At 32.5% G+C, this 144,179-nt stretch overlaps 6 protein-coding genes and 4 long non-coding RNA genes across 14 annotated transcripts; 4 read left to right on the top strand and 6 right to left on the bottom strand.

Annotated features, from left to right (window-relative positions):
• Positions 1–14,647: 14,647 nt before the first annotated feature.
• On the bottom strand, positions 14,648–15,849 carry LOC114749573 (uncharacterized). Its single transcript, XM_028938119.1, has 4 exons — positions 15,631–15,849; positions 15,495–15,564; positions 15,200–15,401; positions 14,648–15,080 (listed from the first exon to the last, which is right to left on the bottom strand). The coding sequence occupies exons 1-4, from the start codon at positions 15,847–15,849 to the stop codon at positions 14,648–14,650; spliced, it is 924 nt and encodes a 307-aa protein (XP_028793952.1).
• An 874-nt stretch (positions 15,850–16,723) lies between these two features.
• Positions 16,724–20,372, bottom strand: LOC114749482 (MDIS1-interacting receptor like kinase 2-like). Its single transcript, XM_028938007.1, has 5 exons — positions 20,318–20,372; positions 19,693–19,764; positions 18,673–18,744; positions 17,190–17,957; positions 16,724–17,079 (listed from the first exon to the last, which is right to left on the bottom strand). Exons 1-5 carry the CDS (start codon positions 20,370–20,372, stop codon positions 16,724–16,726), a joined length of 1,323 nt encoding a protein of 440 aa, XP_028793840.1.
• Positions 20,373–22,076: 1,704 nt separating this feature from the next.
• LOC114749379 (probable leucine-rich repeat receptor-like protein kinase At1g35710) lies at positions 22,077–29,895 on the bottom strand. The gene is made up of 14 exons (XM_028937914.1): positions 29,625–29,895; positions 27,257–27,328; positions 27,038–27,109; positions 26,823–26,894; positions 26,388–26,459; positions 24,943–25,014; positions 24,728–24,799; positions 24,508–24,579; positions 23,858–23,929; positions 23,423–23,494; positions 23,203–23,274; positions 22,988–23,059; positions 22,196–22,267; positions 22,077–22,120 (listed from the first exon to the last, which is right to left on the bottom strand). The coding sequence occupies exons 1-14, from the start codon at positions 29,893–29,895 to the stop codon at positions 22,077–22,079; spliced, it is 1,179 nt and encodes a 392-aa protein (XP_028793747.1).
• Positions 29,896–46,853: 16,958 nt separating this feature from the next.
• On the bottom strand, positions 46,854–47,705 carry LOC114749981 (uncharacterized). 3 transcript variants are annotated; one of them, XR_003740608.1, is made up of 3 exons: positions 47,478–47,544; positions 47,257–47,328; positions 46,854–46,895 (listed from the first exon to the last, which is right to left on the bottom strand). It is a non-coding gene; the product is annotated as an uncharacterized LOC114749981 (long non-coding RNA). The 3 variants fall into 3 exon arrangements; XR_003740607.1 differs by lacking the exons at positions 46,854–46,895; positions 47,478–47,544 and adding exons at positions 47,086–47,115; positions 47,695–47,705; XR_003740606.1 differs by lacking the exon at positions 46,854–46,895 and adding an exon at positions 47,086–47,115.
• A 17,860-nt stretch (positions 47,706–65,565) lies between these two features.
• On the top strand, positions 65,566–91,781 carry LOC114749925 (uncharacterized). The gene is made up of 3 exons (XR_003740600.1): positions 65,566–65,622; positions 70,408–70,414; positions 91,730–91,781. It is a non-coding gene; the product is annotated as an uncharacterized LOC114749925 (long non-coding RNA).
• LOC114749836 (uncharacterized) lies at positions 73,937–75,236 on the bottom strand. Its single transcript, XM_028938406.1, has 3 exons — positions 75,165–75,236; positions 74,478–74,558; positions 73,937–74,391 (listed from the first exon to the last, which is right to left on the bottom strand). Exons 1-3 carry the CDS (start codon positions 75,188–75,190, stop codon positions 74,190–74,192), a joined length of 309 nt encoding a protein of 102 aa, XP_028794239.1. The 5' UTR covers positions 75,191–75,236; the 3' UTR covers positions 73,937–74,189.
• A 13,822-nt stretch (positions 91,782–105,603) lies between the features above and the next one.
• Positions 105,604–112,663, top strand: LOC114749058 (DAR GTPase 2, mitochondrial-like). Of its 3 annotated transcripts, none has more exons than XM_028937696.1 (8): positions 105,604–105,951; positions 106,280–106,384; positions 107,991–108,068; positions 109,004–109,145; positions 109,286–109,356; positions 109,905–110,001; positions 110,980–111,185; positions 111,478–111,808. In XM_028937696.1, exons 1-8 carry the CDS (start codon positions 105,811–105,813, stop codon positions 111,481–111,483), a joined length of 846 nt encoding a protein of 281 aa, XP_028793529.1. In that variant the 5' UTR covers positions 105,604–105,810; the 3' UTR covers positions 111,484–111,808. The 3 variants fall into 3 exon arrangements, with proteins under 3 accessions (XP_028793529.1, XP_028793395.1, XP_028793467.1); XM_028937562.1 differs by lacking the exon at positions 111,478–111,808 and adding an exon at positions 111,969–112,663 and having other exon boundaries at positions 105,609–105,951; XM_028937634.1 differs by lacking the exon at positions 111,478–111,808 and adding an exon at positions 111,969–112,663 and having other exon boundaries at positions 105,811–105,951; positions 106,296–106,384.
• Positions 112,664–119,088: 6,425 nt separating this feature from the next.
• On the bottom strand, positions 119,089–134,176 carry LOC114749326 (uncharacterized). The gene is made up of 3 exons (XR_003740549.1): positions 134,165–134,176; positions 123,561–123,563; positions 119,089–119,166 (listed from the first exon to the last, which is right to left on the bottom strand). It is a non-coding gene; the product is annotated as an uncharacterized LOC114749326 (long non-coding RNA).
• On the top strand, positions 120,351–120,931 carry LOC114749262 (uncharacterized). Its single transcript, XR_003740538.1, has 2 exons — positions 120,351–120,402; positions 120,667–120,931. It is a non-coding gene; the product is annotated as an uncharacterized LOC114749262 (long non-coding RNA).
• A 6,174-nt stretch (positions 134,177–140,350) lies between the features above and the next one.
• Positions 140,351–140,764, top strand: LOC114749750 (uncharacterized). The gene has a single exon (XM_028938311.1). The coding sequence runs from the start codon at positions 140,351–140,353 to the stop codon at positions 140,762–140,764; it is 414 nt and encodes a 137-aa protein (XP_028794144.1).
• The last annotated feature ends 3,415 nt before the right edge of the window (positions 140,765–144,179 follow it).

The raw sequence follows: 144,179 nt of genomic DNA, 5'->3' as shown, positions 1-144,179 counted from the left end.
TCAAATGCCTAAGCCTTCTTGAAACCTCTCTCTTAATTAACTTAATTCATAATATAATTACATTCCAAAGTCAAGATCCTCTCCATTGGTAGCTTGACACTTGGAAAGCTTTAATTACCATCCATTAAAGGCTTGACAAGTGGTGACTTGTGGGCCAAGTAAAGTGCAAGACTCTGATTAACACTTTATCGGTACACTTTTACTCCGGGTTTAACTTCTTTTCTATAATTACAGTGCTCTGGCCTCTGTAATTATTTTCTGTCAGATCCATAAATTCCCTTTAATTCTAGAGAGTATCTATGAATTTTCTTAGGCCATAACACTTCCTTTAAGCCTTGCACAAAATTCATTTACTAAAATACCCTTTTATCGGCAAAACCGGCTCTTTAATTTATTAAAGCCACTCCACTGGCCTTTTGGTTGCGGGACTAATTTTATAAATTAGTACAACCTTCTAACCATTTAATCTCATTTTTATATATATTTTTGAGGTCTCTTGCTATTTTAAATAATTACCTCAAATGGTATACTTTTTACCGGTAATAACCTCATAAATTCCATTAAAGCTGCCTCAGGGGTATTTTCGTCTTTTCTCTTCACAGAAGAGCCTTAGAATATTATTTCCCATTTTTTTTGGGATTTCTTGGAATTCTCTGTGTACTCTTCCATTTTTATCCCTGTTGGTCATAACTTTCGGAATTTACAGTTTAGTCCTTGGTTGGACTTAACTTCATATAATCCTCTCTTTGAGGCTTCTAACTCAACCTTTAGCCTATATCTAGTCTTTTTTTCTCTCTCTAGGCCTTTGAGACTTTACTGGAGTCTCTGACCTTGATTATACTGAAGCCCCTGAAAAACTTTTACTTTGCAGTTTAGTCCCTGAAACTGCTTTGACTTCCTTTCTCATCTTTGGGACTTCTGCTCAAAAAGGGTCTGGTAGCCTATCCAATTCAAGCTACTTTTGATACCTCTAGGCCCAAAAGTCTGGATGTTACATTATCACATAGGATTGGAATCTCTCGTAAGTTGATTCCTAGATCCTGTAGTTGTTGCTTTAACCATAGAATCTGAGCACAACAACTTGCAGTGGCCACATATTCTGATTCTGTTAAGGAGATTGCCACAGTATTCTGCTTTTTGCTTGACCACGAGACAAGGCACCCTCCAAAAAATTAACATTGTCCACTAGTGCTTTTTCTATCTGTCTTATATCCTCTATGATTTGCGTCTGAGTATCCTATTAGGTATTCTGCTCCCTTCTTTGGATACCAGATTCCCATATTTTGACTTCCGACAAGGTATCTGAGAATTCTCTTGACAGCTTCTTCGTGTGGCTCTTTTGGAGCTGATTGATATCTTGCGCGCATTCCCACACTGAATTGTATATCTGGCCTACTAGCCATGAGATATAGTAATGAACCAATCATTTCTCTATGTCTGGTCAGATTCACATCCTTGTTGTTTTCGTCTGCGTCTAGCGAGATGGTTGAGCTCATCGAAGTTTTTACACTTTTGGCATTTTCTAATCCATATTTCTTTAGCAACTCCTTCAGATACTTCATTTGGGATATAAATATGCCATTTTTCTTCTGCTTGATTTGTAATCCCAGAAAGAAATTCAGCTCTCCCATTATTGACATTTCGAATTCTCCATGCATTAGCTTAGCAAACTCTTGACAAAGATCTTCATTAGTAGCTCCGAAAATAATATCATCCACATAAATTTGAACAATCAAAAGTTCTTTCCTACTTCTTTTAATGAAAAGAGTAGCATCTACTTTGCCTCTTTCAAATCCTTTTTCTATCAAAAAATTGCTAAGACGTTCATACTAAGCTCTGGGACTTGTTTTAAACCATACAAAGCCTTTTTCAGTTTATAAACATGATCAAGAAAATTTGAATCTTTAAAACCAGGAGGTTGCTCGATAAAAACTTCTTCTAAAATATATCCGTTCAAAAAAGCACTTTTAACATCCATTTGATATAGTTTGAAATCTTTAATGCAAGCAAACGCTAAGAGTACCCGTATGGCCTCCAATCTAGCTACTGGAGCATAAGTTTCTTCATAATCAATCCCTTATTCTTGATTATATCATTTAGCCACCAATCTGGCTTTGTTTTTGACGATTTGTGCAAATTCATTGAGCTTATTTTTGAATACCCATTTGGTGCCTATGACCGGATGATCATTAGGTTTGGGTACCAGTTCCCAAACTTGGTTTCTTTCGAATTGGTTAAGCTCTTCCTGCATTGCGACTATCCAGAATTCGTCAGATAGGGCCTCGTCGACATTGGTAGGTTCAATGTGGGATATGAATGCTGAGAGGCGCACTTCATTGAACACTTGTCTCTGGGTTTTGACCCCTTCATTGACTTTACCAATGACTTGTTCCAGTGGATAGTCTCGGTTATGTCTCCAAGCCTTAGGCTGCTCTAAATTTTCTTATGGAGAAGATTTATTTAAATCATTTTTGTTTTCTAAATGTTCTTGTGAAGGTAATTTGTTTGAAGACTTGTTTAAATCCAATTTTTGAAAATTTTGAACGATCTCGGTATCGTCATCTAGAGGTTTTGAAATTGGTTCGGTTTCAGCAAACACAACATGAATTGATTCTTCAATTGTAAAGGTACGTTTGTTGAAAACCCTATAAGCTTTACTATGATTAGAGTACCCAAGAAATAAACCTTCATCAGCTTTAGGATCGAATTTACCCAGATTCTCTTTGTTGTTGTTGTGAATGTAGCATTTACTCCTGAAGATCCTTAAATGAGCTAGGTTAGGCTTTCTTCCTTTGTATAGCTCATATGGTGTTTTCCCGAGTAGCATTCTGATGTAGGCTCTATTGGAGATGTAGCAAGCTGTGCTCATTGCTTCTGCCCAGAATACTTGTGAGATTCCTTTCTCATTCAGCATTTCCCTTGCTATTTCTGTGAGCACTCTATTTTTCTGTTCGATGACATCGTTTTGTTGGGGAGTTCTTGGTGCTGAAAAATTGTGCTCAATTCCATGCTCGTCACAGTAATTCGTTGTTTTCAAATTCTCCTCCGTGATCAAAACTGATTGACACAATGGAAATACCTTTCTCATTTTGGACCTTTTTAGCAAAAACAATAAATGCATTAAACGTTTCATCTTAAGAGGAAAGAAAGAAAGTCCAAGTGAATCTTGAATAGTCATCAACTATCACAAGAGTGTATAGGTTTCCACCAAAACTTTTCACTCTCGGTGAACCAACCAAATCCATATGTAGCATTTGGAGTGGCCTTTCAGTTGAGACTGTCTTCTTTGATTTAAATGAAGACTTTGTTTGTTTACCTTTCTGACAGGCGTCACAAATAATATCATGTTCATACTGAATTTTCGGTAAACCAACAACTAAATCCCTTTTTGTTAGTTTTGAAAGTTGATTCATGTTAACATGTGCAAGACGTTTATGCCAAATCCAACTTTCCTCCTTTTTACTAATAAAACAGTTCTCAGAAGATTTAGAGTCAATTTGAAGTGTATAACAGTTACCGTCCCTTGGAGCTCTCAACTTTATATTCAGCTCTTCTTTCTTTAACGGCAGATCGTCTTTACTTATTACTAAGAATTCTTCAGAATCAAATATCACCCAGTTGTTTTTGTTGGTACTCTGACTGATGCTGAGTAGATTGTGGCACAGACCTTCCATGTAGTATACATCTTCAACCTTCATTCCTTGGTTACTTCTTATTTCTCTGATTCTTGTAATTCTTTCGGATTGATTGCCACCGAAACTTACTTTGCCTCCGTCTTTTGGTTTGAGTGACGTGAACTTCTCAGTATCACCCGTCATGTGTCTAGAGCATCCACTGTCAATGTACCATTTGTTCTTTCTAGATGCTTTGAGGCATACCTGCAAGAACCACAATTATATTTTAGGTACCCATACCTTCTTGGGTCCTTTTTGGTTAGTATGAGTAATCCTAGGCACATAAGTACCTTTGGGCACCCATTTTAATGTCCCGTAAGTTCTTTTCTTCTTGTGATAACAAGAAGAGGTTGTATGACCTTTACGATTGCAATAAGAACAAAGTGCAAATGGATTAGAGGAATGAATAATATTTCTAAAGAATGTAAGATACGATCGACCACTACTCTTTTTCCTTTCCTTTGACTTATCCTGAGCAGGATCATATCTTATTCTGGTTTTATCCATCGAACATCGTTGAGCTCCCAAAATCACTTTGAGCATTTCACTACCCTTAGTGAATTTTTCTAAGGTTTTTGTGAGATCCTCAACCTTCTTTCTATTCTTTTCATATTCCATGCATCCTGGATACGGGACTACGTTGTCTTCAGGCTTCATTTGCTGTTCTTCTAGAAACTTTATTCTTTTCTTGGAGCTTACCAATTCTTTTGCAATTCTTACTAATTCCAAATGTAATGCATTATATTCAGACTGTAATTCATCACAAGAGGGTTCAGAAGTAATTACCTCATCTGTTTCTGAGTCTTCGTCTTCCTGAGCCACGAGATAGATGTTGGCGGTTTCTTCATCATCACTTTCTTCTTCTTCTTTCGAAGAGCTGTCACCCCAGATTGATGTGACAAAGGCTTTCTTCTTTCTAAATCTTTCTTTCTTCTTTTCTTTGTCCTTCATCTTGGATAGTTGGGGATACTCTGCTTTGATGTGTCCTGGTTTCTTGCATTCGAAGCAGATGATTGGTTCTTTTGACTCATTATGAGATGTTGAAATTTTACGTTTTGACTGGAACTTCCTCCCAACTCTGCTCTTGTAGAATTTCTTGAATCTTCTGACTATAAGACCCATTTCATCATCATCCAGGTCTTCTTCGTTGCCATCTTCGCTCTCTTGAGTTTTAAGAGTGATACTTTTGTGGTTTTTCTCGTTCATCTCCTTTTTGTATTTTTGCTTGCTCTCATATTCTACAAGGCTTCTGAATAACGCTGCAACAGAGCCAATTGATTCTCTTTTTGTTTCTTCAATTGCTGTTACCTTCGGCTCCCATTCTTTTGTGAGACCACTTAAGATTTTTCTCACTTGGTCCTCCTGACTATACTTCTTTCTGAGTGCCGTGAGATGATTTATGAGATGCAAGAATCTGACTTCCATATCTCGAACACTTTCTCCATCCTTCATTCTGAATAGCTTGAATTCTGTGGTGAGACTGTTGATTCTACTCTGTTTTACACCGGTGGTCCCTTCGTGGGCTATCTCCAGCGCTTCCCACATTTCTTTCGCGGTTTCTAGACTGGAAACTCGGAAGTATTCTCGTTGGCTCAGTGCACAAGTAAGTATATTGATGGCTTTGTCGTTTAGGGTCACCAACTTTCTGTCTTCTTCATCGAACTCGCTTGAACTCTTACGTACTTGTTGTCCATCTACAGTTTTCATAGGGACATAGTTACCATGCTCTATCACGTCCCATAGTCCATACTCGGTCGCCTTGATAAAGATTTTCATCCTCATCTTCCAGAAGGTATAGTTTTCACCATTGAAGCCTGGCGGTTTGTACATTGAGCGCCCTTTAGGCAGCACGCTGTCTCCGAATCCTGCCATGGGATCTCTCTTTGGACTGTTAAGTCTTTGCTGAAGAGACCTGCTCTGGTACCAAATGTTAGTGGCAGTCTCACCCAAGAGGGGGGTGAATTGGGTGAGTTATAAAAATTTACGAAATTAAAACAAAGAACTATCAGAAACAGAGAGTGTGAGTTTAGAATGATTTCACCGCAGGGAGGAAGACATAAGATTTATACTGGTTCGGTCTCAACCACTTGACCTACGTCCAGTCCTCAGAACACCTCTGAGTATTTCACTATAATCCAAGTTTGATCGGGCTCTTGGCGCCTCAGTACAGTAATTAAAAACTCTCAATCACTCCCCCTTACTTCTGGTAAGGTTACAGCCCCACTCAAGAGTCCACACCCTTGAGTATCACACAAACGTGATTAATTAGTAGCAAATAAAATCTCTTACAGAGTGAATTAATGATAATCACTGATGGTCGGGGTTATGAAAGAACAGAATATTGGATGCAACAGTAAAAATCAACAAAGGGTAGCTCGCGTATTCAATCTGTTCATTTAATGCTTCTTCGCGCCTTTTATAGTTGAGGTCGTTTAGTAACCGTTAGACGGAAGAGCTTCTAGCCGCGGTGAGCCCGGTTGCGTGTTTTTCCAGTTGTAACGGTTTCCGCCATTAATGCTTCTGACAAGGTAGGTTACAGGCTACTTAGACAACCGTTGGAGTGCCGTTGGGATTTTCTTCGTAATCTGTAAAAATACATTGATTCAATGAGTTTGTCTTCATAGAATAAGATCAAGAGTAGATCCGTACAACTGATAAATGAATATTCATAGTTTATGATTAGAATCAATCAGTTTGTCAGATACATGGGTAGTAACAGAATATTTCGAAATCTTCGTGAAATGCTGTTATGAAATATACTTGTGCAATGATCGAACAAGTGATCGAACATTTGTTGATTGATTAGGTTATCGATAAATAGAGTGTTATAGAAATGACTTTCGAAATACTAATTATCGAACACTTTATCGATAAATAGATGATAGATAACCTTATCGATAAACCGTAGAAAAAAGTATATTTTGTGAAAGCACAGACTATGTAAGTTGATCGAGTAGATGATCGATAAAGGGTTGATCGATAATTTTATCGATAAAGAGGCCTTTTCTTGTAAAACAAAGGAACTGATTTATCGATCAAGTTATGTGAAAACATATAAACACGAAGGGAGGTTATCGATAATATTATCGATAATCTGATTATCAATCTGGTGATTGAAGAGCCACGATGCGACAAAGGTATGTTGATTATCAATCATGTGATCGATAATGTTCTTATCAATCAGGTGATCGATAAGCCACCGAAATAAATTCCTGCACGAAAAGTTACGAGGCAATGTTCGATCATATTATCGATAAATGGTGATAAAAGCAAAACATAGAATGAGTAAAGTGCTTTACCATTTATTTGTCTTCTTATTGATAAACGGTTTATCTATCATGTGATCGATAAACACTTATTAAATTTGCATTTCGCTTATCGATCAAGTGATCGATAATTTATCCCAGATTTTCATATGCAACTAAGAATGATCGATCAAATGATCGATCAATACATTATCTAACATGTTATTAATCAAAGTTTCTACTGAGTTTACTTAATTAAACAAAGTTATTATCTATTAGCTTATCGATAAAACCTTGATCGATTAGATGATCCATCAACACGCTGAATCACAAATTACTCACTTTGTTATCATCAAAACCTTAATCCTAACAACATTGAGAGGAGGAATTAAGGAGAAGCATTGCTCCTTGGAGGAATTAATTAGACAAGCTTTGCAAAGGTAACTTTGAATTATAATTTGATTGTTTATCTTGCCTGTTTATTGTGATTGTTGTTGCTTGGATTTGAGGGACTTTGTAGTGACCTTGATTGTTTGATTGACAGTGGTTATGCTTTGGCCAAATGCTTCATGGTATGTCAATTTGGATAATATGATGTTCCTCTCCTTGCATGATATTTGGTATGAATTCCTATGAGTTGGGAATGGTTTGGATTGCATGACATTTCACAATTAAACTTGCATTGATTTACATGACAATTATAATTCATATGCTACTGGGATTTCTTTGAAATCTCATTCCTCCTATGTTATTTTATGCATTAATTAGGAAGTAGACCAAGCATGGATCAAGGGAAGGATTTGACCTTGGAATGAATTGGTTTTGTAAATGTTATGCCATGTTGGAAACTTTTGCAATGTATAGTGAACTTTAAATGGATCTCGTAATAAGTTGTGAATGACATTTTGATGTAAATTATGTTGTTATTCCATGTTCCAATGTTGTAATTATGCTTGATGCATTGTGGAAAGAATGTAGATGAAGGGACAAGAGGAAATAAATCAAGAAAGGGGTAATTAGGGGATAGAAACTCCCTAAAACGTGTCAAATTTATGGCACATAAAATAATGAGCAATTGTTAGAGTTCAAACATGAAATTTTACAAGCAAATAGATCTCATTTTTAGCTTTAAAACAATTGGTAATTTATTAAATTTGGAGTTGTGTGCTAAGAGTTATGCTCTTTTAAAGTTGGGCAAAAAATACTGGAAAGTCAAAATTTACCAAATAAACAGTACACTTTGACGAATTACCTAGAATTGTTCTGGATGGAATTGGACTAATGAGTATTTTTCTTCCATAGAACTCTTAGCAAGCTTCCTATAAAAATTGGAACCACTTCGTTTTGATTTTTCTTGATTTAGTTATGAATTTTCAAAATTAGCCTATTTTCAGATGAAAAGTATACGAACATGAGGAACAATAAAATCCTAAATTTCAAATTTTTCATCTGGAAACAAGCTATATTGGTTCCAATTAACGTATAATAGGATATAAAGAGAGGTGTGACATATTGCTACCAAAAGAGTTACATCTCCCGCATCTTTTCGTGATGGCTGTGGGATACGTGAGTCTACCACATCTTTTAGCCAAATGCTTTCAGAACATGTCTTTGACAAAGACAATATCAAATCTCCAGGATGTCTTCCCATTATTGTTTCCAATATCATCACTCTGAAACTATAAACATCACATTTTTCAGTTACAACTAAGGTGTATGCAAGCTCTGTAATGGAGCAAAATATAAAGAAATTATGTAATTGTCTAGAGGTAGGTAATTGTAAAAAAAGATACAACACAACAAGAGAAGTAGTACAGAATCAGAAAAGTTGACCTGGAAAAATGTAACCATAAGTACCAACTAGAAGAGTTTGGTTAGATGCATCTCGATCAATTATTCTAGCTGTACCAAAGTCAGATAGAAAAGCATCTATGTTTGAGTTTAACAACACATTACCACTTGTTATGTCTCGATGGATAATTGGAGGAGCACAACTATGATACATGTAGAACAAAACATTTGCTATTCCTTTGATGGCATTCACTCTCTTTTGCTATTCCTTTTGGGGAAAAATGTTGTAACACCTCCTTTATTACCCCATGATACGTCAATTGAAACCATTATAATGTGTTTCCCAATGTTTCCGGATGAAAAATTTCATATTCAAAATTTCACGTTTTATTCTATCCGTATACTATTCTTCTGAAATTGGACTAACTTTGAAAATTCATAACTAATTCTTGAAAAATCAAAACGAGTTGGTTCTAATTTTCACGTGAAGCTTGCTAAGAGTTCTATAGAAGAAAAATATTCATTAGACTCAAATTTATCCAGAATATCACCAAAAAATTTGACAAAATGCACTATTTATGGTCAATTTCTGAATTTTCAGTATTTTTGCCCAACTTTGGAAGGGTATAACTCTGAGAACAAAACTATAATTTTAATGGTTTGCTACTTGATTTAAAGCTAAAAATGAGATCTATAAGCATGTAAAATTTCATGCCAAAATTCCAACAATTACTTATTATTTTATGTGTCACAAGTTTAGCCTCTTTTTAGATATTTTCACCCCCTAATTTCATTTCCTTAAATTCTTTTCCCACTTTCTTTTTTCCACATTCTCTTGGCATTATACCATTCAAATTTCCTGCATTAGGGCATGTCATAAGGATATAATTTATATTATACCACCATCCAAAATCCATTACAACTTGATATAAAGTTCATTAAGGCATTACACAACTTTTCAAAATATCAAGAATTCCATATTGCTCCTTCATCCCAAAACCATTTCCTTGCCCTTCCCATTGGATGAATCATTCCCTATTTAAAATATAATTTAGCATAGGAGGAATGAGATTTCTATGAAATCTCAGTAGCATTTGAATTACAATTACCATGCAAGTCAAGCAAGTTATCATGTGACATGTTATAGAACTTCAAGACATTCTTAAGTCACATAAAATCATGCTTAGTCTCATACTAGTAGAGGAACACAACACTTTCACATTAATAGAATTCAATGCATTTGGCAACATATAAACCTAGGTTATTCAACCAACCAAAATCACAACACAAGTTTCTCAATTCAAGCAAACAACAAATCACATTAAACAAGCAAGATATGCAATCAAATTATAATTCAAAGCAACCTTTTATTACTTGTTCAATTTGATTACTTCAAGGGACAATGATCTTCCTTACTCCCTTCTCACAAAGCCTATTAAACCAAGCATAAAAATAGGCCACACTAATAACCAAACAACTTATATGCAATTCGTAAACTTTAACTTAACAATTTCTCTCTCTTTTCTTTGATTTTTAATAAAATGATTCCTCCTTTAGAATCAATAACCTCATAACTCATTCCTATACAATTTTTCATGAGGAATTCAAATATGGAATCAGATTTTTGAAAATCAAACTCCTTCCCCATGTATTCACCTTGGCTGAATAGGGTATATAAACTTCCAAAATTTCCATTTTTGATTCCAATAATTTTAAACACTTCCCAACAACATATCCCTACACAAAAACATATTTTAAAGCCATTGGAATTATCAAATCAAGCCAAAACAATTTTCTCCTACATGAACAGTGCTTGGCCGAATGAACCTTTAAAACCCTAACTTTGATTTTCTTCCAAAAATCAATCCATACACCATTTAATCTTGCTTATTCCATTTGATTATCAAGGTTTCTATCCTTCCCTAAGTGCCACATGATTCATAAAAAATGGACAGCATTTTCCCATGATTTTCCAAGCTAAAAACCCTAACCAATCAAGCTTGAAACTTAGGGGCAAGAATGCTTAAACATACCTTGATGTTTCCTTGATGTAAGTTGGATGATTCCTCACTTAAAACACTTGAAAATTCAAAAAAAAAGAAAAAGGATGGAGCTACAGTGACAGGGTTTCCCCTTATTTTTCTAATTTTCTAACATTTATTTGCATTTTCCAAGGGGTATATATAGAGAAAATCAATCTACCCTTCTGCCTCTTGATTTGGCTGAACTAGGACACCTCATGGGGTTATGTGGCAGTCATCAAGTGTGAAAATAATCAGATTATCACAAGTGGCCATTTTCTAGATTTTTCCAAGCAATGATCTATTAATTTCACATTTTATTTAATTAATTATTGGAGTAGCCAGCAAGCAAACGAAATTGGACCATCATTGTGCTCAATGTAGGCCCCACAAATGGCTTGGGCTGGTCTAAAAAATGGCTCACAAACCAAATTACTATCCAAACCAATTGGAAACTTTATCAATTACTATTCACTAGTAAGATTCTATAATTTTTTCAGACCTCCAAAAATTTATTTCTCCCCATAATAATTCACCTTTTAATATGAGAACATGATGTGAAAATTTTCAGAATTTTTTACCACCTCTAGGTATTTATTTTGAATTTTCTCCGATTAGGCTTTTATTAGTGTTACTACGGGAAAATAAATTCCCTAAAATTAATTCCTGAACCCCCAAGGCCTAAAACCAATTTTATAAATTTAAATAAATATTTAGATAGTTTATCCATCTTTTTTTTAAATTTATTGAGGCTTCTAACTAATTAAAATAATTGGTTTTCTCTGATTTTCTAATATTTTCCCGAAAAACCTCTGTTTATGGGAAAGTTTGTAACAATTTATTTTCACCATAATTTCACCTTTCGGGCCCCAACCGAGTTTCCAAAATCTCTACTTTACACTTTTCCTATTTTTTTGGGAATCTTCTAGAATTTTTCTTAAATTTTTTCATTTTGCCTTTCCTAGACCAATAATTACGAAAATATCAGCCCGGACCTCATCAGGGTTTCACATCAAAAGTTATTTCATCTCCCTGTCTAGTGCCTATGTTGACCCTCATCCTAATTTTTAATTCCCTATAGCCAAGTGAAAATCTTCGGGATGTGACAAGCGTTGATTACATCTGATAGGAGGGAAGAGCTTATAACACAGTTTTGATAAGCATTGTTCTCCCAGCTATGGATAGAAAACTTCCTTTCCAGGCAGTGAGTCAGGATTTGACTCTTTGGGTGATGTGTCCATAGGTGTTTTTTGTCACTCTTAAGTGTATTAGTGGGACACCCAGGTATTTTCCAAAATCAGGAGTGATGCTAATCCCAAGACATTAACTTAGTTGAATTGTGTGGTTGAAATGCAGATTCCTCGAGAAGAAGATTTTGGATTTGTCCAGATTAATCTTGTGTCCTGAGATGTTACAAAACCTCCACATGACTTGCTTGATTTCCTCCATTTGTTCTAGGGAGGCTTCTGCAAAAAGAAGTAGATCATCGGTAAAGAAGAGGTAGGAGATCTGGGGTCTATTACTTTTGAATCTTAGTGGTTTCCACCTCTTCTTCTGGTATTCTTGTTTTATTAGATGACCCAATCTCTCCATGTACAAAATAAAAAGGTAGGGACTTAAAGGGTCCTCTTGTTGAACACCTCTTGAAGGGGTAAATTCAAGGCCCTCTAAGCCATTCCACTACACTTTCATTTTAGCAGAGGTAACACAAGCCGCAATAAGTTCAATCAAATCATCTTTTAGTCCTATACAATGGAGAGTGTTTCTAAGGTAGCCCCAGTCCAAATGGTCGAAAGTTTTTTCCATATCAACTTTAACTGCAAAAAAACCCTTCTTACCTGTCCTAGTTCTCATTCGGTGTATAGCTTCCTGGGCGATAATTATGTTATCGTAGCTTGATTTGGAGGCTATAAAGCTACACTGTTCTTGTCCAATTAAGTGGTCTATAACTGACCTCAGTCTGATAGCTAACACCTTGGTTATCACTTTGCAGCTCACATTACATAGCGAAATTGGTCACAGTTCCTTTAAAGTCATTGGTTAGTCCATTTTTGGGATGAGCACTATATTGGTCTGGTTGAAATTGCCAATAGTTGCTAGATTTCAAAAAGCCTCTTTGACTAACTTACATAGAGCCTACCCCACTTTCTCCCATTGGGATTGGAAGAAATGTGCTTAAAGACCCTCTAGTCCTGGAGCTTTGAATGCTCCCATTGAGAAAGCAGCATTTTTAATTTCGACGTCGGTCACCTCTTTATGAATTTCATCAACCTGCGATGGTGTCAATCTCGGGAAGCCTTCTAGCCAGCTCAAGTCTTCTTCTATCTAGTTGTCATTTGTATAGAGCTGTTGGTAGAAGTGACTTGCCATCTAGGTCAGTTCTTTCGGGTTTTGTACCCATTCACCACTGTCATTTCATAAGGCTGTTATTTTTTGCTTCTCCTCTTGATCACAACTAAAGCATGGAAAAATTTGGTGTTTCTGTCCCCCATTTAAGCCAGTTGCATTGAGCTTTTTGAAACTAGATCATTTCTTCTTGGAGAGTTAATTTATTATACTCATTCCAGAGGTTCTTTTCCACACGAGCTAGCCCATTTGAAGGATTACTCATTTTGTGTTTCTTAATGCCCTCCATTCGCTTCAGAATTGCTTGTTTACGTCTCAGAATACTTCCCAAGTGTTTATTATTCCACTTAGTCGCAGCTTCTTGAAATTTCACCACCCCTTGGCACCAATTACTTTCTTTCCAAACAATATCATCAAAACTATCCTCGAGAGCGCAGGCAGCTTGATAATGGAACTGTTTGGGTGGGCGACATTGTTTCTCTTGACTATGTGAAGACAGGACTATAACCTTATGGTCAAATCTATATTTCAGGTCATGATAGATTCTAGATTGCGGAAATTTCACTTTCCAAGCTGTGTTTCCAAAGACCTAGTCTAACTTTGCATGAATTTCTCCTCTTTCCCAGGTGAACCTGTTGGTAGGATCTTCGAATTCCAGTAGACCTGAATCAACAATACACTCACTAAAATCAGACATGGAAGTGACAAGTAGCCCTGCCCCTTCCCCCTTGTCTCTTGGGGATCTGTAAGCATTGAAGTTTCCCATCAAGATCCAGGCATCTTCAGTAGCTTCAACGATGGTTTTGATTGATTGCCAAAGAGTTTGCCGCTTACGATAATTTGTCTCTCCAAAAATAAAGGATCCAAAAAATATTACTGAGGAATGTTTGTTTTTGATTTGACAGTGCAGAATTTGCTCATTAGAAGAAATGTAATCAATAGTGTAATTTTTTTCATTCCACATAAGCCATATGCCCCTAGCATATCCTATAGCTTCCACTATAATCCAGTTTGAGAAACCCATTTTCCTCACTATATTATCTGCCATTGATCCACTGATTCTTGGTTCAATTATTCAAAAGATATCAATTCTGTTCTTTCTAACAATGTCTTTTATTATTGTGGGGAAAGTCCGATTGCCAGCTTCTCTGCAATTCCAACTAGCAATATTCATAGGTAAATAAAAACAAAGTGGAAAAAAGAGCACTTATCTGCTCATCTGTGTCTCTGGAACGGCTTCTACCATTGCCATATCCTCCTCTGCTAGTGTCGCAACTACATCTCTCCCCATATCCCTTCCATTACCACTTAACAGCATAGGGTCTGGTGGTTTCAGATCCAAATGGAGTTCCATTACTGGCTCCTTTTCACTCCTTGCATTGATGGTTAGTGAATATCGATCTTGGTTTGTGCTTGTGGTATGATTCACGAGTTTGTTGTTCTGCTGCTCAGTTGATTTGTTAACCATCAAGTTCCTTGCTTGGCCAGCTTGGCTCACATCTCCACTAATCACATTATGTACTCTTTGTTTAGAGGCCAACTTGGCCTTCCCTTTTGGTCCATGTTCCATTTAGTCCTTTCTATCACTAGTTTGCTCACTGGGCTTAGTGTTGCCATCTGTCTCATTTTTCTTTCCCATATTGGGCCGTTCATTCTCCTTGCCTTGGGCTTTTTGGGCCCCTTTTGACTTTGCCTTTGAAGAGGACTTGTGGGGTCCACCTAATTGTCTTCCTGCTGCCATTTCTTTCCCCACATTCATAGGCTTCTTCTTTTCCCAGATCACCAACTCTGAATTCCTTTGCATAGGGAGTCCAACCACCTCCTTTTCGCTAGCTCTATTTTCTCCATCCCTTATCCCTTCTTCCTTTTCAAGCGCTGCCAACGCAGTATACCTAGAGGGTATAGAGGTTAGGTCTTCTCTTCTGACCGCTTTTGTACCATTTCCCCCCACAGGCCATCCTACTCGTTGGTTTCTCTCCCTCACAACCCGAGCTTTGGCAGACCTAAGATGAACATCCAAGGCCCGAAAGGTTCAGGGTTTGTTAGAGTTGTGCTTTTTAGTTGTTTTTCTGGTGTATCTGTGTCTGGTTGAGCTCTATTTCCTTCATGTTTTTCAATTTACTTGCATTTCTTCCATGGGCATGCCTCCCTTCTGTGACCATAGCGGCCATACTCAAAACATATTAGTTTTAATACCTCGTATTCAACATTGAACGCTTCATTTGCTGCTATGATTCTGGGTACATGTTGTTTATGTAAGTCGAGCTCAACAAATATTCTGGCATAAAGTGCTCTCTTTGTTTTTGTCTCTGTGGAGCAGGGATCTGCCAAAGTTTTCAAATCAACTTTTAAGGGTCTACCCACTCGTTCTCCCAATCTTACTATACAGTGACTATTGTAGCAATGCATAGGAATACAAGGAATTCTAATCCATGTAACAATTTGACCCAAAGAGTTCTTGAAAGGGTCAAAGTATAGTGCCCATCTCTACACCATAACGCAATGTTGAGTAATGACCCATGGTCCTCCATATAGAACTCGTTTGTAATGCACCTTCCAGAACTTAGGACTCGTGAATTTCACCACAAAATAGTTGTTGAGTAGGTCTATCAGATTGAAATCTGAAATTCCCCACAGTCTTGAGAGGTGGCTTTTTAGAGCATACAGATTGTATCTCCTTCCTAGCACTGTTATAATCAAAGAGAAATTCCACAGCTTGCACCACTTATTATACTCTTCCTCAGAGATAGGAACCACCGGGTAAATATTCATTAGCCTTTAAACTTCCTCTGTTGGTTTCAGCATTTTCCAAAAGATATCATCCTCTTCTTGTAGAATCTCTTTTGATTCCATGTAGGAACCTCTATTGGCCACTCCATTAAATCCTAGGAGTGATTGCTTATAAGAAGTGGTTTTTGTATTTCTTTCTGCTTCCCCGCATCCCTGGTCTGATGAGTTTTTTTCCTTTCTTGAATCCACCTTCTCACTCTCTTGTTCTGAATCTTTCTTATCCATGTTATCATCCATAATGGCTTCAGTTACTCCTTCTATTTTCTTCTTTTTTGTCCGAACGCCTTTGGTAAATTTTGCCTGCTGGTCTACTAAGTTTTTGCATTGACCTGTGTCTTACGTAACCCGTAAGTTCTTGGCACAGTTACCAAAAGAGAGAAAACTAAGTACTAAGAGCTTAATCGTTAACTTTCAATTTAAAAAAAAAAAAGTACTTTTATGTACCTAAATGATCAATAAAGCTTGTATTACTTTTAAAAATGATAATACTTCTCTACTTCTCTCTCGTTCTTTGTTTCTCTGATTCTTGTTCTCTCTCTTTCTCTCTGCATACACCTCACTTCTTATCCCATCATCCTTCCTTATTTATCTTTCAACTTCAACCATTTCCTCTTCATTTTCCTTCTTTAATAAATGACATTTCCCCAAATTCTTCTTCTTCCTTAATGCCTACAGCTTTTCCACCGAATTGATGGAAAAGCTGGGGTTTTTTTTAATAATAAAATATTGTTATTTATAATGATAAAATATTATTTTATTTTTTTGAAATAATAATAATTTTTTATTAAGATATATTTAGGATGTTACAGGTACCAAGCAAACATAAGTTGAATCTCCAAGCTTCATACTACATTATTTATACATCTTGATTCACTAAATGATGGATTGTAATATTATTGAAAGGAATGACTAATGGTAGGTTGGAGGATAAAAGCCTTTGAAACACTAGTTTCATTGATGGCCGAGACTGGGGAGATGGATTTAAGCATGCTAATGCTATTGCTACCAAAAGAGTTACATCTCGTGCATCTTTTCGTGATGGCAATGGGATACGTGGGTCTACCACATCTTTTAGCCAAATGCTTTCAGAACATGTCTTTGACAAAGACAATATCAAATCTCCAGGATGTCTTCCCATGATTGTTTCCAATGTCATCACTCCAAAACTATAAACATCACATTTTTCAGTTACAACTAAGGTGTATGCAAGCTCTGCAATGGAGCAAAATATAAAGAAATTATGTAAGTGTCTAGAGGTAAGTAATTGTAAAAAAAAAGATACAACATAACAAGAGAAGTAGTACAGAATCAGAAAAGTTGACCTGGAGCAATGTAACCATAAGTACCAACTAGAAGAGTTTGGTTAGATGCATCTGGATCAATGATTCTAGCTGTGCCAAAGTCAGATAGAAAAGCATCCATGTTTGAGTTTAACAACACATTACCACTTGTTATGTCTCGATGGATAATTGGAGGAGCACAACCATGATGCATGTAGAACAAAGCATTTGCTATTCCTTTGATTGCATTCACTCTCTTGCTCCAATCCAACTCTTTAGCATCGTCATCATTATTCAACACATAAAAAAGGCTTCCTCTTTCCATGTATTCATAGATGAGGAACATGCACTGATGATGTAAACAAAAACCATAAAGCTTTACAATATTACGATGCCGAATTTCACTCAACATCTTTACTTCATTGTGAAAACTCCTAGCAAAAGATGTGTTTCCATATTCTCTTCTATGAAGCTTTTTCAATGCTACAATTTTGCCACTTGGAAGTTGTGCTCTATAAACACTTCCATAGGCACCAGTTCCGATACAATATTTAATGTCAAAGTCCTCTGTTGCATCAATTATATCTTCATATGCAATTTTTCCATCATAGTTCCATATGGAAAGCAAATCTCTATTTTTGGCTTCTCTTGTCTCACTTATGGATTTCTTGTTCTTTTTGAATGATTTAAATAAGATGAAACCCACAACACATGTGATCACAAGAAAAATTGTCAAAGGAATAATGATTTTCAACAAAGAATTTGAGCCTTTATGTATCTCCTTCGGCCAAAGTAATTCTGTATCACCATCTAAAAAGTCATGAGAAAAAGAGCCATAAAATTCACTTGGAAATAGCCACTAAGAAGATTGTATGACAACTTGATGTACTGTAGCACACCAAGTTCTCTAGGTATGCTACTAAAGATACTATTATAGCTCAAATCAATGCGACATAAGGGTGGACAACTGCATATACTATATGGTAATATTCCATTGGATTTGTAGTTAATAAAGTTACCATCAAAATCAAAGTAATCATTCAAAATGCATGATATGTTTCCACTCAGATTATTTTGGAAGACATCTACAATATAAGTGGGATATTTGAAATTGCCTAATTGTTCTAACATGCCACCACTTAATTGATTTTGAGAAACATCAAAATGTCGCAAATATCCCAAATTGAAAATCAAAGAAGGGATGTCACCTACAGTGAACAAATTTGACTATAAATAGAAGTTGTGGAGATTTGACATAAAATCCAAAGTTAAAAGAATGGCTCTAACTATTTTCTTGGTTTTACTCAAATCTAGCGACTCTAAATAAGGTTAGCAAGGGTGGAAGGTAGAAAACATGTAAGATAGCTGCAAGACAAGTCCAAATAATTGAGATTTTGAAGAGCTTTTATCTATGATGGAATGATCCCTGTCAATAGAGGTATTAGGTTGTGTGGAGGTAAATACAATATTCCAAAATTTAGTCAATTTGCAAGGTAAGAGTAGAAATGAAAAATAGATAACTCACTAGTGAAATTGTTACAAGACAAGTTCAGATAAGTGAGATATTGAAGATCTTTTATCGATGATGGAATGATCCCTGTCAATAAAGGTGTTAGATCACGGGGAGGTAAATACAATATTTCAAAATTTAGTAAATTTACAAGGTAAGAATAGAAACAGAAGATATATAACTCACTAGTAAGAATATTAAAAGACAAGTTTAAATAAGTGAGATTTTGAAGAGCTTCTATCTGTGATGGAATAATCCCTAAATTTAACTTATATATGTGCCTAAAAATAAATTTATCTGAATTTTCTTCTTACAAGACTACTTAATTAGACCTCACATGTTGCCCAACCATTTGTTTTCATACTCATATATATCATACTAATGCTATGGGAATAATGAGAGTGGGTTGGGGGGGTTGGGAGTTATTCTATCCAAGTCAATGTAATTTTCTTTATTCCTTTCACAAAGAAAAAGTATACATGGTTGAACAATTGTGGGGTAGAAAAGTGGCGGGCGAACAATGAGAAGGATATGCTCATCAGTTCTTGAAAGAAGTGCAGCATCATGTTTACGAGGTATCCTTATTCATCTACTCTAAACCTCTTTATTGAATTTTCTAGGAAGATGAACAAATTAGCATTGATTGTGTCTTATAACATCCACTCTAATTTTTTATTGAATTTTCTAGGAAGATGAACTAGTTAACATTACTTGTGTCTTGTAACAATTTTAATAGTCAGTTGAACTGCAAATGTGTTGTAGGCTATCTAAATTGAGTAAATTTGAACTGTGAGAGCAGAAGGAGCAAAACTCACTAATAATATTGTTGTAAGACAAGTTAAGATAAGTGAGACTTGGAAGAGCTCCAATTTGAGTTGGAATGGCACCTATCGAAGCTAGTTATTTGAGTTGTAAAGGTATTGGAACTTATCTCTTATCAAATAAAAATTGAGTGTGAATTCGCTCTATTAAGTTGTAGAGGTTAATAAAACTTGAGCAAATTTACAAGACGAGAGTGAAAAGTGCATAACTCACCACTAAGATTGTTGTTAGACAAGTCCAAATAGACAATATTATCAAGAAATCCAATTTCAGTTGGAATGGCACCTGTCGAAGCCAGTCATTTGAATTGTAAATGTATTGGAGCTTATTTCTTGTCAAATAAAAATTGAGGATGAATTTGCTCTATTAAGTTATGGAGGTAAATAAAACTTGAGCAAATTTCCAAGATGAGAGTGATAGATGCATAACTCACCAATAATATTGTTGCAAGACAAGTCTAGATAAATGATATTTGAAAGAGCTCCAATATGAGTTGGAAGGGTACCTATATTGGAGCTTATTTCTTATTGAATAAAAATTGAGGATGACTTTGCTCCTTTAAGTTATATAGGTAAATACAACTTGAGCAAATTTGCAATATAAGAGTGAAATGTGAAAAACTCACCATTAAGATTGTTGTTAGACAAGTTCAAAGAGATAAGACTATGAAAATGTCCACTTTGAGTTTGAAAGGTACCTGTCAGATCCAGTCATTTGAGTTGAAATGTGTTCCACATTATTTCTTATCAAGGTTAACATAATCCATTAGATTATAGATGTAAATACAAATCTAAATTTAGCAAATTTGCAAGGTGAGAGTGAAAGGTGCACAACTCACCACTAATATGGTTGTAAGACAAGTCTAGATAAGTGAGACTTGCAAGAGCTCCCATTTCAGGTGGAATGATACCTATCGAAGCCAATTCTTTGAGTTGAAAATCTATTGGCACTTATTACTTATAAATAAAAATTGAAGATGAATTTGCCCTATTAAGTTATGGAGGTAAATAGAACTTGAGCAAATTTGCAAGATGAGAGTGAAAGGTGTAATACTCACCATCAAGATTGTTGTTAGACAAGTTCAAAGAGATAAGACTATCAAAAAGTCCAATTGGAGTTGGAATGTTACCTGTCAAAGCCACTCATTAGAGTTCAGATGTGTGTTCCACATAATTTCTTACTAGGGTTAACATATTCTGTTAAGTTATAAAAGTAAATACAAATCTAAATTAAGCAAATTTGCGAGATCGGAGCGAAAGGTGCATAACTCACCAATAATCTTATTGTAAGACAAGTCTAGAACAGTGAGATTTGCAAGAGCTCCTATTTCAAATGGAATGGTACCTGTCGAAGCCAATTATTTGAGTTGAAAATCTATTGGAGCTTATTACTTATAAAATAAAAATTGAAGATGAATTTGCTCTATTAAGTTATGGAGGTAAATAGAACTTGAGCAAATTTGCAAGATGAGAGTGAAAGGCGCATAACCCACCACTAAACTTGTTGTTAGACAAGTCCAAATAGTCAAGACTATCAACAAGTCTAAAGGGGTGTTTGGCAACTCCAAACCATGGTTTTCAGAAGCACTTTTCTGCAAAACGAGGCAAACTCTTCCACATATTTATTTCGTAAACCGTAAAAGCACTTCTAAAACCATGATTTGGTTTCGATCCAAACACCCTCTAAATTGAGTTGGAATGGTACCTTTCAAAGCCAGTCATTTGAGTTCAAATGTGTGTTCTATGTAATTTCTTACCAGGGTTAACATATTCTGTTAAGTTATTGATGTCAATACAAATCTAAAGTGAGCAAATTTGCGAGATGGGAGTAAAAAGTGCATAACTCACTAAAAAACTGATTGTAAGACAAGTCTAGATCAGTGAGACTTGCAAGAGCTCCCATTTGAGGTGGAATGGTACCTCTCGAAGCCAATTGTTTGAGTTGAAAATCTATTGGAGCTTATTACTTATAAAATAAAAATTGAAGATGAATTTGCTCTATTAAGTTATGGAGGTAAATAGAACTTGAGCAAATTTGCAAGAGGAGAGTGAAAGGTGCATAACTCACCACCAAGATTGTTGTTAGACAAGTTCAAAGAGATAAGACCATGAAGAAGTGCAATTTGAGTTGGAATGGTACCTGTCATAGCCACTCATTCGAGTTCAGACGTGTGTTCCATGTAATTTCTTACCAAGGTTAACATATTCTGTTAAGTTATAAATGTAAACACAATTCTAAATTGATCAAATCTGCGAGATCGGAGCGAAAGGTGCATAACTCACCAATAATCTTATTGTAAGACAAGTCTAGAAAAGTGAGACTTGCAAGAACTCCCATTTCACGGGGAATGGTACCTGTCGAAGCCAATTGTTTGAGTTGAAAATCTATTGGAGCTTATTACTTATAAAATAAAAATTGAAGATGAATTTGCTCTATTAAGTTATGGAGCTAAATAAAACTTGAGCAAATTTGCAAGATGAGAGTGAAAGGTGCATAACTCACCATCAAGATTGTTGTTAGACAACTTTAAAGAGATAAGACTATGAAGAAGTCCAATTGGAGTTCGAATGGTACCTGTCAGAGCCACTCATTCGAGTTCAGATATGTGTTCCACGTAATTTCTTACCAGGGTTAACATATTCTGTTAAGTTATAAATGTAAATACAAATCTAAATTGAGCAATTTGCGAGATCGGAGCGAAAGGTGCATAACTCACCAATAATCTTATTGTAAGACAAGTCTAGAACAGTGAGATTTGCAAGAGCTCCCATTTGAGGTGGAATGGTACCTGTCGAAGCCAATTATTTGAGTTGAAAATCTATTGGAGCTTATTTCTTATAAAATAAAAATTGAAGATGAATTTGCTCTATTAAGTTATGGAGGTAAATAGAACTTGAGCAAATTTGCAAGATGAGAGTGAAAGGCGCATAACCCACCACTAAACTTGTTGTTAGACAAGTCCAAATAGTCAAGACTATCAACAAGTCTAAAGGGGTGTTTGGCAACCTCCAAACCATGGTTCAGAAGCACTTTTCTGCAAAACGAGGCAAACTCTTCCACATATTTATTTCGTAAACCGTAAAGCACTTCTAAAACCATGATTTGGTTTCGATCCAAACACCCTCTAAATTGAGTTGGAATGGTACCTTTCAAAGCCAGTCATTTGAGTTCAAATGTGTGTTCTATGTAATTTCTTACCAGGGTTAACATATTCTGTTAAGTTATTGATGTAAATACAAATCTAAAGTGAGCAAATTTGCGAGATGGGAGTAAAAAGTGCATAACTCACTAAAAAACTGATTGTAAGACAAGTCTAGATCAGTGAGACTTGCAAGAGCTCCCATTTGAGGTGGATGGTACCTCTCGAAGCCAATTGTTTGAGTTGAAAATCTATTGGAGCTTATTACTTATAAAATAAAAATTGAAGATGAATTTGCTCTATTAAGTTATGGAGGTAAATAGAACTTGAGCAAATTTGCAAGAGGAGAGTGAAAGGTGCATAACTCACCACCAAGATTGTTGTTAGACAAGTTCAAAGAGATAAGACCATGAAGAAGTGCAATTTGAGTTGGAATGGTACCTGTCATAGCCACTCATTCGAGTTCAGATGTGTGTTCCATGTAATTTCTTACCAAGGTTAACATATTCTGTGAAGTTATAAATGTAAACACAATTCTAAATTGATCAAATCTGCGAGATCGGAGCGAAAGGTGCATAACTCACCAATAATCTTATTGTAAGACAAGTCTAGAACAGTGAGATTTGCAAGAGCTCCCATTTGAGGTGGAATGGTACCTGTCGAAGCCAATTATTTGAGTTGAAAATCTATTGGAACTTATTACTAATAAAATAAAAATTGAAGATGAATTTGCTCTATTAAGTTATGGAGGTAAATAGAACTTCAGCAACTTTGCAAGATGAGAGTGAAAGGTGCATAACTCACCAACAAGATTGTTGTTAGACAAGTTCAAAGAGATAAGACTATGAAGAAGTCCAATTTGAGTTGGAATGGTACCTGTCAGAGCCACTCATTCGAGTTCAGATGTGTGTTCCATGTAATTTCTTACCAATGTTAACATATTCTGTTAAGTTATAAATGTAAACACAAATCTAAATTGATCAAATTTGCGAGATGGGAGTGAAAAGTGTATAACTCACCAACAATCTTGTTGTACGACAAGTCTAGATGAGTGAGATTTCGAAGAGCTCCAATTTCAGTTGGAATGGTGCCTGTCAATGCCAGTCACTTGAGTTGTAAATGTATTGGAGCTTATCTCTTGTCAAATAAAAATTGAGGATGAATTTGCTCTATTAAGTTATGGAGATAAACAGAACTTGAGCAAATTTGCAAGACGAGAGTGAGAGGTGCGTAACTCACCATTAAGATTGTTGTTAGACAAGTGCAAATAGTCAAGACTATGAAGAAGTCCAATTTGAGTTGGAATGGGACCTGTCAGAGCCACTCATTCGAGTTCAGATGTGTGTTCCACGTAATTTCTTACAAGGGTTAACATATTCTGTTAAGTTATAAATGGAAACACAAATCTAAATTGAGCAAATTTGCGAGATGGGAGTAAAAAGTGCACAACTCACTAAAAAACTGATTCTAAGACAAGTCTAGATCAGTGAGACTTGCAAGAGCTCCCATTTGAGGTGGAATGGTACCTCTCGAAGCCAATTGTTTGAGTTGAAAATCTATTGGAGCTTATTACTTATAAAATAAAAATTGAAGATGAATTTGCTCTATTAAGTTATGGAGGTAAATAGAACTTGAGCAAATTTGCAAGAGGAGAGTGAAAGGTGCATAACTCACCACCAAGATTGTTGTTAGACAAGTTCAAAGAGATAAGACCATGAAGAAGTGCAATTTGAGTTGGAATGGTACCTGTCATAGCCACTCATTCGAGTTCAGATGTGTGTTCCATGTAATTTCTTACCAAGGTTAACATATTCTGTGAAGTTATAAATGTAAACACAATTCTAAATTGATCAAATCTGCGAGATCGGAGCGAAAGGTGCATAACTCACCAATAATCTTATTGTAAGACAAGTCTAGAACAGTGAGATTTGCAAGAGCTCCCATTTGAGGTGGAATGGTACCTGTCGAAGCCAATTATTTGAGTTGAAAATCTATTGGAACTTATTACTAATAAAATAAAAATTGAAGATGAATTTGCTCTATTAAGTTATGGAGGTAAATAGAACTTCAGCAACTTTGCAAGATGAGAGTGAAAGGTGCATAACTCACCAACAAGATTGTTGTTAGACAAGTTCAAAGAGATAAGACTATGAAGAAGTCCAATTTGAGTTGGAATGGTACCTGTCAGAGCCACTCATTCGAGTTCAGATATGTGTTCCACGTAATTTCTTACCAGGGTTAACATATTCTGTTAAGTTATAAATGTAAATACAAATCTAAATTGAGCAAATTTGTGAGATCGGAGCGAAAGGTGCATAACTCACCAATAATCTTATTGTAAGACAAGTCTAGAACAGTGAGATTTGCAAGAGCTCCCATTTGAGGTGGAATGGTACCTGTCGAAGCCAATTATTTGAGTTGAAAATCTATTGGAGCTTATTTCTTATAAAATAAAAATTGAAGATGAATTTGCTCTATTAAGTTATGGAGGTAAATAGAACTTGAGCAAATTTGCAAGATGAGAGTGAAAGGCGCATAACCCACCACTAAACTTGTTGTTAGACAAGTCCAAATAGTCAAGACTATCAACAAGTCTAAAGGGGTGTTTGGCAACCTCCAAACCATGGTTTCAGAAGCACTTTTCTGCAAAACGAGGCAAACTCTTCCACATATTTATTTCGTAAACCGTAAAAGCACTTCTAAAACCATGATTTGGTTTCGATCCAAACACCCTCTAAATTGAGTTGGAATGGTACCTTTCAAAGCCAGTCATTTGAGTTCAAATGTGTGTTCTATGTAATTTCTTACCAGGGTTAACATATTCTGTTAAGTTATTGATGTAAATACAAATCTAAAGTGAGCAAATTTGCGAGATGGGAGTAAAAAGTGCATAACTCACTAAAAAACTGATTGTAAGACAAGTCTAGATCAGTGAGACTTGCAAGAGCTCCCATTTGAGGTGGAATGGTACCTCTCGAAGCCAATTGTTTGAGTTGAAAATCTATTGGAGCTTATTACTTATAAAATAAAAATTGAAGATGAATTTGCTCTATTAAGTTATGGAGGTAAATAGAACTTGAGCAAATTTGCAAGAGGAGAGTGAAAGGTGCATAACTCACCACCAAGATTGTTGTTAGACAAGTTCAAAGAGATAAGACCATGAAGAAGTGCAATTTGAGTTGGAATGGTACCTGTCATAGCCACTCATTCGAGTTCAGATGTGTGTTCCATGTAATTTCTTACCAAGGTTAACATATTCTGTTAAGTTATAAATGTAAACACAAATCTAAATTGATCAAATTTGCGAGATGGGAGTGAAAAGTGCATAACTCACCAAAAATCTTGTTGTACGACAAGTCTAGATAAGTGAGATTTCGAAGAGCTCCAATTTCAATTGGAATGGTGCCTGTCAATGCCAATCACTTGAGTTGTAAATGTATTGGAGGTTATCTCTTGTCAAATAAAAATTGAGGATGAATTTGCTCTATTAAGTTATGGAGATAAACAGAACTTGAGCAAATTTGCGAGATGGGAGTGAAAGGTGCATAACTCACCACTAAGATTGTTGTGAAACAAGTCCAAATAGACTAGACTATCAAGAAGCCCAATTTGAGTGTGAATGGCACTTGTCAGAGCCACTCATTTGAGTTTAGATGTGTGTTACACGTAATTTCTTACCAAGGTTAACATATTCTGTTAAGTTATAAATGTAAACACAAATCTAAATTGAGCAAATTTGCGAGATGGGAGTGAAAGTTGCATAACTCACCACTAAGATTGTTGTCAGACAAGTCCAAATAGACTAGACTATCAAGACGCCTAATTTGAGTTGGAATGGTACCTGTCAGAGCTATTCATTTGAGTTCACATGTGTGTTCTATGTAATTTCTTACCAAGGTTAGCAGATTCTATTAAGTTATAAATGTAAATACAAATCTAAATTGAGCAAATTTGCGAGATGGGAGTGAAAGGTGCATAACTCTCCAATAATCTTATTGTAAGACAAGTCTAGAAAAGTGAGACTTGCAAAAGCTCCCATTTCAAGTGGAATGGTACCTATTGTAGCCAATTGTTTGAGTTGAAAATCTATTGGAGCTTGTTACTTATAAAATAAAAATTGAAGATGAATTTGCTCTATTAAGTTATGGAGGTAAATAGAACTTGAGCAAGTTTGCAAGATGAGAGTAAAAAGTGCATAACTCACCATTAAGATTGTTCCGAGACAAGTTCAAAGAGATAAGACTATGAAGAAGTCCAATTTGAGTTGGAATGGTACCTGTCAGAGCCACTCATTTGAGTTCAGATGTGTGTTCCACATAATTTCTTACCAAGGTTACCATATTCTGTTAAGTTATAAATGTAAATACAAATCTAAATTGATCAAATTTACGAGATGGGAGTGAAAGGTGCATAACTCACCAATAATCTTGTTGTAAGACAAGTCTAGATGAGTGAGATTTGGAAGAGCTCCAATTTCAGTTGGAATGGTGCCTGTCAAAGCCAGTCATTTAGTTGTAAATGTATTGGAGCTTATTTCTTGTCAAAGAAAAATTAATGATGGATTTGCTTTATCAAGTTATAGAGGTAAATAGAATTTGAGCAAATTTGCAAGATGAAAGTGAAAGGTGCATAACTCACCATTAAGATTGTTGTTAGACAAGTCCAAAGAGATAAGACTATGAAGAAGTCCAATTTGAGTTGGAATCATACCTGTGAGAGCCAGTCATTTGAGTTCAAATGTGTTCTATGTTATTTCTTATCAAGGTTAACACAATCTATTAAGTTATAGATGTAAATACAAATCTAAATTGAGCAAATTTGCAAGATGGGAGTGAACAGTGCATAACTTGCCAATAATATTGTTGTAAGACAAGTCTAGATAAGTAGGATTTGGAAGTGCTCTAATATTAGTTGGAATGGTACCTGTCGATGCTAGTCATTTGAGTTGTAAATGTATTGGAGCTTATTTCTTATCAAATAAAAATTGAGGGTGAATTTGCTCTATTAAATTATAGAGGTAAATAAAACTTGAGCAAATTTGCAAGATGAGAGTGAAAGGTTTAGAACTCATCATTAAGATTGTTGTTAGACAAGTGCAAAGAGATAAGACTATGAAGAAGTTCAATTTGAGTTGGAGTGGTGCTTGTCAAAGCCAATCATTTGGGTTTAAATGTGTTCTGTGTTATTTTTTATTATGGTTAACATATTCTGTTAAGTTATGGATATAAATACAGATCTAAATTCAGCAAATTTGCAGGATGAAAGTGAAAGGTGCATAACTAGCCAATAATATTGTTGTAAGACAAGTATAGATAAGTGACATTTGGAAGAGCTACTATTTGAGTTGGAATGGTACAGTCAAAGCTAGTCATTTGAGTTACAAATGTGTTCTACATTATTTCTTATCAAAAAAGGTATTTTAGAGCAATCGTGGATCTCCTCTTTTCCAAGTATTTTTGCACTAACATTAAAAATGTAGTGTGGAAAAGAGTTAGAAACTTCATTCGAATATTGCCATTGAGAAAATTGTATAGCAAACTGATTTATGTATTTCAGCTTTAATTTCCTTGTTTTCTAAGATCCTATTTGAATTTGAATCATACCTATCAATCCTATTTCTCTAAGATCCAATTCTGTAAGATTAGTAAATGCAGTGAAGTTGAGATCTACTACCTAGGGCTGGCTTGAAAAATGGGTCCATAGATGGGTGTTATCCAAATAACACTTCCATTATCATTGCAATATACTCACAAGGGCCGTCTGAAGAGTTTGTAAATACTCCACCAGTTGATCAGAGGGAGTACTGTATATTTTGACTAGTGCTTTTAATTTGATATCACAAAAGTCACAACTTTACCACTTCTTTTTCTACGTTCTAAACACCTTTTTGTAAGCCATCATCAACATCAAAGTTGCAGTATGCCTCACGACAAAATGACATAACTATAACGTGTGTGATTGGAAGAGGAGATTTCATTGATATTTTTTTTGGGTTGAAAAAACCATGTCAGGTAATTTTTAAATATTAAAAAATTTAATCAATTTTAATTAAATTTTTAAATTTAGACAAAGTTGTTAATAAAGCCTTATAAAAAGAATCAAATGTACCAATACATGCTGGAGAATTAATGGATAAATATAGCTAACCCCTTATGCAGGGCATTCAATTTGGAAATCTGGGCCGTTCAAAATAAAATTGAACGGTCTAAGATTAAATGTAATTTTATTTTTATGTTTTAAATAATTTGACATTTCTATCTATGCAAAAATTTAAAATAGCAATAATATCTTAATTATTCACAATTTCAAGAAAATAATTTTTTACGTGCTTAAAATCATTGGTTAAAAAACTATAAATTTAAATAGTTAAAACTATAATTGTTCATGATGTCATTGTAGTGATGAGGATAACGGTGATCATCCCTGCAATAAGCACTTAAACTTGTTCTAATTATTGCAAGTGTCCCGATAAAAATTGTAAGCAAACATTTGGGACATCAAAAACCCGATAACTTAGCTACAAAAAATTAGCTTGGTTTTCAGTCTCTTCTATTAATTTTGCCTCCTCTTATTTTGTATTCTTCTAAAATTCCAGAAAAAGGAAGTGATAGATCATCAATATTTTAAAAACCGGATAACCAAAGTTCACAAACATAGTTCTCCTAATCCAACTGATGCATAAAAGTTCACCAGTAGAAGCTAGAATAAATGTCAACTTGCCAGTATATGAGTGAGTTTTGGTAAGAGTAAATGTTAATTAATTTACTAGCAGGATTGTTTTGAAATAAATAATGGTAAGATTTTGAAGAGTTTCTATCTACGTTGGAATGGTACTTGTCAATAGATGTATTAAATTGTGTAGAGATAAATATAACATTTTAAAATTGACAGAGTTTTGCAAGGTAAGAGTGAAAGCAAAAGCTATATAACTCACCAGTAAGATTATTATTAAACGAGTTCAAGCGCTTGAGATTATAAAGACTTGCTATCTGAGTTGGAATAGTACCTATCAAACCCATTTCATGAAGATCCAAATGTTGTAGGTTGGGAAATGCAGTGAAGTTTAGATCTGCTAGTCGAAGGTCTTTTGGAGTGATCATTGGCCGACTAATCTCAATAACGCTTCCAAATTCATTGTAATATATGCCTGAGAAGTTATGACTAAAATCCCACCATTTGGTATGAAGCAGAGCTCGTTTCTCCTCTTCTATCATATTAATCTGCTGGGAGCAAGATATCTCAAAGCATAGTAACAATACCAATATCATCACACCCATCTTGCTTTAATTATATTTGCACAAAGTGGTGATCACACAATAATGAATGCACCCATCGTAGAGTCTTTATATAGACAAAAGCTTAATTACCAGGGCTTTGGAAGTATGTTATTTCCACGTCAATGTCGTCCAATGACACCGCGTAATAAAAGACAGAGAAAACCGTTCGCAAAATAAATAATTAAAACAAAGAAAACGAGTTGCACATACGCGGGGCCGCCTTCTTGGGATGAAATTATCATTATATTCTCAACCGCCCAAGTCAATATCAAAGTCTTCCTCACCTGTACTCACCTGTCGCTTTTTTTTTTTTTTTTTTTAACCAGCACACCTGTCGGTTTACTTATTACGTGCAAATAGATAAAGAGAAATAGAAAAGCAAAATCAAAGTTAACTCATAAATTTACTTAAAAAATAACAATAATACTTTCCGGCATTGTTCTTATTAAATTTGAAGATATCGATGCTTTACATTTGAAAGGGACTACATATTTTCAAGCAGGACTAAATTGGGGAAAAAAAACATTAATATCCTAAGTGAGCTTATATTTTGGGATGGGAAAGATTAAATAAGCTGTACAGGTTGGGTGCCCCCAGTGATGTGGTAGATACTTATCTGAAGGACTTAGTGAACATTTCTTACCCACGTTTTTGTTTTGTTGATGAATATAAGTTTATAAGGCTTTTTGCCCCGTTTCTTACAAGAAAAGAGTATTTGAAATAATTAGAATTGTAATTAGTTGAAAAAACATTCGAATTCTAATTACTGTTAGTAAAATTATAGAATGACAATTAATACAACTAATCATCATTAGTTAATGAAAGATTCAAAATGATAACCAAAATTAGCATCGAAGCCGATTTAGGAAGGTTATTATTCTAATAAGGAAAGCTGAATGCATTTACTTCCCATAATAAAAAATAGTGGAAGAAAGAAATAAACGTGTTTGAGCTTTTTCTTTTTTTTCAAAGGAGTGTTTAGTTTACTTAAAAAACACTTTTAAAAAGTAAGACACAAGTCTATATAAAACTCTTTTCACATTATGACCTCATATATGGTATTGATTTTCACCAAAACACTTCATTAATCAATGTAGCCGGCTCATTCACATGGCCTTTCAATATCTATATTGCTGCTTTTTTAATTAAAAAAAATCTATTTTTGGTGCTTTTTATTTTGTTAGCAAAAATTACATAATTTTACACTTTTTTCCTAGATTTTAAAGAACCCCTTTTGTATATAAGGCACCGTCGACGTCAAAATGGCTTGAGCAGCGTACGCCTCCTCAAGATAAATGGACATAATCATAACGTGTGTGATGAGAAGACTTGATTTGGTTGATATTTTTATTTATTTATTTTTTGACTAAAATTATTTGAGATAATTTTAGAATTTTAAAATCTTCAAGTAATTTTAGGCAATTTTTTTTGTTGACACCATTTGCCACATAATTATTTTTAACGCTATTAAGCCATATCAGCACAGTTAATTATTAGCAGCATGAGTTTAAACTACAAGGATCCAAATCCTAAAAGATAAACTCCAACGACCTTAGTTAAGCTTATTAAGTTTAATTGATACAACAAGGAGTAGTCTTCCCTTAGCTTTTATTTTTTGTTTTTTTGTCTTTATACCATGTTGTTAATAAAGTCCTATAAAAAGACCCTTAAAAGCCCAATAACTCAGCCATCAAATTAGATTAATCTTTTACTGTTTGTTTGGAATGGTGATGCTTCATTTAAAAAAAATTCTTTTATTAAGATTCACATAATACAAGATAAGTATATAAGGAAAGTTTCGTTTCATCTTACATGAATTTGCTTATAAGCATTTAACCAAACAGGTATTAGTCTACTCTTCACATCCTCCTGTTTTGCTTCTTTTTTTTTTTTGGATTTCCTGTATTTTCTTATTCTTAATGCAGTTTTGGTTTTCAACAAAAACCTCCCCTAATGCTAGACAAAATTAAAGATTGTTTTTGTTGTTGTTATTAGTGGCGTCACCTCCTCCTTCTAAATCCTTCATAATCATATTACACACATGCACGCGTGCGTGCACACATATATGTATAGGTGCCAAAAGTGTCAAATATGTCGCAATTTGGCAATCTCCATGCCATTTGAGTATGACATTTTTCTTAATCAGTTATGTACAATGCAAGTTTATTAAATTATTATTGAGTTTTTATTTGATGCTTCTACGTACAGATTCCCTATAATGCCAGAAAGGTTGGAGGCATTCCGCCAGTTGCCCTAATGCAGAGCATGTTTCTGTTTCTCCTCAGCTATCATGGTAGTGGCAATAATGGGGAAGAAAGGAGCAGCATGGCATAATAGTAATATCACAGTGCCCATTGTTTGAGTGGTGCACAAGATAGTGGAGAGGTTCGGCCTTTACATAGGAAGATGATTTAATTTTTATTAAAAATAATACTCATTTGATTTTAAATATAAGAGCTAATAAAAAAGTTTGTTTTGATTTGTCTTTTTCAAGACAAATGCTTAAAATAATTACTTCATAAAAAGCAACAGATATTCTTTTATCAATAACTATTCTTTTAATAAAATTTTACAAATTAATTATTTAATTTTTATGTTTAAAAGAAATATAAACTTTTAAAAAGTTAGTATACAAATTTGTCTTGGAAGTTTTAACTCATGAACCCTAAGCGTTTGAAAGCTTTTTTTATTGTAAATTTATCCTGAATGTTTAAAATCTTAACAAATTTGTCTCATACTGTTAAAAATGTTAACGATCAATATTACTATTTAACCAATCAACGTTAGTGTTTTAACAATAGGAAAAAATTGTTATGATTTTACACTTTCGAGGCAAATTTATATATATAAAAAAAGAAACTTCCTAGTGTCTGAAAACTTACAGAACAAATTTGTACTTTGTATGACTTTACTAACAAGATGTTAATTGAGGTAGTAGTAGTCTCACTTATCTGAAAAAAATACAAGTTCAAATTTCAGAAACTGTACTTATTAAAAAATTATTCCTCATATGGCTCTTGGCCCATCTTAAATGTAATGTAACTTGAGAATATGCTAATTCCGCCTAGCTTTTTAAAGGATTCTAAAGACATGTGTTAAGTGATAAATTAACTATGAGGGCCATGAAAAAATAAAAACAGGGAAAAAAATGATAAATAAAACGTGTTGTTGGGGCAGCCCGCCCTATTGGAATTCAATGATCAGTCTCAATCAACAAGTCAATGTAAAGTCTTCCCCTATAGGGGCACTCTTCTGTCAGAAAAATTTACTCATCTTTTTGTACGTTTTGTTAAAGACGCATTTAACGAGTCATCGTCAACGTCAAAGTCACCGGAGCGTGTATGGCTCACAAGGAGTGGACGTAATAATCATAATGTGTGCGTAGGTGCTGGGGCGGCCCACCCTATTGGAATTCAATTATCATTCTCACTCGCCAAGTCAATATACTCTTCTTATTATTAATATAAAATCTATTTAATTAATTTGATTAGATTAAAAAAATTAGATAAGTTAGGTAATTATAAAAAATATGACATGTTTTTCCTAAAACACCATAATCATCTTTCTTAATACCACATCTCTTTCTTCTATTTGATTATAGTTGAAGGAGTATCTATTGGAGTAATTTAAAAAAATTGATAAATATAAAAAATAAATCTTATATTTAAAATCAAAATAAATTCAACAATTGAGTCCTATATTAAAAACAGAAAAAGTTCTATAAAGTCTTCTCTCTTAGTGGCACTCCCCTGCCAGGAAAATTTGCTCACCTTTTTCTACGTTTTGTTAAAGAGGCATTTAATGAGTGATCACCAACGTCAAAGTCACTGTAGCGTGTATGGCTCAGAAGTAGCGGACATAATAATTATAACGTGGGCGTTGGTGCTGGGCCCGCCCGCCCTATTGGAATTCAATTATCATTCTCAATCACCAAGTCAATATACTATGAAGTCTTCGCTTATAGTTATACTCATCTCATCTCATTTATAAAAATTTTTTTATCCTATTTATAAAATATTTTATTAAATTTTTAATATAAATATACTATTTTACTTTTTATTTATTATAATATAAACAGTTATTTTTTAAAATATATATTAAATAGAAATAAAATTGAAAAATTATTATATTTTACAAAAATGTTAATGTGGTTTAAAAATTTTTTCAATTTATGTAAAATATGCTGAAAACGTCTCGTAAATAAAACAAGAGAGGTACTCCTTTGTCAGGAAAATTTACTTACAAAAATTCTAATGATGAAAGCCGGGCCAGTTTAACTTCAATGCGATGCCTCAATGACGCTGCATTTCATTATATATAATATATTTTGGCGTTTTTAATTTTATACTTACAATAATCAGACAACTTCTCAGCTTCTTGTTCCACGTTTTATTAAAGACGTAATTCATGATTCATGGTCAACGTCAAAGTCATTGGAGCATGTATGGCTCTAAACGACGAGAATAACCATGACATGTTAGATGGCCATTACCGGCTTCCTTGTTAATAAATCCAAATGAAAACAACATCGATGAGAGTAATATTCCTCTTATTCTATCTAGAGGAAGCTTCCAATATATTTTATATAAACATAATAATCATAACATGTGGGCTGCGAGGGACATTGCCGACTTCAATGATGTTTTTATTTTTATTTTTATTTTTTGGACAAAATCATTTCAGCTGATTTCGAAATTTTAAAAACTTTAATTAACTTTAACTAGATTTTTCAATTTATACACACTTGTTAATAAAGCTATATGAAAAAAATGTCGATGAGAGTAATATTCTTATTATTCTATTTATACGGCGCTTCCAACATATTTTATATAGATCAAGAAAAACCTTAAACTATATTAACTCTTTTTTAAAATATAACAATTTTTTAACTGTACCTCTATTTAATATATACACTTTTTTAAAAAAATAAATATCTATACTATAATAAGAGAAAAACAAAATAGTCCATTTATATTAAAAATTTAATGAGGTGACTTATAAATAGGATAAAAAAAATTCTCTATTTACCTTATAAATAGGGTTAGAGGAGTACATGTTAGAGAATCCATGGCAAAACCAAAATATGTACTAGAGAATTACTCACTCTGCTCCTTATTATAAGTTTTAACTAACTAATTTACGGATAATAAATAATTAGTTAAAATTAGTTAAAAATAATATATAAATTAAAAATATAATTTTTTTTTTAAATATGCCCTTATAATAAATAAGAAAAAATGAAAGAGAATATGTGGGAAAATATAAAATAAAGAAACAATTAAGGGTAACGTTCAAAAAAAATCAAATATTAAGACATCCTAAATTGAAACTTACAAAATGAATCTCACTCCTTTCTAAATTTGAAACTTATAAATATAACTAGAAGGAGTGTTAGGTAAATGCAAATGATCCCATGTGAGGACGGTTCAGTTTCAAAATCTGAACTGATCAAAATAAAAATAAAACAGTTTATATGTAATCTAATATTTTTTGATAATTTAATATTTTAATGTGTGTAAAGTCTAAAATAAAAATTATCTTCTGTCAGTATTTAAGAATTATTTTCTTACTTAAAAACCATCGGTTAACAATTTTAAATCTAAACCGTTAAAAATACATTATAATAATGTAAATCTCACAGCAACGGTTATCATAATATTGGCCATAAAACTGATTCCTAGTACAAGCCATTCTGATAAAAGTTGTGGGCGGCTATTTGAGCCATCAAAAGCCCAATAACTTGGCTCCCAAATTAGCTTCTTCTTTTTTTCCAGTCCCTTTTTACTTTAATTTTTAGCATTATGTTTTCAATAAGTGCCATCCCACAGAAAAAAGATGATGAAATTTTAGCTTTGACTATGCAGTCATTACCATTTGAATGACTTGGGACTTCACTGGAAGGTAATCGGGTTGAGGGAATAAGTTAAGCATCCTTTATCCTAATAGTTTGGTTGAAAAGAAACACAAATATTTTAATTATTATTTCACAGGAAAGAAACTTTAGAAAATAAAGATAGATCTTTAGAATTCACCCTCATGTGTGTGTGTATATTGGAGATTAGAGAATATCCTGAGATAAGGGGGTGCTTCTTTGGATGGACTAAGACACAAGAAATGAACCTCACTTTATCAACCATTAGATTCAACAGCTCCTTACCAAATTTTTGCTCAAGTCCAAATTTTTGTTCTTTTCTATGTTAGGGAATTTCTTAGTAATAATATAACTGCGCAAATCCTAGATGAATTTGGATGTTTGACAAATTTGGTGAGCTTAGATCTACACACGAATCACATATCTGGTAGCATCCCAGAAACACTGAGCAAGCTTTAAAAACTACATTTTTTTGGCCTGACATTTTGCTTGTTCTTCTTAACAACAGATTGTTATCATTCAAATAGTTATAAGGGCTTTGAGCATGCCTAGTTGAGGGCGAGCAACAAGAGGAAGAAAATACATCTGTAGTCTTATTCCGAATCTTTTTCCTTGTGAATTTATCTTACTGACGGTAAATTGTGAAGAGGGGTTTTGTTTTGCTGTCTGATGTATTCTAGGAAGTATGAATGAAAATGAGCTTGCAATCAAATGATCATTGATTTCAAGATAAATTAATCGTTGGATTCCAAGCTCTATTATCTATTATCCCCTACAATGAATAGATTGATTGTTTTCTAACTGCTTTCTATTCCGATCCATCCAAAAATTTCATTAGTTGTTTTCGTATAAAGAAACCATATAAGTTATTAATGTTGCATAGCATAACTAAAGTTAAATTTTGGAGAATATCTATGATAAGAATCTTCAAGTCAACGGTGGATTTTCTTGTTTTAGTAAATTTACTTTGTCAGGAACAAGTCATATGTTATCAAAACTAGAGGAAAACATTCTAAACCTTATTAAAAGATAAAATGTTTGTCCATTATTTTCATATCTTTCTACCGTAGCATGCTATTATTCTCAAACTAATCCTCCATGCTCTCTAAAATTGGCATCTCCACAACACCAGCGTGATAGGATTCATTCCCTTAACCTTGACTACTTTTAATTCACCGCAAGTCCTGTGAGTGTTCCTGCTAAATTTCAATAATCTTATGTAAATGTAGAAATTAAGTTTTATATACATGTGTGTATATAATGATGAAGTGTAAGCTCATAGTCATTAATGAGCGGGAACATATCAAAATTCTGTTGATCACTCTGTTCTACTTGATAGTTCTAGGCAATAGTGCTACAGGAGTTGTTATTACTCTAAATGTTTATTAATGGAAGAGGAGACAACAAGATTATTTCTTTGATGTTCCTGTTAATAAGTTGAATAATGGAAAAGATGCTATATATAATGATTGATGATTTATATGATAGCAGTGATCGATTTACTAACATTTTTCCGTTTTATTGGCAGCTAATCTGAAGAGGCCCTTGAAACTCATTTTGGTCAGCTTGAAAAGTTTCAAGTTGCAATAGACAACTTTAGAACAAAAACATTATGGGTAGAGGTGGGTTTGGTAAGATTGCTTTTGTGTATACATTTCTTATAATTCAATTTTAACACCTTATTATTTAAACAGAATAAGACAAATATCAACTGCAAGAAATTAAACATATGGCAAACTTCAAATCTAGACTTTGAAGCAAGTCTTTAAAGGTTTCATATCATGTACAAAGCAAACAATAAGCCAAATGTCCAAGCTTTTTACTACATTATTGGCATATCTTCATTTGCTAAATGTTGGATTGAGATATTGTTGAAAGGAAAGACTAACGGAAGGTTTGTAGATAAAGCCTTTGAGACACTTGTTGCATTGATGGTTGAGATTTTGGAGATGGGTTCAAGCATGCTAATGCAATTGTGACCAGAAAAGTCACGTCTTTTGCATCTTTCCATCATGGCAAAGGGAGACATGAGTCTAAAATATCCTTTAACAAAATGCTTCCTGTACAAGTTTTTGACAAAGATAATATCAAATCTCCAGTATGTCTTCCCATAATTGTTTCTAATGTCACCACCCTGAAATTGAAAACATCACATTTTTCAGTAACAACTAAGATGTATGCAAGCTCTGTAATGGGCCAAAAATTAAATAAATTATGTATCTATCCCAACATAAGTAATATACTATAAAAATAAAATACAACACAAAAGGAGCAGTAGTAAAGAATTTGAAAAGCTCACCTGGAGCTACATAACCATAAGTACCAACTAAAAGAGTTTGATTAGATATATCTAGATCAATTATTCTAGCTGTATCATAGTCTGATAGAAAAGCCTCCATATTTGAGCTCAGTAATATATTATTGCTTGTTATGTCTTAATGGATAATTGGAGGAGCACAGTCATGATGCATATACAACAAAACATTTGTTATTCTTTTAATAGCATTCACTCTCTCACTCCAATTCAACTCTTTTGCTTCATCATCATTATTCAACACATAAACAAGGCTTTCTTTTTTCTTGTATTCATAAATGAGAAACATGCATTGGTTATGCAAACAAAAACCATGAAACTTTATAATATTACGATGTCGAATTTTACTCAACATCTTCACTTCGTTGTGAAAACTCTTGGCAAAAGATACGTTTACATATTCTCTTCTATGGAGTTTTTCACTGCCATGATTTCGCCACTTGAAAGTTGTGCTCTATAAACACTTCCATAGGCACCCATTCCAATGCAATATTTGATATCAAAGTCCTCTGTTGCTTCAATGATGTCTTTATATGCAATTTTTCCATCATAATTCCATATGGAAAACAAATCCCCAATTTTTGCTTCTCTTGTCTCCCTTATGGATTTCTTGTTCTTTCTAAATGATTCAAATGAGATGAAACCCACGACAAATGTTATGAAAAGAAAAATTGTTAGAGGAATAATGATTTTTAGCAAAGACTTTGAGCCTTTATGTACCTTCTCTGAACCAAGTAATTCTTTATTGCCTTTTAAATAGTCATAATGAAAACAGCTATAGACTTCACTTGGAACATAGTTGCTGAGAAGATTGTATGACAAGTTGATATACTATAGCCTATAAAGGCTACAAAGTTCTCCACATATGCTACCAGAGATAGTATTGTAGCTCAAATCAATGCTACACAATGGTGGAGCAATGCATATACTAGATGGTAATATTCCATTAAATTTGTTGTGACTAAAGTTACCATAAAAAAAATCATTTAAAATATATGATATGTTTTATCACACCTCGACAATTTAGGAGTGACCGGCACGAAATATGAGACAATTCACATTCCTTAAGCCTTAAAACAATTAATAAAACATTTAATGGACTAATTATAATACCATTTCTAATATTATCATTAATAAAATCATCTTGAGGATGTATGTGTATAAATATTTTAAGTCATTTTCATACACATACATATATTCGTTATACAACTCAAAAAAAAAAAAAGGATCTTGCTTATGGCTGAATTATAAAAGTAATTACATGAATGTAAACTCAAATTCACATCAGTTAGTACTAATTCCAAAAAAAATCTGCAAGCTTTCATTAGCAATGAAAGTCTTCATTATACAGCTGGAGGTGCAGGGTCAACAGTACCATCTGAGGACAATACATACACACATATATATATTTGGGAAAATGACACTAAGGTCCCACACAAGGAAATATACTACAAAATAGCCCCCTAAAATCTGATAATGAATCACAAGTCCCATAGGGACTTAACTGCAATAATAAAAATGTTAAAAAGACATTATTGCCCAGCAGTGTAGAAGGAAAGGGTGCTCATATTTTCTGCACGATCTAAAGTTGTTGCTAATGGGAGAGAAGAGCTGGAGAAAGAAGGAAATAGCCATTGATAAAGCATATTTCTCATCACTATTAGTGAACTCTAAAGAGTTTCCATTTCAATCTCTCCAAACTTCCAGGTTTTGAAACTTTCTTCCCCTCCTCTTCTTTGCATTTTGCTTGACAGATTGTGTTTGGGTAGTAGAATTTAGAAATTCGTTCTTGCCTTTAGGTATTGCAGAGCTTTTGTTTTTTGTCTAATATGAACAAGATACTCAATAAAAAAAAGCTGTGGTGTGGGTTGGTAATTAAAGTTGGGGTTTCATTGTGGGTGGGTAGAATGATGATGGGTGCTCTGTTTTTTGTTACATTATGGGTGGTTTTGCTCTGTTTTAGCATGGTTTAGTGTGAAAGGTTGAAGAAGATGAAGGTTGATGTGGGTGAAAACCTTTCCTGCAAAATGGGACATTATGTTGTCAATATAAGATGTGAAAGTTGTCAATGGATGCCGCAGAAGTTGTCAATTGTGTTGCTTCACTTGTCAATAACAACTGGATGATTGTTGATGTAGGTTTACATTAATGATGGCTAACATGTCTGGGAAGCATCACACTGTCAAAACATGCAAGAACCCAAATACCAACTAAGAATGTATTGAAATCAGTTATTTTTTGTATATGAATGTGAAAGGAATATTTTGTAAATGAGTGCGAAGGGATTTTTTTGTAAATGGATACACACCAACAATTAGTTTGGTAATTACATGCAACCCTTTTTTTTTTTAATGGGTTGTGAAATATGTGTAATTCCATGTATATAAAGATGTAAATGAAAATTGGCTATAAACTGATATGTTAGATTCTACTGTCATTTGAGTTGTAATTATTGCACCTTGCATTGTCAATAGACCTGTTTTGACTTGTCACTGATTGCAGTATGACTTGTCAATTAATCTGCTGATGTCAGTTATCTAAAATGTGAATTCAAGTTACATAATATTCACATATCATATGATGTTTTTAATTACTTTGACATATTACGTTTTGGTTATAATGTCGTATATAATTATTATTAAAAGCCTATTATTACTGATATAAAATTATAAAATGAATTATCAATAACTATATCATTACTTGTCAATGTGGCACTGTGACTTGTTGACGATGACACTATGACTTGTCGATGGTGGCACTGTGACTTGTCAATGAGGGAATCAACAGCATAGAATTTCATCCAGAAAACTTGGTAATGAATCTAAAGTCTCAAAGGGACTGGAGTGCAATTTAGTAAAGTGTAAAAAGACTTCTATGTCCCTAGTGAGATGCACCCAAAATAAATGAAAGTTGTCCTATTTTTCAGTTTGAGAGTCACCACTCTATACGCTGAAAGTAAAAAAGAAAAAACCCAAACTTCATTCTGTTTTTTCCCTATTCCTATTTGAAAATCTCATCCACTCCACCCATGTCAGCCATTGGCAAAATTCTCTTGTGTTTCTGATTTGGTGTATACTTGGTCATTTAAGTTGTGGTTTTATTATAAATGGGTAAGGTGATGATGGATGTTCTGCTTTTGGGTATATTGTGGGGGATTGAAGGTGAGCTTGCTCTATCTGGGCATGGTTTTGTGGGAATTGATGAGGAAGACAAAAGTTGATGTGGCTAAAAATTCTTACTATGAAACAGGAAAATATGTTGTCAATATGGGCTGCGATAATTGTCAATATAGCTCCTTGACTTGTCAATGATACCTGTGTTGTGCAGATTTACATTAAATGATATTGTTAAATTCTTGACACAAAATTCATAACCTTTTATGCCCTTAACTCATTGGTAGAGGTTATAAAAAGGGAAAGAAGAAGCAATGAAGAAGGGTGGGCACCGCATGAAGCAAAAGAAGAAAAATGATAAAAAGAAAAGCTACTTTAAACCTAGACAAATGATGGCAAAAGAATTTTTTGTAAATAAAAGTGACTTTTTTTGTAAATATCACAATGCATACAAATAATTAGCTTGATATTAGATATATGCAATTATATTTTTTTTAATGTGTTGTGAAATCAATGTAATTATATGTGTATGAAGCTGTAAATGAAAATTGGTTCTATATTACATTTTGATGCATAATTAGTTGTCATTATCTGCACCTTTCATTATCAATACACCCTTCATCACTTGTTACTCATTACACTATCAGTTGTTAATTTACGTGCTAATATAAATTTCAAAAAAATATAACTTTACATTACATAATGCTATACAAAATCACACAATATCACCAATTCCTTAAAACTAATCTTTTTTTTTTTTGTAATGATGTGGAAATTTTCAAAATTGAAGGTGTTGTTTATTTAAAATATTCAAGTAAGTTATATGTAACCTACATTATAAATATCAATCAGAAGGTATGTTAATAGGATGACAATTTTTCAAAATTTGACAAGTCATATTGCATTTGTTGATAAGTTTAATAATCCTCAATTCACCGCGATGCCCAGAGCAATCTACCACGGCCTTTGAAGCAAAAAGGACAGAGAGGCATTCTGTAATAGGCGCTGTGATGCCTGGATAAATCCGCTGTAATGCTTGGATGAAATTCTATGTTCTTGATTCCACCGTTGACAAGTCACAATGCTACATTGACAAGTGATGATGTAGTTATTGATAATTCATTTTATAATTTTATATCAGTAATAATAGACTTTTAATAATGATTATATACAACATTATAACCAAAACGTAATATGTCAAGGTAATTAAAAATACCATATGATATGTCAATATTATGTAACTTGAATTCATATTTTAAATAACTCACATCAGCAGATTAATTGACAAGTCATACTGCAATCAGTGACAAGTCAAAACAGGTCTATTGACAATACAAGGTGTAATAATTACAACTCAAATAACAGTAGAATCTAACATATCAGTTTATAGCTAACTTTTATTTACATCTTTATATACATGGAATTATACATATTTCACAACCCATTAAAAAAAATAATAAGGTTGCACGTAATTATCAAACTAATTGTTGGTGTGTATCTATTTACAAAAAAATCCCTTCACATTCATTTACAAAATATTCCTTTCACATCCATATACAAAAAATAACTGATTTTAATACATTCTTAGTTAGTATTTGGGTTCTTGCATGGTTTGACGGTGTGATGCTTCCCAGACATACTAGCCATCATTAATGTAAACCTGCATCAACAATCATCCAGCTGTTATTGACAAGTGAGACAGCACAATTGACAACTGTCGTGACTTCCATTGACAACTTTCACAGTTTATATTGACAACATAATATCTCATTTCGCAGGAAAGATTTTCGCCCACACCAACCTTCATCTTCTTCAACCTTTCACACTAAATCATGCTAAAACAGAGCAAAACCACCCATAATGTAACAAAAAACAGAGCACCCATCATCATTCTACTCACCCACAATGAAATCCCAACTTAAATTACCAACCCACACCAAATAAAAGCACAGCTTTTTTTATTGAGTATCTTGTTCATATTAGACAAAAAACAAAAACTTTGCAATACCTAAAAGTAAAAACGAATTTCTAAATTCCAATACCCAAACACAATCTGTCAAGCAAAATGCAGAGAAGAGGAGAGGAAGAAAGTTTCAAAACCTGGAAGTTTGGAGAGATTGAAATGGAAACTCTTTAGAGTTCACTAATAGTAATGACAAAGATGTTTTATCAATGGCTATTTCCTTCTTTCTCCAGCTCTTCTCTCCCATTAGCAGCAACTTCAGATCATGCAGAAAATATGAGCACCCTTTCCTTCTACACTGCTGGGCAATAATGTCTTTTTAACATTTTTATTATTACAGTTAAGTCCCTATGGGACTTGTGATTCATTATCAGATTTTAGGAGGCTGTTTTGTAGTATATTTCCTTGTGTGGGACCTTAATATCATTTTCCCTATATATTTTTGTTCCCGAGTAAATAACATCCCATCAATAATTCATCAAATAAAATCAAAATAAAACACATGTTGAAAGAATAAAGCATGAAGATATAGTTGTATAAAACAAAAGATTTACAATTGCCTCCGGTTTCTGAGTAAACTATTCAAACATAAAATATATATACAAAATTAGCTAAACAATTAAAAACTTATTTGTAAAATCAAACTTTTTTTTTTCCAATTGAGGACTTCAACAGAACAAGAAACAAGCGTGGACACACAGTCCACGACAGCAAGTAACTAACAAGCACAGCTGAAACCACGAATACAAGTATAGTCAAAGCCACAAATGTCAAGCGCAGCCGAAGCCATGAAACAAACACGGGAACGATGTCCACGAATATCAAACAAGCTCGAAATTAACCATGACGCACCAATACAAGTGCAGCCGAAACTACGAATACAAGCATGACCGAAGTCACGATTACAAGCATAGCTGAAACTACGAATACAAGCGCGACCGAAGTCAGTGCAGGCGAAGCTATGAATACAAGCGTGAGAACAATACCCACGAATAAGCTCAGCTGAAGCCATGAATACAAGCAAGCTAGATATTAACCATGACGCGTCAAGGGCTAACAGTACTGCTATTAACAACCAACGTTTTGTATACAGTCCTCACAAAATCATTTTCAAACATGCATGGGGCCGTTTACAATAAGCAGACAAAGATTTTTCTTTGTGATTGAAAACTTGTAAAAATTTCATAACGAAAGGCCCTAGCATGAAAGTTCACCATTGTTATTCTCTTTTACAAACTTTATAACAAATGCATGATTCTTTTTAATAGAGTCATTCTTTCAAATTGCTTAACAGTGCCGTTACATAATGGTCATTATTGACTTTCAAGCTTCAGCCACTTCTATAACTAACTAAGCAAAACCTCCAACAACATAACAACAACCGAAATATACTCTCAACAATTTAAAAAGATAGGAATAAAAATCTTGATTTCAGCCTTTCCCATGTGAAATACTATATAAAATTTAATCAATAATATATTCTTAGTAATAAGATGCATGTATCATTTCTAATAAGTAATCCCATCAAAACTCAATCAAACATAAGAAAATTTGTCGACTTCTGTTTTATATATGCTTTAAGATTCAATTTAGTAATCCAAGTTGGCCACTGCAACATTTACATACATCCGAGCAACATCTATCTCCTTAGATTCCAAAATAGAGTTTTAGCAACTTTAATCTTTGAAATATCACCCGATACCTTTCCAATAATTCCTTAGTTTTATTAGAACTTTTCAATAATTCCATAAGGTAAAATCTACCCACAGCACCTTTAAGCCATTCCTTTAACTTATCAAACTTTGTTAAGTTATTGAGCAGCAATTTCCAGTAACACAAGATAGGATTACAACTAATCATGATCTCAAACAATTTGAATCGATTCTTGTTTAGTTTACCCCTTGCGCCCAACATCGTAGAACTTTAAACCTGTATATACTACCCCATAAGGAGGAAAGATATCTTCCATCAAACCTATGTAGCACGCATGACGTTTCCAGTAAGCGAAACAAATTCCTCATGACATATACAGTACCTCTTATAATTTCTCATTCAATCATTCCGTCAAACACCTTGTGAGCAACCCAATACCAAGACACAAACAAACACCACTGTTCATAAATTATCAACCATACAATTTTAAACTCAACATTTAAAATAACCAAAGAAGTCCCATATAGTGAGTGTGTGTGTGTGTGTGTGTGTGTGTCGACCCACCTAAGCATTTTTTTCCCAATCTACACAACACACGGAACAGCAAGCGGAGGATCGAAACTCCCATACAAATGTATACCCACTGACGCAGCAAGGAGGGAGAAGGTTTCACACATAACATACACACAAGGACGTACCCAAGAAAGAAAAAAAATTGAGGAATTCAGGAATTCGTATAGCAGTCCAGAAATCTTCTCCATCTCTCCCATTGAAAGTATCAGCGAACTAGAGAAAAAGAAGAAAGCAAAGCTGAGCAGAGGAGAAATCAATTAGAGCTTCTACAAAAATTTCCTCCCTTCATTTGCTGTTGCAATCGCCCCCAAGAGAAAAGGGAAAATGGGGGAGAATAAATGGCGATGGGGTTCAAGGTTGGAGCATGCAGAAAGTTCTGGAAATTTCCCCCCTCTCTTATTACTACTACTAATACTACTACCTTCAACAATACCCAATGTTTCTCCCCCGCCCCTGTTTTTTTTTTTTTCTATTTAATTATTAACTTACTCAACCAGTTAGTTAATTATTGTTGATCTTCAAAAATTCTCAAATTCTTAGGTCATTACATGTTTCCACTCAGATTATTTTGGGAGACATCTACATGAACGAGATTATTGAAATTTCATAATTTTGCTGACCTGCTACCACTTAATTGATTTTGAGAAACAACACAATGTTATAAATCTCTCAAATTGAAAATCGAAGAAGGGATATCACCTGCAATAAATAAATTTGAGTATATATGTAAGTTGTCAAGATTTGTCATAAAATCCAAAGTTTAAAGAATGACTCTAGCTATTTTGTTTCTACCCAAATCTAGCAATTCTAGATAAATTTGGCAATGGTGGAGGGTAGCACACCTCCAAGGTTGTTGCAAGACAAAACCAGAGAAGTGAGATTCTGAAGAGCTCCTATCTGAATTGGAATGATACTTATCACAATTCCATGAAAATTCAAATATGGTACTAGTTTTTATAATGTAGTAAGTAAATGTTGTGCACAAATGGAAGCCTTTGATATTTGTCATAAAACATAATGCTAAAGGAATGACTATATTTATATTGAACAATTCCAAACAAGTAAGGTCAGCAAAGTGGAAAGTAATTAAGGGGGTCTTTGGGAAACTCCATGAGCACTTTTCAGAAGCATTTTTTTGCAAATTGAGGCAAACTCTTTTATATATTTACTTTGTATACTATAAAAACACTTCTGAAACTATGGTTTTGTTCTTATCCAAACACCCCCTAAGTAAGATTGTTGTTAGACAAATCCAAGGAGATAAGACTATGAAAAAATCCAATTGAGTTGGAATGGTACCTGCCAATGCCAGTCATTTGAGTTCAAATGTGTCCTACATTATTTCTTATCAAGGTTAACATACTCTATTAAGTTGTAAATATAAATACAAATCTAAATTAAGCAAATTCACAAGATAAGAGTAAAAAATGCATAACTCACCAATAATATTGTTTTAAGACAAATTTAGATAAGTGAGATTTAGAAAAGCTCCAATTTGAGTTGGAATGATACCTGTCGAAGCCAGCCATTTGAGTTGTAAATGTATTGGAGCTTATTTCTTATCAAATAAAAATTGAGGATGAATTTGCCCTATTAAGTTATAAAGGTAAATAAAACTTGAGCAAATTTTCAAGAAGAGAGTGAAAGGTGCATAACTCACTACTAAGATTGTTGTTAGACAAGTCTGAATAAATAAGACTATGAAGAACTCCAATTTGAGTTGGAATGGTACCTGTCAAAGCCAGTCATTTGAGTTCAAATGTGTCCTACGTTATTTTTTATCAAGGTTAACATACTCTATTAAATTATAGATGTAAATACAAATCTAAATTGAGCAAATTTGTAAGATGAGAGTGAAAGGTGCATAATTCACTAATAATATTATTGTAAGACAAGTCTAGATAAGTGAGATTTGGAAGAGCTCCAATTTGAGTTAGAATGGTACCTGTCAAAGCCAGTCATTTGAGTTATAAATGTATTGGAGCTTATTTCTTATCAAATAAAAATTGAGGATGAATTTACTCTATTAAGTTACAGAGGTAAATAAAACTTGAGCAAGTTTTGCAAGATGAGAGTGAAAGGTGCATAACTCACCGCTAAGATTGTTGTTAGACAAGTCTAAAGAGATAAGACTATGAAGAACTCCAATTTGAGTTGGAATGGATCCTATCAAAATGAGCTATTTGAGTTTAAATGTGTCCTATGTTATTTTGTTTTAATCAATGTTAACATACTCTATTAAATTATAGATGTAAATACAAATTTAAATTGAGCAAATTTGCAAGATGAGAGTGAAAAGTGTATAACTCACCAATAATATTGCTGTAAGACAAATATAGATAAGTGAGATTTGAAACAGCTCTAATTTGAGTTGGAATAGTACCGGTCAGTGCTAGTCATTTGAGTTACAAATGTGTTCTACATTATTTCTTATCAAAAAAGGAATTTTAGAACAATCGTGGATCTCCTCTTTTCCAAGTATTTTTGCACTACCATTAAAAATGTAGTGTGGAAAAGAGTCAAAAACTTCCATTCAAATGTTGCTTCTGAGAAAATTGTATCGCAAGCTGATGCATGTATTTCAGCTTTAATTTCCTTGTTTTCTAAGATCCTATTTGAATTGGAATCATACCTATCAATCCTATTTCTCTAAAATCCAATTCTGTAAGATTAGTAAATGTATAGATTGATTGGCAAGCACCCCAAACCATGGTTTTGGGACCCAAACCATGGTTTTGGGACCCAAACCATGGTTTGGGAAAAATATCAACCAAACAGTCCTTGAAAATATGAAACCATGGTTTTGAACCCCCAAACCATTGTTTTATCAGAAGCAGATTAGAGTTGCTTCTTGGCTCTAATTATTAGAAGCTTACGGTGGACCCATCACAGATGACCAAATAGCCCTACTCAAAAATTGCTCCTCCTTTCCTCCTTTGCTCAAATAATTGCACGACAAAATAATTCATCTTCTCCAAAAATATTTTTACTCTTATATTTTATGAATATATATGCATGTGGTGACAATTAATTAATTAATTATATTAAACATCAGAGGTAGTATGTTATTACAAAAACTAGGTGTGAAAAAATGTTATGGAATTTCATGTTTAAAATCTTTAAAGAAAATTAATATTTTTCTGTTAGCAAAAAAAAATTCATTTTTCTATAAACGTATTTAATATTATGTTTTATAAATATATATACACATATTAATTATGTATTAATTGTATTATCTTATATATTATTAATTATGTTAGTAAAAATTATTTCATTAACAATTTTATTTCTTCAAATCAAAGTATATCATAAAATCTATCTATTATATAATTATCATATTAACTTATACCTTTTTTGGTAATTTCTATATGTAAAAAGTGCTTCTGGTAATAACTATCCAAACACTCTCATTTCTCAGAATCGTTTTTTCATAAAATCTATTTTTCACAAAATCTATTCTTCTCAAAATCTATTCTTCAAAAACTATTTTTCAAACCACGGTTTGGTTTCATCTAAACACCCTTGTAGTGCAGTTGAGATCTGCTAGCCAAGGCTGGCTTGAAAAATGGGTCCATAGATGGGTGTTATCCAAATGACACTCCATTATCATTGCAATATACTCACAAGGGTGTACTGTATAGTTTGACCGGTGCTTTTAATTTTATATCACAAAACTCACAACTTTACCCATTCTTTTTCTACGTTCTAAACACTTTTTTATAAGCTATCATCAACGTCAAAGTTGCAGTATGGCCCACGACAAAATGACATAACCATGACGCGTGTGATGGGAAGAGGAGATTTCATTGATTTTTTTTTTGACAAAACCATGTCAGGTAATTTTTAAATATTAAAAACTTGGACCAATTTTAACTAAATTTTTAAATTTATACAAAGTTGTTAATAAAGCCTTATAAAAATAATCAAATGAAGCAATACATGCTGGAGAATTATTCGATAAATACAGCTAACCCCATATACAGGGCATTCAGTTTGGAAATCTGGACCGTTCAAAATAAAATTAAACGATCTAGATTAAATATAATTTTATTTTTATGTTTTAAATAATTTTATATTTCTATCTATGCAAAAATTTAAAATATAAATAATATCTTAATTATTCACATTTTGAAGAAAATAATTTTTCACGTACTTAAAAATCATTGGTTAACACTATAAATTTAAGTAGTTGAAACTATAATTGTTCATAATGTCACTGCAGTGATGAGGATAATGGTGATCATCCCTGCAATAGCCACTTAAACTAGCTCCTGTTGCAACTATCCCGATAAAAATTACGAGCAAACATTTGGAGCATCCAAAACCCGATAACTTAGCTATACAAAATTAGTTTGGTTTTCGGTCTCTTCTATTAATTTTGCCTCCTCTTATTTTGCATTTTTCTGAAATTCTAGAAAAAGGAAGTGATAGATCATCAATATTTTAAAAACCGGATAGCCGAAATTCACAAACATGGTTCTCCTAATCCCACTGATGCATCAAAGGTCACCGACAGAAGCTAGAATAAATGTTAACTTGCCAGTACATGAGTGAGTTTTGGTAAGAGTAAATGTTAGTTAATTTACTAGCAAGATTGTTTTAAAACAAATAATGGTAAGATTTTGAAGGGCTCCTATCTACATTGGAATGGTACTTGTCAATAGATGTATTAGATTGTGTGGAGGTAAATATGACATTTTAAAATTGACTGAGTTTTGCAAGGTAAGAGTGAAAGCAAAAGCTATACAACTTACTAGTAAGATTATTATGAAACAAGTACAAATGCCTGAGATTATGGCAAGTTGCTATCTAAGCTGGAATAGTGCCTCTCAAACCCATTTCATGAAGACCCAAATATTGTAGGTTGGGAAATGCAATGAGATTTAGATCTGCTAGCTGAGGGTCCTTTGAAGTGATCATTGACTGAGTCATCTCAATAATGCTTCCAAATTCATTGCAATATATACCTTCCCAGTGATAAGGGTCGTCTGAGAAGTTATCACTAAAATCCCATTATTCGGTCTGAGGCAAAGCTCATTTCTCCTTTTCTATTATATTAATCTACTAGAAGCAAGATGTCTCTTAAAGCATAGTAACAATACCAATATCATCACACCCATCTTGCTTTAATTTTGTTTGCAACCATCATAGAGTTTTTATATGGACAAAAGCTTAATCACCATGGTCCTGGAAGTATTGTTTACACATCAGTGTCTTTCAATGTAGAGCCGAGAAAACAAGCTAAGCCCGTTGGACTGGCCTATTTAAGCCTTTTTAAGTTGAGAGCCGGGCTTGTAATTTGGGATCTTCAAAAAGAACTTAGACTTAAAAGGGTCAGTCCTATAGGACTTGAAAATAAAAAGGCTGGCTCATTTAATCCCGCCAACAATAATTTTTTTCTTAATTTATATCATTTTTCTTGACCCTAACCTAAATCCCTAACATTTTACACACTCTCCCTAAGTTTCACTTTTAGTTTTTCACTCACTCTCAACTCTCACCTCAATCTCTAATGATATTAAAATAAATAAAAATATATTCTTCATATCCTAAATCAGATTTCAAATTTGTATTTATTTGAACAAACAATTATATATTAAAATAAACAAAATATATTCCCCATATTAAAACAAATATTTTAATGATTGAACCAACATATACGTATCAATTTGTATATATGTTATAAAATTTTAATAAATAAGGTACCGCTTTTTAAATAGTGACTATATCATAGTTTTTACTGTATATTTAAATAGAGTTAGACAAGCGAATTAGACAAAACCAAAGAAGACCATCTTGAACAAAAGCAAAATAAATAAATAAATAAATAACATAGTTAGTTCATTAAAAACATACTATGGATCAATCCAAAGTGCTAAGATATTTTAGACTTCCCACGAGACTGTGCAGTAAAGTGATTTTCACAATTACAGCCTGAGAAATCATTGATATTTTTAGAAGTTAAGAAGAGCCTATTACGAGTGAAGCACAATCAAATATTCTTACAATTAATAATAGTGATGATAGTTTTTATCCACTTTTTTTTAGTGAAAACATTTGTCTATTTTTAATGGAACTTTTAGATGTTAATGTCATTGACTTGTTATGTCTAATGGATGTTTTAGATTTTTTATATATTGATGGACATTTAGATATGATGATCTTTTATATTTGTGCCTTAATTTTATTCATATTTATGTCTTTTACTAATAATTTTATTAGTTTATTTTTATTTTTTGATGAAATATATGAAAAATATGAAAAATAATTTTTTTAAAATAAGCCGAAAGCCCGCGGGACGGCTCTAACCCATCTGTTTAAGAGCCAGGTCTTGTAAATTAAGGTATTTTTTTAAATTTTAACCTTATAAGGCTGGTCTTTTTAAGTCTTAAAAGGCCGGGCTGGCCGTTTTCCAACTTTAGTCTAATGACACCAGAATAAAGGCAAAGAAAACGAGTGGTGCATACGCGGGGCCACCTTATTGGGATGAATTTATCATTATATTCTCAACCAACCAAGTCAATATTAAAGTCTTCCTCACCTGTACTCTCCTGTCGGATTACTTGTTACGTGCATATGGATAAAGAGAAATAAAGCAGCAAAATGAAAGTTAACTCATAATAATAATAATAATAATAATACTTGCCGGCATTGTTCTTGTTAAATTTAAAGATATCGATGCTTTACATTTGCAAGGGACTACATATTTTCAAGCAGAACTAAATTGGAAAAAAAAATTAATATCCTAAGTGAGCTTATATTTTGGGATGGGAAAGATTAAATGAGTTGCACAGGTTGGATACACCCCCTAGTGACGTGGTGGATACTTATATGAAAGACTTAGTGGATATTTCTTACCAACTACTGCCAGAAAAAAGGCTTCTAATGGCGGTTAATTAAAGTTTTTCATGACGGTTTTAGAGGCGATATAGATACTATCGACGTTGAAATGAGAAAATCAAGATGGTTGTAAACCGCCTTGAAAAATTGCTTTTCCATAGCAGTTTTACATTAAACCACCATGGAAATTTTCACTGCGACTTTACAAAAAATCACTATGGAAATTCTACTTTTCACGCCGGTTATTTGAATAACCACCGTTAAAAACTCTTTTCTTTTAAAAAAAATCTACGTTTATTTCTTTTAGTACCTCTGCAATTTACAAACCCAAATCAACTAGCAAAGCAGAAGAATATGCAGAATAATTTCAAGATGACCATATGAACACTAACATCCAATTCTTATTAAATCACCTAATATATCTAACAAATAATCAACCAGTTAATAGAACTAAAATGTGAGGAATGACCTAACTATTTCACATTTTCAAAATTCTGTAGCAATGTTGCTGATAAAGTTTTCCTCATTAAGTTGATTTCTTCCATGTCATATGACATAGCATTTTGAAATGCCTGTAAATAAAAAATAACATAATCATTAGTCAACCTTATCAAAAATGTAAAAAGAATTGAAGAATTACATGCAATAGAACATTTACTTGCCTTGTTTAATTTTTCAGTCACCCATGTCTCAATGATGTCATTTATGTAGTGAAAGACATAATATCCGTTTTCAACACTCCCGGGTTGACAACGGTACTAACAAAATAAAATGTAAATTGAATATCAGACTTTGATTATAAACATTAACTTTGATTATTGAAAATATTTATAAGCATAAATTGATCTCAAAACAACATATTTGTGGGAGAATCCATGTTAGTCGTTGCATATTTCACTCCTTGGCCACAACACTAAAACTATGAAAAGCTCTATCAACTATAAAAAAAATGATATTAGAATACGTTTTTATAAACTTTACACGTAATAAATATATAAACATAAACTAACGTGTCGATGACATCTCTAATTTATTTGGCTGGACTTTCACGGAGGGAATCGAACCGATAGACTTTGTTATTGAAAGGGGTACAAATAATTAAGGTCCAGTGATAACTACAAAATATGAACTATGCATATTAATTATAATCCTATATATACAACTTGTGTATCTCAAATATAATAATATATTTACCCTTCCACGTAATGTGCAAAATATATTTTCTTTTTCGTCTGAGTCATTGTGGTCATCATGTAGATTGAACTTAAGAAACCTTTCAAACCCACTTTGCTAATTCTCTTAGCTTTTATCCAATTACGATCTATTGTTCTACAGAGTCAATGATCATAGTTGTAAAATTAGATTAAGTAATTTCTTTCAGAACACATGCTTCTAATTTAATGTCATAGAAAAATCAAAACTTTTCTTCATAACATATTTCAATATGTATAAAGTTTTATAAAAATTTTAAATTAATTTAATATAATTTCTTTTGGAACACTTGTTTCTAATTTAATGTCATAGAAAAATAAAATTAGATTTGTATATAAAATTTAGTTTTTTTGTAAAAATAAATTAAAACACATACTTAAAAAATTAAATTTTTGTAAAAATATTATTCCCTTTAGTTACCCTATTCTAAATATTATTCCCTTTAGGTACTCTATTCTAATTTTTCCCATAACAAATCCCAAATTATTTAAAAAATAGACAAATCAAGTAATCAACCAAACTAACAATATAATAAACAAAGATAGAATAAATTTGAAGAAATATAACAAATAAAACAAAAGTAACAATTCAATCTCAAATCAATTTAATGAATAAAGATTCTTAAAGCTAAAACTTCTAAATCCAAAATGGAAACACAAATGATATCTATTTATCATGAAATTCTAAACAACACTTTACCATGAATCAAAGTTCATAACAAAAAAAAATTATAAAACACTGAACAGATTCTTTATTAGTAAATTCTCAAGTTTATTACAAAAAAAAACCAAAAATTCAAAATAAATATAAAAAAATTATTTAAAAAAATTAAAAACTTCAAAAGTAATCAACTTTAATTTAAACATTTAAACATGTTTCTAATGCCGCATAGAGGAAGGAATTGAGGTTTTCTAACTCCAAATGTCACAAATCAACACCTCAAGCACATAAAAAATGCAAAATAAACAATGCAAGACATCCAAAATATAAAACCAATCAACCCATTTGAAATACAATAAATTTTTATGGACAAAACATCCAAGAAACCAAGAAAAAAAATAAAAAGAATGAAAGAAGAGGATACTCACTTAGTGGAGACGATTTAAATGCGAGAAGATGGCGGTAGATGGCGGCAAGCAACCCCAAGTGAAATGGAGTAGTTTAAACAACAACAAAGAGGAGGAAATGGCCGGTAATGGTAGTTTGGTGGTAGTGGGATAGAGGGGAACCACGGCGCATTGATATGAAACTGTGAAATTATAAAAAGTCAAACCCTATCACGGTATAATTTAAAACATTCCATGGTGGTTTTTTAAAAAAAAACCGCCGTGGAAAATACTTTTAACGACGGTTAAATAAATAACTGCCGTTAAAAATACTTTTCACAACGGTTTTCTTAATAATTGTTGTGAAAAATGAAGAGTCACGGGATTTATTTACAAAAATATCATCGCTTTTTTTCCACGATGTTTTTCTTCTTAACTGTCGTTGTTTTGCATCGTTATATGTATTTTTCCTAGTAGTGTACATTTTTGTTTTGTTGATGAATATAAGTTTATAAGGTTTTTTGCCCCGTTTCTTACAAGAAAAAAGTGTTTTATACAATTGGAATTGTAATTAGTTGAAAAAAACTTACGATTTGTAATTACTGTTATTAAAATTATAGAATGACAATTAATACAAGTATTCATCATTAGCTAATGAAAGATTCAAAATGATAACCAAAATTAGCATCCAAGCCGATTTAGGAAGTTTGTTATTCCAATGAGGAAAGCTAAGTGCGTTTACTTCCTATAATAAAAAATAGTAGAAGAAAGAAATAAACGTGTTTGTGCTTCTTTTTTTTTTGAAGGAGTGTTTAGTTTACTTTAAAAAAACTTCTAAAAAGTGAGACGCAAGTTTATATAAAACTCTTTTCACATTATTACCTCATATATGATATTGATTTTCACTAAAACGCGTTATTAATCAATGTAGTCAGCTCATTAACATGGCTTTTCAATGTACTACCTCCGGTCCTGGATAAAAGGCCTCATCTGACTTTTATTTTGGTCATAAATATAAGATCATAATCTATTTTGTCTCTCATATTAATACAACCTTTTCTAAGATAGCCCTTCTAATAATGTTATTTCTAGCTAATACACTTGATTAGCAAGAATATTTTAGGAAAGACAACATTTATTTATTATAAATAATTAACTTAAATTATTTTTTTAATTTCCTCAAATTAGTTAACTAATTCTTATATTCCTCTGGTCCTAAATATAAGATTTCTTTTATAGTGTAATTTACATTACAAAAAGGATCTTATATTTAGGACCGGAGTAGTATTTAGGACCAGAGGTAGTATTATCTATTTTGCTGCTTTTTTTTAATAAAAAAATCTATTTTGGTGCTTTTTATTTTGGTAGCAAAAATTACATAATTTTACACTTTTTCCCTAGATTTTAAAGAACCCCTTTTGTGTATAAGGCACCGTTGACGTCAAAATCGCTGGAGTACGCGTACGCCTCCTCAGGATAAATGGACATAATCATAACGTGTGTGATGAGAAGACTTGATTTGGTTGATATTTTTATTTATTTATTTTTTGACTAAAATTATTTTAGATAATTTTAGAATTTTAAAATCTTCAAGTAATTTTAGGCAATTTTTTTTATTGAACCCATTTGCCACATAATTATTTTTAACGCTATTAAGCCACATCAGCACAGTTAATTATTAGCAGCATGAGTTTAAACTACAAGGATCCAAATCCTAAAAGATAAACTCCAATGACCTTAATTAAGCTTACTAAGTTTAATTAATACTACAAGGAGGAGTCTTCCCTTCTATTTTTTGTTTTTTCCTCTTTATACCATGCTGTTAATAAAGTCTTATAAAAAGAATGGGCCATTAAAAGCCTAATAACTCAGCCACCAAATTAGATTAATCTTTTACTGTTTGTTTGGAATGGTGATGATTCATTAAAAAACAGTTTTTAAATTAAGATTTATAAAATACAAGATAAGTATATAAGGAGGGTTTTGTTTCACCTTATATAAATTTCCTTATAAGCACTTAACCAAACAGGGCATTAGTCTACTCTTCGTATCCTCCTGTTGTGCCTTTTTTTTTTTCCTGTATTTTCTTATTCTTAATGCAGTTTTGGTTTTCACCAAAAATCTCCCCTAATGCTAGAAAAATTAAAGATTGTTTTTGTTGTTGTTATTGGTGGCGCCACCTCCTCCTCCTCCTAAATCCTTCATAATCATATTACACACGTGCGCGCGCGCGCATATATGTGTATAGGTGCCTAAAGTGTCAAATGTATCGCAATTTGGCAATCTCCATGCCATTTGAGTATGACGTTTTTCTTAATCAGTTATGTACAATGCAAGTTCATTGAATTATTATTGAGTTTTTATTTGATGTTTCTACGTACTGATTCCATATAATGCCAGAAAGGTTGGAGACATTCCACCAGTTGCCCTAACGCAGAGCATGTTTCTGTTTCTCCTCAGCTATAATGGTAGTAGCAATAATGGGGAAGAAAGGAGCGGCATGGCGTAATAGTAATATCACAGTGCTTATTGTTTGAGTGGTGCACATGATAGTGAAGAGGTTCAGTCTTTATATGGGAAGATAATTTAATTTTTATTAAAAATAATACTCATCTAATTTTAAATATAAGAGCTAATAAAAAAGTTTGTTTTGATTTTAAATGTAAAATCTTAAAAGTCCTTCTCAAGACAAATGCTTAAAATAATTACTTTATAAAAAGCAACAGATATTCTTTTATAAATAACTATTTTTTGATAAAATTTTACAAATTAATTATTTAATTTTATGTTCAAAAGAAATATAAATTTTTAAAGAGTTAATGTGCAAATTTATCTTGAAAGTTTTAACTCAAGAGTGCTGAACGTCTAAAAGCTTTTTTTTATTGTAAATTTGTCTTGAAAATTTAAAATTATAGCAAATTTGTCTCCTACTGTTAAAAATATTAACTATTAATATTACTATTTAACCAAGCAACGTTAGTTTTTTAACAGTAGGAAAAAAAATTGCTATGATTTTACGCTTTCAAGGCAAATTTATATTTAAAAAAAACAAAAGAAACTTCATGGTGCCTAGTGCTTATAAGTGAAAACTTACGGAACAAATTTGTATCTTATATGACTTTACTAATAGGCTGTTAATTGAGATAGTAGTAGTTTCACTCATCTAAAAAACACAAATTCAAATTTCAAAAACTGCACTTATTAAAAGATTATTCCTCATTCGGCTCTTGGCTCATCTCTGGTCTAATGTAACTTGACAATATGCTGATTCCGCCCAGCATCTTAAACGATCCTAAAGACGTGTGTTAAGTGATAAATTAACTATGAGTGCTATGAAAAAATAAAAACAGGGGAAAAAATGATAAATGAAACGCGTTGTTGGAGCAACCCGTCCTATTGGAATTCAATGATCATTCTGAATCACCAAGTCCAAGTACCATAAAGTCTTCCCTCATAGGTGCGCTCCTCTGTTTTTTTTTTTTTTTGACCAAGCTGCGCTCCCCTGTCAGAAAAATTTACTGATCTTTGTCTACATTTTATTAAAGACGTATTTAATGAGTCATTGTCAATGTCAAAGTCACTGGAGCATGCACAGCTCAAGTGGACATAACAATCATGACGTATGCGATGGCTAGAGGTGGAAATAGGCCAGGCTGCCTGTCAGGACCTGTGGCCTGGCCTGGCCTATTTTCACATAAGAACAGGCTTAGCTCTCTTTAAAAACCTGTTTATCTTATCAAGTCAGGCCTAGGCTTTCTAATAAGCATATTAGGCCTGTTAAGCAGTCTGAGCCTGTTATTATTTTTTAAAAGTTATAATGGTAAATCTGATATAACTTATGTGAGCCCCTCAATTTTAACATAGGCGCCGCTTAACACTTCCCATCCCATCTTTGTGTTTGCTTCTTCTTCTTCGCTTCAATTGCTCAACAGTTTGTCAGTAGCAGTCTCGCAGAGGCAAAGCCTTTGACCTTCAACCTTCATTCAATCGCAGCCTTCACCCATCACAGTCGAGTTGCACTTCGCCCTTCATTCGCTTCGCACTTCGCAGTTGCATCCTTCGCCCTTCGACTTGATGCTCCGTCTTTGATCTCCGTTCAGGTATTTTGAAGCATTAGTTCATATATATATATATATGTATAGAGTCGTGAGCCTATATATATGACCACCCTTCCCCCTTTTTTTAATCATTACTTTAGAGAAATATCAATGAATGTATATTTAATAACCTGAAAATTACAGAAGAGCTGTGCTTGCAGGGGATGAAAAAGATTGAAGACCCTGAGGAATAAAATTAAAAGTACCTAGTCCAAAGACAAAGGAGATTGGTTATTTTATTATTAGTGTTTGTTTCGTGAATTATTGTTTTCTTGTGATGATTATATGGGCGCACATATGAATAGATAGGTGCGTGATATATGGTTTCGATTATCAGAAGTCATTTGATTTGACAAACAGGATTGGTTTTGTGATTAATTTCACTCAATTTGTACAGTTTGATTCTTTTTATTGTTATGCAACTGTTAGAGTTTTGGATCAATTTTAAGAAAGAAAGTCTAATATACATTTGATTTCTTTTGTTGAAGGTCTTCAAACAAGAAGAAGAGATTGTGTTGATGATTTAATGCTTTGTAATTTGAACATTTATTGTAATTGTAACAAGAAAAAATTGTGTTGATTTGATTATTTCATATTTTATTTTTGAATTTTAGATAATTTGTATTGAGCTGTTGTAATCTTGGATTGATTTATGTATATTTAAAATTTGTTAAAAATACAGGCTTCTTAACAGGCTTCAGGTCAGGCCAGACATGGTTATAGGCCAGGCTTAGACTAAACAAAAAACCTATCACAGGCCACAGGCCAGGCTCAGGCCAATAAGCTTCGACACAGGCCAAGCTTGTTAAGGGTGGAGCCAAACCTGTTTCCACCCCTAGCGATGGCCATTGCCGACTTCCTTTCCTTCCTTGTTAATAAAGCCAAATGAAAACAACATTATGAGTAATGTTCCTCTTATTCTATTTATAAGAAACTTTCAATATATTTGATGTAGACATAATAATCATAACGCGTGCGGTGCGTATTGCCGACTTCAATGATGTTTTTATTTTTATTTTTATTTTTTGGACAAAATCATCTCAGTGGATTACGAAATTTTAAAAACTTTAATTAATTTTAACTAGGTTTTTTAGTTTACACACACTTGTTAATAAAGCCATATGAAACAAATATTGATGACAGTAATATTCCTCTTATTCTATTTATGCGGCATTTCTAACATATTTTATATAGACTAAGAAAAACTTTAAACTGTATTAACTCTTCTTAAAAAGATAACAATTTTTGAAGTGTACCACTATTTAGTATATACACCTTTTAAAATAAATAAATATCTATACTATAATAAAAGAAGGACAAAATAATATATTCACATTAAAAATTTAATGAGGTGACTTATAAATAGAATTAGAAAAAACCTTCTCTCTTTACCTTATAAATAGGCCTAGAGGAGTACATGTTAGAGAATCCATGGCAAAACCAAAATACATACTAGAGAATTACTCACTTTGCTCCTCATTATAAGTTTTAAATAGGAAAAGTTTCGATTAAGGACCACAGATAGGAATTAATTTCAAACAGCTCCCAAAGAATTCTAAAATATCATTGCAGGACCAAAGGACCAAATTGAAATTAAAATTAGGAGTAAGATTACAATAATACCCCTCATTTTTATTTTTTTAAAAATAAATATTAATGGCCATCAGAGTTCTGGCCATCGGTGCTCAGGTGGTCGCCGTCGGAGGTTGGAACTCTAGTGGTCGCTACTGTAGCTCCAGTAGCCTGAATTTTTTGTTTTTTAAAAAAAAAAAGGTCGCCAAAGGAAGGTGTGAACCCATGACCCCTTGGCACATCAAAAGTAATCTGACCACCAAGCCAAGCAAACCATTTAGTCATGTGATGCAAATAAAAATATATATAACAAAGCAAACAAAAGAGTCCAAGTATAAGTAAACAAGTGAAATTTGACAATTTACAACAAAAATTTGGCAATTTACAAATAACATTATGGAATTCACAACTCCAAATACAAGTGTTTAAGTGTAAATGAGCAAGTGAATTCACACTTAAACACTTCCATTTGGGGTTGTGAATTTCATTATATTATTTGTAAATTGTCAAATTTTTGTTGTAAATTGCTAAATTTCATTTGTAAATTGTCGAATTTCATTTGTTTACTTACACTTAAACACTTGCATTTGGGGTTGTGAATCCCATTATCTTATTTGTAAATTATTAAATTTTTGCTGTAAATTGCTCAATTTCACTTGTAAATTGTCTAATTTCACTTATTCACTTACACTTGGATACTTACGTTTGTTTTGTTATATATGTTTTTATTTGCACCAAATGCTTAAATAGTTTGCTTGGCTTGGTGGTCAAATCACTTTTGGTGTGCCAAGAGGTCATAGGTTCAAATCTTCTTTTGGTCACCTTATTTTTTTAAAAAAAAAACTTCAGGCCACCAGAGCTACAGTAGCGGCCACCGGAGTTCCAACCTCCAACAATAGCCACCTGAGTACCAGTGGGCGGACCTCCGACCTCTGGCCCGGAACTCCGGCGACCATTAATATTTATTTTTAAAAAAATAAAAATGAGGGGTATTATTGTAATCTTACTCCTAATTTTAATTTCAGTTTGGTCCTTTAGTCCTACAGTGATATCTCAGAATTTTTTGGGACTGTTTGAAATTAATTCCCATTTGTGGTCCTTAATCAAAATTTTCCCTTTTAAATAACTAATTTACAGACAATAAATAATTAGTTAAAATTAGTTAAAAATAATAAATTAATTAAAAATATACTTTTGTTTTTAAATATGCCCTTATAATAAATGAGAAAAAAATGAAAGAGAATATGTGGTGAACTATAAAATAAAAAAAATTCAAATATTAAGGCAAAACTTAAATTGAAGCTTATAAAATGAATCACACTCCTGCCTAAATTTGAAACTTATAAATACAACCAGAGGAAGTATTAGGCAAATGCAAATGATCTCATGTTAGGAGGGTTTGGTTTCAAAATCTGAAATGATCAAATTAAAAATTAAACAGTTCATATTTAATCTAACATTTTTTGATAATTTAATATTTTAATGTGTGTAAAGTCTAAAATAAAAATTATCTTCTGTCAGTTTTTAAGAATTATTTTCTTACTAAAAAACCATTAGTTAACAAATTTAAATCTAAACCGTTAAAAATAAATTTTTATAATGTAAATCTCACCGCAACAATTATCATAATATTGGTCATAAAATTGATTCCTAGTACAAGCCTTTCAGATAAAAGTGGTGGGCGGGTATTTGTGCCACCAAAAGCGCAATAAGTTGGCCCCAGATTAGCTCTCCCTAATTTTTTTAGTCTCTTTTTCTTTTAATTTTTAGCTTTATGTTCTGAATAAACGCCATCCCATGTTACTTGCTTCTTTATGTATGATTTGCAGTTGCCACAGAAAAAGATGATGAAATTTTAGCTTTGAGTGTGCAGTCATTAAGAATAATAATAAGTGCAACCTTACCATTAAAATCGGGAAAACCGGTCGAGCCCATCAGGACGGCCCGTTTAAGCTTGTTTAAGTCGAGGGGCGGGCTTGTATTTTGAAGTTATAAAAGGAAAGTTGGACTTAAAAAGACTAGCCCTCTAAGGCTGAAAAATAAACTGGCTAGACTTGTAGGGTCACGGGCCAACTCTTTTAAACCTGCCAACCTTTTTTTAAAATTTTTATTTTTTTCTTAACTTAAAAAAGAAAACCATAACATTTTACGCATAACGCACTATTAGCTTTACTCACTCCAACAGCTCACATAGACAGCATTCACCACAAAGAAAAAAAGAATCACTATAGTTGTTGGAAAAATAACCAAAAAAAAGGTAAAAATTACAAAATTTAAAACTAGGTATATTCACAAAAGTGTGTTGCTATTTATAAGCTGTCAAAGCCTATTAAAATATAGTATGTGTAATTTTTACCGTCTTTATTTGTCATTCTCTCATATTTTTTATGCTTGAAATAGAATTAATTAAAAAAATTTTGAATTAAAGTAAAGATCTATATTATTTTTATAATTAAAAATGAATTTAGAACAAGGAATGATGGGCTCTTTTCTTTTTTGCCGGTAGGGTGAATGATTATTCTTTATGTATACTATGTTTGTTAGTTAAACTTTTCTGTTAATTCTTTATAATTAAACCATATCATCCATATTGTAATTATTTACTAAACTTAGTGCTTATTTAGTTGTTTACGCCTATCTTCCATTTAGTTTATTTATTCAATAGACTCTATTACATTGTGATAGATGTTTAGACATGATGATGTTTATGTTTGTGACTTAATTTTATTGATATTTATACCTTTTATTAGTAATTTTATCGTTTCATTTTTATTATTTTGATCATATATATTAAACAAATTAAAAAATACATTTTAGTTAAACGGGTCAAAAGCCTATGGGCCAACTCGAGCTTGTTATCTCACAGGCCAATATTGAAAAAATTGGTCACTTTTAGGATTTAGGCTTAAACAGGCTGACCCGTTGAGGCCCGAGCCTGTGACGGGCCTGTCCTACAGGGCTAGGCCGGCCCTTTTTCCCAATGTTACTTACCATTTGAATGACTTGGGACCGTACTGGAAGGTGATTGGTTGAGGGAATAAGTTAAGCATCCTATCCTTCATCCCGATAGTTTGGTTGAAAAAAGATGCACATATTTTGATTATTACTATTTACACAATTATAAAATAAAGATAGACCTTTAGAATTCACTCTCATATATTGGAGATTAGACAATATCTTAAGATTAGAGAGGTGGTCCTTGGATGGACTAAGACACAAGATATAATGAACTTCACTTTATCAACCATTATGATCAACAGGACCTTACCAAATTTGGGCTCATATTTGAAGCTTTATAATATTGCGATGGCAAATTTCACTCAACATTTTCACTTCATTGTCAAAACTCCTAGTAAAAGATGTGCTTCCATATTCTCTTCTATGAAGTTTTTTCAATGCTACAATTTTGCCACTTGGAAGTTGTGCTCTATAAACACTTCCATAGGAACCGGTTTGAATACAATATTTGATGTCAAAGTCCTCTGTTGTCTCAATAATGTCTTCATATGCAATTTTTCCATCATAATTCCATATGGAAAACAAATCCTCATTTTTTGCTTCTCTTGTCTCACTTATGGATTTCTTTTTTTTTAAATGATTTAAATAAGATGAAACCCACAACAAATGTGATGACAAGAAAAATTGCCAAAGGAATAATGATTCTCGGCAAAGACTTTGAGCCTTTATGTATCTTCTCTGGACCAAGCAATTCTTTTTTGCCATTTAAAATGTCATGATGAAAAGAGCTATAAACTTTACCTGGAACATAGCCATTGAGAAGATTGTATGACAAGTTGATGTATTGTAGCCTACCAAGTTCTCTAGGTATGCTACCAGAGATACTATTGTAGCTTAAATCAATACTACACCATGGAGCACTGCACATACTAGATGATAATATTCCAGTGAATTTGTTGTGACTAAAGTTACCATCAAAATGAAAGTAATCCTTCAAAATGTATTATTTGTTTCCACTCAGATTATTATGAGAGACGTCTACATGAGAGCGGTAATTGAAATTTTCTAATTTTTCTGGCATGCTACCATTTAATTGATTTTGAGAAACAACAAAGCGTTGTAAAACTCTCAAATTGAAGATCAAAGAAGGGATATTACCTGCAGTGAAGAAATTTGAGCACACATATAAGTCGTGGAGATTTGCCATAAAATCCAAAGTTTAGAGAATGACTCTGGCTATTTTGTTTCTACCCAAATCTAGCAATGCTCGATAAGTTTGGCAACAGTGGAAGGTAGCACACCCACAAGGCTATTACAAGAGAAATCCAGAGAAATGAGATTTTGAAGAGCTCCTATTTGAGTTGAAATGATACCTGTCACCATTCCACTAAAATTCAAATATAGTACTAGTTTTTGTAATGTAGTGAATAAATTTGTGCACAAATATAAGCCTTTGATATTTGTCATAAGACATAATGCTAAAGGAATGGCTATATTCATATTGAATAGTTCCAAACAAATAAGATCTGCGTAGGTGGAAAGTAATTAAGTGCAACTATTATAAGACTATTCCATATTTTTCTGGCATGCTACCACTTAATTGATTTTGAGAAACATCAAAGTGTTGTAAATCTCTCAAAGCAAAAATCAAAGAAGGGGCATCACTTGTATTAAATAAATTTGAGTATAAATATTAAGGGCTTGTTTGTTTTTGTTTTTTGTTTTCTTATTCTCAATATAATTTTATAAAATTGGTTTTAAGAACAAGTTTTGGAAAAAGTAAACAAAAAAATTTGTTTGGAAAATAATTTTTAAAAAATCACATTTGAAAAAAAAATAAAAAATTATACTTTGACAAGTGGTAGTTATCATCAATAGTGACAAGTAGTAGGTAGTAGAAAAGAAGAGAAGAAGATTTCTCTAATTTTTTAAAACAAAAAAATAAAAAACACAAAAACAAAAACAAGAAAACATGTAAAAGTTGTTTTGGTTTTTCAGTTTTTAAAAACATATTATTGTTTTTTTGTTTTTTAAAACAATCAACTAAAACATATTGCCAAACAAGTTTTTTTGTTTTTAAAAACAAAAAATTTTTCTCAAGACAAGAAACCAAGGAAGCCCTAAGTTGTGGAGGTTTGTCATAAAACCCTAAAATTAAAAGAATGACTCCAACTATTTTGTTTCTACTTAAATCTAGCAATTCTAAATAAGGTTGACAATGGTGGAAGGTAGGACACTTATAAGGTTTTTGCAATGGAAAAAATTCTGTCACTAATTTTGTCGCTAAATATTTACTAACAAATTTTTTGACAGATTAGCTACTGAATTTGGCGATGGACATATATTTTGTTGCTAATTTAGCGATGGAATTTTCATCAGTAGTTCATCAAAAATTAGTGACGGTATAATTTTTCATCACTAATTCCATTGATAATAAGCCATTTTTTTGTAGCGTTGTTACCAGACAAATCCAAAAATGTGAGACTTTGAAGTGCTCATATCAGTGTTGGAATGGTATTTGTTAAAACTAGCCATTTGAGTTGCATGTGTTCTAGATTATTTTTTACCAAATAAAAATTGGAATCCAAATGCTCTCATTTTCTTCTCAAATATCATTTCTTCTTTTATAAATAATAAAATGAATGGTTTAGATTTACTATTTTATAAAAACATTATTGTAATATGTCATAAATTAATTTTTTCCTATTTTTTCTATATGCAACAATCAACTATGTGTACATGTCAAATTTTAACAATTAAATTTATCTATTTAATTTTATAATGATAGTTTTATGACATAACATTAATTGAAAAAAAGAACAGAGAGAGTATGCAAGGTATGTAAGAGATGAAAGTTACAAAACTTACCAATAAGATTGTTATTAGACAAGTCTAGACAGATGAGACTATGAAGAGCTCCTATCTGAGTTGGAATGTTGCCTATCAAACCCATTCCTTCAAGCACCAAATCTTCCAAGTTAGAAAACATAGTGAGGTTGAGATCTGCAAGCCGAGGGTGTTGTGGAGTTATCCTTAGTCGATTCATCCTAATGACCCTTTCAAAATCATTGCAATATATGCCTTCGTCGTCACAAGGGTCGGAGAAGTTGTCAATCCTATTTCTACAACCCCACATTTGCTCTGGAGCAGAGCATGTTTCTCCTCTTCTATCATGGCAAAAGCAGCACCATTAATCTCGAAGCAAGTTGTGGCAAACCATACTAAAAATAGCACTCTTATTGTTGCCATCTTTAATTACTTTGCTTAGATAGAGTAATCACTAAATGAGTGAAGCCATAGAGTCATTATATAGATGGAGGAATATTGAAATCACAAAGGCTTAACTATATCATCATGGCTTTGAAGAATTGTTGACGCGTCAAAGTAGGTCCCATGGCAAATAATGGACACAATGGTACCGTATGAGACGGGCAAAGTTGTTAATAGTCTTCGCCAATATTAAAGTCTTCAGTCTTCGGAGTTTTTATAGTGAAAATAATGCTAGGTGACCACCGAATGAGCCCCCCGGAGGGGAGGTCAAGTCTTTGTAGGAGCATAAATTGATTTTTATAAAAACATATTACCAACTTTTAAGTGATATATAAAGAAGCATGTTAAATAACTTTGACTATTATATATAAAAAAAATAAAGTAAGGAAAACAAAGGCTTGTTCAAAGTGTGTAGTATTTTTTTGGAATAAGTATTGAAAACAAAAAAAAATTCAAAAATATATGTTATAGTCATTGTTTTGCAATATATATATATAATATTAAAGTGGAAAGTGAAGGAGTAATTTACTTTATTACCTTGATTATCATTAAAGAAAATATAATATTTTCCACCTCTTTTCTAATTTTGTAGAACAAAAGGGAGCAATGCATAAATATTCTAATTTTTTTTATAACAAAAATTAAATTAAATTTTGTTTCTTTATTAGAGCACAACCCAAAACATATATATAGTGCTCCTATGAAACTCCTAAAAAGGAGTTAAAGACGTGTGAGATGGGCACACATTAGAGTCAAAAGTCTTTGAAGAGCATCCAAAAGGCAGTGGACATAAACATAACATGTGAGATGGGCACAATTAAATATTACCTTCAGTCCTTAGGGGAGAGTTAAAAGTTCAATTTGGTTTTAAATACAAGATTCAAGTTCATTTTGTTTTCAATATTTATTCATTTTGCCAAGTAACTATGAACAAGTTACTGAAAAAAGCTATAGAACAACTATAAGGTGAGAAATATCTTACTCAGGTATCTGCGGATAACACATTCTACTAAGTTATAGAGATAAATGAATTTTCAAAGTGAGTGAATTTGAAAGGTACATAACTCGCCTATAAGATTATTATAAGACAAGTTCAAATGCCTGAGATAATGAAGAGTTCCTATCTCATTTGGAATGTTACCTCTTAGACCCTTCCCTTGAGTATCAAATATTGTAGGTTGTGAAACGCACAGGTTGAGATCTGCTAGCTGAGGGCGCTGTGCAATGATCTTGGGTTGATTAATCTCAATAACGCTTCCAAAGTCATCACAATATATGCCTTTCCAGTCACAAGGCTCTGAGAAGTTGTGAGCAATATTGCTAAAATTCCACCATTTGGTCTAAAGCAGAGCATGTTTCTCTTCGTGGCTATTAATTTGGAAGCAAGTTATAGCAAAGCATAATAAAAATACCACTATCACACCCATTGCAATATAGAAATCACGAAAGCTTATCATGGCTTTGCATGTATTATATTGTTTATATGCTCCTTATATGCTTCTTCTAGTAATTTTTAATAATTAACATTTCAAAGTTCTGAATTAGCAATAAAGTGAAAGATGGGGTAATGGGTGTATAAACTGCTACCTCCTACCGTTGATATAAGACCCAACTGATTAATTTAGAGAGATTAGGAAATTTAATATTTAAGTTAGTTATTTATAGTAAATACTTCAAACTAGAGGAATGTTATGATAAAGCTTTGTTTGAAATGATGTGGTAAAAAATGTGTGACTTGGAAGGCATGATTCCATTAGCCGTGGATTCTTACATCCACCATTTTTCTATAATATAGAAATATTGTTTTCATTAAGATACTTTTATTAATCATGTGTGTTTGAATACCCACTGATACTAATTTATTAACATATGCAATTACTATGGGAATGATTTGAGAATAAAATAGATAAATATTAAAATAAAGTAAATTAGAGCTTTATATTTAGAATTAAATTGAATGTCAAATTAGTTATTATATTAAGGACCGGAGGTAGCATCAGAGAATTCCAGTCTTACTGGTTAATGGAAGGTGATCGCCCATTTGGGTCTTTATTTTGCAAGGTTGACAATTAAATAACCAAAAAAAAAAAGTAGCTCCTCTTTTCTTTCTTTTGGTTTTTTTTCTTTTTTGTTTTTTTAAGAATTTGTCAACGCTTTTTCTTTATCGTCCAGACTTTTTTTTGGGTCAAATTATCGCCCAGGTTAAGTGATAGGGCAACCAAAATATTGTATGTCATATTGGGGTTTAGAGAGAATGCTATTGGATAGAGGTTTCAATAAGGGATAGCCTAACCTTAAAAAAGCTAGCCCTTGAAGGATCAAAGCATAAAAAAAAAAACCGGTCCTTTAAAACCCGCATACTTTAAAATTATCATCTTATATATGGGTTCAGGGCTTAAAAGAACTAGCCCTTTTATATTATTTTTTAAAATTTAAATTCTTTTCAATTGTTTTGAAATAAGAAATAATAAAACATCAAAAAAATTTTATTCAAATTATAATATTAGTAAAATGAACTAGTGATGTGCAGAGAAAAACATCAAACACTAATGATTGTTATCCAAATTCAAAAAACAAAACCAAATAAAACAGGGAAAGCAAATAGACAAAAACAAAGTAGCTAAAGATTAACAACATCAATATGATTATTATCTTTATATTCATCACTATCATTAAGATCAACAATATTTGATTTTTCTTCACTAGAGACGGGCTCTTATCCAGTGATAAAAATATCAAGGTTTTTGTTTTCATCACTTTCATCTAAAGTTAAACTATGTAGTAGTTACGAGTATAAATAAAAGTCTAAATATTTGTTAGAATAAGAGAATTTTTATATTTTGTTTAGACATATGAAAAAATAGTAAAAGGAAGATTAAATAGCTACTGTAGTGATTGAAATGTTATGAATATCAATTGGTATCCTCAAAAGAATTGAAAATTGATTTTAATTATACTTCTTCCAGTTCAAAACATCTAATTCTTTTCAATTATCTGGATTAAGTATTAGTTCTTCTAAATAATTTTCTAGTTTAGACTTATCCATAAAAAACTAATATGTAATTGTATAAATATCTTGATATTAAAAAAAATAGACGAGTTTAAGAGAGTTGGCTTTTTTATTTCTGAATTCTAAAAGGTTAATTTATTTTAGTCTAATTTTTTTTTAAACCTCTTAAAATACAGGTCCCGTCGTTCAATTAAAAAAGCTTGAACGGCTGGCCCAATGGGGTTACTCCGTTTTGACATCTATATTGGAGAGAGATCCATATATGCTTTTTCCGACTTTTACAAACCTCACGGACGAACTCAAAAAGTTCCATCGTTGATGATCGAAGTTTTTGCGTGAACTTCGAAAACTCATGGATAGATATTCTACACTTAAATTAAGACGACGAGGGGGTAATATTTTCAATAAAAATCAGCGGAGAAATTTAACTACTAGCTCTGATCTTTAATATAGGAACTGGTTGGCTAATTTGAATAGATTAAGAAAACTATTTAAATTAGTTATTTGTAATAAATAAGTGTTGTTTTTTTTCTAAAATATTCTTGCTAATCAAATATATTGGCTAGAACTATCATTATTACAAGAATTACCTTAGGAAAAAAAAAGAATAAATATGAGAGACAAAGTAAATTGGAGTCTTATATTTGATATCAAAATAAAAATTAAATGAGTTCGTATACTAAGGATCGAAGGTAGTAATTAATTAGTAAGATTTATAGTTAGTTAAGAGTATTAGATGAAAAAAAATTAATATTTTAAACAAAATATATTACATTATGAAAATGTTAAAAATCCTTATCATAAGGATTGAAGGGAGGACAACTTTTCAAGTAACTTTTCAAGTACATCTAAAGACACATATCAAACACTTCGTGACTATTAAAAATAAAATGGGTACTTGAATTAAAAAAAATTGTTTGAAGGGACTGGATAATAAATTAAAATTATAAATTAAGCATAAAAGACCAAAAAACCCTTCTGTATTTTGAAAAACAAAAGAGGCTGACATTGGCGATCAGTTTCCAGGTATTTGCGTTATCATCCCATTAATGAATTTGAGCCCTTCTAGCACCGGTTTAAGACCCCTCAACATGCATCTATTTTACCGAAAAATATGGTTTTTTTTTGGGTGATGATCAAGTGTTGCTGGGTGAGCCATTACGTTCTTTGTGGCCATGGGATTCCTCGTAATAATATAGGAAAGAGATATAGGGAAGCAGCTGAAGTGTTTCGATATGATTATGGGTTTACCATCACAGCTTCGAGCTTATGAAAGATTGGGTGCATATCACTTAAGCTTCCAGCTCATGATTAAGACTTTTGGAACATGGTTAGGTGCCTGTTTAGAATAAAAAAAGTAGCTTATTTTCAATTTGATCCATAAAAAAATTAAATTAGTTAAAGATTAGATTGGATAATGTGATTTATATTTGAATTGGTTTTTCAAAAAATTAAATTGGGTAAAAGTAAAAATTGTTTAGATTGTGATTGAATAATTAAACTTAGTTTATAAAATTATCAAAATGGGTACTACATTTATTAGATAATGTGAAATAAAAAAAATACCAATTTACATAATACAATAATTTTAAACTATTTAATGAAATAATATATTCGGATTAAAAAATTTACAGAACATATTTTTTAACACAAAAATAATTTCCAAATTTAGATTTAATTCAAATAAAAAATTCCTAATATATAAGAGAGGCAAAATGCCAAAAGGAAAAAAAAATATCTCTGCATAACTCCAAGCAAAGAGTGTGCATTCACTACCTCTTTTATTTAATTATTTTTTATTTATAACTTTACGGGCCCCAAATTTTTTTCCCCCTTTTCTTCATCTCCCTCCACTCTACCCAACTTGCAACGGTGCCTTCGCTCTCGATGGTCCCACGACGGCCAGGAAATGGAGAGGGCGAGCACAACTTGGCCACGGCAAGGACAAGTCAGACAAGATGAGGGAAGGAGCGGATGAAGGAGCAAGGAGATGGAACCAAAAAGCGTGAGTGGATAATGGGGAAAAAGAGTGAGAAAATTTTTTCAAGAATAATTATTGTTTTAATAGTACCAACCACCTATAAGCACAATGAAAAAGTAATAAATAGCTCTGAGGTACTTAACCCAATTGTGCTTATGAATCCAATTAAGTAGGATAAGAAAAAAAACTTATCCAAACAAGCTAGAATTTTTAAAACATACTTATGAGCTGGATAAGTCACCTTTAAACTACTCAAAAACACAATCAGAGCCTAAAGGTCTACTTGGAATGGTTTATAAATAATTTTTCAATATTAATTTACAAAATACAAGGTAAATATGTAAAAAAAAAATTTATCTCAATTTACGTAAAATATATTTATAAGTTATTTAAATCATAATTTCAATCAGGGCCTAAAAGTCTCATGTCCCCTGAGCGTGCGGCTCATGATTAATAAGTTTTTTTTTCTTTTTCTTTTTTATATTTATGAAATTAATCGGGGGAAGTCCACAAATGGTAACGCATAGCTATGTGTAAGGCGTGTAGCCAATAGAAATGCACACAAACACGTAATGAAGATAAATGCCGCAACATGGGAGGAGTGTGGGACATGTCATGTCATAATCAGTAAGCACGTGGCAAAATTTATTTTAGCTTGAATTACAAATAGAAAATTACAAATATGTACTAAAAAATTATAAGTGTAAAATAGAAAATTATAAGTTTACAATGAAAACTAACAAGTCTTAAATAGAAAATTATAAGTCCAAAATAAGAAATTCTAAGTCTGTAATAAGAAATAACAAGTCTAAAATAAAAAATTATAAGTCCAAAATATAAAATTACAAGTCTATAATAAGATATAACAAGTCTAAAATAAAAAATTATAAGTTTAAAATAGAAGATTACAAGTGTAAAATAGGAAATAACGAGTTTGAAATAGAAAATTATAAGTCTAAAATCAAAAATATAAATGTGAAATAGAAAATTATAAGTCTACAATAGGGAATAACAAATCTTCAATAAGAAATTACAAGCTTGAAATAAGGAATTACAAGTTTGTAATAGAAAATAACAAATTCAAAATAAAAAATTACGAGTCCAAAATATGAAATTATAAGTTTGAAGTAGGGAATGACAAGTCCAAAATAGTTATATATATATATATATATATATATATATATAAAATAACTTGCTTCCTTCCTAAATTCAACTTGTTATTTCCAAGTAAATATTTGTTAGTTCAACAAACTTAATTTGTTATTTTGAATTACAAACTTATTAAATTCTTATACTAAACTTGTTATTTCCAAACCAATATTTATTATTTTAATTAAGTTAACTTATTATTTTTAATTATAAAATCGTTAAATCCACATATCAAACTCGTTATTTACAAATAAATACTTGTTATTTCTAATTACAAATTTGTTAACTAATAACTCAGTCGAAAGACTTATATTCATGTTCCGTTGTTATACTTAAATGTGTTGCCGCTTGGAGTTGACAGTAAAATGCATTCAATATTATTAATACTGTTACTCCTATCTTTTATGTATTTTTTGGACCTTGTGGTGTATTTATGTCAGTGCTTTCTCTGCGTTCTATTGATGCTTAATTTTCCATGCAGGTAAGTTCAAGCTAATGATCAAGAAGGCAATGGTGGAACTAGAAGGTATGTCATTTGAACTTCGTTCAAATAAACTCTTCACTTGATGATGATTGAGGATAGAACGAGTAAAACAGCATGTGAATATCATTATTCACCTGCATGGAAGGAGGAACATGAAATTTGAGATAGTAATGTTTACTCCGCTTAACTGATCCATATAATAGCCAAAAATATAATAAAACTGTTCTCTCAAACCTTAATACATGAATCCAAATTGCAAGTCTCTATTATTTAACTTCGACTTGGATATGGGATCTGCATTTCAAATACTGTAATGATTTCTCATATTTTAAAATACCAAATAACTGAATTTCCTGATAAAATTTTTCAGATGCGCCTTTCAAAAAATTTGCCTCCTTAAGGGATGAATGGGCGGCCTTAAACATATTAACTGTTCTTTCATTTGTTACTGATTCTTCTCCCTTCATCTAATTCTTTTCACACCATTAAAATGGAATAGATTAAGAATAACTTAAAAGTCTTCGTTTATCTTGAACTGAAGACTTTCTACGAACGAGACCATATGCTGAATGCTCGTTTCATGATGATCTCCGCTCAAGTCCTACTCAATTTCAGGGCCCAGGCGCAGATGCTGCTAGTTACACCCTGCTCTTGGAGCTCGGTGCTCAATGCTACGGATATATTATGGGGACAGGAAGGAGTGTGCGTGCGTGTGTGAAGCCTTCGCGACAGCTGAAAGACAAGATTTATTGTTATACTCCTTCGTTCCAAAATTATAAGACTCATTTTATTACACCATAAAATGGATCTTATATTTAGAACTGAAGGAATATATAGGACAGACCAATTCTGATAAATCAATCAACATTCATACCCATCATAACTAAAGACTGTTTGCCTGAACCCTGCACGCCACGAACGAAACTATAAATGATACAACTTAAAAGTGTCAAATATGTTGCAATTCAGCAATCTCTATGTAAAGCAATCACAGACTACTTACAGATGCCTTCCGCCGTAGAAACTAAAACCATCCCTCATCATAAAACTACCAAACTACTGACCAATGCGATTTGGATCCTCCCATAGTAACATCATGATGACGTGCTGTGTAGAGAAAAATAAATAAAATATCGTACCTTCTCTGCTATAAATGCATATATTTTTCTGTTCACATGACGATCATATCACGTGAGAGGATCCAAATCTGAGTAACATACATCATATCTGGAACAGAGAATGAAAACAGTAAACAGCAGGTCAAGACCATGCCCCGCATTCGACGCTAGTATAAAACATCTATGTGCGTAGAAGGGTAATACAAAACTAGGATAATCCCTACTTTCTCCCAGTTGTTCCAAGTCGAGGATTGCCCTTAACCTCATTTTCCTGCATTGCAGGAGCATATCATATTCGCATGTTGCCAAAAAAAGCTATTAAAGAACATTTATTTTTACGACCAAATCATTGAATACCTGTGGCAAATGCAGGAAGATTTAAGTCTTTGCTGTCGCAGGATTATGATTTTCAGCCCCTTTACTCCAGTCATAGCAGACCTATAAGCAGAAATATGGACATATCATTCACACAAGGTCTAACGACATTCTTTCAGATTTTTCTTTTTGGTATTTTTTCATAATTTCTGTTTCACAAGATGAGTCTGCGATAGCAAAACCTGTGAGTGAACTACGCAAATGCATAACTTCTCAATCATAGCAAAACAGGGTTACAAACACATCACGCACAGCTTCTTATAGCACTTATCCAGTTTCTCTAATATATATAACTTGTCTTTCTCAGATGACATTGGCGGAAAAGTTCACTATGAAGAGCCATCAATTAAGTCTCATTTCTTGCGATTTTTTTGCATGCCTACATTTTTTCCAGTGAAATACCTACATGTTTCTACTTATTTTTCTATCTTAATTCCAATATTCCAGACGATTCTCTAGCATTTTAGCATCCCCTCAAGCGTACTCTGTGCAGAGGAGTTTTTCAAGCCACTCTCATTACTAATTGAAAATTTTTTTCTTTTTTTTTTTCTTTTTTTGGGGTGAGCTGGTATATAATTCAAAGATTCTCAACGTTACTTCGTGTGGCACGAAAGAGGATGCCAAAATTTATTTCACAGAGCTGCAAACGTGTGCAGAAACAGGCTGTACCTAGTAAGCAAAGATTGAACCATCATTGTTGAAGGTACTGCAAGGAATAGGTTGACTGCACCTTTACATGGCCTGAAATCAGAAAAGCTTGCATTAAAATCAGAAAAGCATCTACAAAACTTGATTAAACCAAAAAGAATGGAATTGAAGATTATGCTGAAGACTGAAGTAGAGGATGCAAACACCAGTAGGTTTCCGCTATTATATCTATATGCAGGTCATGCATTTGATTATGCAAATGAAATTTTCACTGAATTCTTCCTATTTCATTGCAAATACTCATCGGTAGCTTAGCAACTTGCGTAGGATGTATTGGAACTGTACTTAAAAACGACTTGGCAAGAGTAATTCTTCCTTTAGTTAAGAGGCAATTCGCCTTTCAAGCATCAACTTTAGATCTGACTCTGTCCGCTATATATTGAAAGGTCTCTGTAGGTCTTCCATTTCCAGAGAGGGAAGCCCCAAGTACACCTACCAATCTCCTCTGCAATCTTCATGCCATTCAGCAAGCTAATTTTCCTCCTTAGCTTAGAGCCTCGGGAACTTTAGGAGAGAAGAAAATGTGATAACCTGTTCATACAATACAAGACAAACAAGTAGGGTGACTCCGTGGTAGAGTCCCCTCTTCGGAATAAAATAATCAATAAGATGCCCATTCCAAAAAACATTATAAGAAGGGGTGGAAACACACCGCGTGATGAGATTTATGAAATTACTCTCCATTCTGGCCTACAAGAGCAGCTTCAGCAAGAAAAGTCCGTTTGATTATGTCATAGACCTTCTAAAGATTAATCTTTCAGGGACATAAAACCTCTCCTGCCTCTCGCTTACCTCATCGTATGCATTAATGAATGCCAGTAAACTTTTATTATTCCGTGTTTTTATTTGGGGAAAATTTGAGTCTGTCTTTCCTTTATCCCAAGGTTTGGATCAATGAATGCCTACTGGGAGAAAGCCAAACCAGATTGTTTTCTTTTTTAAAAAAAACATTTCGCTTTTTAAAGCCAAATAGAGTCGAATTCATAATATGATTGGTAAATTTTTTAATTTCTAAAAAAAATTAGTTAATTATTAATTAAAAAAAAAGAACGTTTACGGATAAATTAAGAATTCCTGTTTTGGCCTAATTTGATTTTGGTTGAGAATTGAGTTAAAAATAAATTTGAGTTCTTTTATAACCCAAAAAAAAGCATTAAATTAAAGTTAAAATACTAAAACACTTCAGTTTTTATAACAGAAAAATTCAATAAAATTAAAAATAAAAAGCTCCAGTTTTAAACCTGTTTCACCTGATAAAAAAACCATTAATGACAGCTGTTGCAACAAATTTTGAGTTGATGACATCTGTCTATTTGTCATTTTAATTAAGCACCGACCTAAACATGTTGTGATTCTTAGCTGTCTATTACTTGGCATTTTAATTAAGCACCAACCTAAACGTATTGTGATTCTTTCTCTAATGAGCTAATATCTAATGATCATAAGATCTCATTCTCAATACCCAACGGTTATAAGATCATCCCATTGATTCTAAAGTGCTTCTAAAGAGTCGGTAATATGGAATGGGCCTACTCAAAACGGCGGTGAAGCAATCTGACTTTTGCATAAAAAGCTATAATAAGCTATAAGTAGAAATTAGCTGCTTATGATTTATGGCTTATGACTTTTGACTTTTGAAACACAGAGAGAAAACATTAAACAATTTACTACCTCCTCTAATTCTTATTATAAGCCTCAAAATAACTAATTTGTGGATAATGAAAAATCAATTAAAATTAGTTGAAAGTAATAAATAAGTTAGAAATATAATGTTATTTTCAAATATGTCCTTATAATAAATAATAAAAAATGAAAAACATATGAGATCAACAAGAGCTTATAAATAATTTAAAATTATTATATCATGTAAATTTATAATTTATAATTTATTATTATTTAATAAAAGTCATACTCATTTTGGTAATTTTGCAAACTAAAATTACTTATTTAATCATAATCCAAACAACTTACTTTCACAAACTAACTTATTTATAAAAGTCAATCTAAATATAAATCATATTATCCAATCTAATTTTTACTTAATCTTATTTTTTGAAAAGCCAGATTATAAATAAGTTTTTTTTTTTTACTACTAATCCAAACAGACCCAACATCATTTCAGTGATGAGAATTATGTTAAATGTGATGATCCCTGCAAGTGAGTACTAAAAAGTGGGCATTTGGGACATCCAAGGCCCAATAACTTAGCTACCAAATTAGCTTGGTTTTCGGTCTCTTTCATCTTCTTGCCTCCTCCAATTTTTTTCTTTTGAAATTCTAGAAAAAGGAAGTGATAGATCATCAATAGTTTAAAAAATCAGATAACCAGAGTTTACAGACACAGTACTCTTTGTCCAACTCATCAACACATAAAAAGTCACTGGGGGAAGCTGGAATGGTACCTTACCTATCAAACCTCTTCCCTTGAGTTTCAAATATTCCAAATTAAGATTGGTACCATTAAGAGTAACTAGCAACTTATACCAGTACATGAGTGAGTTTGGTAAGAGTAAATGTTAAGCAACTTACCCGTGAGATTGTTGAGATAAATAAAGCCTGGTCAGATTTTGAAGACTTCCTATCAGTATTGGAATGGTACTTGTCAACAGATATATTAGATTATGTGGAGGTAAATGCAATAATTCTAAATTGAGTGAATTTGCAAGATAGTAACAGTGAAAGTGGAAGGTACATAACTCACCAGTAAAATTGTTACATTATTAGACAAGTCAAGATAAGAGCTAAGTTGAGGATTATTCTTGAAACCCTTAAAAATTAAGAATCGTTTTGTCCTCACCTCACACACAAACACACATATCTAAGTTGCTTCTAATTAATTCACTGGAATCAAGATAAGTTGAAGCAATAAAATTTGTCTTAAAATTGATTCATTTTGCATTATTGCCACTCACCAACACTATCATTAAATATTACTATCTCCGGTATTTAATATAAGAACTAGTTAGGAGTTATTGGATAATTTTGTCTTCCAAATCTATAATGTTTTATCTAAATTATATCTCTATTGATTATAAGAATTCTCACCAGAAAGTAACCCACCTACAATCTCTAGTAAAACTAGTTCAAACAAAAGAGACTATGAAGAGCTCCTATCTGATTTGGGATGGTGCTTGTAGAAACATTCATTCAGAATGCAAATTAATGTGTTCTAGACACTAGGTCATTTCTAATCGAATAAAAATTCAACGTAGTAAGGGTGGAAGAGAACTCAGCTGTAATGTTATTATGAGACAAATCCAGCTCGTTGAAGTTTTGAAGAGTTCCTATATGAGCTGGAATGAAACCTGTCAATAAAAGTTATAGCAGTAATATTCCATGGTGTTCTTTGTGGCAAAGCACGTTTTTCCTTTCCTATCATTGCAATAGCAGTAGAATTGTGGCACAGAGCAGGAATGGCATGCCATAATAGTAATACGGACTTTATGCAATTTTGTTTTTGCCTTTTCTTTGAAGAAGTGAAGAAAGAATTCACAAACTTTCATATATAATGGACTTTGTGGTTTTCTTAGGAGGTATTTGGATGAAAATCAAACTATGGTTTCAAAAGTGCTTTTACAGTTTATGAAGTAAATATATAGATGAATTTATTTCGTTTTACGAAAAAATACTTTTTAAAAGTACTTTTGAGGGTTTAATTCGATAGTGAAAATCGTATCTTTGGTTAATTAGTTATTTTCACTTGAAGATTATTCTTGAAAACCTTAAAATCTTAAGAATGTTTAGTCCTCCCCTCAGCCACGCACATGCACACACAAATATTCCCTAGAGGATAGATATCAGTAACGCTTCCAAATTCATTGCAAGATATCGGTTCCAGAGACAAGTTGTGGGCGCTATCGCTGAAATTCCACCATTTGGTCTGAGGCAGAGCACATTTCTCCTCGTCTATATCATATTGGCCACAGCCGCGATCTACAACAAAGCATAATAAAAATACCACTGTCATCACACCCATCTTCAATTCATTTGCTTGCAAAACTGATCACAAAATGAGTGCACCCATAGAGTCTTCATATATATATATTTACATGTGTGTGTTTGTGTGTGTAGAGGAATATCTAAATGACGAGAGCTTAACTATCATGGCTCTAAGAGTATTGCTATGCGCTCTTTATCGTTATAATCACTCTGGTTATTAACTGATAGTGCATTTATCATTAGCATCATCATCATATTTAAATTATTCATATCATAAGTTTCACAAATGACTTTTAGATATAATTTCGAATCCTTAATATAAGATTCAGTTAATTAATTTGGGTATGTTAAGAAAGCTAATTAATAAATCACTTTAAAGTATTTACATTTATCAATTTGAGAGTAAATTTGCCTCGAAAGTTTTAAATCATAGCAATATTACTTCCTGTCATTAAAAAATTAGTGTTGACTGTTAAAATAGTAATGTTGATCGTTAATGTTTTTAAGAGCAGGAGGCAATACTACTATAATTTTAAATTTCTGGGATAAATTTGCTCTAAATAAAACTTTTAAATGCGTAACGTTTTTGAGTGAAAACTTTCTGAACAAATTTGCATTGTAAACCTATATATAAAAGATAGGATAAAGTATGTACAAAAAAGAAATGGATGGCTCGTAATTTATTTCGGCCTCTTCCAGTAATTTTTAATAATTAATATTTCAAGTTCTGGAATCTGAATTATCAATATAACGTGATAGAGGGGTACTAATTTATTTCGTGGCCAATAATTTATTGCATGAAGTTGCTTGCCACTTACAATTCAAGTAAAAGTTCAAAATTCTACAACTACTACTAATACTATTATGGCCTTGGTCTTACTTAAAGACTCATGTAAACGTGTTCAGCAAAAAATCAAATACGATTTTGAAAACACGTCACAAGTATTATAATTTACTTTTTTCCTAATTGCTTTGAAAAATCAAAGGAGGAGAAAAGGATCATTTTTAATGGTCTTCTTCAATATTAAAGCGTACATTAATTAATGGTCCTCATCAATATTAAGAAAAATAATATTAACAATTAAAATGGTGATATTGATTGTTAATTTTTTTTTTGATGAAGTGATTATTAACATTTTTAACAGGAACAAAATTGCTAAGATCTGATTTTAAACTTTTGGAGCAAATTTATACCAAAAAAAATTTTCTAGGTGCCCAGTGCTTCTAAATAAAAACTTCCAAAATAAATTTGTGCCTCAATCTTTTATTTTTCTTAAATTCAAACAAAAGTTCTGAGGTCCATTATATTCGTAATAATAAAATTATCTAGCACTTTGATCTGTTTTATCAAATTTTTTTTTAAAACTTTGCACGTATTTAAGCTGCGTGATATACAGATGAATGTAATAATTATAACAGATAATAGATCTCTTTTCTTCTTCTTTTCTTTTTTTCCGATTTTGAAAAATCAAAGAAGAATTAAAAACATCATTGTTAATGGACGTTGTCAACATTAAAGTCTTGTCAATGAAAACGGGCATGAATTGCTAAACGTAAGATGAACATCACAATGTGTTAATGTTTAAATTCGGATTAGGATTTGGATTTACTGAAGTGAGGTTTGTGTGCAGTGCTTAGGTGCCCCACATCAAAGGTAGAAAAAAAGAAGATAAATGTACTCTAACTCTACTTAACCATTGCACACAAACCTAACTAAACTCACAGCAGGGGATCTATATTCTTTAAACAAAAAAAAAAATTTAAAGAAAGGAAACTAATGCACCCAAACATCAACTTCTTATATCTCGAAAACTTTTGCTAAAAAAAAAAGGGTCACAAATACAAGAATGTAAGTTGTCAATAAGTACTTATTTAGGTCGTCTCAAGTTATTCTCAGTTATTTAAAATTAGAACTAAGATTTTTAGATTTGTAGCCATTTGAATAAATATTAATAGCTCACCGTTCAACAAAATTTCTGGGGCCTAGTTACTGAAAAAAATCAATTCGTATGTTCTTTTTCTTATAAGAATATAAAGGATGTATGTGTGTGTATAGGACCATCAATTTCTCCTTGCAGTCCCAAAAATATAAAGAACTGGAGGGAGTGTGTACCAAGGAAATGGATGATGTGTCATTTATTCAGACTTGTTCCACTAATTTTCAGTAATTTGTATTTTAAGTTTTGGAGTCTGCATTATGCAATGAATTAAAAGCCGGACCAGACCGGACAGTTGGACTGGTTTGGCCGGTGACCGGAGAGTTTTCCAGGTCGTTTTTTGCAGTTTGACTGCTTCATCAGTTAGCCCGTTTTGAACCGTTTCTAGCCAGTCATTTAGCCGAGAGCCGAAGTTAAACCGGAACCCAAGGCGGTTTTTCAAAAATCATCCAGCTTAAATTTGTCATACAGAAATGCTACATCATCGCCAAATGGAAGAAGGTGAAGAAAATGATAAAGAAAGTTATGAAAAGATAAAAATATTAAGAAGGCTATACGAGAAAACGGAATTTAGCTTATGAGAAATAACTTACTCAAATCTGCTCAGCCTCAATCAAAAACTGAGATCTATCTTTGAAAACAATAGATACCAGCAAAATGGGAAAACTCTGCAGCAGAGGCGCAAGACATGAAGAACAGTGGAAGAGGGATTTTGAGGTTGCCAAAATGAAAGTGAATAGTTAGAGTTTAAAGTTTTTTTAAGTGAAAATATGTCCATGGCACCCCGATGTTACCCAATAGATTTAATCCGATGGTTGAAAGCAAGAGGCGTCTTGAAAGACCAAGAAATAAATACAAATCACAGAAACGTACATAAAAAGTCAAAAAGGCCTCTCGAAAATCAAAAAGAAATAAAGAATAAAGCAAATATCTTCATTTTTATTTTAAATTTTTTATTGAGATATCATTATATTAATAATTATTATAGTTAATTATAAATTTATTTTATGCATATTAATTATATATATAATATTATTTTATTTAATTATTGTATTACCGGTATGATCGGACCGTCCAATTGATCTGACTGTCTGAATTATTAGTCGACTTTCAGTCTACTTTTTAAAACATTAGCATTTTGAATAACGTGATGGATGGGATCATAATTTCCTTGCAAGTCAGGGTCACAGTCTAAAGTAATTATTTGCCTCTTACAATTTATTCAAGCAAACATTCACAGTTCTACAACTGCTACTATATAATATGGTAGTATTGTCTTACTTAAAGACATTTCCACATGAGTTTGGCAAATATTCAAACAGGGATTTGAAACAAGGTTTCCAAGTATAATAATTTACTTTTTTTCCTTTAATTATTTTGAAAATTCAACGAAGGAGGAAAATATAATTGTTAATGGTCTTCATTAATATTAAAGTGTAAATTAATTAAATGAACAGAAAATATGTATTAAAATTAGATATTTGTATGTCTAAAGTCCTTCATATTTCAGCTACACATAAAGAGAGATTTCATATCTAGCCGTTGTTTGGATTAATTTTTTTGAAGTAATTTTACGGTGCACATATTTATAAAATTTTATATCGCGGCTTGCATGTTGCCGTTGCCCGCTTGAACGCCTTTTTTTTTTTTTTTTGGATTCCTTGTCGTATGCTCGAAACCAAGCCTGTGGGGTTATAAAAAGTGAAAAGGGCAGCAGTAAAAGCTTGGTGACCTGCACGAGCCGCTGTGGGCGGTAAGAGGGAGCTATCATCACTTGTACGCAATGATTAAAGAACCGGACCGGACCGGACGGTCGGACCGGTTAAACCGTCACCCGGACTCGTTAACGGCTCGGTTTGGACCAAAAAACCGTTCACATAGTTGAGCCGGATTGGACCGGAGTTGAGCCGTTATTAAGCCGGAAACCAGAGTTGGACCGGAAACCGGAACGGTTTTCAGAAAACCGGACGGTTTTTTAGCCTGACTGAAAAATACTAAAAAATTTAAAAAAAAAAATAGAAGAAAAATAAAAAAATTGATCCCCTTAAATATCCTAATATATTTTTAGACTATTTATAACCATATAGTATTATTTCATTGAAAATTTCATATATTGTGGTGTTAAAATTGTGAGTCGCTAGTCTTTTTGTTTTGATATTTGGTCTATCTTTTAAAAAAATATTTTGATTTGAATGAATTGATAATTTGTAATATCATTAAATATTTTAAACATACATAAATTTAAATATATAAGGTTTTAGTCCAGTTTCAATGATTTCATTATAATTTTAGATTATTTAAATGCATTTCTAAATTATTTAATAATTTGATATTTTTCATATATACTAATTATATGTATATAATATTGTTTTAAATTAATTATTGCGTCACCGGTTTGACCAAACGGTCCGACCGATCCGACCGATTGAACCATGACCCGTTGATTTTTCCGGTTCGACTTCCGGTCCGGCTTTTAAAACATTGCTTGTACGAAAGAGAAGAGGACAGAGAAGGGAAGGAGAAAGAAAAGCTAAGTGCGAAAAGGGAAAGAAAGGGTCAGAAGGCTCTAGATATCAGGTACTCGGATATTTTGAGAATGGAAAAATCTTATTTCTCATTATTGTATATAAAAAAACTTTAAAGTTTATTAAGTTTGATTTAAAATTTAACGATTGACTGACTTTATCCCTATTTAATACACATTATACTTTATATAAATAAAATCAGCACAACAATATATGAAGAATGAGATTGCACATTCATATAAAATTTTTTTCTTAATACCCTATAAATAGGACTTGAATATATCTTCTCTTTTTGTCATACAAATAGAATTATAGGAGTAATAGATATTTGTATACAAGCTGAATTTACATAACAGAAATAGCAAGATATATTACTCCTCTGATCTTTATTATAAGACCCAATTTGACTTTTTATTTGGTCCTAATTATAGGACCCAATCCATTTTGTCTCTTATATTTATGCATTTTTTTCCAAGATAATCCTTCTAATAATGATAGTTTTAGCCAATATACTTAATTAGTAAGGATATTTTAAGAATGACAACACTTATTTATTATAAATAATCAACTTAACTTACTTCCTTAATCTTCTCAAATAAGTCAATTGGGTCTTATAATTAGGACCGGAGGAGTAACTAAATAACTTAATAACAAAAAGTGTTGTTTCATCCTTGACATGCCCTTTCTGTGAATCCTCCTGCAAATTCATTCGCATTGTACATCAGGTTGCCCAAAAAAGTCTCATGTTCTTGTGCTACAATCTTAAAGTTTGGTTCCTTGGTTTTTTCATGAAATTTTATATTAAATATTTAAAATTTTTTATTTATGAATTATTGAATTTTTAAACATTTGTATTTTTTAATAATTATATTTTCTTATAATAATTACAAAAGGAAAGGTATAGTTTTTACAAGTTGATTTTTGATCGGGAAAAAAAATTCTTACATTTAAACAAAATCTAATTTTAAAATAGAGAGAATTAGAGAGAGGGACCTGATATGGATGATATTTTTTGGAAAAGATCATAAAAACTATAATTGTTTAGAAGAACCAATACTAAAATATAAATTAGAAATATTGTTTTACCCCTAATTAAATCCCCTATATTCTCTCTCACCATATCCTATAATTATCCTTTTTTAAATGAAATAATAATAACTTATTCATATTAATTCAAACTAATTAGAATTACAAAGTCAAAACCAATTCTAATTAATCAAATTAAATTAATGACCAACACTAATTAATTTATTTTTCCATCATTTTTAGTCAATAAAACTTTTTTTAAGCTTTCTGAATGATAAACTTATTAAAGTTTTAAAAGTCAACCACATTTTTATTTATTTATTTCATAATCTTTTTTTTTACCAAGGTACTCTTATTTTATTTGAGGACATTAATTGTAAATTTATAAACGTCCATTTTGCATCCTCCTATTTTGCATCTTTCTGATTTCTTGTATTTTCTTATTTTTAATGGGGTTTTGGTTTTCACCGAAAACCTTCCCTGATGTTGTTTTGCATTTAGCCTTCGTTCAGTTTAGACGTGAATTTTAAAAAAAAAAAAAAAAACTAACACGCACACAAACATAAATTTATCCTGAAATTCCAAAAAAAAAGAAGTGATACAACAGAAATGCATAAGAAATCACCAAGCAGAAAGCTGGACAAATAAACCGTGAACACTTCACATCGGCAGAAAGCTACATAAATGATTGTTGCCTCCTCCTCCGCCTAAATCGTCCATGATCATATTACACACATGCATATTGTCAAACGTGTCGCAATTTGGCAATCTCCATGCCATTTGAAGTGCGACATATTTCTTAATTAGTCTATCAACAAACGGGGTTGAAGTGGTAGTGACCTCATCCCAATAAAAATGAATGCATAAGTTTGAATTTCAAAAAATTTACTTATTGGATGATTATGGCTTAATATTTTTGACTCGAAAGGGTTAGTTTCAAGTCTAATATAATTTAGGTTGCGTTTAACTTTTTAAATGACTCTAAAGACATGTGTCAAGTTATAAAACTATATTGACTAAGATGAAGGGAGGAAAAATGACAAATAAAAGGCGTTTCCCGCCCTCTTGGAATTCAATGATCATTTTCAACCACCAATCTTCGCTTGTAGGTGTATTATTTTCAACCACCAAGTCAATATACTACAAAGTCTCTGCTTGTAGGTGTACTCCTCTATCAGAAAAATTTACTTACATTACTTTTATTAAATTAAAAAAAATATTTTTCAATATGATTCTTATTAAGTTCACATATACTTAACTTTACTCTTTCATGCCTGTTAAATTAGCAAATTAAAGAAGCCGAGTCATTGTACGGAGGTTGGTATTCCGAATTCTAAGGTGATGCCTCTTTGACGCTGCATTTCAATATGTTTTCGTGCTTTTAATTTGATACTGATAAAAATGTCACAACTTCCCAGCTTCTTGTTCTACGTTTTACTAAAGACGTTTTCAATGAGCCATCGTCACCGTCAAACCGTCAAAGTCATTGACGTGTGTACGGCTCAAAACATAACTGGACATGTAGCGTCTGTTTTTGCGGGAGGAAAAGGGACAAGTCCATTTGTAAATTTAGAAATTGTTGATTACAGTTGACCAATATAATTTATGAGTCAAAAACTGTTTTAATAAACATAATTGTAAAGGTATCTAAAACTTACTTATAACTTAAAAAAATAGCTTTTTGGAATTAAAAGATATTTTTATCTTTATGTTTATGTTATTCTTGTGCTTCTCGCTATACATCTTTTGTGCTTTCCAATTGGTTTTTAGTTATTTATTTTTGATATTATCTTAAGTGAAAATGATTTATTTTATCTTTATATAAATTATGCAGAGTATATTATCCAATTAATTATGTAATATTATTTGGTTTAAAAAATTTTACATTACTATGATTTCTAATTTAAATATATTTTATTCATTAAATATAACTTCTTCCTATTATAGTAATTTAAAATTATTATACTTTGTAAATTCATATTTTTAATTATTTTTTATTATTTAATAAAATTTATACCCATTTTATTCATTCTACAAATTAAGCTTACTTATTCAATAATAATCCAAACAATTTTTTTTACTTTACAAACTAACTTTTATAAAAATCAATCTAAACATAAATTAGATTATCTAATCTAACTTTTCTAAGAGCCAGATTGAAAATAAGTTGCTTTTTCTACCCTCAATCCAACCAAACCCATAATCATAACGTGTGAGATGGTAATTGTTGACTTCAATGATGTTTTTTCTTTCTATTTTTATTTTTTGGACAAAATCATTTAAGGTGATTTCAAAATCTTAAAAAATTTAATCAACTTTAAATAAAACTTTCAGTTTTATTTAACAAAGCTTGTTAACAAAGCCATATGAAAAGAATCCATGAGAGTAATACACGTTAGAGAATCAATGGCAAAACCAAAATACATACTAGAGAATTAATCCCCAGTGTTATTTCTTCGACTATCTAGCACCCTAAAAAAAGAGAGAAAAAATTAATCTGAAAATCTTTATAGTTTTGTTTGATTTTGAATTAGGTCCTTAAATTTTTTTCTTTTTGATGAGTCCTTCAACTTTTTACTCAATCCTTAAGTTAGAAAATTTTTACGTTGTTAAATGTTTCTGTCAGAGCAAGTTTTCTCCTAGATAAATGAGATTTTGAAGAGTTCCTATTTGGGATGGAATGATCCCTATTAATAGAAGTATCAGGTTGTGTGAAAGTAAATATAATATTTCAAATCTAGTGAATTTGCGAGGTAAGAGTAAAAATGAAAGAAACATAACTCACCAGTAAGACTATTAGAAGATAAGTCCAGATTGATGAGATTATAAAGAGCTCCTATCTATGATGGAATGGTCCCCACCAATAAAAGTATTGGGTTCTATTGAGGTAAATATAATATTCCAAAATATAGTGAATTTGTAAGGTAAGAGTAAAAACAGAAGATACATAACTCACCAGTAAGGCTGTTAGGAGACAAGTCCAGATAATTGAGATAATGAAGAGTTCCTATTTGTAATGGAATAAACCTTGTCAATAGAGTGCATTGGATTATGTGGAGGCAAATGCAATACTTCTAAGGGAAAATGACATTGAGGTCCCATACAACACAAAATACTACAAAAGGGTCCTAGGAAATTTGGTAATGATTCTGAAGTCCCAAAGGGACTTGAGTGCAATTTGGTGAATTGTAAAAAGACGCCTCTACCCCTGGTGAAATGCCCTGTTTTTCAGTCTGAAAATCAGCACTTTATACGTAGGAAGCAAGAGAGAAAAAACCCAAACTTCATTCTGCTTCTTCCCCCATTCCCATCTGAAAATCTCATCCACTCTATTAACGTCAATCATTGGCAAAAATCGCTTGTATTTTTGGTTTGGTGTGTGTTTGGTCATTCAAGTTGGGGTTTTATTATAGGTGGGTAGGGTGATTATGGGTGTTTTGTTTCTAGGTATATTGTGGGTGGATTGAAGGTGGGCTTGCTCTGTCTGGGCATGATTCAGGGGGAACTGATGAGAAAGATGAAGGTTGGTGTGATTACAAACCCTTACTGCGAAATAGGAAAATATGTTGTCAATAAGGCCGCGACAGTTGTCAATATAGCTCCTTGACTTGTCAATAGTAATAGCATTGTACAGATTTACATTAACTGATTTTTTAAATTTTTTACACAAAGGCCATGACCTTCTGTACCCTTGACTCATTGGTAGAGGTCACAAAAAGAGGAAAAGAGGCAACAAAGAAGGGTGAGTAGTTACATGAGGCAAAAGAAAAAAAAAAGCCACTTTGATCCTAGACAAATGATGGCAAAAGAATTTTTTCATAAATAGAAGTGACATAAATTTTTTTGGTAGATGTCACAACACACACAAATAATTAGTTTAATACTGGATACATGCAACTATATGTTTTTTTCAATAGGGTTATAAAATCGGTGTAATTACATGTATATGAAGTTGTAAATGAAAGTTAGCTGTGTATTACATTCTGATGCATAGTTCGTTGTCATTATCCGCACCCTTCATTGTCAATACATGCTTCGTCACTTGTCACTCACTGCACCATCAATTGTCAATTAATGTACTGATATAAATTTAAAAAAATATGATTTTTATTACATAATGTTATACAACATCATACAATATCACTAATTCCTCAAAACTAATCTATTTTTTATAATATGATATAGAATAGCTATTAAAAGTCAATCATCACTAATATGAAATCATAAAATCACTTGTCATAAACAACATATTCACTTGTTAATGGTTTCAGTGTAACTTGGCATGTTAGATTCTACTGTCATTTCAATTGTCATTATTCGCACCCTACATTGTTATTAGACCTATTATAACTTGTCAATGGAACATTGTAACTTGTCAATTAATTTACTGATGTAAGTTGTCAACAATATGAATTCAAGTTACATAACCTGTTTTAGTATCATATGATATTTTTAATTACTCTGTCATATTATATTTTGATTAATTGTCATATATAATTATTATTAATGAAGTGTTAATGATGGCACTATGACTTGTCAATGGAAGCACTATGATTTGTCAATGGTGGCACTATGACTTATCAATGGTAGCACACTGACTTGTCAATGGTAGCACTGTGACTTGTTGTTCACCGAATAACTTCTTGAAAGGTTTGGGCACTGCGGCGGATATGATTAGGCGCCCTGGTGCCTTACACAGAATGGCAACTCCTTGGGACAGATGGGGGTGCCGCGACAGATATGGTCAGACGCCGTAGCGGATTATTAGTTGTCAATGGTGGCACACTAACTTGTCAATGGTGGCACTATGACTTGTCAATGGTGGCACTATAACTTGCCAAATAGAGTACTGTGACTTGTTAATGAAGGCACTGTCTCTTATCAATTGAACATAAATCTGAGTAACACCTTCTTCTTAATAATTATATTTTAATGCAAATATCACTTAACATTATAAATAAATGACACCTTCAGTTGTAAAAATTTTGAACATTAATTATTAATATTCACACATTCATTTGTTATAAAATTGTTATATCACTTGTTATTAACTTCTGTTATATTACTTGTTATTTTGGATAACTCAGGTTGTTAATTTCTACGCCGGATGCTGTTGAACTATACACAACTGAGAATTTCAAAAGAAATGAGTCACTTTCTTTTCTAGCAATTGATGATATAATTTCCTTCAATTCTTCATAACTTGTGCCCTCCTTTATATTGTTGTTCTTACACTACCTCCCACATATCTCATATCATCTTCTCTATCATTTATAAACTTTTTCTCTATGTGAACAAAGCAAAATATATGCTTTCCAGATGTATTCGCCATCAGTAATTTAAACCTGCATCAAGAATCATGCAACTGTCATTGACAAGTTAAGGAGCTATGTTGACAACTGTCGTGGCACACATTGACAACTATCGCGGCCTGATTGACAACACAATATCCCATTTCGTGCTAAGAGTTTCTACCCACACTAACCTTCATCTTTTTCTTTCTTTGCTACTAAACTAATATCAGAACAGAGCAAAACCATTAACAAGTGAATTTGTTGTTCATGACAAGTGATTTTATGACTTCATATTAGTGATAATTGACTTTTAATAACTATTCTATATCACATTATAAAAAATGGATTAGTTTTGAGGAATTAGTGATATTGTATACATTATGTAATAAAAATCATTTTTTTTTTAATTTATATTAGTACATTAATTGACAACTGATGGTGCAGTGAGTGACAAGTGACGAAGCATGTATTGACAATGAAGGTGCGGATAATACAACGACTATGCATCAGAATGTAATACACAGCTAACTTTCATTTACAACTTCATATACATGTAATTACCGATTTTATAACCCTATTGAAAAAAACATATAGTTGCATGTATCCAATATTAAACTAATTATTTGTGTGTGTTGTGACATCTACCAAAAAAATTTATGTCACTTCTATTTATGAAAAAATTCTTTTGCCATCATTTGTCTAGGATCAAAGTGGCTTTTTTTTTTCTTTTGCCTCATGTAACTACTCACCCTTCTTTGTTGCCTCTTTTTCCTCTTTTTGTGACCTCTACCAATGAGTCAAGGGTACAGAAGGTCATGGTCTTTGTGTAAAAAATTTAAAAAATCAGTTAATGTAAATCTGTACAATGCTGTTACTATTGACAAGTCAAGGAGCTATATTGACAACTGTCGCGGCCTTATTGACAACATATTTTCCTATTTCGCAGTAAGGGTTTCTAATCACACCAACCTTCATCTTTCTCATCAGTTCCCCCTGAACCATGCCCAGACAGAGCAAGCCCACCTTCAATCCACCCACAATATACCTAGAAACAGAACACCCATAATCACCCTACCCACCTATAATAAAACCCCAACTTGAATGACCAAACACACACCAAACCAAAAATACAAGCGATTTTTGCCAATGATTGACATTAATAGAGTGAATGAGATTTTCAGATGGGAATGGGGGAAGAAGCAGAATGAAGTTTGGGTTTTTTCTCTCTTGCTTCCTGCGTACAGAGTGATGATTTTCAGACTGAAAAACAGGGCATTTCACCAGGGGCAGAGGCGTCTTTTTACAATTCACCAAATTGCACTCAAGTCCCTTTGGGACTTCAGAATTATTACCAAATTTCTTGGGACCTTTTTGTAGTATTTTGTGTTGCATGGGACCTCAATGTCATTTTCCCTACTTCTAAATTGAGTGAATTTGCAAGATAAGAGTAGAAATGAAAAGTACATATTTCACCAATAAGATTATTACAAGACAAGTTTGGATCAATGAGATAATGAAGAGATACAATCTATGCTGGAATGGTTCCTGCCAATAGATGTATTAGGTTGTGTGGAGGTAAATAGTATTACAAATTTAATGAATTTGCAAGGTAAGAGTAGAAATAGAAGATACATAACTCACCAATAAGATGGTTATAAGACAAGTCCAGGGAAGTGAGATTGTGTAGAGCTGCTATTTGTGCTGGAATAGTCCATACCAATCCTAGTATTATGTTGTGTGGAGGTAAATACAATATTTTAAAATTTTGTGAATTTGCAAGGTAAATGTAATACGGAACTCACCAGTAAGAATGTTAGAAGACAAGTCCAAATAGATGAGATTATGAAGAGCTCCTATCTATGATGGAATGGTCCATGTCAATAAATGTTTTAGCTTGTGTGGAGGTAAATACAATGTTTCAAAATTTAACAAGTTTGCAAGGTAAGAGTAGAAATTGAAGATACATAACACACCAGTACGTTTATTATGAGACAAGTCTAGTTTGATGAGATTATGAATAGCTGCTATCTGTGCCGGAATTGCAACACCTCACTTTTATATACTAATAGGATCATTTTAACGTCTGTGAATCACTAACGCCAGGTTTCCGTCCTGGGAAAAGACAGGGAATTTTTTTTTCTTTAACATTAAAATCCGTTGATCAAATATTTCAAAGCTTCAGATAACTGATGAGTGATCCAATATCAACCCTGCTTTCAACTTAATCTATTATCATCTAAAATAATTTCATACTATACAATCTTATAATATTATATTAAAAATAAAGCAACGCTCTTGGTTGACAACATATACGTGCACCTGGCAATGCTCACTTCCTTCTTCTAGAGGATACAAAATAATATTTCCATAGAGCAAGTAAAGTTACTTGCCCATATATTTTGCTATACAATTTACAGAATTATAACAGGTATCTTTGATCTTCAACCAGCCCACCTTCTTCTTAAATAACCTTCTTATCCTTCTAGCTACTAGCCTTCACTGTTCATCATAAATTGGGGGGTGAGATTCCGAAGAATCCCCGTAGTAGTAATTTCCATCAAACAAATGTGCAGATCACATAAAGCATGCAAAACAAGCCAAAGTGGAACATAACCTTGCAAGCTAATGCAATTAAGCATTTATGCGCAATGACAGATAGAAAAGCTGAATAAATAATTCGCAAATACCTGGCAATCACTGCCCCATGTCTATTAGACAAGCTGAATAAATAATGCGCTAATAATTGGCAATCACTGCCGCGCATATAATTGGCAATCACTGCCACGCAAATAATTGGCAATCACTGCCGCGCATATAATTGGCAATCACTGCCGCGCAAATAATTGGTAATCACTGCCCCATGTTTATCAGCTGCACATGGTCACGGCTAAAAATCCATGCAAGGAATTAAGGATTACATGTTCTCATGCTTTAGAAAAGTAATATGGCACAAACAGACATGCAGCAATCATACACAAGTGTAAGGTAGGAAAGAACTACTACCTGGTCCGCATCCCTCCAAATCAAACCTTACCGTTCTCCTTTCTTTCTATTTCTTGGTGGGTTTGAGCAGATATAAAAACCTATCATATTAGTAAGGGTAGATCAGTACCTGATCCAACTATAATTCATAAATTAAATAACTCTCTTCAAATTCCAAATCTTCTTTAATCTCTACCCTTACTAGTTGGTCGTTCTGGACAATTTTCTATATTTATGATATAACTCCCAAAAGGTTATCCTTTCCTTTATAACTCCAAACAATTACCTTACTTGGTAACTGGTCATCTTTGTCAAAAATATTATCTTTATCTATTATACTTGGGGAGGAATGATGAGCTCCCCAAACTTAATCATTCTAATGTTCTTAAGCTTGATTTAACCATCATATTAATGTTCCCAAACTCCAACTTCAACAAAGAATCACATCTTATTTATCAACACAATCCTATACCATGAACATTGCCTTAAACCTTTGTCTTAACATTTGAAAACATGAGTCAGCAATTATAGTCCATTTTCCAGGTCCTAATCACCCTTTAATCATCATATTAGATTCTAATACCATGCATTTTTCACTGGAAAATAACCTCAGAACAACAAACTCCTAGCAAACTTTCAGCTTCTAAAGTTCCGAATGCATAGGTCTTTGACTTCATAAATTCTCATAACTCTTTTAACATTTATTTAATTAACATAACAAAATTCTATCCTTCCAATTAAAAGGTTCTTAACAGCAGCACTATCAACAGTTCAAAACACCAATTAGTGAGGTATATACCGTTCTCAGCTTCCATATTTGAACTCCCACATGTAATACCTCACATACACCCTTTTAACTCTTATACGTAGACTTCTATATCATTTAGACATCCAATTCCTTTCCTATTGGTTTGATTAACTTTAATCTTAAATCTGAAAAATATCTCTACGCATGATTACCTAACACAGGGAGGCATCAAACACCACATCGGATAAGTGCATCGTTAACTTTTAACCTCCACAACATTTCGGACAGCACAACCTTTGGTTCCGTTGAAACTATTTTCCAGATTTAAAATAATGTTTAAACCATCATTTTCAAAGTCCCTAGTCACGCCTTAAACTTATACATCAATGACTTAGCATTTAACTAGAAGCATAATTCAGCAAAGACCAAATCAGTTTTGAGCTTCAAGGTCTTGGGTTTCCAACGCTCTGGATCTTCAAACATGCTTATCAATTAGAGTTCCTATTCTATATTTAGAAACCTCAATCACTGAGTTTTAAATCAGTTTTCAACTTTCAAAGAAGTAAAAACATTTCCCATATGAGAACCAATTATAACTCCCTTAGAAAATAAATCCAGATTTGAAATCTTGCTGAAGCATTTCCGAATCTTGCATGAAGCGACAGATTGTCTATACATATAATATTATACTCCTCCCGACTTACAGAAACTGAAGCTACATACACCGAAACCATATATATATATATATCAGTTCGGTCTCCTTCCCCCTTAGCTCCATGAATTCGAATCCCATAAATCAAAAGCCCCATCTTGGTGACTGAAAAATAGAGCCAAAACTCACATGGAAACAGGATCATCAACATGCAGCAACATTTATCACATCCCAGACTCAATTCGAATACCATACCCGTAAGAGATCCCAGACCCTGTTTCGACAAGGACAAAACAGAGCCGAAAAGACTATATACAGACTGAAAAACATACATGCAAACACACCATTCATCTATAAAAGCTTCAATCTACTCTCCTCCTTTCTTATTTCATCAGTTTCCCTCACTTTCTCTCACTAAAACCGAAACTCAACCATCATCATCTTCACTTACAGCCACCTATTGCAGAAAATGGATATGGGAGAGTGATCAGGAGACTTACTTAATCTCAAAACACCGATTGCATGCAGGGATCTACTTCCGATCACGACCTCCGGCCTCCTTTCTTCCTCCTGTCACTCTCTCGTCTCTCTCTCTCTCTATTCTCTTCGAATGGCAGTAACGAAATGGGGAAGAAAATGAATTCTGATGGTTATAAGGATGGAGCAACACGTGGGTGTGCATGTGGCTGATTGTCTTGACCATTTTGCCCTTCACAATAAACCTTGTCTTCACTTTGATCCTTTCTATATTTTTCTGAACCTAGAGAATAAACACAGAAATTACTCCACCACGTTTTATATGGATTTTCCTTATCCATTAGCTTTTGTGACCCTGAAAATAATTTCTAAACCTTGAAAAATCAATATTCCATAATTTTTCCTAATTGATTGAGCTATTAAATAATTTTAATGAACTTTCTCTTTTCTGCTCATCCTGAGTCAGACAATTCGGGGTGTTACAGGAATGGTCCCTACCAATCAAGGTATTAGATTGTGTAGAGATAAATACAATGGTAAATACAATATTTTAAAATCTAGTGAATTTGCAAGGTAAGAGTAGAAATTGAAGATACATAACTCACCAGTAAGTTTATTATGAGATAATTCCAGACCAATGAGATTATGAAGAGCTCCTATATGTGATGGAATGGTCCTTGCCAATAGAGGTAGCAGGTTTTGTGGAGGTAAATACAATATTTCAAAATCTAGCGAATTTGCAAGGTAAGAGTAGAAATAGAAAACATATAACTCACTAGTAAGACTGTTATAAGAGAAGTACAAATAAGTGAGATTATGAAGAGCTGCTATCTGTGCTGGAATGGTCCCTGCCAATAAAGGTATTAGATTGTGTGGAGGTAAATACAATATTTCCAAATCTAGTGAATTTGCAAGGTAGGAGTAGAAATTGAAGATACATAACTCATCAATAAGTTTATTATGAGACAAGTCGAGATTGATGAGATTATGAAGAGCTGCTATTTGTGCTGGAATGGTCCTTGCCGATAGAGATATTAGCTCGTGTGGAGGTAAATACAATATTTTGAAATAGTGAATTTGCAAGATAAGAGTAGAAATGGAAAATATATAACTAACCTGTAAAACTGTTAGAGGACAAATCTAGATGGGTAATTTTGTGAAGAGATCTGATCTATGTTGGAATGGAATCTATCAAAACCATTCCAGAAATTAGGAGACATTCAAGATAGGGAAATGCAGTGAAATTGAAATATGCTAGCTGATGGTGTTGTGTAGTCTTCTGTTGTTGATTCATCTCAACAAGGCTTCCAAAATCATTACAAGATTTGCCTTTCCAGTGACAAGGGTCTGACAAGTTGTGGGCACTGTTGCTGAAATTCCACCATTTGGTCTAAAGCAGAGCATGTTTCTCCTCTTCTATCATGGCAACTGATGCTGCACTATTAATGTGGAAGTAGGTTATTACAATAAAGCATAATAAAAATGCTGCTCTCATCACACCCATTTTCAATTCCTTTGTCTACACAAAGCGATCATAAAATGAGTACATACACAAAGTCTTTATATGTAAAGAGCAATACTATTGAATCTCCCTTCTATGGGTCAAAGTGGTTGGAGTGTGTAGGTCCAACGGCAAATGGACAAAATCATATCGTGTGAGATTGCCTTAGTTGTTAAGTAATGGTCTTGGCCAGTATTAAAGTCTTTATAGTCTTTGGAGTCATTATAGTGAAAACGGACATGAAATTACCAAACATTAGATGATGAACACCACAACATAGTGGTCCCATGGAACTTCAAATTAAAGAACCCATTATTTTTAACTTTTAGGATTATAATTTTGAAGACAAATCAAATTATAGAAATATACCTTTTCTTACCACTAGTTGCTCTAAAATAGAGCATGTTTCTCCTCTGCTATCATGGAGGTGGCAATACTGGGAAAGACAGTAATGGCAGGGCATAATTGTAAAGTCACTATTACTATGGTAGTGCTTATTGTTGGAGTAGCCGACATAATATTAGAGAACGCCCACTGATTCATGCAAAGTGATCAGCAAATTAGTGCAGAAGCTGAGTCTTTATAGGAGCATAAATTAGTTTTTCTTCAAAACAAAATTACAACTTTTAAAAAATAAATTTATCATCATAAATTGTATATTAAAAATGTCAAATTTAGATTGTTCAAATCAAAAGTTTAGATGGTACAAATTTTATTATAGTGATAAGAACAGTAGGGATCCAAGCTCCAAGCATCATGTGCGACAATTTATTAGAAAATGCCTAAATTTTTTTTATCATTGTTTTAAAAAATAAGACCCTTCATTACCTTCTACCAAATCGGTCAATCTTAGCTATTGGCACAATAATTTAGTGCAATATGAAAACTCTTTTCTAAGCTAGAGGTCTTGACTTCGATCCAACTTATACTTCCGGGCTATTAATACTTTTTTTTTTTTCAACTCATCAGGCCATTAATACTTATTCGTTTAATTTAAAAACAAAGAAACTTGAACTTGTTTAAGTATTTTTTTAACCTTTTTTCCGATTGTTTTGGGAAATCAAAGAAGGAGCAAAAGGTCATTGTTATTCTTTTTTTTTTTTTTTGCCATCGCAAAAGATCATTGTTAATGGTCTTCATCAATATTAAAGTGTGAATTAATTAATGGTCTTCATCAAGATGACTCTAAATAATTTTGGGGTAGGAATTGCAAATCATTGAAAAAGGTATTTAAATACATTTTTTTAATAAATAACTAACTTATTTTCCTAAACATTTGCAAATTAATTATGTCGTAGAAACTTAATTATAAATGACTCTAAACACCCGTGTCAAATAATAAAACTATACTACTATTAAAATTAAAAGAAAACGCGTTGTCGGGGCCGCATTATTGGAATTCAATGATCATTCTCAATCACCATTTACCAAGTTAACATGCTAAAGCCCTCACTCGCAATCCTGTCAGAAAAATTTACTCACGTGTATATGGATAAAAGGAAAGAAATCAAATAAAATTAATTGATTGAATTTATTAATAATAATAATATTTGTCAGTATTATTCTTATTAAATACACATATACTTTACGTTTTCATACCTATTTGAATTTGAATTAGCGGTGGAGAATTAATTTTAAGTTTTATGAGTATTTGAGATCATTTGACTTTTAATCACTGTTATTTAAAATTATAGAATGACAACTAGTACAAAAATAGTAACGATTAGTTAATGAAAGCTAAGTGATCCCCAAAATTAGCTTAGAAGCCGAGTCATTTTGGGAAGGCTGTTATTCTGATGATGAAAGCTGAGCCAGTTTGATGCGGTGCCTCCTTGACACTGCATTTCAATATACATACACTCTTGCCCATAATATAAAAACTTGGTTAGAAGAAAATTTTGGTCCAAAATATAAGAGGTTGATAAGATAATTAATAATAGTTTTTCACTTTGAACCATTGTTACAAAGAGGAGATAATTTTGAATGTAAGAAAGGTGTAGGAGAATTTTCCAATCACATTCTTTAGTAAGGGTAAAATAGGTAACTTCTATCAATTTGAAACAAATTTATTGACTTACTAACATTCCTTAATTTGTGAGAAAACTTAATTACCAGCCTTTTATACTTCTCTAGTACTTAATGTAAGACATAATAAACTAATTTGAGTAGATTAAAGATATTAGTATTGAATTTAAAAATCTAAAATAAAAATAATTTTTTAAATGTTAATTTTTCAAGAAATTTTTTCTTTTACTTAAAAAACCATCAGCTAAAAATTTTAAATCTCAACTGCAGAAATTAAATTTGTACAGTGCAAATCTTACACCAATGATGAGCATCAGGAACCGGTTCTTATTACAAGCCATCATAATAAAATTTTAGCTTTGACTGTGCTGTCATTAATAATAATAAGCGCAGCCTTACCATTTTGTGAGAAACATCGAGCAAGCTTCAAAAACTCCATTTTGAATCTGTAGTTTTTTTATTAAAATATATTCCAATGTCATCTTGGTCATCTGATTTGTTTGGCAGCCGCACTGTAAAATAGTAGTTATTAAGGCTTTGAGCATGCTAGTCGAGGGCAAGCAACATGTAAGAGTAAAGAGGAGGGGGAAATTAGGTCCCCTTTAGCATGAAACATTAAAAGTAAGAGCTAAAAATTGGGATTGAGATTAAAAAAACTCATTAAAAGAGTGTTTAAAATGAAGAATTACTTGTTATTTAGGATTAAATAATCTCTAGATGCGATTGAGGAATATCGCAAGTTCTGCAAGTGTTTCTGCTAAATTTCAAGAATGTTATGCAAGTGTAGATATTAAGTTTTATATATGTAGAAAACTCATTAAAAGTAAGTGTGAAACATTAAAAGTAAGAGCTAAGAATTGGGATTGAGATTAAGAAAACTTATTAAAAGAGTGTTTAGAATGAAAATTTTTTGTTATTTAGGATTAAATAATCTCTAGATGCGATTAAGGAATAGCGCAAGTTTTGCAAGTGTTTCTGCTAAATTTCAAGGATGTCATGCAAGTGTAGATATTAAGTTTTATATATGTACATATATGATAATGAAGGCAAGCTCTTGGTCACTAAAGAGCAGGAACATATCAAAATTCCGCTAATTACTCTATTGCACTTAACAGTTTGGGAAATGATCATCATTTGAGACCAATATACCTTCCATCTAGAGACGTTTTGATAGTTTCAATAAATATTAAATATTTTTTTTTATATATGCTCATATTTAAAAAGAGTGCTGAGAGAGTAAAAATTAATATAATATTAAAATTTAGTGTGATTAATAAGAGTAATATGGGAAATCAACTAAATTTCATGACAAATTTAATGTTTTAAGCCGTTTTTATTGTTCCATGTGAATTAGTTATAAATGTCCTATATTATAGATCGGAGGGAGTAGATTCGATGCTAAATATAAGAGTTAGTTAAAACGTTTGTTTTAATTCTAAATATAATATCATAATTTATTTTGTCTCATAAATTTGTGATTATCTTTTCAAACGATCCTATTAACTACACAAATTTACTTAATGCAACTGTGACAATCAAATGAGTGCAGGGGCAGAGAGTCACTAAGTTACTATTATTGTGTGGCTAAACGATATGTGGTGCGTTTACACGTTGGTTCTTTTAATTTGATAGCAAAAAGCATAACTTTGCAACTTCTTTTTAATATTTGATAAAGACTTTTCCTTTCATAAAATGTAGTAACTTTTTAACTGTTCTAAAAAATAAGAAAGAATTCGAAAAGTTCCATTATCAAGGTGTTAAAGTTGTCCAAAAGCAAATGCAATGAACACAAACATAACGTGTGAGTTCGGCACAATTGAATCAGCATTTGAAATCATATGGGACCTTTTTAATATCAATCAAGCTTGTTAAAGTTTACAAAGATAAAGAAAGAGTAGCAAGATCGAGGAAAAGTTCATCAATTTATAACAATATATTTCTTAGAATTTTATCTCAAAAGTTGTCTCATTTATACCTCCGTTATCTTATCTGGCGCGTAGTCAATTTTAAAATATTTTTTTTTAGTAGCTTAAAATGTGGAATGTGACATTGGGTCTCTGCAGGTGGAAGCAAAAAGAAATGATGAGAAACAGGGATTGTAAAGATAAAAATTAGGGGGAAATAAACAAATATCGTATCTCATTCACATTTAAGCCTTCTAAAAATCCAAAGCCACACATCAAAGCCCATTTAATCAAGCATTCACAAACAAACCAATTCAAATTAATCAAGCTTGAAAAAATTAAAAGCAGCAAAAGTTACTAAGAATATAAAGCTTAAAAAAAAATTAAAACATTTAAAATAGATGAATGAGGAAAAATGGAGATGAAATTTAAAATAGACAACAGATGGAAAAAGATCATTATAAATTGGAAAAGATAATTACGCTGCAAATAAGAGGTGTTTGTTAACAAAGCTCGAAAATTTCAGGTCAGCCATGGCCACCACAGATGCCGTGCCAGTGGAAGTTGACTATGATCTTCAAGCTTTGTAATAAGCATGAGCAAGAGGGGAGGATAAGTAGCCAGACTCATGAGCAAGATTGAGGGAGCTAGAGAAGGCGCGAGAGGCATGAGGTGTTGAGATCCAGTGCCACAAATGGCCACTGCCTCCAATGTCTCTGAACTCTTGACGGATTCAGTGATTGGAAACTAAAACTAACATTGAATATATAGCTAAAATTTGCTAGAATTACTGTGGAGAAATGGGTGCCATTGCTAGCATTCACATTGTGGCGAAACTATTAGAGTCCCAATCATGAACATCCTCTCTTACTCAACCCTAACGCCTGGTAACAAAGAATGCAAAAGTCATAGTAGCCCAACTGGCATGCAAGCTTTTTTGGAGGCTTTAGGGAGAAGCAGAGAGAAAATGGAGATGAGAGGTGTAGGGTTAGAGAAATGCCTTTTTACCACAAAATTACACTTGCTGAAGGTTGGAAAACTTAATCGGGTAATCGTGCTAAAGAAATTAATACAAGGGATTTCAAACTATTCATTCATGCACAACGATTCCCCATCATTTGAAACCGTCACAATCTCAAGAGAGAACTCCCTTATGATCACCACATGTGTTTGCCTATCATTGGCTCCCCAAATGCCGAACCGAAAGTTTTGCAGGCATAATCACAACCCTGCTCATTTGTACAACACTGACCTTGTGATAATGTTCAAAAACATGGATAATCATATTGCGTCTTTTTTTTTCTGAACAAATACTAAACATCCTTACCACCTGGCCGGTCGCTAGAGTTCTGGAACCGGTGGCAGTGTCATAATTCAGGTGTTGGTCAGTAGAGCTCTAACGGTAGGTTGACGACTGGTGGTGGGTGATTATTTTTTTAGAGATTTTTTTAAGTCCAGTAATGCGATTAACAAGTTGTTTTAATACTATTAACAAGTGTAGTATAATAATTAACAATAGGTTTTTTAAGAAATTCAAAAAGTAATATTTTTATAATTTTAATAAGATGGTTAACAAGTTTTGAAATGCTATTAACAACTTCGATATAACATTTAATAACAAGTTTTCTTAAAAATTTAAAAAGTGGTATTTTTATAATTTTAGTAACTCGGTTAACGAGTCATATGATGATATTAATAACTATTATAACAATATTAAAAAAAATCATAGCATTAATTTTTTTACAAAATTTTAATTTTACTCTGTTATTTTATTTTCATTATATCATTTAAGAAAAACCAATACTTTATCATTTATTTATTTTTATCACATTATATGAGGAAAACCTATATTTTAATATTTATTTAATTAGGGAAAAATGATATATATGAGCTAACAATAACAACAAAATAAGATGAAAAAATAATAATAGTATTATATTATCCGGTAAAAAATGGAAAACACACTGTACAGTTATTAAATTCGAGCCAAATACATGGAGAAACTAATGTTATGGTTAACAAACAAGTAATATTTCATTTATTTAATTGCAAAAGACAGTACAAATTATTTAAAAAATTATTAAAAATTAGGTAAATCCAAATATTTATGAAAAAATGGGAAGACTGTAATAGTTAGTTAAAAATAAATATAACACTACTATAATTTAATAAATTGGAAAAGAGAGGATATACTACCTTCTATTTTTAATATAAGAATTAATTTGACTTTTAATTTAGTCTTGAATATAAGACTCTAATATATTTTGTCTCTAATATGTATCTTTTTTTTTTAAATAGTCTTTGTAGTACTTACACAAATTAAAAATTTTATCAAATGATAGTTCTAGTTAATATATATAATTAGTAAGAGGATTATAGGAAAGACAATACCTAATTATTATAAGTAACTAACTTAACAAAATTTTTTAATTTACTCAAATTAGTTAGTTAGTTCTTATATTAAGAATCGTAGATAATATTATTAAGAAACAGTTAAAAAATTAGTTTATTTATCTCCTTCCCCATTGCATCATTTGACAAACTTCTATATAGCTTTACAGGACACCTTCCCTGTCATGAATAGGTAGATAGGAAAATGACAAATAAAGAAGGCTGAAATTAGGATATTTCAATTTAGGAAGCCAAGGATTGAAAATAACAGAGATGGAAGTTATTCTCAAATTAAAATTTAGAAATTTAAAGAAAATGACACAAATGCCCCTTTATTTTATTTTTTTTATAAAAAAGTTCAACCCCTTGCCACTAGTCGCTGGCTATGGCCACTAGTGTGTTGGTTGTCGATCGATTTTTTTTGCTGGCAGATTTCTATTTTGCCATGTGAGAAATTATTTAAGGAAAGTGGTAGGGGTAGGATTTAATCCCACTATCCTTTGGTTATTTGGGCCAACAAAAAAAAACAGGTGACTATTGGGCCACCAATAATTTGTTGACCTCATAATGCAGGAAAAAAAATATAAGTTGATTCTTTTATTGTGACTTCAACATATGACGACAGTTTATCTGAGAATGATAAGTCTTAATTGGGAAATAACAAATCTAAATTTGACATTAACAAAGCATTTTTTTAATATATAATAGGAAATAACATGTGCATTAACTAAAAATGACAACAATTTATCTAGAAATAATACATCTTGATTGGAAAATGATAAGTGTAAATTTGATATTGACATTGTGTTTTTTCCTGACATATAATGGAAAATAACATGTATTAATTAAAAATGATGACAATTTATCTGAGAATGACATGTCTTGATTAGGAAATGACAAGTCTAAACTTCAGATTAACAATGTGTTTTTTCTTGATACATAACAGGAGATAACATGTGCATCAATTAAAAATAAAAACAATTTATTTGGGAACGACAAATTTTAATTTTGAAATGACACATCTATACTTGGAATGAACAAGGTGTTTTTGCTTGATATATACATAACCTGAAATAATATATGAATTAATTAAAAAAGACAATAATTTATTTGGAAATGACAAGTCTTGATTGTGAAATGATAAGTCACCGCCATGAATACATACACACGAGGTCCCATGTATATATTCATATATATATATATAATATTCATGGCAGAAATCTGAAGTCTTCGCCATGAATATATGTATAATATATATGGAGAGTACAGATTTTATCACAATTTTAATCATACAGTGCTGTGCTTATGTTTTATAATTTTTCACTGTTCTTCTTCTTGTTCTTTTAGGGTGTGTTTGGATGAAACCAAACCGTGGTTTGGAAAAGTGATTCTGGAGAATAGATTCTGGAAAAAATAGATTCTGTGAAGAATAGATTTTGTAAAAAAGTGATTCTGAGAAGTGAGAGTGTTTGGATAGTTGTTATCAGAAGCACTTTTTATATATACAAATTACTAAAAAAAAGACATAAGTTAATATGATAATTACAGAAAAAATAGATTTTATGATATATTTTAATTTGAAGAAATAAAATTGTTAATAATATGTTTTTTACCAACATAATTAATAATACATAAGATAATATAATTAATAAATAATTAATGTCTATATATATTTATAAAATATAAGATTAAATATATTTATAAAAAAATATGTTTATAAAAAAAATAACAAGATACATATCATATAGGCCCTCACACTCTCCCTTTTTTCTCCAAAAGCAAAAAAAATTTGCTTTTTCCAAAACCATGGTTTTGGAGTCAAAACCATGGTTTTGACCCAAAACCATGGTTTTGGTTTTTGGAGAGGCTGTTTGGGTAGCATTTTCCCCAAACCATGGTTTGGGTCCCCAAACCATGGTTTGGGGTGCTATCCAAACAGAGCCTTAGGCTTGCCTTGTTTATAGATTCTATAATAGCTTGTATTGTGCCAATGGATCAAGATTTTTTCAGAATTTTTCTACAGCAACCTAGGAATTTTAGTGTTGTAGATATTTTTGTTAACTTTTGATTTATCAGGTTTCTTAGGAAATTTAGTGTTGTGTATTTTTTTTTTTAAGTTTTGATTTATCAGGTTTCTTACTCATTTTCCTAAAAAGTGGAAGCATGTTTTTAGTCATTCAACTGATATATGCTAAATTGCGAATATGAGCTTTATGATTCATTTCTTATTTATGATTCATTGCCAATATATTATACATTTTATTTCTTCTTTTCCAGGTGTTCAAAAGAAACTATGTTGAAAATTTGATGATATGCAGCGGACGGCTATAATTTTGTCTGGTCAAAATTATTATAATTGTAATGAAATTTGTTCGATTCTTGCATTTGGTATTATCTTGTTGATTAATTAGATTATATTGGATTATGTGTTGCATTTTAGATAATTTTAAAACGAGTTATTATAATTTTGAATTTATTTATACAAATATGGCCTTTTTTCGACCTGTTTAAATGCTTAGGTCTATTTCTGTAAAAGCTTAATTTTAGCCTATGCCTGTTAGCTTGTTTATAATTTTTCAAAAAATCATAGTCCTTTTAACAGATTTTATGTCAGGCCAGGTTTTCATACAAACTAAGTTTAAGTTGAAAAGAAAGCCTTTAATAAGCCACAGATTAAGTTCAGATTGGTATGTTACAATACAGGTCTAGCCTGTTAAAAGAAGAACCTAACCTGGCCTGTTTTCACTCTGCTGGCAAGGGGTCAAACCATTTAAAAAAATAAAAAAATATTTTTTTCATTTCTCCTTAATTTCAAAATTCTAATTTAAAAATAATATTTTTCTTTATGATTTCCAACTTTCTAGATTGAAATATCCTAATTTTTGATTTTCCCACTTTAAATTATTTTTAATTTTTTCCCTGACAAAACCTTACCGTCTCTCTTCGCTCTCTCTCTTCCCTTCTCCATGGTTGCCTCCTTTGGCTCTTCGATGTACCTCTTCCCTTCTCCATGGTCGGCTCTTCGATGTAGATGAAGATGATAATCTAGAATGAACAAAGCCTCCCAGATCCGCCCTCTTCCCAGCAAGTTGTCGACGGCGGCTCAGACTTCACCCTAAGGTTGCTACCTGGTTGCTCTCTGTCTCTGCACACGGAAATCGGAACCTTGCTGTTGCACCGCAAACGGAAATCCGAACCTTGCAGTCATGGGCACAGCAATGAAGTATCTAAAATGGAACAAAAGAACACAAGGAATATGGTATAGTCCCCATATGGCTGCTGCTTCTCGTGCCATCTTAGAGAGGATTCCATTGGTTGATCTTATCGTGGAACTGAGAGATGCAAGGGTAGTCTACTGTTTTTATGCTCTCCGCCTACAGAAAATTATATTATTTCAAGTGCTTGATCAAACCTCATTTACTTGTGTTTTTGTCCGTTGTTATTTTCAGTCATACCCCCCCCCCCCCCAAAAAAAAAAAAACAGTCTATAGTTTGTACTTTTTCAAAATTGTTGTCAATTTTTTTTTTTTAAATTTTAGCATTTGGCAGAGTTGATTACAATAATGCTTTCCCTGGTTTCTTAGATTACTGTAAGAGAGGCATAAAATTGGCAATATTTTTTAAATAATTGTTTTCACCTTTTAACCTTATTGTTATTTATATCTCTTATTTTAGATCCCATCATCTTCAGAATGCGAGATAGTGAGAAGCTACCCAACTTCCTCAAGACACATAATTGTGCTGAACAAAATGGATCTTGCTGATCGATCAAAATTACAGGTGACCGAAGCCTCTTGCTTCCTTGACTTTGGCATTTGGATTTTCATGGGCTATACTGAAATTTATTCTTCTGTTGGATGCATTCAGTTGTATTTGAGTAGAAAAAGTATTTCTACAATACTTTTGAATGAAAAAAATGCAATCCATGAAGGAAAATAATTAAAAATGATGTTGATAGATAAACTTTATTCATCACGGTATTCCTAAATTGCATCACCGTGAGTACTGTTTGTCCCTTCTATTGGAGTTGGACTCAGGTTTGATTGGCAATGCTCTACTGGTTATGTTGTCCACACCCAGTTAGCTTGTTTATTGTGCCGTGAGTACATCTTAAGCTGCTCGTCAATCTCTTCAGTTAATGCCCTGTGTACTTGAAAATTGTGTCACCATGACAACTGTGTGCTTTTACATTGGAGCTGGACTCTGGTTTGGTTGTCAATGCTCCCCTAGCTACTTTGTGCACTGCCTATTAACTTGGTAATTATGGCTTGGATAGATCTTAAGCTGCTTGTCAATCTCTCTGGTTAATGTCTTAGGTTACCTCTAGTTTGGTCGTAGGTTGGGATTCACATAGGCTTAGGTGTTGGTGATTTTGGGCCCAAAACTTTCATCTTTCTTCTTTAATGGTTGGATTCTCTCCCTAAATATGAGCTTTAGGCAGTTTAGAAAAGGCATGGAGGATCAAATCTTTAAGAGTTCTTGAGGGAATTCAATTCATAAGGTAGGTTGTGGTTAGGATGGCTTCCCTCTCGATATCTTAGCACATTTGTAAAACCATAATGACAAGCACATCGGGGATAAAGATCAATGTGCGTTTACAATCTATCATGAGATGTGCCAATATATATTACAAAAATCGTAACTATGTACATCATCAACACCTTCCATGAACAGTAATGGGTAATTGTTTTTCATTCTGTATATTTTATTCATTTTGGGTTGTGTTCCTGTTGTCAATCAGCAGCCTAGGGCTTAAATCCAGGTACTGCTTCAAAAATTTCATTTGACACCTTTTCTAACTTTCCATTATTTTTGCCGGTATGGCTTTTGCATTTGGTAGATAACCGAAATGGCTTTTAATTTTTCTTTTGTTATCCTGCCACCATTTCGCCATGTGAGTGAGATGAGGTACGCATACTTTGCATGTTATTCCTTGCTGCCTACGTTGGATTGTGATGCTTGAAAATTTAAGGGAAAGTTCTCTTCCTGGTCTTTGATATGAGGCAAGATGGTTGTTCTGGCCTATTTTGATGTTTAGTATATGCTATGGCGTTGGTAATGTCCTTGGTAGACATGCAGAGGGATATTTATGTCTTTCTTTTCAGTTTGTTATGATTGTGATTTTTTTATTTTGCTTTGTCTGTAGATTGCTAGCTTATTCTTATTGCCCCCTGTATCACTTCTTTCCTTATCTTTGGTCTTAAAATTCTTGTCAAATTACTCTTCCGTGTTTGTTTATTCAGTGCTGATCTTTTATCGTTATAGAACTAAAAGAGTGGGATTTTTTTCTCATACTTGAAATATCTTCTAGCGAAGATGTATTCATTTTGGCTTCTTTCTTCCTCCTTTCGTTCCTGTTTAAAATAATTTCATGATTCGTGAGTAGGAATGGGTGAAATATTTTAGGGAAAGAAACTTCATCTCTTGCGGAGTCAATTCTCATAACAAGGAGAACATCAAGAAGGTAAACAGTTAGATCCTTTTCTGTGAATCCATCAGTTAACGTTCAAGAATTATCTCATTGCATATATCGAGGGACTGTAATGCAAAGAACATTCATGGTGACAGGCTGAAAGTTGTTAATCTGATGAAACTTTAATGTACAATCTAAATAATAATCAGCTACAAATTTCAAGAACGATTTGATTTTCTGCTGTAATGCTGTTGCTATTATTTTCTTTTCTTTTTCCCCTCTTACCCCTTCATTAATTCTTTTGGAGTTTTCCTCTGCTGTGTTTCACTTTAGGAGGCATGTTTTCCCAACATTCCGTGTTGCTATATAGTGGCAGGGACAGGCTTGTTGACCTCAATCATTAGTTTTTAAACTATTTATTTCAATTAAATATATGTAGTAATATAATAGTTTTGTTTAAAGGAATGGTTGGGGTAATTAAAATAACTACTTTGCTTTTGCAAAATTGTTTTTGCTGACACTAATTGTATTCCCCCCCCAGGGGGGATGTATGTGTCCTAAAATAAAGTTAAGGTGAAAATAATTTAAATCTGTCATTCTAAAGTATAGAATTAACAAGATGATTGATTGATTAATCATAAAATCGGGACAAGTTTGGGGAAGGCAAAAAAGGAAAACTTGATCAACTGAAATTAATTTTCAAGTCTCTATTTCATTGTCTCAGAAATGATGGGGTAATTAGGGTTTACAAGTAAGGTTTCAGGTGGTGAGGGGACAGGTTAATCTGGCATAATGAGTATTTTGGGTGCTTAGACGTTTTCGAAATATGCTAATGGAAATGGCTACAAAGGGAACAATGACACTGAACATCATGAAGCAAATCTGACCTTATTCCTATTTCTTATATCTGGACGACTATAATTTTCGTAATTGATGTGTGTTGATCATGAACATGAAGTAATTTAAGGACTCTTGGTTTCAGACAGTTTTTAAGCCTAATTCAAAACCAAGTAAGAGAATTGAAGAAGACTGATCATACCGCAACAGTAATGCTTGTTGGTATTCCGAATGTTGGCAAGTCAGCACTTGTTAACTCATTGCATCAATTTGGCAGAATTAGTGCTGCAGGTAGCTAAAATTTCCTTGCAATGCTTACAAGCAGCATATGATATGCTAAAATTTTGTGTAACCTGGTGGATGAATGTAGTTCAGAAATATGTAATTTATCTGATTGGTTTTCCTTGTATTCTGTGTCTATTGTTTTCCAGAGAAGGGAAAATTGAAACACGCAATTGTGAGTCCAGAACCAGGGGAGACCAGAGATATACGAAGTTTTAAGGTGGGCCCCTTATTTTCAGTGACTCATGCTTTCTTGAAGTTTTAGGAAAATTATGAACAACACGTCTCATGGATAAATCAAATTTCAAGTTCTTACTGTTGTGTTGTTAAAAGAATCTGAATTGTTGATCACTACTGCGAAAGTTCAATGAAAATCATGTGACTCTGACTGCCTTTCTTATAGATGCCTGATGATCCCACTTAAGCTGTTGTATCATTGAATTTAAGTTTGAATTTTCTTGTCCATATTTTTTATTTGGTCATTTTCTAATATTTGGATTAGTAAAATGTGTCATTTGACATGGAATTGAAATGAGGCGTATTGTAGGGTATATACAAGGGAGGCTATTTTAGGAATTAAAATTACAAATAAGGATGTAGGTGGGCTATTTCAGGAAGTAAAAATACAACGGAGGACAAAAAAAGCCTCTATAGAATTACATATTTTACACTATTTCTAAGTTCTAACATCTATCAATTATCATGTGTCCAGGCATACTATCTCTTCTGTGATTTCATTTCCGCACTCACTAAAATTTTTCCATTCAGATTGCTAGCCATCCCAATATTTATGTACTGGACACTCCAGGTGTTGTACCCCCTGAAATTCCTGATGTTGATGCTTGCTCTAAATTAATTTTAACAGGTATATTTCACTAAGTTTCCTTCTATCCTGAGTTTAGTTTGGTTTAAGGGCTGTCACTGTGATTTTCTTACAGAAGTGACTTTTTGGTCCTCCAAATATACATATCGTCAATATGGTCTCCTAAACATAGACGTTGTATTTAACTTCTCCAAAGATTGTTTTTGTTCTCTGGCGGTTCTTGCCTTGAACTCATTGACAGACAGTAATGGTACAGTTAATGTGGCCTAAAAAAATGGATTATGTGGCTGCTAACTGTGCGTAGGACCACCGCTTTACTATTCAATTTTGGTGTATCTTTCAGTTTCATCGTGTTATTAAGTTCTAGCTTTATGAAGACTCTAGGAGCCAAAGGTAGCACATTGGCTTTAGCACAGATGATTCGTGGCATGCCGTGTGTTTGTGGTGCCATACCCAGCCACAGGCCATGTCAACCTATGATGTGCCTCTGTGAAATTATTCTTTCCATCGCAACCCATATGACCGAGAGATTTTCAATGCCTTACTTGTCGTGTAAGAGTAGAACAGCTAAATTTGCTTCAATGAGTACCACTGCTTTTTCTTAGTGGGCTCTTATATGGGCAAGTCTCTGTCTCTTATTTTGCTGGTTCTGACGTTGTGATGTCAAACATGTAAGCTCCCTTTGAAACTCTCCTCTGTAATATTAAAACGCAGGTGAGAAAACACTCAGGAATTTAATGGTCACATCACTTGTGCCCTTTGACCATGTCAATTTATATTTAGTGGAAGGACCATTTAAGTGTGTCATGAACTAAACAAAATTGAGAAGTCAAAGGAATCCGCCTTTCCCAAATTAAATGCAGTGGTACATGATAGAAATGACTGTTACTAAAGGCAATGCACTAACATATTGCAAGCACATTGCTCAAGGTTTTGGCCTGATTATTTCATAGCTCAGCATTTTAAGATTATCTGCCTCTTTCATGTGCTTAAATTTCTTCCTTTTTAATCCTTAAGCAGGAGCAATCAGGGATAGTTTAATACCGACAAAAGAAGTTGCTCAATGCTTTTTAGCTGTACTCAACAGGAGTGAGCAATACAAGAATTGGGCAAACTTATCAATCAAGGATAACGATAAGCTGTCTCTTGACTGTACAATGGAGTTTTTGAATAGCTCTGAAATGTGTATGAAGCAGAGAAGGAAAAGCCCTACAGATCACACACAGGTATAAGCTATTTGAAGTAAATTTCTATTTTTCCTCATCATTACGCTGTTTTTGCCCCCCTTCTCATCAATAACTTCCTGGCTCTTCGTAAAAAATTACGAGTCAACCGGAAGATTAATTAAAAAAAAAAACTATTCTAAAATAAAAGCAACTTTGACAAATTCTGTTAAAACACTAGACCACTAATAGAAAAAGAGGACAAACAACCAATGAAATTCATGCCTTTCAATTTAGATTAGCAATTACGATGGTATGGAGGATGCCTGAAAATTGTTTACTGCGGCAAATGCAGAGGTAAATATAGATCCAAAGAAAGCCACTCCAGGAGACAAGAAGAATAATTGTTACAGTGGTGGCGGAAGCAAGGTGATGAGCTTGTGTCATTGGGTTGCCTCTGAAAAGGCAGCCATAGGATTTACCATCAGATAGTGAAAATTTGAGTCAGACGGATATTGTCATAATATACACACCTTTTTCTTGGGGAACCTTACTAAATGACCATTTACATAATTATTTGAGTCGTTAGAGATCTCCTTAATCCTTATCATGTTATAATTGTCAAGGAAGTTAGATAAATTTATAATATCATTTTAGCCAGCCAGTGCAATGGAAGTTAATGTACTATGCGTATAATGCGTGTGAAGACCTCTATGCAGAGCTAATAAATAACAGATTGCATTATCTTCATCAATAATAAGTCATAATTCTTAATGTTGATGAATAAAGTCATTATTCGAACAGTCTTTGCTTTTCAATGTATAAAACTCAGATGGCATTTTGTAGGATCATGTAGTTCGCGATGTTCGGCGAACTCTCTTCGAAACAATTTCAGCATATGAAGGGAATACAAATGATGAAGAGGAAATGGAAGCCCTTATTTCTCTACAGTTTGGAGCATTGCAGAAAGCATTTCAGGTTTCTGCTGAATGTCCAGAAGAGGCTAATGTCAAGGTGGGGAAGAAGCTGCTTGATCTTTTCCGTACTGGGCGTCTCGGGCATTATACATTAGATCTTCTTCCTGGAAATATCCAGTACGGAGTATAAGCCATAGAGTTGTGCTGTCTATGGCTATGGACGCTGCAATTGGCAGCAAATTAGATATTCTATGTTGATGATGAGTTGATAGTCTACATTAGAATGAGATGGATAGTGGAGGAGAACTAGAATCCGTATGGACAGGTTATTGGATTCACCCCTTGTTCGGATGGATTAAATGGGGGAGGAAAAAAAAACTGAGGAATAAAAAGGAGAAAAAGTGGAAGAAAAGAAAAGTGGGAGAGAAAATGGGTGTGAGGCTCATTTTGTTTTCACACTCTATTTTCTTTTCAACTTTTCTTTCCATATATGGAGAAAAAAGGAGAGAAAAATTCACATTCCTTGTATACCTTCCTCAAATATAGTCCAATGATTTGATGAATGTTTTCTTTTTAAATTATATGTATAATTACTTTATAATTCAATAAGATTATCTCATTGGACTATGGCCAAGGTACGAAAGAAGGGGAATTGGCATGAAGTAGTATATATTTCTCCATCTCTGTAAACTTGTGTGTTAAATTTTTATTATTCATAAATAATTTTAAACGTTACTTATTTGGATGTGTTGTTATGTTTAATTTAAAAAACTTATTCACTTTTTATTTTTAGCTTGAAAAGTAATAGTTTTGCTCAATCATTTAGTTTTTATAATAATAATCACAAGATAATATATTTTTACCAAATGATTTGATTTTAAATTATTTGATGATGTTAATGTTAATATTATTTTATTTGATTTACCATTTTTCACATAGAAATAAGGATATTAGTCATTTAAATAGTTTCTTATTTTCTTTTATCCCTATTTGTTGTCTTTCATCCAAATAAAAAGAATGATAATATTATTTTTTTCTAGTTTTCTCTCCTATTGTTGCATTTTTTTTCCTCTCAATTTTTTCTCAGAGCATCAAGAATGATTTAAAATAGAATCAAACCAATGGAACTAAAACCGATCAATATTATATCAATGGTTTTACCATAGGTCAAAATTTAATCAGTTTAGTTTTGTTTAAATTGTCTCCTTAGTCTTCCTTACTACGCTATTACCTTGTAATCTTTTATTCCCTTTTGAATTCCCTCTGTCCTGCTACCATGCAATCCCACCTCCCTTTCCTTTTAAGTTCCCTCCAGTCTTATATAAGATATATTTTTAAGGGTAAATTATGGGAAAATTACAGAGAAGGATCTAGAGTAAATACTTATTGGTTTTTAATGTAAAATTTAATTGTCGAGTTGATTTTTATTCTAAATGCAAGATCTTTTTGTCATATTTATTAGCCTTTTTTGAATTACCCTCATTGACATTTTCTTAACTATAATCAAGTAGGTGAGTGAGATAGAATATTAAGAAAGATGATTATGATGTTTTAGAAAAAATATATCGTATTTTTTATAATTAACTAACTTACCTAACTTTGATAATCTAATCAAATTAGTTAAATATGCTTTACATTAAAGATCAGAGGAGAAATATTTATTATATAAAAAGATCAAATACTAACGCATGAACTTAAAAAATACGAAGCTGCCCTTAACTATATTTCCTATGTTTTCTTCCATATTCTGTTAGTAATTCTAATGCGACTTTCTAAGCTTCACTAGATTAAATAAAATTTCTCTCAAATTTTACAACTTGTGCAAATATTTATTGTAAAAAAAATATACAAACATTATTCTATTATGAAAAAAATTAGAATTTTATTTTCAGAATCAACACAACATAGATTAAAAATAAGTTATATAATTTTGGAAGAAATTTATGTAAGTTTTAAAAATAAAAAATACATATAATGTCAATAGAATTAAAAAATCCAAATAATCTATATATATTTCATGTGAAATTGGCAATCAAACCTTTGTTAGAATTTAGAAAACACTTGTGTGTAAGAAAAAAAAAATTGTAAATAGAAATTGCAATATAATCAACTAAATTTCAATATGGGTGGGAAAGAAGTTGAATTGAAAAATGATGTACGAGCCCATGGAAATGGAAATGATGGATGGTGTTGGTTTTAGTTCTTGTTTTCGTTTTCTTTTTAAAATTATTAAGGTAGGATTTATTTAGGAGGTTTTGTTAGGGTTAATTTAGTATTTTTAAATTGATATCTTAATATTTGGTCCTTCTAAACAATTATGATTTTTATTATCCTTTTCAATAAATACTATTTTTCTAGATCATTCCCCCTAATTTTCCCATAGATTATTTTTGTTTGAGTAAAATAGTCAGATTTCCCTTGTATCTTACGAAGTACCAAAACAAATGGAACATAAACCTTAAAAAATACATTATAAGAAACAAACTTTTAAGGAAGAACTCGAAAATCATGCCATGATGCCAACGTAGTTTTGAGGTGTCGAAAGAGATTTTTCCAACCCATATGATGCGGACATGTGGTTTCTGATCCATTGCTGAAATCCCATAGTTATATTTCCAAAACAGGAAAGCTCTAAAGCAGTTGAAGAGCAAAGGATACCCGGTTGAGGTGCGTTTTTCCAGATAAATTCCATGACTACAGAACCTTACCAGCAAATGAGAATTTGACAAAAATGAGTGGTTGATTTTTTAAATTATTTTATGGTTGTATTTTTATATTTTTTTTATTCTAAGGGCATTAATTTTTTTGGCAAGAAAACAAAATGATAGTAGTAAAAAAGGTGGAGTTTTACATAATCATCACTTTTTTTTAAAAATAATGTTTTACTTAGTTAAATATCATTGGTTAAAAATTTTAAATTTAAATCGTTGAAACTACAATACATAATATCATTACGGTGGTAAGAATTATGTTAAACGTGATGATCCTTGCAAATAAGTACTGAAAAGTAGGCATTTGGGACATCCAAAACCCAATAACTTAGCTGCCAAATTAGCTTGGTTTTCAGTCTCTTTCATTTCCTTGCCTCCTCCAATTTTTTTTTTTTTTTGAAATTCTAGAAGAGGAAAGTGATAGAATATTAATATTTTATAAAATCAGATAACCAGAGTTCACAGACACAATACTCTTCGTCCAACTGATCAGCACATAAAAAGTCACAGGGGGAACCTGGAATGGTACCTTACCTATCAAACCCCTTCCCTTGAGTTTCAAATATTCCAAATTAAGATTAGTACCGTTAAGAGTATAAATGGCAACTTATACCAGTACATGAGTTGAGTGAGTTTGGTAAGAGTAAATGTTAAGTAACTTACCCGTAAGATTGTTTTGAGATAAATAAAGCCTGGTCAGATTTTGAAGAGTTCCTATTAGTATTGGAATGGTACATATCAATAGATGTATTATATTGTGTGGAGGTAAATACAATAATTTGCAAGCTGATAAGAGTGAAAGTGGAAGGTACATAACTCACCAGTAAGATTGTTATTAGACAAGTCAAGATATATGAGACTACAAAGAGTTTCTATCTGAGTTGGAATAGCACTTATTAAATGCTATTAAATATTAAATATTGTAGGTTGGGAAATGCAGTGAGGTTGAGATCTAGCCAAGGGCGCTTTGGAGTAATCCTTGGTTGATTCATCTCATCAATGCTTCCAAAATTATTGCAATATATCACTTTCCAGTGACAAGGGTTTGAGAAGTTGTGGGCACTATCGCTAAAATTCTACCATTTGGTCTGAAACAGAACTTGTTTCTCCTCTTCTATCATCACAGTGGCGGCAGCACCATTAATGTGGAAGCAAGTTATAGCAAAGCTTAATCAAAATGCCATTCATTGGCTTACAAAAATGATCACAAAATGAATGCAACCATAAAGTCTTCATATATACATATATATAGAGAGAGAGGAATATCAAAATGACAAGAGCTTAACTACCATAGCTCTGCAAGTATTGCTATGCGCTCTTTATTGTTAATTACTCTGGTTATTAAGTGATAGTGCCTTTATCATCATCATCATCGTCGTATTTAAATTATTCATATCATAAGTCTCAGAAATGACTTTTAGATACTACCTTGAGTCTTTTATATAACATTTAGTTAATTAATTTGAGTAGATTAATAAATTACTTTAAAGTATTTACATATATCAATTTTTTCCAAACTAATTTGCCTAACTTATAAATTGATATGTATTCTAATTATATACATAAGTATTTTAGAGAGATAATGTAATGTGTGGTATAACTAAAGTAATTTTTTAAAATTAGTCAATTAAGTCTTATATTAAAGATTGAAGATAATATTATCTATCAGAGTTTTAGTTTGCTCAAAAGGTGATAAATTTTTTATTATAAAAAATATTTCAATCCGTCCATAGATTTGTGTCATTTTTCAAATTTTAATCTATAATTATTTAATTGATTTTCTTAATATTACTATTAAATGGAGAGCACTCTATAGAAATAGTTATAGAAATAGTTATGATTCAAAAATATTATGTTATATATAAAGAATAGGAGCATCAATTTCTTTTGGAGATACACAAATTTGTCCTGAAAGTCTTCACTTAAGAGTTTTGGGTATTCAAAAAAATTTTTGAGAATAAATTTGCCCTGAAAGTTTTAAATCATAGCAATATTGCCCTTTGTTATTAAAAAAATTAGTACTAACCGTTAAAATAGTAATATTGACAGTTAACATTTTTAACAGCAAGAGGCAATACTACTATAATTTTAAATTTTTGGGACAAATTTGCTCCAAATAAAACTTTCGGACGCCCAGCTTCTGAATAAAAACTTCCGTGGCAAATTTGCATTTTAAACCTATATACAAAAGAGAGGATAAAGTATGTACAAGAAAGAAATGGATGGCTTGTAATTTATTTAGGCTTCTTCCAGTAATTTTTAATAATTAATATTTCAAGTTCTGGAATTTGAATTATCAATATAACGTGATATATGGGTTAGTAATTTATTTAGTCGCCAATAATTCATTGAAGTTACTTGCCTCTTGCAATTCAAGTAAAAATTCAAAATTCAAAATTCTGCAACTACCACTAATGCTATTGTGGTCTTGGTCTTACTTAAAGACTCTTGCAAACGTGTTCAGCAAAAATTCAAATACGATTTTGAAAACAAATGTCAAAAGTATTATAATTTACTTTTTTCTTACCTTTTTCCTAATTGGTTTGAAAAATCAAAGGAAGAGGAAAGGATCATTGTTGATGGTGTTCGTCAATATTAAAGTATACATTAATTAATGGTCCTCATCAATGTTAAAAAAAAAAAAACTAACATTAATAATTAAAATAATAATATTGAACGTTAACATTTTTAATGAGAGAGGAACAAAATTGCTATGATCTTATTTTAAACTTCTGGAGTCAATTTATACAAAAAAGCAAAAAGCTTTTAAGTGCCCACCAACTTTATAGGCATTTAATCTGCGTGATATATAAATGAATGTAATAATTATAACAGATAACAGATCTCTTTTCTTTTTTTACATTTTGAAAAATCAAAGAAGAATTAAAAACATCATTGTTAATGGGCTTTGTCAACATTGAAGTCTTGTCAGTAAAAATGGGCATGAAATTGTTAAACGTGAGACGAACATGTTAATGTTTAAATTCCTATTAGGATTTGGACGTCCTGAGGTGAGGTTTGTGTGCAGTGCTCAAGTGCCCCACATCAGTGGGAAAAAAAGAGATAAATCTACTCTAACTCCACTTAACCATCGCACGCAAACCTCACTAAACTCACAGCAGGGGATCTATGTTCCTCTATATATATATATATATATATATATATATATATATATATATATATTGAAGAAAGGAAACTAATGTACCCAAACTAATATATCTCGAAAACTTTTGCTTAAAAAAAAAAGAGAGTCACAAATACAAGAATGTAAGTTGTAAATAAGTACTTATTTAGGTCTCAGGTTATTCTCAGTTATTTACAATTAGAATTAAGATTTTTAGATTTGTAGCCATTTGAATAAATATTAGTAACTCACCATTCAACAAAATTTCTGGGCCCTAGTTACTGAAAAAGATCAATTCGTGTGTTCTTTTTCTTAAAAGAATAAGGATGAAGGATGTGTGTGCGTGTGTGGGGGACTATCAATATCTTCTTGAAGTCGCACATATATAAAGAACTGGAGGGAGTGTGTACCAAGGAAATGGATGATGTGTAATTTATTTAGACTTGTTCCAGTAGGTGTATATTTTAAGTTTTGGAATCTGCATTATGAATAACGTGATGGATGGGGTCATAATTTCTTTGCAAGTCAGGGTCACAGACTAAAATAATTATTTGCCTCTTACAATTTATTCAAGCAAACATTCACAATTCTGCAACGACTACTATTATGGTCTTGTCTTACCTAAAGACATTTCCAATCGAGTTTAGCAAATATTCAAACACGGATTTGAAAACAAGTGCTGCAAGTATAATAATTTACTTTTTTCTTTAATTATTTTGAAAATTCAACGAAGGAGGAAAACATAATTGTTAATGGTCTTCATCAATATTAAAGTGTAAATTAATTAAAGGGCAAACCCAATTTCCAGTCTCCATAGTTTTGGTCAATTTTCGTCAAGATCCCTGAAGTTTGTTTTTTAAGGAATTGGCAACTCAAATTTAGAACTGTTAAACCGTTAGTCTTCTTGTTTATTAATGGTGCTGATGTGCACTAATGGTGTTAACGATGATCATGGGGCATGATTAGGTGGCAAAAAAAAAGAGTTGTTTCTTTTTGGGCTAAATGATTTGGAATCAGACAACTCTCGTTTTCTTTTTTTTTTTTTGGGACCAAAAAAAGAACAACCGCAAGTATGGGCAGACGCGGGCTTGCGAGCAGAGGGAGGGATATCCGTGAAGAAGACGGGCGAGTTCAGAGTTCAGGAAATCGACGGAGGAGAAAGCAGAGATCATCGAAGGAGAGGGTAGAGATCGCGAAGGACTTGGGGTCAACAAAGGAGGCTTGAGATCGCTAAGGGAGTATAGATGTTCGAACGAGAGCAAGGTTTGGCGATGGTAGAGAGATCTGGTAACCTTCGACTTTGAATCATTCAGTTATCTCTCCTTTTCCTGTGATTTTCAATTCTCCCCGTTTCATTGCAAAAATTGAAGGAAATTGAAGGCATTGCCTTTTAATCGCCAAAAAGGCTTTTGGTATTGATTTTGAAACCCTCTCTGTCTTGAACTCTCTCTACGAGCAATTTTGAAACTCTGTACCAAATTAGTGAAGTCTTATGCGATGAGTTTGCCAAGCTTTTTTATACGATGAGTTTGCCAAGCTTTTCTTTCCTTATTTCTAACTCTTTCTCTCTCTTCTCTACCTCTCTTCGTGACTGGTTTGCTTTAAACTGGTCTAGAGATTTAGGATCTATTTTTGCTGGTGCATGGGATCTTATTTTGCGGGTATCGGTCTGGCATTTATGGATATGGAGGAATAATTCTGTTTTCAATTGACATTATCTAAACCATCTAATCCAGCGTTGGTTATTAGACACACATGGAGATCATATGTACGGAGTAATGAAGTGAACTTTGCATGGGTGGATGGATAATTGGTTTTTCGTATATCATTGGTCTCTGTAATGCCTTTGAGGCAGAGGAAATAGCCATCTTGAAAGGGCTAACTTTGGCCTGGGACTTTGGTTTCAAAAAGGTCATTTTCGAATCTGATTGTAACAACCTTGTTGACTTGTTGCAGATCAAAACTCGAACCAATTCTTGCAGCTTGACTTGTCTTAATCCCCAAATAGCCACTTTGCGGGTGATGTGTGGCAAGGATTATATCTTGGATCTAATCCCCAAATTGGCTAGCCTTTTATTTTTGGGGCTTTAGCCCTCTCTTATTACCAAGAAAAGACTTTCTAGTCCCTAATTTGCTGCTTCTTGTTTTGGTTGCCACCATTCAAGATGTATTTTCTTATGCTTCTCATTGCGATTTGATCTGGTGATTTTAGAGGTGCCCATTCTGCATAACTCCAATTTAATCAGTTTGGTGTTTTCGATGTCAACACCATTTAATTATTTTTTCCTGCTAGGTCTATTCTAAAATCATTTACTGATGTTTATATGCTTTGTTTATTTTTTACGCATTTCATGGAGGTCTATAAGTTTTAATGCTTTCTAAATCCTTTCTTTTATATGCTCGGTCATTTTTTTTATTTTGTATTCAAAGGTCGTGGAGAATATTGAGAGGAGATGGAATCGACATGTTGAACGTGCCTGGTTCGAGAAATTACAGCACTGAGCGGGATTTAATGGGACCCTTAAAAAGTACTACCTTCGGTCCTAATTATAAGAACCAGTTAACTAATTTGAGGAGATTAAGAAAGTAAGTTGAGTTAGTTATTTATCTTAAATAGGCGTTGTCTTTCTTAAAATATTCTTACTAATCAAGTATATTGACTAGAACTATTATTGTTAGAAGGGCTACTTTGGAAAAAAATGTATAAATATTAGAGACAAAGTGGATTGGGGTTTTATATTTAAGACTAAAATAAAAGTCAAATAAGGTCTTATATTAAGGACAGGAGGTAGTAATCAACAATTGCAAGACAACTTGAAAATCTTCTTGTGATAACCTTTGAAAGAAGCCCTCTCGTTCTCACCAATTTTCAAAGGAAAGCTGGACGATCATCATTCAGAAAGGGAAAAAAGAAAGGCTCAAGCTCAAATATGTTGTTATTAGCTCAGCAAATTCGGCTTTCTTCAACTCTGTTTCCAAACTCTTGATTTTATCCTTCCTTTGATATTGTATTTTGAACCTTATTATATTATCATTAATATCATTTGGCCTTTACTTAAAAAAAAAATTATGATCCAGGCTGGATAATAGTGGATTGAAAACTAAGTTTGGCCTGACTAACAGCATATCAATGTTGACGTTAATTTAGCACATAATAACATTTTCATTTCCCAATTCTACTATTAAAATAATATCGGTGCATTGCCATATTCAGTACAACAAATTGCATCATCCTCTTGTGATCATTTGTCACATGAAATCTTTGCAGCTACTTCATAACCCAAGTAGTTTAAAAGCAAAGATTGTCCCCCTCCCTCACTAGACGTAACCATTCTTGCTTGTAGTGAACCAACCTTGTCTCCCTACAGTTCTCAATCTATATATCATGATAAATCAAATCTATATATCATAATAAATCAAAATCAATAGCAAGCCGAGCCATTTTCAAATCCTGGATGGCTCTGCTCTATTTTTACTGTTCTATGAACAGTGGCAGCTCGTATGTGGGAAGACTTCAGTTTTAAATTTTGAAATTTCTCTTTCATCATCCCTTCTCCCTTTATCTGCCTTTCTTCTTTTTCAAGTCTGGTTTTTCTTCTCGTATGCTCCTCTCTGCTTCCGAGGCTTTCTTTGTCACTATTCATCTCCCTCTGCCTCATTAGAAAACCTCATCGATCTGACTTAGATGAAGGAAATAGAGTATTCTGATATTCTCTGTATCAGTAGCCAGCTTGAAAATGGGGTGATTGGCATGGCTTATTACTAGAAGGTTTGTATCCGAAAACTCCCTACTTCTGGTTTTTTTTCCTCATTTTTCGCTTTGATTTATTTTTTCCTTTGTTTCTATCACGCTCATCGTGGCCACTTGCTTTGATTTATTGTTCATGGAACTGTACATAGGCATGTGAGATTGAAAAAAATACCAATTATATTTTGAGTCAAGTGTTGTTTCTTAGTTTGTAGTATTAAATAACTATTTTAGTAAAGTTCAAATGGTTAGTTAATTTATCACAACATTATTATTTTTCCATATCATTTTTAATTTATGACAATTAATGATATTAAAGTAAATTCATCCCATGCATCGCACAAGGATAGTCAATGCTAGTTCCTCTAACATCAAAATCCATAACCCAGAAAGTACATTTGTCTCACCCAGTACAAAACACCCTTATAAGATAATATACTTTTACCTTGTAGAACATTATTCCTTTGCTCCCAGATGATATACAATATAATAATAATTCTCTTTCAAGTGTCCACGTGAAACTCATCTTTAACATCTAGGTGAGCGAACCATATTTTAAGCCAACTAACAAGACCCTCCTGTTGTACGCACGATCATAAGCAGAATGCGTAAAACTAGATGGAAAATTCAGAATTCAATTCAAAATGGGGATAAATTATGCACAACCAGAGGCAGAGTTGATTCCAACAACGTCATACTTTATCATGGCCAGAAATTAAACTCAACAATAAAATCATAGTCTATGATGCCCAGCAACCAATTTCAGAACTAGAGAAGTACAAAAACGCAAGACACAATCTGGAAAAACAAATAACGAAAAAAGAAAGACAAGTAAAGAGAAAGAACATAAAAAATGAACGAGGAGGAGATGAAGGTGAAGATTACTGGCTCTCCCTGCCATCGCCAAACCCTCTTCTTCTTCGAAGATCTATACTCTCTTCGTGATCTCAAGCCTCCTTTGTCGATCCCAAGCCTCTCACGATCTCTACACTCTCCTTCGATGATCTCTGCTCTCTCCTCCACCCGTCTCTCTTCTCACTCGCTGAACTCGCCACTCTTCTCCGACGGTCACTCCCTCTCTGCTCGCTTCTCTTTGGTCCATACCCGCGTTTCTTTTTTTTCTTTTCACCTCCACATAGATGGCTGATTTAAAATGCCAAGTCATCTAGCCTAAAAAGGACAACTCATCATTTTTTGCCACCTAATCATACCACTTAATAATCATTAACACCGTTAGTGCACACCAGCACCATTAATAAGCAGAAGGACTAACGGTTTAACAGTTCTAAATTTGACGGACCAATTCCTTAAAAAACAAACTTTAGGGACCTTGACCAAAGTTGACCCAAACTATAGGGACTGGAAACTGGGTTTTCCCTTAATTAAATGAACATAAAATATGTATTAAAATTACATATTTGTATGCTTAAAGTCCTTCATATTTCAGCTACACATAAAGAGAGATTTCTTATCTACCAGTTGTTTGGATTAGTTTTTTTAAAATAATTTTACGGTGTATAAATAATTATGTGAGAAAAATTTTGTATTGTGGCTTGCATGTTGTTGTTGCTGCTTGCACTTTTTTGACATTTTGGATTTCTTGTTGTATGCTCGAAACTGAACGTGTTTTGCAGGAAAAAGATTAAGTGTGTTATAGGTTATAAAAAGTGTTGCAGTAAAAGCTTCATGCAAGGAACCTTCTGCTCCTCATGTACGTCATTGCCATTGTGGTCTTTGGCTTTTGTTCGGGAACCATCTCTCTTTTAGCATTTGCAAACTGAACCAAGCTAAGGGTGAAAAGGGAAAGAAAGAGTCAGAAGGCTCTAGATACCTTGTGACTGGGAGCATTTTGAGAATGAAAAAGCTTATTTCTCATTATTGTACAACAGATATGTATATACAAGAGAGATGCTTAATTTACATAACAGAAATCATGACAAACTATTAACTAATTAACTTAATAACAAAAGTGTTATTTAATCCTTGACATGCCCTTTCTGTGAATCGTGCTGCAAATTCGTTCGCGTTGTACATCCGGTTGCCCAAAAAAATCTCATTTTCATGTGCTACAATGTTAAAGTTTGGTTCATTGGTTTTTGCATGAAATTTTATATTGAATATTTATATTTTTATTTATAAATTATTGAAATTTTTAATATTTTTATCTTTTAATAATTATAATTTTTTTTATCATAATTACAAAGGGTATAGTTTTTATAAATTGATTTTTTATCGGAAAAAAATTCTTACATTTAAAGAAAATCTAATTCTAAAAGAGGGAGAATTAGAGAGAGGGACATGATATGAATGATATTTATTAGCAAGGATTATAAAAATTATAATTGTTTAGAAAGACCAAATACTAAAATATAAATTTAAAAATACTGTTTTGCCTCTAACTAAATTCTCTATATTTTCTCTCACCATAGCCTATAATTATCCTTTTTTAAATGAAATAATATATGATTACTTATTCATATTAATTCAAGGGAGAATCTTAATTAAATCTGATTGAAATATCCAAATTCAAATTAAGGCCTATATTTTGAACAAATTCCTAATCAGGCCAAGAGGCTTTATTAGGAATTTTTGAATGTTATTAAAAGACTAAAATACCCTTTTTATAATTTAAAATAATATTATTTTGTAATTTAGAGAATGAAAATTGTGTATTTTGTTGATATTCTGATTGGGTATATATACAAAATAGAGGAGCCTAGGTATTAATGGCTCATTACTAGGAAATCATATCATATCGTATCCTATATACTAATTTACATATCTTATAATATCTCCTATAATATCTCTACACTCCCCCTCAAGTTGGAGCACAGATGTCAATCATGTCCAACTTGTTACAAAGATATTCAACTCGAACTCCATTAAGAGCTTTGGTGAGGAGATCACCCAATTGATCGCTGGATCTGACATGTCATGTAGAGATGAAGTTTTCCTTGAGCTTGTCTCGGACGAAATGACAGTCAATCTCAATATGTTTCGTTCATTCATGGAAGACCGAATTCGACGCTATGTGTAAGGCTGCTTTATTATCACACCATAGTTTTGCTGGTAATGAGATTTTAAGACCAACTTCTTTTAGTAGCTGGTATATCCAAACTATCTCACATACAGATTGTGCCATGGCTCTGTATTCTGCTTCTGCACTTGATCGTGACACCACATTCTGTTTCTTGCTTTTCCAGGACACCAAATTGCCTCCTACATGGCTTTCGACCCACCATGATCAGCATCACAAAAGCACTCAATGTATGTGTGACCATGATTTTTGTACAATATCCCATGACCGGGGGATCCCTTCAAGTAGTATAACACATTCTCTAAGGCTTCCCACTGTCGGACAGTTGGCGTAACCATAAATTGGCTAAGGACACTCATGGGATAGGTGATATCAGGACGAGTCACTGTAAGGTAATTCAACTTCCCAATTAGTCTTTTATACTTCTTTGGATTTTTAAGCGGCTTGCTCTTAGCAGCCTCATCAGGATTTTCACATGGTATGCTACCATCAGCATCAAGCAGAGGATTATAGACCATAGGGAAGCTGGTCGGAGCAGCCCCTAGTTTCCCAGTTTCTTTCAGCAGATCAAGAACATACTTTGTCTGAGTCAATAAGATGCCTTTCTTGCTCCTCATGACTTCAATTCCCAGAAAGTACTTCAATGAACCCAGATCCTTCATTTGAAAATGTGTGTTAAGGAATGACTTGAGTGATGAGATCCTCGAGGCATTATTTCCTGTAATCACAATGTCATCGACATACACAACCAGTAGCATCATGCTGGCACTTGTTTGCTGATAGAACACAGAATGATCACACTTACTCTAGTGCAGGCCAAAGTTCTTCATGACAGTACTAAATCTATCAAACCATGCCCGGGGACTTTGCTTTAAGCCATAGAGGGATTTCTTAAGGCGATACACCTTCCCATACTCCCCCTGAGCAACAAAACCCGGTGGTTGCTCCATGTACACTTCTTCAAGGAGATCACCATTTAAGAAGGCATTTTTGATATCTAATTGATGGAGATCCCAACTATAGATAGCGGCCATGGAGATGAACAGACGAACAGAGGAGAGCTTGGCCACGGGGGAGAAAGTCTCAGAGTAGTCAGTACCATACTTTTGAGCATAGCCTTTTGCGACAAGGCGAGCCTTGAGGCGTTCAAGTGTACCATCCGCCTTAACCTTAGGTGTCAACACCCATTTACACCCAATAGCTTTCTTTCCTGCTGGTAAATCCACTAAGGTCCACGTGCCAGCACAATGAAGTGCTGCCATCTCTTCTTCCATAGCAGTACGCCAACTTGGGTGGGACAAGGCTTCATGAAGGGACTTAGATACTGAAATAGTATCTAAAGAGGCAACAAAGGCACGAGAAACAGAGGGGAGGTGGTTATATGAAACAAAGGAAGAAATAGGATGGGCACAAGTACGTTTACCTTTGCAAAGGGCAATGGGCAAATCAATGGAGGGATCTGGATTTGGAACAGGAGGTGTCTCAGAGTCAAGTGAGGGATTGGCATCTAGACCTGGAACAGGGTCAGGCGCAGGGTGTGGGATGCGTGCTGCAGGATTGGATGACGAAGCAGATAATGGTGGAGCAGAATGTGGCGTAACAGTAGGAGTAGTTTCCTTCAAACGTCTGGTGTAATGAATTGATTAATCTTTACGTGATTTGAAAATCATAAATTTAATATTGATAGATATGGAAGAATTGTATGAATTATTTTAATTCATTATCATGTATTTTTTATCTTGATTTTAATTGTTTTTTATTAAAAAAATTTTAATTAAATCTACTAGAATAATTAAAACAAAAATCAGGCTTACACTTACATTAAATTTTCTTCTTTGATTACAAAGAGGCATTCTAGTCTTTTAGCAAATTTAAAAATCCCTAATTAGGCCTCTTGGCCTAATTAGGAATTTGTTAAAAGTATAAACCTTACTTGAAATTTCATTATTTTAGATGGATTTAATTGGGATTATCCCAAACCTAAATCTAATTTTAATATATTCACAAAACGGTTTTCAAATAAGAAAAGTTAAGTAACAATTATCATCATTTTGGTTGTTTAAGCAGATATTTTTACATTCATTAAGTTCAGTTGTGTATTTTCCGGGTAAAATTTATTGAAAATAAGATCAAGTATCTTCATTTTTTTATTACGAATAACTCTGTTCTTTTTACAGGTTCATAAATAAAATATAGATTTAATGAGAAATCTATAAAACCTATAAACCTTGTAGAGGTTTCATGATTGGTCCATGTGGCAGTGTTATTTGGCAGTTTCTTTTGCATTTCATTGGTTTGTTGGTTGTTGAAGTCAGCATCTTTTTCCTGGTTCTTTGTCCATATCGTTTCAGTCTTGGTGCATATATCTGCATTTGTAATTTTATCTTCATTTATTATCCGTCTTTTTGTTTCCCCATATTTTGGGAGAGTGGGGTCTTTTTTGAGTTGGTCATCCAATAAATATGGAGTTGTTGGGCACTTTTGTGCTGTGGCGCCGTCTTTTTTCCCCGTTTCCTATTTTCTCTTTTGGTTTTAGGTGTATGTTTGTGTGTTCTTTCTTCTTGCCATGTATTGAGAGCAGTACATCAGTGTGCCTTCAAAAAACATTACTGCACCACTGTCATGCTATTCGGGAGAACAAAGCCACTTTCATGACGAAGCTCTCACTTACACATAGCCAACCGAGGCATTTAGTCCGACTCTGGGTGCAAACAATTTTTCGGTGGAAGAAAGGCGAGTGACAGTGCATGAAAGAGAGTATGAACCACTGAAAAAAAAAAAAAATGATGACAGAGGGTGAGGAAAATGATAAGAAGGTACGCGAGGGAAGGAGACGCAAAGAATGATCCTTGGACCAATGGGCCAAACACCCGAGCTTATATATGGAGCATTCTAGAGAACATAATCTGCTTATGTATGTTTCCATTGGATTGATGCTTGAGGCAAATGTTTTTTCTCCATTTTTTTCATTCCATTTTGTGGAGTTTTAATCAAAAAAGGCTGTTCATTCTAGTCTATGAAGTTTTATATAAAAAAGGTCGACGTTCATTCCATTCTATGAAGTTATATATATATATATCTATATATAAGGGGATAACATTTAGTGTTTTGCTTTGTTTTAGCTTTGTTACCGTAAAGATTAAAGTGCATAAATCCATTTAATCTAATTTGGAAGAAAGTCTTACTGTGACAAATCCATCTAAAGTCGAGATTATCAGAAAAGAGGACCAAACTTACATGGATCTCACCAATGTCATTGATTTAGTTATTTAGTTTTTAGCTCAATTAAAAATTACTACAATTCGAAGCGGTTCATTCTTTGATTTCTAGAGCTATTCAAGAATATATTAAATACAAAATGTATTAAATACAATTTGTTTCTTCAAAAAAAATTATTTTGTTGAGAGAGATCATTCTTCAAAATTTCTCTAACCTCCTTATGATTTTCAAAGAAAATCATAACAGAAAGAAATAATCAAGCAAAGAGAAAAATAAATAAATAAAACCATAAAATACTTCTTAACAAACCATCCACAGCAAAAATATATCCGAATAGCTATTTATCAACTCCACATTATCTTTTTTTTTTTTTTTCTTGCAAGGGATTTTACACTATACTAATTTATAACATAATATATTAAATAACATATTCCGGGTAAAATATATTAAAATACTGGATGCGCGTAAAGCCAAAAATCATATAATCAAACATCCACTTCAAACAGTTGGGATTAAATCTAACTAGATTTTTTTATTTTTTGGGTTCGAATAATCTTTTAGTTTAGTCTGCAGATAATATTCTTCCATTGAAATTTTCAAAGTATTCGACTATCATTTTGGGAGATGTGAACGTTAAATGATAAATGATTTTTTGTGAATAAAGTGAAGAGATGGTTGAGATTTACGTAAATATTGTTGAAATGTAAATGTCACAATTTAATGACTATTTTAATTTAAGTATATGTTTTCTTTTACGCATTTTGTTATAACTGAAATTTTTGGTAAACTTTATTAGTCAGAATGTTGTTACTATTTGCTGGCCAAAAAAAGAAAAGAAAAGAAAAGAAATGTTGTTATATTTGCATATTTATTCATAGATTTTCAATATAAAATAAATGCACATAAAAAAAAGGTTGAGATTCTTGAGATTTTTGAGATTATTTACATTGAATTTCCCCTTCATTTAAATTAGAGTAAAGAGATTGCTGGGATTTCGATGTAGAGAGACTTTAAATAGCCTTCTTAATTTGAATTTATAATTTTAAGGCCAAAATACACATAAATGCCCTCAACTTTCAGTGAATTGCATAAAACCCCCTCAACTTCAAAAGTTTAAACCCCACACCCTCAACTTTCATATTGTGACTATAAGTTCCCCACTGTTAAAATGGCCGTTAAATCTAACAGAGTGAATGCCATGTTAGCTTATTAAAAGTTATGTAGCAAATGAGATGTAGTTTTTATTATCTTATTTATTTATTTTAGGTTAGAGCCAACCTTTGTAGTAAAGGATATTTTTGCCATTCAACATGATATTAATCCCTAGCACAACTCTTCCAAATTTAGTAGTCATCCTGCTCTAACAGCCTCCCGCTACTTGCCAGTCTTCTATACCATTTCTACTCTATCAATGATGCTTACTTCATCTTCTAACCATGATCTTCATGTAACCAAATCAACACACACACACACACACACACATATTATTTAAACAATCTAGATTATATACATGTGTATGATACTCAAACGAGTTTCAGCGAAAGACTTATAAATAGCTTTCGCCATGGCTCAGTTGATTTGTTGTAGAACTTGATCTGAATGATAAGAAGCTGTGAATCCAAGAACACTATTAGAGAAACAATACAGGGAATCTTCCAGCTGGTGATTAGGCACAGTGATGGTGATTGGAATGTAGCCATCACCAATGGGGAACCCTCAGAGAGTGAGCAGAGAAAAGATTAGGGTTTAGCTCTAAACTCAGTATGCCGTATGTTATTTTTCACCATCAAAAAATTAACTTTAATTAACCGAGTCAATTACCTACCTTGGACTGGGTCCAAAATGACTACGGGCCACACTCAAGATATTTATTAATTATCCAAATAATATCTAAATAGTTATAATAATAATAATAATAATAATAATAATAATAATAATAATAATAATAATAATAAATATCTCACATTCTCCCACTTAGCTTGTATACTCAATGTCATTACCTTGTCAAGGTTAACTAAGTTCATACTACAAGAATCATGGCGATAAGTCCTCTTTTATTGAGTATTACCTTCCATGTATTACAGGTACCATCCTTACTTAATGGGTATCACTTTATAAATAAACTCAATGTTTATTCGGTTCCTGACTTAATGTTTATCAATTTCAATATCACAAATGTATACAATCATAAACTAGAAATGATAAACCATAAATTTGATTTCATTGCTCATACCTCAACTAGTCAAATGAAGGATGAAGTCCCATGTGAGGTATATGTGAAATGAAAATGTTTGGTTTCAACCCTTTTGTCAAAGGATAAGCTAGTATATCATTTGTACTGATGTGTTCAACAGAAACTTAGCCTTCCTGAACTCTTTCTCTCAGGCATAGGAATTTAAGTTCGACAAATTTGCTTCAACTTTTATTCCTTTTGTTATTTGCTATGGCCACCACAGCTGTGTTATCACGATACATTCTGATTGGCCTAGAGATTGAATCCACAATCTTGAGCCCAACAATGAAATTCTTTATCTAGATTGCTTGTGAACTTGCCTCAAAACATGCAATATACTCAACATCATCGGTAGAAGGAGCTGTTAGTGTTTGCTTTACACTTTTCTGTGATATAGCTCCTTCTGCTAATAGGAAGATGTAATCGATTGTAGATTTATTTGTATTTACACATCCTCCAAGATCAGAATCTGAGTACCTAATTACTTCCAAATTGTCTGTTCTTCTATACGTGAGCATGTAGTGTTTAGTACCTTGTAGGTACTTGAACACCTTCTTTGTAGCTGTCAATGTGCTTCCCTAGGATCACTTTGATATCTCCCTAACATACCCATAGCAAAAGCAATGTCAGGTCTTGTGCAAATCTATGCATACATCAAGTTTCCTTACTGCTGAGGCACATGGGACCTTTTCCATCTGTTTCCTTTTAAGCTCGATTTTGGGACACTAATCTGAACTAAATTTATCTCCCTTTTCAATAGGAGCTATGTTAGATGAACAGTTCTTTATTTTGAATCGTTCAAGAATCTTGTCAATGTAAGCTTCTTGAGATAAACCTATAAGATCTTGGGTTCTATCTCTATGGATCTTCATGCCAATGACATAAGATGCCTCACCCATGTCTTTTATGTTAAAACTCTTGAACAGAAACTGTTTCACCTCACACAATAGTCCCAGATCATTTGTAGCAAGCAAAATGTCATCCACCTATAGAATCAAGAATATGATCTTACTGCCACTAGCCTTGTGGTATATATAGTCATCCATGATGTTCTCAACAAAACCAAATGATGTGATCACTTCATGAAACTTTAAGTACCACTGTCGTGAAGCCTGTTTTAGACCATATATTGACTTCTTTAGCTTGCATACCAACTGCTCTTTACCTTCTGCAATGAATTCCTCAGGTTGCTTCATATAGACTTCTTCCTCTAGTTCACTATTGAAGAATACAGTCTTCACATCCATTTGGTGCAACTCTAGATCAAATGTGCAACCAATACTGTGATGATGTGAAATGAATCTTTCTTAGATATAGGTGAAAATGTTTCCCTGTAGTCCATTCCTTCTACTTGTGTGAAGCCCTTAGCAACCAACTAGCCTTGTATATATCAATATTGCCTTGTGAGTCTCTTTTGGTTTTATAAACCCATTTACTGCCAATAGCCTTAGATCCACTGGGCAACTCTATAAGTTCCCAAACATGATGATGCTATGATTGATGATTCATTTCATTAATCAGAGCATCATGCCACAATTTAGAGTTCACACTCTTTATGGCCCGAGTAAACATCAATGGATCATTTTCAACAATTACATCACAGTCAACTTTAGCAGAGTACATTATGTAGTCACTAGGTAATATTGGTCTTCTTTCTCTAATTGACCTCCTTAATTCAACCTCTTGGGTTGATTCAGGCTGCTGACTAGGAACATCCTCTATCGCATTTTGTGGGGGTTCCACTTATGTGACAGTTTGATCAGCTTGTATGTGTTCCTCTTGTCTAGCATTGTCAACTTGAGCTCCAAGATTCACATCATGTTCAATATCAACTCCAACAGTAGGAGAATCATTAACTATTGATGTTCCCTTATAATTGATGTTAGTGGTTTGCTCTATGTGATTATCTTACGAACAATCACTCCTACTAATCACATTATTCTTAAGAAATTTGGCATTCCCAGATTCTACAAATCTTTTAGAAGGTGGAGGACAATAAAACTTATGACCCTTTGACCTTTCCACACAGCCTACAAAGTAAGCTCTAATGGTCTTAGGGTCTAGTTTCTTTTCTTGTGGATTGTACACTCTTACTTCAGCAGGATAAACCCATACCTTGAAATGATTTAAAATGGGTTTCCAACCTTTTCAGATTTCAAAGGGTGTTTTAGACATTACCTTTGTTGGAACCCTGTTTAATGTATGTGGCTGTCTTGAGCACTTCCTCCCATATGGAAGTTGGAAGTTTAGAGCTACTCAATATGCTCTTAAACATATCCAACAAGGTCTTATCTCTTCTTTCAGCTACACTATTCATATTAGGTGAGCCAGGCATGGTATATTAAGCTATTATACCTTGCTCTCGAAGAATATCAGCAAATGGACCAGGTGCTTGTCCTTCAATAGTGTACTTGCCATGCTACTCACCACCTCGATCTGATCTCACAATCTTGATTGGTTTCCCAATTTGTTTTTCTACTTCTGCTTTATATTCCTTAAAGGCATCTAGTGCCTCACTTTTATTATAAAGCATATAGACATACATGTATTGTGAGTAATCATCAATAAAGGTGATAAAGTATTTTTGACCATATGCAGTCAAATCAGGGCAACAAATATCCGTGTGTATAATTTCTAGCAATTTAGAACTTCTCTTAGCCCCTTTATGTGACTTGTTGGTCTACTTTCCTCTTATGCAGTCCACACAAGAATCAAATTCTGAATGGTCTAAAGATGAAAGAATTCAATCTTTACTTAACCTTTTAATTCTTTCATCGGAGATATGTTCCAATCTTCTATGCTACAGGCTAATAGAATTCTCATCAATGACACTTCTTTTAATACGATGCGTAATAGAAAAAGATTGCAGTGAATCAGAAACAATTTTAAATAAACCATTAATCATAACCAAGTTTGCAATCAAAACAGAGTCTTTTGACAAAGTCATAAATTTCTTAAAAAGAATTAAATGTTAATAAAACGGAATCAGTTTTGACATGGAAATCAAATTCCTCTGGTAAGAGGGAACATAAAAAACTTCATAAAGGTCCAAAACATGATTATTTGAAAAAATTATGCAAAAAGTCTCAACAGTTTTTACAGACTCTCCTTTCCCACTACCTGAAAGGACCGTTTCCTAATTGAGATGTGGAGGCTTGCTTGTTAGAAAGCCCTACATGGTTGTTGAGATGTGGATCATTGAACCAGTGTCAATCCACCAAGTGTCATTATTAAAGCTAGAAAAATTAGATTCCAAAGCAACACATGATGTAACCATACCTCTTTTTTCCTGCCATGCCTTTCTTTTAAGGCATTCCCTCTTCATGTGCCCCGTTTTCTTACAAAAGAAGCACTTTGAGTCCTTCTTTCTAATAGCTAAAGCAACAGGGATTTGATCATTTTCCTTTTCTTTCCTTTTGTTGCCAGCCTTAGAACTATTAGCCATATATTTTTATTTGGTTGTATTGGAAACTTTCCCTTCGTCAGCAATCTAGTCTCCTCTTGAACACACTTAGCTACAAGTTCATCTATTGTCCATTTATCTTTTTGTGTGTTAAAGGAGATTTTGAGAGCTTCATACTAATGGGGAAGCGAATTCAGAATCAATCATACCAAGAATGGCTCAGTGAAGGACTCAAACTGGGAGGCAAGGTTTTTCATATTCAGAATGTGTTCCTTGATTCCACCAATACCTGCAAGTTTCATGGTGCACAATTTAGACATGAATGTTTATCCATCCTGCTCATTTGAAGGATTGAATCATCTATCCAATTCCTGCATATATTCATTAGTAATGTGACATTCAGGAATGGCTCCCTAAATGCTTTTGTAGATCCTTGTCTTAATCAGTAAGAGGGCTAAGCTGTTAGATTTATGCCGGTGATCATAGATGTCTCTAGCTTCTCGATTATTTGGATCATCTTTAGGTTTTGGGGGTTCGTCAACCCTCAAAGCATAATCATGATCCATGCTTATAAGCTGTAAAAAGACATTTTTCTTCCAACTTAGATAGTTAGAACCATCCAAGAGTCCTATGTTACCTATATCAGGAACAAATTCAAAGGTAGCAATTAGAACTACAAATCAAAACAAACAAGCTCACAAGTTAGAATTTGAGACAATCATAATTCACTGTGCCATGTATGCATGCCTAAATGAATAAAGCATATAAGTAATAAATACGTATAACCAATGTCTACCTATGGGCAAAGACATTAGCATAGCATGTATTTATCTCAAATTGATAAAACTAGAATGCATTTATATTTCCTAATACCTATAGGCTACTTAGAAAATAACAAAGCCATTTTATCCCAACCTAATTAAATATGCAATTATGAGATATCTACCTGTGGGCAAAGATATATCATAATTACACATTTAATTACAATTGATATTTCAAATCCATATGTGATTAATTAGTACATGAAACACAATTAAGGTTGTTGTGGCTACTCCTTAGAAAATGCATGCTAATCACAAATATCACAAATGTGTATTTAAATTTCAAATATGCATAACTCAATGGAGAATTTAACAAATTAATTTAATCAACAAAAGTGACTAAATAATTTAATTTAAATTCTCCCACTATTTCATGCATATAAAAAAATGTTTAATAAATTAATTTCAATACATTTCAACTGAAAAGAGTTTTACAAAATTCAAATAGTTAATTTAATTGCCCAAAAACATTATCCTAAATAGGTAATTAAATAACAAAACAAATTAATTTTTGTAAACATTTTCCAAATGTCAAAATGTTGAAGAAATTATAGTGCATAAAATAACATTCAAAGACACATATTACAAAACAAAATTAATTTATTTTGTGTAAACATATTCTGAAAAATCAAATTAAATGGCTAAAAATAATTTTATGGAAATAAAACCAAATAGCCCATACTTAAAAGTCCAAACAGAGCCCAAAATAAGCAATCTAGAAGCAAAACAAAGGTGTTCAGGCCCAAAACGAAAGTCCAAAAGATAAACAAAGATAAAAACTTAATTTTCTGTACAAAAAGCCCAATACGAGGCCCAAAAGAGTTACTATTATGACACTGTGCAAAACAATTGTTTTTTTTATTTCAGCAAATGTGGCCCAAAAGAAAAACCTAGACTGTAAAAAAATAATTTTTTGTGTGTGCAGAAGCCCAAAACTTTTGGTCTTGTCCAAAACTAAATAAAACAAATTAAAAAAACAAAGAAGCCCAATGGATTATTGCCCAAAGCGTGCCTGGCTCAAACTCTAAATAGGTGAAACGGTGCTTTTCACTATAGGCTGAAATTAGGGGTGTTCAATTTGTCCCGTCCCGGTCCCGGTGAGTTCGGGACGGGACGGGATGCGGGACGGGGTTGTCCCGTCCCGTCTCGTCCCGGAATTTTTTTTTTCTTTTAAAAATTATTATTAGATTATTCAATTTACTTATTAATAATAACTCTTATTTTTATGGTGATTTGTAGCTCTTAAGTTGTAGTATTATCTCAACAAAATCTCCTTCCTCAATAAAATAATTCATAAAGTCATTATATAGTGTTTTTTTTACGGTATTTTTTTTACACTATTATTTTTACACCTTTTTTATACTATATAATTAAGCTTTCTACATAATATTTTTTTATAATGTTTTTATCTTTAAAAGCCCAATAAAAAATAAGTTTTATAGCATAAAAAAATTCATATAAAAAATTATGGTATCTGTTTTTTTTTAAAAAAAGGGGGAAGCAGGACGTCCTGGTCCCATCCCGGTACCGACGGGACCGGGACAGGACCGGGACGGGACGGGACACGGGACAAAATACCTGTCCCGTCCCCGTCCCAGTCCCGTCCCGTCCCATGAACACCCTTAGCTGAAATGATACCATTTCAACACGAATAGAGGACTCTGGAGATGCTGCAAAACGGCATCGTTTGGCCCTGGCTTGTCTTCCACATGGAGTCAGGTAAAGTTAGCGACCCGTTTTGCAAGTCCTTCATGGCCACCGGTGCTATCATAGTCCTGCCATTTTTTTTTTGATGACCAGTTGCCTTTTTTATGTGATAAGGACGCCGTTCTGCGTCGTTTCTCTGATACAATGCTCATAGGACAGTAATAAACAAATTCAAACAAATCTTAATCAAACTTTTTGAGCCAATGAAAAACAAGATTTTGATTTTGATGAACAATAGCAATTGTAAAATCGGGACCTCTATGGATGATAAGGTCAGTGACAAGTTCATCAGAGGGATAAATTTCATCTCCTTCTGTCGCATTAACTCGAACTGAAACTTAAACAATAAAAAATATGAATAACACAATGCATCTTTGATTTTGGCTACGACACCGACGGCGACAATGCTTATTTCTTTCCCATTCAAAGCTCAAAATTTTCACAGATTTAGTAAAAAATTGAAACTCAATGTAGCCTTGAATATAAAACGAATTATGATTGGAGCTTTAAAATCTTGAAGATGGTGATGTTCATAGGAAAATCAAAATTATTTTTCCTCGACCCCAATAATTTGAAAATCATAAAAAAAAAAAAATTCAGATCAAAAGTCAAATTAACCAAATCAAAAAATATGCTCTCAAAATGATTAAAAAATTTTCAAAGTAGAAAGTTAAACAAATTCAAATGAGCATCAGAAAAGAGTAAGACAAGGTGAATCAAGAAACCAGGCTCTAATGCCACATGTAAGCAAATCAACACATATATTATTTAAGCAATCTAGATTATATACATGTCTATGATACTCAAAAGAGTTTTAGCGGAAGACTTATAAATACCTCTCACCATTAGCTCAGTTGATTTGTTGTAGAACTTGATCTGAATGATAAGAAGCTATGAATCCAAGAACACCATTAGAGAAACAATACTGGGAATCTTCTGGCTGGTGATTGGACATAGTGATGGCAATTGGAATGTAGCTGTCACTAGTAGGAAAGCCTCAGAGAGTGAGTAGAGAAGAGATTAGGGTTTCGCTCTAGACTCAGTATACCGTATGTTATTTTTCACCATCAGAAAATTAACTTTAATTAACTGAGTCAATTACCCACCTTGGACTGGACCCAAAATGACTACAGGCCACACTCAGGATATTTATTAATTATCCTAATAATATCTAAATAGTTATAATAATAATAATAATAAATATCTCACACTTCATTCAAATTTATCCCCATGCATCCCTTTCTATTATCTTCTTAATTAAATCCTGGTAATGGTGTTCTTTTTTTTAAAAACTAATACAAGGGAAAAGAAAATAGCACTACTATCTTTTCAGAAGCTCTTTGATAAACTCCTGGACTGACTCCAAGCCAATGTTTTGGAGCGCAGCCTAACTCTATTGTTGAGAGCATTATAGTCATCGCGTCTGCCATTTGATTTTCTTGCTTAGTAATAGTATTCTACCATTGATTTTCTAGCTTAAACTGCATTGTTTCAGAATAGATCCCTCATCATCTACATAATCCTGAGATTTTCACACAAATGTATCATCTTCACGATGATTGTAGAAACATGAATATTTTCCTATCAACTCCTTACAAAACAATGTTAACTGGAAAATCCAACATTGCATTTTCTACGGCACTTTTGCAAAGAATCATCTTTAGGCTGAACTCATTCAACAAAAGCATTGGTAAGCACTCCCTTATATATTTGGCTATTATTTGTGATGTGTTTTGTAGGTTCTTTGTGATGTGGTCGAGCTTTATAATTTTTAACTTCACCAATGCTTTGACTGTTTTTATGTTTTTATTGCTGTCATGGGTTGTTTTCCTTTTTAATAAACTATAAAGAAGGGATAGTGATATGTGTCTCTAAAATTTTAAGTAATGAATTATCTGCAATCATTTTTTACTATGACATTCTATTTTGAAAAATAATAATCTATCTTATCTATTATACAACTAAACAATTAAATAAATCCCATTAAAATCTTTTCACCGCCCTTGACTAACTTGGAAATCATGCCCTGTATCTTATCCATATTTGATTGTACTTGATGGAGAATTTGCATGATTTTCTGTCTATGTGAACAAGTGTGCGTATTGATTGACACTTGAGCAATATAACTACACGAATCTAAAAAATTTCCAATAAGATGAGTGCATCTAGACTATTACACATGTAGTTAAATCAAATAGTAAATATGCTAGACAAATGACGTTTATTAGGTCAAATTAAGCATATGATAGTAGTGGTAAATGATGAAGGAAACAAGGAAAATTTTCATACAAGACAAGCCATTAATGCTGACAAGGAATTTATGCCCAATTTTTTTAAAAATTATATTGACTCATCTTTTGCTTCTTTATTTGATATGAGATTTTCTTTTAATATATATTTTTGTTTATGTCAGGTTATTGGGATATTAAGAACAACTATGAAAAGGAATATGATTAACAGACAAGAAAATCCAATGCATGAGAAGGAACAAAGAGTTGAAGAGGATGAGTTAAACAACCAAACTTATTTGAATGGATGTGAATTTTTTGATAGTGATGATGAGCAGGTGGATTTATTTTTTGAGGATCTTGATGGAGGAATAGAGGTAGAAGTTAATCAATGGTGGCATGATAACCAATCAGGGGAATCCACAAGTAGGGGTACGAGGAATGAAAATGCACAAAGCAGACCAAAAGTCAATAATGCCACCCTAATACCTATGGAAGTCAATGAATATGGATGCGATTGGGATGGACAAGTGCAGTCTAATTATGAGGATAGTGAGGAGTTGGCAAGTCCAAATGAATCAGACAATGAAGGCTAACAAATAGAAAGATGATCATATAGTGAGTTTAATAAGAAGATAGATTTTAAAAGACCTATCAATCTTCAAGTTGGTATGAAGTTTGCAAACTTCACAGTTTATAGGTAAGCATTAAAGCAATATGCCGTTGAGGATGGCATTGAGTTCAAGTATATAAAAAATGAAACATCATGAATTAGGGTGAAGTGTAAGCACAATTGTGGATGGGTTATACATGCATCAAAGACTCATGCTAGAGATGCATTTCAAATTAAGTCATTCTATCAAAAAGATCACAATTATGGTTGGGAAAGAGAAAATAAATAGGTGAGCACAAGTTGGTTGTCAAATAGGTACATTGATTACATTAGGGATCAACCAAATTAGAGAGCAACAACATTTTCAAATCAAGTGCGAAGTGATCATAATGTTGAGATTTCAAAATTTCAAGCATATCGAGCAAAAAGAATGGCATTAGAAGTTTCTTGTACGTCATGATGCAGAGCAATTTGCCTAAATATATGCATATTGTGGAGCAATAATGAAACTTAACCCAGGAAGTACAATGAGGGTCAAGGCATAAGGATCTATATTTAAGCGACCATATATGTGTTTTGATGCATGTAAATAGGGGTTTGTAGTAGCATGTCGACCAATTATATGTGTAGATGGTTGTTTCTTGAAAGGTAGTTTTGGAGGACACCTTTTATCTACAGCTGGAAAAGATACAAATGAGAACATGAATCTAATTGTAAGGATAGTTCGAATTGGTTCATAACCTTACTATTTGAGGATATTGGCTCATACCATGACAAAAGATGGGTTATGATGTCAGATATGCAAAAGGTATAATGTGTATAGATATATTTAATGTAGTTCTATTTTTTTTACTACTAATAATTGATACTTGTTTAATATTTATAGATATTTTTAATTAATTTATAAGGGTTGCAAGAGGTGCTTAAGGCGATGGAACGTGAGCATAGGTTTTGTTTTAGGCATTTATATGCCAATTTCAAGCTTAAGTATAAGGGAAAGAATTTGAAATATGAGCTCTAGAATGCATGTAGGGCAACAACTAAACAAGAATTCAACCATCATATGAAATGACTAAAGGAGCTTGACTCTAATGCTGCTAATTAGCTGGATAAGTATGACCCAAGGCTTTGGAGTAAGCATGCATTCTCACAATAAATGCTAAATGTGACATTGTACAAAACAATATTGCAGAGACATTCAACTCTTTTATATTGGTTGCAAGAGACAAGGCAATCATCACAATGTGTGAAATAACTAGAAGAATGCTAATTAAAACAATGGTTGCAAAGAGAGAGGGCGTGAAGAGATCTCAAAATGCAATATGTCCTAGAATCATGGATAAACTTCAAAGAGCAAAAAATGACTTGAAGAATTATATTTGTTACATGATTGGTGATAGGAGGTTTGAGATAGAGAGTCCATAGAAGAGGGAGGTGGTAGATCTTAAGATGATGACTTGTACATGTATGGCTTGGGATTTGACTGGCATCCCTTATGGACATGATGTGGCTGCAATTTATCAAATGAGAGGGATACCTGAAGATTATGTTTCTACATATTATAGTAAAGATTCATTCATGAGAGCTTATGCTTTAGCAGTAGGTGCAATGCCAAGTGAAGAACATTGGCCACAATCAAAAGTAGTTTCCTTACAGCCACCAAAGTATAATAGGGCACCTGAAAGGCCAAGAAAAGCAAGGAAGAAAGCTCCATATCAGCAACAAAGCCCATCAAAGATAAGCAAAAAGGGGGCTACCACAAAGTTTGGTAATTGTAGAAAAATGGGTCACAATGCACAGGGTTGTAAGGCTCCTCCTACTCCCAACAGAAAGGTGTACAAGAAGAAGAAGAAGAATGTTGCATCAAGACAAAATGAATAGACAATTGTATTTTCTTTAATTATAAGATTTAATTTAGTTTATACGTATACTAAGTAGAATAATAACTTTTCTCTTTTGTTATTTATGCAGGATACCCAACCTCCTAACACTCAAGACTCTAGCTCATTCTTACCATGCACTCCTACAGTTTGTTTCTGTGTTTATTGTTTTTTTTTTGTTAACCTTATTATGCAATGTTAGATTTAGAGTAATGGATATTTCCTTGTCATCCATGTAGGGCAGTCAACCCCTACTTTCCCAAGTCTCAACAGCTAAATGAAGTCAACTACGTGGTTTTTGATAATTTTATCCTATGTTACTTCAAATTTTGACATCATTAATTTTTTCAGTTGATATTCTACATTTGAATTGATATATTTTAGTTCAAAATTTGCAAGATAGGAGGAGTTCCACTTATGGTTCCAGCTATTGTTTGAAACTTCATCAACAATGTTACATTTTCTTTTTTCTTTTTAGCAAAGGACAAAGAAGTGGTGGAAGTTGAAAACTATTTGAACATCCATATACTTTATTCAGTATCTGTTAACCACTTAAACTAAAGGTTATTCTTGTTTAATGTGATCAATTTGTATTTGTTTAAGTTGGTTGCTATAATTTATTTCGTCACTTTTTCTTGTTTATTCTAAGAAATTAAATACAAGTCTTAAACCTGATTTTATGTGTAAAAAATTATGGAGGCATGGAGTAACAGTAACATATTCATGCCATATGTTCAAGTAGATGATGCATTTTGCATTGTGAATATCCAGACATCTTTTAGGGCCTTCAATAATTTCACTTTGATTCTTGATAAGAATGGAGTCTTCATTGTGAATCTCAGTACCATCATCTAGTACGTTGACTCTTGTTTTCAATTGTGGTAGGACATAACTCATAGTTCCTTATTATTTTGCACCAAATTTTGTTTATAACTAGAAGACGTGATCTCATAAAATATTATTTTCTTATCTTTATATCTGAATATTGAGTCTAATATTATTATATAATTATATAAAATAAACATACTAATCAATTGAGGATTGCAACTGATACAATCACATTTCAACTGGATTTTGTCAGCAACAAAATATAGCAAGCAATTGAGGTTAGCAACTAATATCCCACATGTCGATTATCAAACATCAGCCAAATGAACAAGTGATAGACAAGTACGCATTAGACATCATCAACAACCCCAAGGTGAATTGATTCGTTTAAGTTATATAAACACTAAAGGGTTAATTAATCTATAAGTCCTTATAGTTTCAACGAATTTTGAATCAGGTCCCTATAGCTTTTTTTCTTTTTATTAGGTCCTTATACTTTTATCTTTTTTTAATTAGGTCCTTATATTTATTTTTCTTTTAATTAAGTCCTTATAATTTCACTAAATTTTTAATCAGATCCATGTAGTTTTAATTTTTATTTATTAATTAAATATAACTTAATTAAATAGATTAATACTGAAATATAAAATATTAATAATTAAATTAAATTAATAATTATGTAATAAAAAAGTAATAGAATTAATTAATTCAGGAATATTTTTTAGAACAATTAATTTTTTTGCTGAAAAAATTAAAATCATTATAATAATTCAATATCTTTAGAATATTATTGTTTATAAACTAATATTAAGTAATATATACTATTTTATGTTTATATAATAGTACTATTAGAATTTATAAAATAAAGAATAAAAAATTCAGGGACTTAATTAAAAATAAGGTGAACTTATAAGGACTTGATAAAAAGAAAAATAAATACAAGGACCTAATTAAAAACAGGTGAAAGTATAAGGACCTGATAAAAAGAAAAAAACTATAAGGACCTGATTCAAATTAGTTGAAACTATAAGGAGCTGTGATTAATTATCCCAACACTAAATATAAAAGTATCAACAATTCACAGGACTAGTTTAATAAGTTACAACTAAACTTCTACAGGAGTACTGCATTGTTAATTAGCAGCGAACACCACTATCAATTTTCTTCAAATTTGAGCATCTCATCTCTCTCTTTTTTGGTTGCTTCACCCTTCGCTAAAAAAAGCGTGCAATGGTAATTCCTATCTTTTTTTTTGAATGGTAAATGGTAATTCCTATCTTTTACTTCCATGCAAGGTGCCCTCTCGCATATGTTGAAATAAAGGTTCTAAATTTAAATGAATAATGTGATGAAGATAAGAAAAACAATGATGATTTTTGGAATGAGAAAGAAGATAAAAAAAATTTGAGGAAACGGTGCCGACAAGGAGGCGGACTTGCAATACGAAAAGAGAAGATAATGCAATCATTAAGCAAACAAGTTCAAAATTGAGGGGGGAATTCCAGAAGGAAAAAGATAATGAAGATGATTTTTGAAATAATGAAGATGGTTAGAGAATGGATCAAATGTTGGGAAGGGAGAAGGACTTACAAGTTGCAGAATTAGGAGAGGCTGAGAAAGGGAGAGAATGATGGAACCTAAAACTAGGAATTATTATAGGTTAAATCATCAAAATGCCCTCTATTATAATTATGAGTTTTAACTCAAAATAAATAAACAAAATAATAAAAATTACATGTTATTTGCCACATAATTTTTAATAAGTTGACATGTCATTCACTCTGTTAGATTTAACGGCCATTTTAACAGTAGGGAGCTCATGGTCACAATCTGAAAGTTAAGCGTGTGAAATTTAAACTTTTAAAATTGAGGGGGTTTTATGCTACTTACCCAAAGTTGAGGGTGCTCATGTGTATTTTGGCCTAATTTTAAATTAAGAGATTGTTGAGATTTACATGGAGATTGTTGAAATGTAAATATTACAAGTTCATGACTATTTTAACTTAAAGATATGAGTAGTCATTCTTGTAAAAATTTTGTCATCCCTCCAATTCTTTTAAAACAGATTCAGTTTCTTTTTTATTTTTTCTTTTTTTACGGATTTTGTTATATCTGTAGTTTTTAATGAACTTTATTAGTCAGAAATGTCGAAATTAGAAGTCACCTTCGGAAGCCACGAGACCTTGAATTTGATTTGTGGAATAACATTTTAATTTTAAAGTCATCATTTTTTTATGTTCATGTAGTGGAATATAATTGGAAAGATGAAAAAACTTTTCTCAGTTTATTGTTTTTATAAATAAACCTGAAAATAGTTAGTCTTTTATATACTAAATATATAGAGCAATAAAGGATTTGTAGTACTCCTATCACATATACCTGTCCTTATTTATATCTCTTTTTATTTTCTGAGTCGTCATTTCATATTCATCGATTCAAATACTCTTTTAAGCTACTTTCAATCACCTCATTTAAACCAAGAAAAGATATGGATTATTTAGAATTATAAGAGTACCAATATCAGTTCTTACTTTTCGTATTAGTATTATTAATATTTCAGTATGCATTTAATTTCAATTTCAGAGAAA

Source organism: Neltuma alba, unplaced genomic scaffold (assembly GCF_004799145.2).
Source record: "Neltuma alba isolate B1F8T4 unplaced genomic scaffold, ASM479914v2 tig00000131_pilon, whole genome shotgun sequence".
NCBI classification, from domain to species: domain Eukaryota; kingdom Viridiplantae; phylum Streptophyta; class Magnoliopsida; order Fabales; family Fabaceae; genus Neltuma; species Neltuma alba.
The sequence above is the reverse complement of the archived record's forward strand: the minus strand, read 5'-3'. Positions and strand labels throughout refer to the sequence as shown.

Coding starts and splice junctions, on each gene's coding strand:
- LOC114749836 (XM_028938406.1), bottom strand. CDS start 75,190: ATGATGGTTCAATCTTTGCTTACTAG. Junction 74,559..75,164: donor GTTCAATCTTTGCTTACTAG/GTACAGCCTGTT, acceptor TTCTGCTTATAG/GTCTGCTATGACTGGAGTAA. Junction 74,392..74,477: donor TCTTCCTGCATTTGCCACAG/GTATTCAATGAT, acceptor CCTGCAATGCAG/GAAAATGAGGTTAAGGGCAA.
- LOC114749058 (XM_028937562.1), top strand. CDS start 105,811: ATGGGCACAGCAATGAAGTATCTAAAATGGAACAAAAGAACACAAGGA. Junction 105,952..106,279: donor TGGAACTGAGAGATGCAAGG/GTAGTCTACTGT, acceptor CTCTTATTTTAG/ATCCCATCATCTTCAGAATG. Junction 110,002..110,979: donor CTCTAAATTAATTTTAACAG/GTATATTTCACT, acceptor ATCCTTAAGCAG/GAGCAATCAGGGATAGTTTA.
- LOC114749379 (XM_028937914.1), bottom strand. CDS start 29,895: ATGGGTGTGATGATATTGGTATTGTTACTATGCTTTGAGATATCTTGC. Junction 23,495..23,857: donor GTCTAACAACAATCTTAATG/GTGAGTTACGCA, acceptor TGGCTCTGACAG/GTACCATTCCAACTCAAATT. Junction 22,268..22,987: donor GTCTAACAACAATCTTGGTG/GTGAGTTATGCA, acceptor TGGCTTCGACAG/GTACCATTCCACCTCAAATG.
- LOC114749750 (XM_028938311.1), top strand. CDS start 140,351: ATGGCTTGGGATTTGACTGGCATCCCTTATGGACATGATGTGGCTGCA.
- LOC114749482 (XM_028938007.1), bottom strand. CDS start 20,372: ATGGGAGCTCTTGCAAGTCTCACTTATCTAGACTTGTCTTACAACCAT. Junction 18,745..19,692: donor GTCTAACAACAATCTTAGTG/GTGAGTTATGCA, acceptor CTTTATTGACAG/GGATCATTCCATCATCGATA. Junction 17,958..18,672: donor GTCTTGTAACAATTTCACTA/GTGAGTTATCTA, acceptor ATGACTTTTTAG/ATGGTGATACAGAATTACTT.
- LOC114749573 (XM_028938119.1), bottom strand. CDS start 15,849: ATGAATATTTACCCGGTGGTTCCTATCTCTGAGGAAGAGTATAATAAG. Junction 15,565..15,630: donor CGAGTCCTAAGTTCTGGAAG/GTGCATTACAAA, acceptor GTTATGGTGTAG/AGATGGGCACTATACTTTGA. Junction 15,402..15,494: donor TACATGGATTAGAATTCCTT/GTATTCCTATGC, acceptor AAACTTTGGCAG/ATCCCTGCTCCACAGAGACA.